The 121,896-nt window shown below is 39.0% G+C and overlaps 6 protein-coding genes across 12 annotated transcripts; 3 read left to right on the top strand and 3 right to left on the bottom strand.

Annotated features, from left to right (window-relative positions):
- Positions 1-337: 337 nt before the first annotated feature.
- Positions 338-69,280, top strand: dclk1a (doublecortin-like kinase 1a). 3 transcript variants are annotated; one of them, XM_033978998.2, is made up of 16 exons: positions 338-710; positions 1,487-1,830; positions 21,081-21,180; positions 29,256-29,360; positions 44,718-44,812; positions 55,765-55,846; positions 56,873-57,045; positions 57,128-57,247; positions 62,272-62,418; positions 64,381-64,514; positions 64,600-64,677; positions 64,922-65,018; positions 65,109-65,189; positions 65,602-65,715; positions 65,837-65,910; positions 67,175-67,295. In XM_033978998.2, the coding sequence occupies exons 1-16, from the start codon at positions 350-352 to the stop codon at positions 67,230-67,232; spliced, it is 2,163 nt and encodes a 720-aa protein (XP_033834889.1). In that variant the 5' UTR covers positions 338-349; the 3' UTR covers positions 67,233-67,295. The 3 variants fall into 3 exon arrangements, with proteins under 3 accessions (XP_033834889.1, XP_055082379.1, XP_055082378.1); XM_055226403.1 differs by lacking the exons at positions 338-710; positions 1,487-1,830; positions 21,081-21,180; positions 29,256-29,360 and adding an exon at positions 42,187-42,273 and having other exon boundaries at positions 67,175-69,280; XM_055226404.1 differs by lacking the exons at positions 55,765-55,846; positions 56,873-57,045; positions 57,128-57,247; ... (6 more) ...; positions 65,837-65,910; positions 67,175-67,295 and adding an exon at positions 45,111-45,199 and having other exon boundaries at positions 350-710.
- An 885-nt stretch (positions 69,281-70,165) lies between these two features.
- Positions 70,166-73,171, top strand: rfxap (regulatory factor X-associated protein). Its single transcript, XM_033978874.2, has 3 exons — positions 70,166-70,841; positions 71,547-71,657; positions 72,370-73,171. The coding sequence occupies exons 1-3, from the start codon at positions 70,419-70,421 to the stop codon at positions 72,472-72,474; spliced, it is 639 nt and encodes a 212-aa protein (XP_033834765.1). The 5' UTR covers positions 70,166-70,418; the 3' UTR covers positions 72,475-73,171.
- Positions 73,154-82,123, bottom strand: smad9 (SMAD family member 9). Of its 2 annotated transcripts, none has more exons than XM_033978871.2 (8): positions 82,014-82,123; positions 79,428-79,924; positions 78,304-78,519; positions 77,374-77,634; positions 76,666-76,767; positions 75,926-76,147; positions 74,465-74,721; positions 73,154-73,654 (listed from the first exon to the last, which is right to left on the bottom strand). In XM_033978871.2, the coding sequence occupies exons 2-8, from the start codon at positions 79,621-79,623 to the stop codon at positions 73,511-73,513; spliced, it is 1,398 nt and encodes a 465-aa protein (XP_033834762.1). In that variant the 5' UTR covers positions 79,624-79,924; positions 82,014-82,123; the 3' UTR covers positions 73,154-73,510. The 2 variants fall into 2 exon arrangements, with proteins under 2 accessions (XP_033834762.1, XP_055082505.1); XM_055226530.1 differs by lacking the exon at positions 82,014-82,123 and adding an exon at positions 81,539-81,577.
- A 4,526-nt stretch (positions 82,124-86,649) lies between these two features.
- Positions 86,650-90,380, bottom strand: alg5 (ALG5 dolichyl-phosphate beta-glucosyltransferase). The gene is made up of 10 exons (XM_033978872.2): positions 90,130-90,380; positions 89,552-89,720; positions 89,302-89,348; positions 88,611-88,679; positions 88,442-88,534; positions 88,257-88,370; positions 88,083-88,142; positions 87,851-88,002; positions 87,643-87,728; positions 86,650-87,184 (listed from the first exon to the last, which is right to left on the bottom strand). The coding sequence occupies exons 1-10, from the start codon at positions 90,190-90,192 to the stop codon at positions 87,069-87,071; spliced, it is 969 nt and encodes a 322-aa protein (XP_033834763.1). The 5' UTR covers positions 90,193-90,380; the 3' UTR covers positions 86,650-87,068.
- A 394-nt stretch (positions 90,381-90,774) lies between these two features.
- Positions 90,775-92,864, top strand: exosc8 (exosome component 8). Its single transcript, XM_033978873.2, has 11 exons — positions 90,775-90,823; positions 91,118-91,154; positions 91,242-91,305; positions 91,384-91,457; positions 91,554-91,599; positions 91,681-91,786; positions 91,862-91,907; positions 91,982-92,078; positions 92,171-92,291; positions 92,368-92,474; positions 92,656-92,864. Exons 1-11 carry the CDS (start codon positions 90,807-90,809, stop codon positions 92,772-92,774), a joined length of 834 nt encoding a protein of 277 aa, XP_033834764.1. The 5' UTR covers positions 90,775-90,806; the 3' UTR covers positions 92,775-92,864.
- On the bottom strand, positions 92,856-101,564 carry supt20 (SPT20 homolog, SAGA complex component). Of its 4 annotated transcripts, none has more exons than XM_055226468.1 (24): positions 101,339-101,564; positions 100,847-100,941; positions 100,625-100,660; positions 100,422-100,547; positions 100,086-100,212; positions 99,866-99,969; positions 99,669-99,785; positions 99,484-99,537; positions 99,271-99,410; positions 98,918-99,074; positions 98,769-98,825; positions 98,610-98,687; positions 98,293-98,462; positions 98,185-98,217; positions 97,992-98,106; positions 97,802-97,907; positions 97,192-97,347; positions 96,728-97,037; positions 96,487-96,593; positions 96,083-96,138; positions 95,665-95,775; positions 95,292-95,382; positions 94,494-94,582; positions 92,856-93,674 (listed from the first exon to the last, which is right to left on the bottom strand). In XM_055226468.1, exons 2-24 carry the CDS (start codon positions 100,847-100,849, stop codon positions 93,531-93,533), a joined length of 2,487 nt encoding a protein of 828 aa, XP_055082443.1. In that variant the 5' UTR covers positions 100,850-100,941; positions 101,339-101,564; the 3' UTR covers positions 92,856-93,530. The 4 variants fall into 4 exon arrangements, with proteins under 4 accessions (XP_055082443.1, XP_033834761.1, XP_055082444.1 ...); XM_033978870.2 differs by having other exon boundaries at positions 101,417-101,564; XM_055226469.1 differs by having other exon boundaries at positions 96,487-96,590; positions 101,339-101,543.
- Between the last annotated feature and the right edge of the window lie 20,332 nt (positions 101,565-121,896).

Below are 121,896 nucleotides of genomic sequence, written 5' to 3'. Positions count from 1 at the left end.
GTTGAATATTCATTAAGTGCCTCTTACAATGGCTCTCTCTTCTCTAATCGATTCGTGACCGCGGCTGCATGTGCCTGCTCTTGCGGCTGCGTGTGCGTGCCCCCGTGCGTCCCTCCACCTGCCCCATGTCAGACGGTGCAGCCGTAGCGCACAGTCCGCTGTTCGGCTTAACTGCACTTAATCTGTCATTAGAGGGTTATTTTCAGACGGGCACTGCGCAGACCTGACGTGCGCAGCGTCACGGTTCGTTGTCTTGTTTGCGCTGACTTCGGTAACTTTTTACGTTCTTAGAGGTTTTTCTCTTGCGTTTGCAGATAGTACCGGCGTCCTTGTAAGCCTCGGTTGCGCCATGGAGACGGAGCACTTTGACGACCGGGACAAGGGACAGAGGCATAGCCGATCTGGCGCCAAGATGAACGGGGTCATGAGTCCCACGCACAGCGCCCACTGCAGCCTCTACCGGACACGCACCCTGAAGACCCTCAGCGCCGAAAAGAGAGCCAAGAAAGTGCGCTTCTACCGCAATGGGGACAGGTACTTCAACGGGATTGTCTACGCCATTTCTGCAGACAGGTTTCGCACTTTTGACGCGCTCCTGGCTGACCTCACGCGCTCTCTCTCTGATAATGTGAATCTACCCCAAGGCGTGCGCACTATCTACACTCTGGACGGGTCCAGGAAGATCACCAACATTGAGCAGCTTGTGGAAGGTACTACTTGTCATATCTGTCCTACTTGACATGTCTGTCCCCATTGCAAACAGATCAATTATTCAAAATGCATAGGCTACAATAATGTGTCCATCCCTGTATACAGTAACAAGAGTGATATTTGACCAACATGGTCCTGGTCTTCATTAAAAAAAAGTGTTCTAATTAATAGGACAAAACTGTTTACATGATGCAAACAACTCCCCCTCAAAGTGCTATTTTACTCACCGCCTACAGCCAGTACTTTTGTGGCTTAATGATTAAAACACTATAAATAGATGTAGTATTGTTGCTGTCGGACTCACTTTAAAATTCCAAATCTAGCAAGACACTCAACAGACATTGCTTTACATTAATGATCTTCTCTATACTGAACATAATTAAACTTATCCGTAATCATTCCTAACATGTGTCATGTGCTGTTTAAAAGTATTTGTAATGTACAGTGATGAGGCTAGACACAAATGCCACCTGTTCTCCGCTGGTCAGGAACACTGCCCTAGTCAGTTTGGCTTTTCTTACTTACCCAACTGCTTACCCATTTTCCTTTCTCAATCAATATATCAACTACACAAACATCCATTCGTATGACCAGGTGATTTACAAATGGAAATCTACTACTAAATCAAAATGCCCAAATACCTTTAGCTTTATACTTAAACCTTTATGTTTTCTTTGTCCCAGTATTTCTATGACACATGGGAGCTGTGTTTTGGCAGTTTGACAACCCTACAGTTTTTTTTTTTGTTTTTTTGTTTTTTGCAAACACTTGACAGGTGACAGCTACGTCTGCAGCTCCATTGAAGCATACAAAAAGTTGGATTACACAAAAAATGTTAACCCCAACTGGTCTGTGAATGTCAAAGCAGCAGCAACCTCCCGCGGGCCTGCGTCTCTGGGCAGTGCCAAGACTCAACAGGAGTTCCGAGAGTGCAAGGACTTTATCCGCCCCAAACTGGTTACTGTGGTGAGGAGCGGTGTCAAGCCCCGTAAAGCCGTGCGAATCCTGCTCAACAAGAAGACAGCACACTCCTATGAACAGGTGCTGACGGACATCACAGATGCCATAAAACTGGACTCTGGAGTGGTGAAGAAGATCTACACACTGGAGGGGAAACTGGTGAGTGTCTAAACAACACTAAACTGCTTTGTCGTTGTCATGGTAAACACTTACAACACATGTGGAGGCTCAATAATGTCAATAATGGTTCAATTCAGAAAACATTCCCTGAAATATTGAGGGTACAAAAAAACAATTGCATTTTGGGACAGGAAGACTTTATGAAACTCACATTTTTGCCATTTGATCATATTATAGATTTGTTAAGTGAGATGTTACTTCGGGGTCTAAGGCAGGCAGCACTGTGGCAAAAAAAAAAAATCGAAATAAAAATAAAGGTTGAAATCAGCTGTGAAGTGCCAGTTGGACCTGGAAGTGACATCATCACTTAACAACTCTCTCTCTCTCTCTCTCTCTCTCTCTCTCTCTCTCTCTCTCTCTCTCTCTCTCTCTATATATATATATATATATATATATATATATATATATATATATATATATATAATTCTTTTGACAGTTGACAGATTTGAGTCAAATTTGTGGTCTAAGTGAAAAAGTGAATTTGAGGGGCTATTTCAGCTGTGATGCTGACTCAGCCAGGTTAGGTTGAATACAGTATGTCAACATATTTATTTGGTTGTCTTCTTCAACTGAAAAATTGATATGAAAATAACATTGTTTGCAGTGACAAAGACCCTTTACTTTTAACAGGCACTATTGCTCCACTAAGCAATGTCAAACTCTAAATATCCATTATGTCACCTCTAAAACAGCACTTACTTTCAGTTTTATTTAAAAGCAGACCTATTACAGGCTAATTTTGAGTGTTACTATGGCAGCAAACCATTGAACTTCAAGTTGAATGGTCGAGATACTGCAGATTTTTACAATGGGGTCTTATTTTAACATCATATCTGAACGTCTTGCATTGCATTGGGGTCAGTTAAAAGGCATCAGGATCAACAGTATAAAAGCAGCTTAATATTTAATGTCAGTGCTCATTCTTGTAGCATGGGGCTTTTCATGAATGGAAACCAGCCATGCAAGGAGAAAGAACAAAAGAAGCCATGGTTAAAACAGGAGAGTACAGCTGACTAAAATCTATGAATGGAGTGGGAATCCTCTCTCACACGCTGCTGTTACCTCAAATACAAATATCACAACCCCCTTGATAGTCCACCCACCTTTTTCATCTGCAACTCACCACAGTGGAGCTAGGCTATAAAAAGACATGCCATATAAGATCATTTGTCTTGCACTGCTACTATTTAGGATGTTAACATATTATTGCACATAGAGAATTTAAATCTTTGTCAAAGATGAGGCAAGATTAGGAATGAGTAGATCTGAAGAAGGGCATTGTTTTTGTTTTGGAGTCAAAGAGGACTGATTTAGGCACAGGTACAGAGGAAGGATATGGAATAGGGTCATAAAAAGATGTTGAGATAATATCTGGAAGAGCAAAGTAGATGTATGGATATAGTGAAATGTAGTAGTTTGTTGGTTAAGGTGACTCCAGTACAAAGACCCTTTACTTTGGGGTCTACAATTAAATGTAGGCAGATGATTCACTGGAGAAATTGTGTCTTTTTAAAATGATCTTGGAAGCATAAGAATTTGTCATGAAAAGCCAATTGCATTTGACGTCAGGCTATTCATTGTCACACAGCAGTAATTATGTTGTAAATGGCTAATTTGTGAGTCATTCTGCTAATTAGAGCACATAAGATATAGGAGGGTTGCCATTTTGTGCTATCTCTGTCCTTTATGAACATTGCATGGACATGGCTGTTCATTTAGTGGTGCTGAAGTCCTGTTTTTTTATTTATTTTTTTTTACTTTAAACTTTAAACTAAGCTCGCTACTTCAGTTAACCTGTTTTCCAAATGCTTAGATGCCCTGCCACAACCCAACTCACTAATTATCAAAGTTTTGATTTTAGACATTGTTAAAACAAGATCAGAACATTCTCTATCCTTCCTTTTGTGGCTCAAGTGGCACACTTTTTCACAGAAAGACCAGTATTTTCTGTGGTCGCCATTGGTTACTGCTGCTGTCCGGGAGATTACACAATAATTGCAGCTCTAGCACTTCTGTATCAGGGAGGAGGACTGTTATGGTTAGGCTATTTTTAGAAATTATATTGATTGGGTCTGTAGGCATGGTTACAGTCTCACTGCCATTGTATGGGCAGCTTGTGCATCAATGTATAAACTTATTTTCACAGATTATTACAGCATAACTGTATAGCATGCATTTTAAATGAAGAATATTGAATATTTTTAGTAACTTTTGATATCGATTGACAGGTTTCAAACATTGATGCCTTGAGAATAATCTAATCTTATCTAGTTTAATCTACTTATTTATTTTTACCTATGTTTTAATTATTGAAACCTATATTATGCTTTCCTCATCAAAACAGACCTGGAGTTGTGTTTTGTTTCATCCACACATGTTTAACACATAAACCCTGCATATTTAGGCTGAGTTCTTCTCTCAAACAGAAATTCACTTTGTGATGTCATTATATGGTAATACAGAAAGTGCTCCACTGTGTTTTTAAACTCCATACACCTTCAGTAGAATCATTTGGATGATTTCAGCCCTGGAGCTGTTAACTTAAAACCACTTCATTACATCACAAGGTGGAACAGAGCATTTTGAGCTTTGGAGATGTAGACAGACTAATACTGTAGTGTTACTCAGACATGTGTGAATGAAACAAAACACATGTTTGTTTTTGAGGAGGTAACAACATTCTAACATGGCTTAAAGCTCACAAGAGTCCATTTTGCTAAGTATAGGACCTTTAAACATATTTGTGTTGAACATTATAAACTGGCTAAATGCAATTTATAAATTTACCAACTTTAGAATAAACCAGCAACAAGAAGCAAGCACACAATGGCACATAATAACATAAGTCCATAGTGAGTTTATGGAGTGCAGTGTTGCTATAGGACTGTGATGTGGCCATTTGAAACTATAATGTCAAACCTGCATTATTGATCAACAGCGGCCATAGACGTAATTAAGTGAGTGTGCGTTGGTTTCAGGTTACTTCAGGGGTTAAGTAGAGAGTATGTTTTGCGTGGAGCCATAAGCTTGGGTCTTCTCAGCTGATTGATGTGCCTGAGAGCTGAAGTAGGTTTCTAGGCCTCTGTCAGCTCTCTGTAGACCCAAAGATCTTACACAAAGTCTTCAAGATGGCCTCCTGTTTAATTAACCCTATACTGAAGGCAGAGGCATTGGGCTACAGCACACATTTGGGCTAGTTCTCTTTATATCCCTGTAGTCACATCCAGGCAGCGTAAATAATTGACATGTGCATAATAACTAAGTTATTATTAGAAAGAGGTTTTGAAAATTTGAAGATTAGAATAACTGCAAACTCTGAAATAACAAAGTGATCTCCTCCCAGTGTGTCCCACTGAAATGTATTGAGCTCATTCAAAAAGTTCTTTAAGTGCCACTGCTGTTACCAGGTGAATAGGTCCTTTTGATCAGTGAGGTTTTATGATAAAGTTGTAGGTACCATTTTTTGTTCCTTGCTTGAAAAAGAGCCAGTATCATATATACTAGGCCAGTCACAATAATTACTATACTATATCATATCATTCAAAACATGATAGATGGAACAATGTTCTTTAGGGTCAGTATTTACCGTGGTTACTTTCTCTTTGCAGTAGTGGGATATTTTTTAATTTTAATATTTTTTTTTTGCAATATGATAAGATTTGAGATGTAGAAGGTTGAATTATGAACTTATATGACTCATTATAATCTAATTACTTAGATGTTACATTTAGAATACTGGGGATAATTGGGCTTAAGGTTTGGTTTGAGTATTAGCATTTGGCGTCTATATTTACTGCAATATATCGCAGTTCAAATAGTGTTATTGTGACAGGTCTAAGATATACATTATGTTTATATTGCTTGAAAAGTTGATTGGAAGTCAGTTCAGGACTCATTTTGAATTCTGACTTTGTTTAAGCTGATGTGTCTTTGTAAATAATATACAAAGGCTAATGAATTGTATAGAATCTGTATATTTGAGATGACCATAACAAAGCATTGGTAATTGTAATCCGATTAGAGTGAACAGGTTGTGAACAGGTAGTGAGTATTTGATATGTCCTGACACTTTCCCACTTAGAGCTCACTTCACTGTGGACATTGTGTGTCTTGTATTTCTACTGGTAACATGAGAACCAAGCTGAGGAAAGCTATATATCCGGTTATGCCCTTGCTATACAGTTTTCTCTAACTACTGTACCTAAAAATGTTTATGGGTAAATGTAGGTAAGAGCTGCCTTATTTATGAGGTGACAGTGCATCCAACACATTTTTAAGCTATGTAAACAGAATGAATTCGTGTATTTCCATTTTGGTGTGTCTTTACTTTACAACTGCAGCAAAATACAGCATTTATTAAAATCAACTTGCAATCCAAGAAGAAATATCTTATATGAAATGAGAAATAGCACCTCACGTACCACCATTTTCATGCAGTTGTTTGAGGACTTTCTTGGTGGAAGGTAACAAAGTGTAAGTAGTAAAGTACTGTACTGTGCTGTACTTAATTTTTAGGTATCTGTACTTTACTTAAGTACAAGTACTTTCTACTACTTTCCACTACATTTTTGGACTGGACTGAACAGTAAAAGAATACTTTTCATATGATTTTAGAGGTTGTTATTTTTTACCTTTTACATCCTGACAAACAAAAATAAATACACAAAATCTAAAAGAAAAAAATAAAAATTGATTTGTATTTCTGCTATTGACCAAAATATGTATCTTCTTTATATTTTATATATCATTTTTAAGTGATACTTTTACTTTTACTAAAACTGCTGTGTCTTTGTTTACCCAGTGACTAATGTCAAAGGTCCTATATTATGCTAAATTGACTCTTGTGAGCTTTAAGCCATGTTATAATGTTCCCTCCTTCAAAACATACCAGTTTTTGCATTTGTTTTATTCACACAAGTTTGAGTAATCCTGGAGTATTAAGGTGTCTACATTTCCAAACTCAAAATGGTCTAATCCACCTTGTGATTTCATGAAGTGGTAGTTTTCAATTTAACAGCTACTTTTTACCTTTCGTTCAATTGATATAGGGCAATTCCAGGGCTAAAATGATCAGAATGATTCCAATGAATGTATATGGAGCACTTCCTGTATTACCACATAACATCACAAGGTGGAACAGAGTGTTTTCTGTTTGAGAGAAGTAATCAGCCTAAATATGCAGGGTTTGTGTGTTAAACATGTATGAATGAAACAAAACACAACTCCAGGTATGTTTGTGATGAGAAAACCGCATTATAACATAGATCAGAAAGCAGTGTATTATGGGCCTTTTAAGATACACTTTATTGTCCCCATAGGGAAATTTGTGCTCTGCATTTGACCCATATCTCAACGCTGCTGGGACTCATTACATTCTGGATGAAATTAAGCTTAGTTGATATTCACATGTTCACAAGTTGTCAATTGCCATGACAACAGTGTTAATTTTTCCTCACTGTAACCCATGGATACATTATGCAGCTTTGTGTATAACATCTCATTGAAGGAACCTGTACAAAACTAAACATCACTGGAAATTGTTAATTGCAGGATGTTGTTTAGATGAAACTATCTTTTTGCCTGGCACACTTTTTGTCCACCTTTTTGAAAACAGCAGTTATCTGAATGAGAAGAGCTCCTTAGATTTTTTGTCACATTAGTATTATGTATGTTTCACTCAGTCTGTCGTTACTTGCTCTCTTCCTGTTATGTTTCCGCTGCTCTCTCTTAATCATGTCCCAGGTCTGTCTGTGTTCATCCAGATTTAATTGCCCATTAAACTCTGGTCAAATGTGTCAGGCACAGCTGGGTCACCCCTCTGCACCCATCTGCACTACTGACCCCCACCTTCTCTCTGTTTCTCTCTATTTATCTTTGTCTCTCTGTCTTTCTCTCACTCTTTCTCTCTTTCCCTCCATCACTTTTCATTCTTATCTTTTTGTTTGCCCAAGTGTTCCCCATTACTTGGCTTCTTAAAAACATATTATGCAACAATGTTTGTGCTATACCCTATTTGCATATGGTATGCTTTTGTTGGCTGTCTTTCTTAAGCCAATTTTTTGTTTTTGTGCCTGTCTCTCTGCCAACACATCACTAGTTTCATGCCTATTTAGTTTGTGTTTAATTAGTACACGCAGCACTTTGAAATCCTACAGCTTTAGCATATGCCATCTCTCCCTCCCTATAAGTCATCTCTCTTTTGTCTGTCAAAAATAAGACATAGGCCATACTTAGACATTGTGAGTGATGATGTAATCTACATTTCATATTTTGTAGGAGCACAGCAGGGAGTCCAGCTGGTTCTGCTCATCTGCTGAGTCACAGTTAGCAGTTGCAGCCCTGAACTGTCTTTTGGGGAGAGTTGTCATCCAGTGGTCTGCTTTGTGCAATGCAGTGGTGTTAAGTAACTCATGGTCGACCAATCAGGCGCAACTTTATTGTCGCTATTAGCAACAGTTCATGGGAGTTACTATTATACTATTATTGGTTGATTTTACCGAATTGTGATATGGACAATAGGTCAGAGCACCTCCAAAACTGTGCTGTAGTCAATGTATATATATATATATATATATATATATATATATATATATATATATACACACACACACACACACACACACACACACACACACACACCCACCCACACACACACACACACACGCACACACCCACCCACCTGAAAAATGATTAGGAACACCATACTAATACGGTGTTTGACCCCCTTTCGCCTTCAGAACTGCCTTAATTCTATGTGGCATTGATTCAACAAGGTGCTGAAAGCATTCTTTACAAATGTTGGGCCATATTGATAGGATAGCATCTTGCAGATTTGTGGGATGCACATCCAGGGCACGAAGCTCCCGTTCCACCACATCCCAAAGATGCTCTATCGGGTTGAGATGTTGTGATTGTGGGGGCCATTGTAGTACAGTGAAGTCACTGTCATGTTCAAGAAACCAATTTGAAATGATTCGAGCTTTATGACATGGTGCATTATCCTGCTGGAAGTAGCCATCAGAGGATGGGTACATGGTGGTCATGAAGGGATGGACATGGTCAGAAACAATGTTCAGGTAGCCTGTGGCATTTAAACGATGCCTAATTGGCACTAAGGGACCTAAATTGTGCCAAGAAAACATCTCCCACACCATTACACCACCACCACCAGCCTGCACAGTGGTAACAAGGCATGATGGATCCATGTTCTCATTCTGTTTATGCCAAATTCTGACTCTACCATTTGAATGTCTCAACAGAAATCGAGACTCATCAGACCAGGCAACATTTTTCCAGTCTTCAACTGTCCAATTTTGGTGAGCTTGTGCAAATTGTAGCCTCTTTTTCCTATTTGTAGTGGAGATGAGTGGTACCCAGTGGGGTCTTCTGCTGTTGTAGCCCATCCGCCTCAAGGTTGTGAGTGGTGTGGCTTCACAAATGCTTTGCTGCATTCCTCGGTTGTAACGAGTGGTTATTTCAGTCAACGTTGCTCTTCTAGCAGCTTGAATCACTCGGGCCATTCTCCTCTGACCTCTAGCATCAACAAGGCATTTTCGCCCACAGGACTGCCGCATACGGGATGTTTTTCCCTTTTCACACCATTCTTTGTAAAGCCTAGAAATGGTTGTGCGTGAAAATCCCAGTAACTGAGCAGATTGTGAAATACTCAGACCGGCCCGTCTGGCACCAACAACCATGCCATGCTCTAAATTGCTTAAATCACCTTTCCCATTTTGACATTCAGTTTGGAGTTCAGGAGATTGTCTTGACCAGGACCACACCCCTAAATGCATTGAAGCAACTGCCATGTGATTGGTTGATTAGATAATTGCATTAAGGATAAATTGAACAGTCAGATGCCCTGGTGGTTACAATCAGTACAGTATTCAGTGATGGACAGAAGTTGTAGAGAACACATTTAGTAGATGTGACTTTTACAAATGTATAGTATATAAAAGGTCACTTGTCTCATTGTTTATCTGGGCTTTGGATCCGGCACAGAGAAAACTAATTAAACATTACTTTTGGTGGTTGAAATAACAGTTTTATTTAAAAAATTTAAAGGTCCTACATTACACGAAATGACTCTTTAGCTTTATCATTTATTATTAGTCTGTCGATGTCCAGGGCTGAAATTATCCAAATGAATCTATTGAAGTTGCATGGAGTTTTAAAACACAGTGGTGCACGTCCTGTATTACCACATGACATCACAAAGTGGAACAGTGTTTTCTGTTTGAGAGAAGAACAAATTCAATTCAATTAAATTCATTTTATTTTTGTAACGCCCAAAATCACAGCAACAGTTGTCTCGAAGGGCGTTCATGTTTTGGTTGATGGGGGAAACCAGAGTACCCGGAGGAAACCCGTCCTGACATGGGGAGAAACATGCAAAACTCCACACAGAAAGGCCTGGGCGACCCGGGGATGAACCAAACCTTCTTGCTGTGAGGCATGAGTGTTGCCACTCAGCCACTGTGCTGCCTACACACAAAAACAAACAGGAAAATCAAACAACAGGAAAAATCAGACAAAAGAAGAAAAATCGGCCATGCGAGGAGGAGGGAGGGGGGCGGAGGAGGGCCAGGCGAGGAGGTGGAAGACCAGGCGAGGAGGAGGAGAGCCAGGCGAGGAGGAGGAGAGCCAGGCGAGGAGGAGAGGGAGGCGGGTGGAGGAGGGCCAGGCGGGGAGGAGGAGAGGGTCCAGCTGTCATCGGGGCATCTGAAAGAGTTACACTACACAGAGGGAGTGGGACAGGGGACCACATGTGAATAGCATTGCTGATGAGAAAATAGGACAAAGCAGAGGATAGTGCTCAGGTTGCCATACTTTCCCCAGCTAGTTATCTCCTACTGCAGCCTGTCTTATCCCGGGTTTTAATGTCCCTAACTCCCTCACTGTGTAACCTGGTCATAAGCTATACCGAAGAGGAAGGTTTTAAGCCCGGTCTTAAATACAGAGACTGTGGGGGCCTGTTTAACATCAGCAGGGAGTTGATTCCATAGCACAGGAGCTTGGTAACTGAATGCTCTCCCTCCCACTGTACTTTTGGACACTCTAGGAACCACTAATAGTCCTGCATTCTGAGAGCGGAGTGCTCTGTTTGGCTGGTACGGGACAATAGCATCTTGCAGATAGGATGGGGCCATACCGTTTAGGGTTTTGTATGTCAGGAGGAGGACTTTGAATTTGATTCTAAGCTCGACAGGAAGCCAGTGCAGATATTTCAGTACAGGACTGATGTGGTCTCTTCTTTTAGTTCCTGTTAGGACTCTGGCCGCTGCATTTTGGACCAACTGGAGGCTCCTTATAGTACTTTTGGGGCAGGCGGCGAGCAGAGAATTACAGTAATCAAGTCTGGAAGTAACAAATGCATGGATGAGTTTTTCAGCATCGTTTTTAGGTAAAATATGTCTAATTTTAGTTATATTTCTCAGGTGAAAGTATGCGGTTTTACAAGATAGGTTTATATGGGCTGTGAATGAGAGATTTTGATCAAATAGGACTCCAAGATTTCTTACAGTAGGGCTGGAAGCTATACTCACATTGTCGAGTGAGATTATCTGGTCCGACAGAGAATCTCTTTGACCTTTGGGACAAATGACAATGACCTTTTTCAGGATTTAAGAGCAGGTAATTCAAGGTCATCCAGGTTTTGATGTCCTTCACACAGGCACTGAGTCTATCTATTTGATGAGTCTGATTTGGTTTCATTGATAAGTACAGCTAAGTGTCATCAGCATAGCAGTGAAAATTAATGCCATGTTTTCTGATAATGTTACCCAATGGCAACATATACAAAGTCTAAATATACATGATTTGTGCGTTAAACATGTGTTAATGAAACAAAACACAACACCAGGTATGTTTTTGATGAGAAAACAACATTATACCAGATTAGAAAATAGTGTAATATGGGTCCTTTAAACACATACGTTGAAAGTTTCCTCCACCTGAAGTTAACAGATTACACTTAGTCACTGCCTGCGTTAGCTCCTACATCTCTCCTCCACTTGGCCTGTATAGATCTGTGCCTCTGTCAGAGGGACAGACTGGAGCTGAGGAGCTGCTGCCAAACCAGGATCGATGGCAGACGTTTGAGCTCAGACACTTTCAAACACTCTGACTCACATGCACTGAGTCACTCCAGTCTGTCAACTCCATCTACATCTGAAAGAGCCCCACATCTGACATATTTGTCATGGGATGGAGTGGAGGAGGTAATTAGGCACAATTAGATAATATCAGTGAGTTATTTGAAGAGAAAAGATAAGATTAATAAAAGCTCATAAAAGACGATAAATTAAACTAATCTCTGCCCAAATGATTCATTACTACCTCCCTCACAGAAACACTGCAGTCATGACACAACTGAGTTAAAAGTTTTATAATTATCCCCAAATCAAAACAAAATAGTTTTCCAGAAACCCCAGTTTTAGACCCAGAAGTTAAGTTTTGAGCTCCCCCGGTGGAGCGCCAGAGTGTTACATAAGTTTTGTTACATAAGCGCAGCAGTCTGGCAATAGGGCGTGTGTCTGTTTAGGTGAATGCGCAAACTGTGCTGCCAGCTCAGACCTCTGCTCTATGAGTTAACTAACCTCGTGTCACCTGCCTACCCCCTCCCCCCATCTCTCTACCTCTTCTTCTCCCTCTTTCTCTCATCCTCTCTATGCCTCTTCATCTCTTCTGTCTCCTTCTCTGAGCCATCTTCCCCCCTTTCTCTCCCCCTCCCTCTCTTTTGTTATCTCTCTTCTCCCTCTGTTCTATTTTCTATCCCTCCCCCTCTCTCTTTCTCTCTGTTTTCTACCCCTCACTTTTCCCTCTCTCTCTGTCTGTTTGACTCTCTCTTCCCATCTCTCTCTCTTTGTCTTTCTCTCTCTCTGTCTCTCTCTCTGCCTCTCTCTCTGTCTCTCTCCATCTCCTCTCGCTCTCTTTGTCTCTTTCACTCTTTCCCTCTCTATCTCTCTCTGCCTCTCTCTCTGTCTCTCTCCATGTCCTCTTGCTCTCTTTGTCTCTTTCACTCTCTCTTTCCATCTCTCTCTCTTTCTCTCCCCATCTTGCTCTTTTTGCCTTTTTCTCTCTCTCTGTCTGTCTCTCTCTCTTTGTCTCTTTCACTCTCTCTTCATCTCTCTCTCTCTCTTTGACTGGCACTCTCTCCATCTCTCTGTCTCTGTCGTTCTCTCTCTCTCTCTCTCTCTTTCTCTCTCTATGTCTTTGTCTTTCTCTCTCCATCTCTCTCGGTCTCTGTTTCTCTCTCTCTCTCGCTCTGTCTCTCTATGTCAGGCTCTCTCTCCATATCTTTCTCAATCTCTCTCTCTCTATCTCTGTGTTTCTCTCTCTGTCTCTCTCACTCTCTCTCTCTGCCTCTCTCTCTCTGTCTCTCTCTCCATCTCTCTCTTTCTCTCTCTCGCTCTCTGTCTCTCTCTCGCTTTCTTTCTCTGTCTCTCTTTCTGTCTCTGTCTCTTTCTCTGTCTCTCTCTCTGTGTCTTTCTCTCTCTCTCTGTCGCTGTCACTCTGCCACTCTCTCTCTGTGTCTGTCTCTCTGTCTGTGTTTGTCTCTCTGTCCATCTCTCTCTCTCTCCCCTGTTTAACTTTTATGTTTTAGAGCTTTTTTGTTTTGTTTAGAGATACATGTGCTTAGAGAAAAGCACATGTATCTGAGGCTGCACACTACACTACACACTAACACTACACAAAGTCCTTCTAAGTGCTCTGCAAACCAGAGAGGTCCATTAACAATATTTTAAATTTAAAAGAGAAGAGAGCAGATTAAATCCTTTCAGCTAATAGACTGCTAGTTGAAACCTTATTGTATTGGACATAGTTGAACTGGATTATAACCTGGCAGCCTCACTGTTAGCATCATTACTTCCTGTCCAGTTTGATGTGTATGAGGTTTTTGAAGAGTCATGCTAAAATGAATAAATATTTAAAGATCAGGCAATTGACAGGGAGCTGCGGGTTGGTTAGGGGTCAGAGGTCAGAGGTTAAGTGGTTAGGGTTAGGCAGTGGACAGGAAGCTGTCACTGACTACACAAATAAAGTGAACACTTCACTTCTGTGTTTAGAAAGAGACATATCTCAATTGTATCACTAATGCTAAGTTTGAGGCATAATAAATATTAAAACAACACCTCAAACTGAAGTATTCTACATATAAAAATAAGTTGCTAGTCTTTTTTTTTATAAATTTGAATTTCAAAAGGTTGATTATGTTATGTCTTCCAATGACTGTTAGCTTTTAGACACAATGAGCTAGCCAGTGTGCACAGAGCCTATTCAGTTTGACATTTGTGCTTCTTCACTCCCTAAAAATTTCCACTAATCCTTGTGGCCTGTTCTTCAATCTCCTATTGTCTTCCATATTATCCATGTACCAGTGTGTGCCTGTGTCCCCTCTCTCTCCTCTGTAGCACTGTATAACTGTGTCTTCAGCACCATGGACAGCTCCTCTGATCTCACTGCTCCGGCTGTGGCAAAAATGCTGCGTGTTGTGTGTATTGTGTGTAAGACATGAGGGTGACCTCATTGTGTACTTTGTGTTTTAACAGTGGGTCCATTGTGGTACATGAGATTATGATTAGCTCCAGCTTGTGTTGTTGTGTTTGGCTGCATATCGTGGAAATATATTTGGTTCATAATTTTTTTCCTGATGATTTCCTGCTGATGCAGTCATTAAATTTTTTTTTAATAAGAATTTAATTTTCAATCTATATATCTACATTTCATTATAATACCACATAGAACAATAGAATATAATATAGCATATTGTTTTCCCCTTTCCTTGTCAATTCAAATCTTTCTTACTATAGCTTCACTTTAAACTGCATTTGTGTTTTTGTGTATATTTTGAAACTCACATTTGTATATCTTACTTCATCAGCTCCACTTGTCCCTCTCTCCCCCTCTGCGACTGTCAGAACACTCCTTTATATAACTGTGAGATGCTGACAGGAGCATTCACTAAACTAGCACCTGCTAGTCTGACAGATTGCGCCATCCAAATAAACAGGAGGATGTTTCCAGCTGCTGATTCAGAACTAAAGAGCTTATGGCAAAAAGGCGACAGGGAAAAGACGATGAATGTTGGTTGTCATTGGGGTGTAGTAATCATCTATGATCATTGTAACACTTGGTTTGGTGGAGGAATGGTCAGAAGCGTTGCAAAAAGCGTTGACGTAAAGACATTTTAGATTTGAACAGGAATAGGTGACTTAGACGCCATCTATCTCCTATTTAAAACTTCATCCTCAGACCTAAATCAAACAATGAAAACAACAGTGATAGCCAGTATACTAATAGGTGTGAGAGCGCCCATTAGTGGCCTGAACAATGATGCTAAATATGACAGTTCACGCTTATAGACCTACCCAACAAACAGAAACTGTACAAAAACAGGTGTGTTATTGTCAGTGTAGTTAGCACCTCCCTTCAGACAGATATAAGGCAGTGGATCATACCTGGACAACTGAGGGATTACACAGACATATTTAATCATATGTTCAGAAAGGGTTCTTAACTTTAAATGAAGTACTACCTCTACTACTCTGTGTAAACTATGCAACTTTTTTAGAAACACATCTCTATCAAAACAGAAACACTTTAACATCTATAAAAACCTTGACTGATCTTTGTATTGGGGTTTATATTCTATTGGCCATCATCAAAATGTTATCTTCACTGGCATGAAAAACCTAACTACTAAACAGTGCCATCTTGTGGAACCACTTCTGCACCATGGCAAATATGTAGAATTCCATTGATTCTGTTAAATTATACTATACTATTCAAAACCTTTATGTAATGACTATAATGTAGACTGCCTAATGCCACTATAATGTAGGCTACATAATGTCACGACTGCCTAACATCACTATAATGTAGGCTACATAATGTCACGACTGCCTAATGTCACCATAATGTAGGCTACCTAACGTCACTATAATATAGGCTACCTGACGTCATTATAATGTAGACTACCTAACGTCACTATAATGTAGGCTACCTAAGGTCACTATAATGTAGGCTACCTAACATCACTATAATGTAGGCTACCTAACATCACTATAATGTAGGCTACCTAAGGTCACTATAATGTAGGCTACCTGACGTCATTATAATGTAGACTACCTAACGTCACTATAATGTAGGCTACATAACGTCAATATAATGTAAGCTACCTGATGTCACAGCTTGCTATTTTTCAACAATGCAATTGAAAAATGAAAACTGACTGTACTTCGATAGTAGGACACGAGGTGGCGATGTTACCACATAGATTTTCTAAAGCACTCTTCCGTTACATAACAGGCAATGATCATTTTTCCTTCACTCTAGACTTGTAAAGAAATGTCCGAGATACAAATTATTTCAAAATAATTTCACACATGCGAAGTATGTTGTTAATTGTCAATTCTTTGTTTTCTAAAGAATGATCAAATAACTAGTTTGAAGCTTGCCCTCATAAATTGTGCGCATTCATTTTTGAGGTTGCTGTGTTCAAAATTTGACAAGCCTCATGTCTGTGCACCAAACGTCTCCATCCATCTCTTTGCCATATGCCTTTAAATATGCGTTGTGTGTCAGTTTGTGTCCGTTTGTCTTGTTGCTGTAGCTGTTGTGTAACCATGTCTCAGATGGGGTGCTGAACCACATCAAAGCCTGTTGTTTTATGATCAGAAAGACTCAGGAATAGCTTTTCTCTTCAGGATCTGACCGTTTCTGACTGTGAACATTTCTGTGCGCTGGGATTTTCAATAGTTTTTTCCATAGGTTCATTTGATTTTTTATTTTTATTACTTTTTTTTCCAAATGTGAGTTGTTGTAATTTATGAATTAGTTATACATATCACAACTTGATGATATGACAAAAAATATATCGCGCTATTTTTCCTTATATTAATCGATCAAAGTTTTCAATTTGATTCTATTTGTCTTATTGAAAACACATAAATCTGTCTTTCTATAGCAATTTTATTGAACATAAACAATACAGACATGTAATCACTGCCAGAACAGACAAAATGTAAAAGTCTGAACTCTGCTCCAAACTAAATACTTTTACTGACAGAGAACTGGCTCTAGACCCCTTGGTTAAAAAGCTCATTCACGATTTGGCATGTCTAAATCTCAATAAATTTGATTTGATTATATAATTGCACGGCCTTATTTGAATTGCATCCTGAATTGAAATGAAAATTCACATGAAGCTTGTATAGTGCTCTATAGTACTGACCATGATATATATAAGAATTTAAAAAAACAAACAAAAAAACCAAACTAAACATTTAGTCTCATTTGAATTTTAGTCAGCTAAAGATTTGAAGAGATAATATTTTCTGAGTTAACATATTCACTAATTCCTTTTAAATACATAGCTATAAATTGCTTGCTAAAGATTATAAGAAGTAGCAGTAGCCTATATCTCCAACCGTGCTCCAAACCCACAGGGGCTAATCGCCATGGCAACGCTGCTTCTCACACCCCTCTCTGCCTTCACACTGCATCACTGTACACTATACCTTATACAGGCTGGTCTCTGAAGCATTGCTGTCTTCACCTACATGCTTTACACATAACATCGCACTTTTCTCTCTGTTAATATGCAGTATTAAAATGAACTATTGTGTGTGTAATACTGTGCAATACCATGTACAGTTTTGTTCCAGTTTTCATAATGTTCATAATAAAGTTCAATTCAGTATAGGGGTTTTAAGAAGAAAAAAAATGTATCTAATTACTTTCAAGTAGTTGCCGTGCAAAAATGCCAAAACATCCTGACTGACTAAAATGGCACCTTTAATACTAATTTCCTTACGAACAAATCTAGAATGATACCTGTCTACATTTTTTATACAGATTGATAACAGTCTGGTCCCCACGTCCTCCATTGTGTCTCAAGCCGGGTCAAGTCAAACATGCAATCAGATCTGTTTTTTTCAGTGACACAGGTGAAACGAAAAAGATCATTGCTCACTTATGATTTACAAATAAAATCAAATTTATCTCAGATTAACAGAGTTTGTGCTTTGCCCTTTGATTCTGCTTAAATCTGCCATGTTTTTCAGCCCCCTGTGATATTTTTTATTTTATTTTTTCTAATTGACAAATCCACTTGTTAATCACACCCTTTTGAAACAGAGAGAAAGGGAGATTTACCTGTGATCAGACCTTTGTAAAGTATTGAAGAAGTGTTCATTCTAGATCCCGGGCAACTAATTTGCTAAACTATTTTTCAGTGGCTAATATATAAAAACACACTGTAAATTATAGCACATTTGTATATATAACAGTTGAAATGATCTATTGTCTATATTATGGGATATTTAATATTTCTCAGAACAAATCCTAGATAGACTTTATTATCGTGCACCCCACTGCCCCTCACATGTCCCCTGGTGAGTGACACATCTCTTGTTAGTAAACGGAGCGGCTGCCTCCCTGTGCAGCAGTGGGATCAGATCAGGAGCAGAGCAATATGCAGCGTGTTATGAAAGCCCTGCAATAACACAGACTTAGACCACATCAGAGGAAATGAAGCAGGAGTTGATGGAGGACCAGAGCACAGATGACCACAGGGTGCAAAACCAAATTAAAACCATCCTTATTACACAGTGAGTCTGCCAATAGGCTCATTCACAGCTCAAATTTGCAGTCTGTGGAGAGGATGGAGAACAATAATATTATGTAATCCAGGTAATCTCATAAAAAAGCATTTTGTTAGAACAACACAGCATCTCTCACAAATGCAACAAAAGTCTGCAACTGACTTTTTATTTAGACTAGTGCTAGTAGTACAGATGATGATGATGATGATGATTATTATTATTATTATTATTAAACAAAACAAATTGGAGTATATATTATGTGACTTTGATATTGTCACACACACACACACACACACACACACACACACACACACACACACACACACACACACGTGCGCACATGCAGTTTAACAGTTACACAATAGTTCTTTCTCTCGGGGTCCGTAACTGTTAACTGTAACTTTCTGTCGACCAGTGATCCATGCCTAATGTAAATCTGAATGTGTTTTCGATGTTAATTGCCATAAAAGGGCCATAACAGCATATTTTTGTTTATATTTTAACCCAAGGCTGAGTGAGACATGCATGAACTCAAACTGTTATCGAACTTAATAGGTTTTTGTAGAGCATTTGTCATACAGCCTGAATCCACGGGTGTATTCCAGCAATAATAATACAACCAACAATTATAGAAAATACAGACAATTAAACAGTAATCAAAGTACTTGGAGAGTATTTAATGATGATAGCAAACTTAAAAATCATGTTCCTTCTGTCTTCAGTTTTAAGCTTAGAAATAACAATTGTTTTTTGTCAGACAGGAGACTTTGTTTAGCTACTTCCAAACTCTCCTGCCTGACAAAAACAATTGTTATTTCTATGTTTAACGGCAGTGATTTGGTCCTGATGGAGAGTTGCTGTTATGGTCCTGGTCTATTCCCGGTCCACTTCAAGTTTCTGTGTTCAGTCCCAATTTTGATGTAGTATGTGCAAAGCCATAGTGCGCTTTTGAGACTTGAATGTCATTTTAGAGCACGTTCACACTTGGTTGGGTCCTGATTTGGTCCTGGTTTAGTCCTGATGTAGACTTGGTTTGGTTCCATTCTTAATCTGGTATAGTGTAGTTCCAGGTTTAGTCCCAGGTTTGATGTGGTGTATGTGCAAGTGCAACCTTGAGTCTGTGAATTGTCATGTTGACATTTACTGAATTAAATAGAAAAATAATGACAACTTTTTAAGAATAAACTGTCTCTCATTGCAAGTTGAAAAATGTGTTTAGGATTCTGAAAGTGAACAGCATCGATCAGCTGCTGCTACAAAGAGGACATCAGGGACTCATAAACAAAGTACAGAACAGTGTTTTTACTCATTAGGAAACGTGTGACATCTTCATTAAAATGATACAGATGTCTCCTCTGGTTGACTGTACACTTTGTACTTTCACTTAATTATAACCTTTTTATTCTACCTTATTTTGCTCAGTACTTTATGTACTATTAGTCCTGTAGTCTTCTTCTAATCACCATATAAAGTCTGTCAAAAGGATCACGCCCTTTTACATCAAGTCATTAAATTGTTTTCTGTAGCCTCTAACCCCCTCTCTCTCCCTCTTTTTTCCCATCTCTAACCCCTCTCTTTCTCCCTCTCTTTCCCATCTCTAACCCCTCTCTCCCTCTCTTTTCCCCTCTCTTACCCCTCTTTTTTCCCTCTCTTTCCCCTTTCTAACCCACCTCTCTCTCCCTCCCTTTCCCATCTCCAACCCCTCTCTTTCCCTTTTTTCCCATCTTTAACCCCTCTCATTCTCCCTCTCTTTCCCATCTCTAACCCCTCTCTTTCTCCCTCTCTTTCACCTTTGTAATGCCTCTCTCCCTCTCTTTCCTCACTCTTACCCCTCTTTCTCCCTCTCTTTCCCCTTTCTGAACCCTCCTCTCCCTCTTTTTCCCCTCTCTAACCCCCTCTCTCTCTCCCGTTCTTTCCCCTCTCTAACCCCTCTTGCTCTCCCTCTCTTTACCTTCTCTCTATCTCCCTCTCATTACGCTCTCTAACCCTCCTCTCTCTTTCCCTTCTCTATCTCTCTTTCTCTCTCTATCCCCTCTCTCTCTCACCCTCTCCACTCCTCTCTTTCCCCTCTCTAACTCATCTCTCTCCCTCCCTTTCATACCCCCCTCTCTCCCTCTCCTTTCCCTCTCCTACCTCTCTCCCTCTCCTTCACTTCTCTTTCTTCCCTCTCTTTCCTCGATCTCTTCCCTCTCTCTCTCTCCTTCCCCTTTCTCTCCCTATCTAACCCCCCTCTCTCTTTCCCTCTCTTTCTTCTCTCTTTCCCCCGTCTCTTTCCCCTCTCTGTGCACGTCCGGTCCATGTGGCGCATTGAGAGTAAATGAGTATTCAGCGTCTCATTATAACAGACCACAGCAGTGCACCTCTCTCCAAACAAACAACAGCAAAAGAAGAAGTCGTGTGTCTCCCGGGACGACAGCAGCAGCCTCCTCACCTGAGCTCGTGCTACACATAAATTATTCAAATGAAAACATTAACATAGTGCAGTGATGATCCACTGTTTCTATAGAACCTTACTGTCCATCCTGTGTTGCTGTAGTGCCTCTGTGATGGTTGTCGGTTGACTAACTCTCGCTTTCTCAAGTAAATGCTAAACAGATGTATTCAAATTCTTTGTTCCCTTAGGTGTCATGCCTCCAGGATTTTTTCGGCGATGAGGACATCTTTGTGGCATGTGGATCAGAGAAATATCGTTACCAGGATGATCTGATGTTGGATGAAACAGGTGTGTGGAAAATATAAAACATTTAAAACCATTACCACAGTAATTATTAATTACCTTTTGATAATAATAGAATTTTAATAATAATACAGTGTCTAGTGCAGTGGTTCTTAACCTTGTTGGAGGTACTGAACCCCACCGGTTCCATATGCACATTCACCGAACCCTTCTTTATTGAAAAATAAAATATAATTTTTTTCAAATTCAAAACATATGTATGTTTTACTGGTGCACAAAATAAACCGTGTATTAACATCACTGTGTTCAAAGACTAAAACCAATACAATGCATAAACTCACAACAAATTACATACATACCTTTTAACAAAGACATGACCTTTTTTAATACTACCACACTGAAATTATTTTAATTTTGTATTGTATTATGTATTCCAATAATGAACTTACTGTATTTATGCTTTTTATTATTTTTAACATTTTAACACACACCCATCATCTAATTTCCATTAGGCTACAATAATGAATATTTACTGAAAATCAGTGTTACTTCTGTTGTTGCCTTTGAGAGACCAGGTCAGAAATGCACGGCTTCACCTTGGCCACTCTCATGTCATTTTCACAGCAAAGTCTGTTCCTTTTCTTCGTTTTTATGTCGTATGTTTTTATGCCGTTCGAAGTGACAGTATTCAATGACCAATACACACTGAGAGGAATCTGTATCTGCTCACCCAGCTGCTCTATTACTGCAGATTGGCATTAGCTAATGTTAATGATTACACATAATACACATTTGACCCACAATTAAGTCAATAGCAGAATAAACCACGCTTACCGATCAGGAACAGCATCCAGTCCATCAAATCATAAGGTCCTCTGCTCCTCAGTCCATCATGAGATCTTTACTCGGTTCCACGAACCGCTCCAGGTCCGAGATGCCTCTAGTTTAACTTGTACAAACATCCACAGTGTCCTCGGTCGCATACATCCTTTGTTTTGTCAGTTTCGTCATGTTTAAAACGCAAAACTGCTGCAAAACAGTGCGTAAAACGCAATTACGCGCGCGTAATTTTACGCGCGGATCTTTGGCCGAGGGCGGGCTGTCGGAACATTAAGGGGTTAAACACTTAGAATCTTCAGCGAGTTTTCAGTCCACATCGGTCACATCGGCTAAAACTCTGGTAGCAGCTCATGAGGACGCCTGTCAATGACGTTGATAAGCTGCGCAAATACGTATGTGAATCACATAATTGTCTGGAGCAGCTCGTCCCCGGTCACACTCACTGACTCACACTGAAAAATAGCGCAGAATGAATTGTTGTGTGTTTATTTTATTTTCAACTCCGGTTCGATTTTTTTGTGCGCAGCACAGATTTTCTGTGCGCGGAGACCGTGTCAGCAGTGCGCAATTGAGCACGCGCGCAGTTTAGAGGGAGCAGTGTTAGATAGGCACAGCAGAGGGTGCATTTGTCGAATTAGGACACGGCTAGCGTCTGGAGACGCTCGCAGTCCGCGAATCATATGAGTCTGGTGCGTGTCTTGACCTCCGCCGAACCCCTGGGACTGACTCACCGAACCCCTAGGGTTCGATCGAACCCAGTTTAAAAACCACTGGTCTAGTGTTTATGTCTAGGCACCTTGCACAGCAGATTAATAACAGTTCAACAACGGATTTAAATACATTCAAGTTATGCTATAGCAACTCTGGAACAGGTGGATTTCAAATTTAAACAAGGAAAGAGATTCTATGACACACACGTCTGCTCTTCGAGAGCTTTGAAAGTTGAACCCATGTTTCATCTGCAGCCATTTTGCCTCTGTGTTGTAGGCCCCACTAAATGTAAATATTTGTTGGTTTGACTATTGCCTTTATATTTCTGTGACTCACTTTAGTTGCAGTGCACCGATGCCCTTCTCACCATTGTGCTATATAGTTGTGTGGTGTTGTGTTATTGTGCTGTCTGAGCTTTGGCCCTATTTCTGTGTGTGTGTATGCGTGTGTGAGTGCGTGAATGTGTGAGATTATGCGTGTGTGTTACTGTGTGAGTGTAAGTGCAAGTGCGTGTGTGTGTGAGTGTGTGAGTGACACTCGACTGGTCCAAGAGGCCAGGCTGTGTGGGCTGTGCACTTCACTGTGGGCCCACTGTCTCTCCACAACAGACAGAGCCTGAGGAGAGAAGTCTGGGTACAGCAACAGTGTTACCATAGACTGTCTAAAGTCTATAGTGGCACCCAAAACCCAAAAGAACACGGACATGAGTAAATGTGTAAATGTATGATAAACACTGACACATCGTTACTGCTTATTGTTAGTAATGTTGTTGCTGTCGCTGCTACTGTGTGAAATATTTTCCCAGTTTATCCTTTATGGCCCTTTAGCACTGGTAGTTTGTTTCGCATCGTAGAATATTATACAAAAAAAAGTATATATGCAGAATTACTCCAACATAACATCACATACAACCCCGATTCCAATGAAGTTGGGGCACTGTGTAAAACTTAAGAAAATACAGAATACAATGATTTGCAAATTATTTTCAACCTATACTGAACTGAATAAATGACAAAGACTTGATATTTAATGTTCAAACTGATTAACTTTATTGTTTTTATGCAAATATTCACTCATGTTCAATTTGATGCCTGCAACATGTTCCAATAAAGCTGGGACAGGGGCAACAAAAAAATAGGAAAGTTGAGGAAAGCTTAAAATCCACCTGTTTGGAACATTCCACAGGTGAACAGGTTAATTGGAAACAGGTGAGTGTCATGATTGGGTATAAAAGGAGCATCACTGAAGGGCTCAGTCATTCACAAGCAAGGATGGGGCGAGATTCACCACTTTGTGAACAACTGCGTGAGCAAATAGTCCAACTAAGAACAACGTTTCTCAATGTACAATTGCAAGGAATTTAGGGATTTCATCATCTACGGTCCATAATATCATCAAAAGATTCAGAGAATCTGGAGAAATCTCTGCATGTAAACAGCAAGGCCGAAAACCAACATTGAATGCCCGTGACCTTCGATCCCTCAGGCGACACTATATTAAAAACAGACATGAATGTGTAAATTAGCATATGGGCTCAGAAACACTTCAGGAAACCATTGTCAGTTAACACAGTTCGTCGCTACATCTCCAAGTGCAAGTTAAAACTGTACCATGCAAAACGAAAGCCATACGTCAACAACACCCAGAAACGTCGCTGGCTTTTCTGGGCCTGAGCTCACCTGAGATGGGCTGACGCAAAGTGGAAAAGTGTGCTGTGGTCTGACGAGTCCACATTTCAAATTGTTTTTGGAAATCCTGGACATTGTGTCCTGCTGGCCAAAGAGGTAAAGGACCTTCTTATCAGCGCAAAGTTCAAAAGCCAGAATCTGTGATGATCTGGGGGTGTGTTAGTGCCCATGGCATGGGTAACTTGCACATCTGTGAAGGCACCGGACTGTACCAGTACTAGTCTAGTACCAGTAGAAGACAGGCCTGCCTGCAGTCCAGACCTGTCTCCCATTGAAAATGTGTGGCGCAAAGTACGAAAACAGAGACCCCGGACTGCTGAGCAACTGAAGTTGTACATTCAGCAATCTTCAACAATTAGTGTCTTGAGTTCCCAAACGCTTATTAATTGTTGTTAAAAGGAAAGGTGATGTAACACAGTGGTAAACATGCCCCTGTCCCAGCTTTATTGGAACATGTTGCAGACATCACATTGAAAATGAGTGAATATTTGCATAAAAACATCAGTTTGAACATTATCATATCTTTATAGTTTATTCAGTTCAATATAGGTTGAAAGAGATTTGCAAATGATTGTATTCTGTATTTTTTTTTAAAGTTTTACACAGCAACCCATCTTCAATGGAATTGGGGTTGTATTTTGTAGGATCAGTAGTGGAACATAACAAAGTAAAAGTAGTAAAGTACTGTACTTAAGTTCAAATTTTAGGTATCAGTACATTGCTTAAGTCAATTTTGTGTATACTTTGGACTTTTACTTCACTACATTTGAGAGCAGTATCTGTACTTTCTACTTCACATTTTTGAACTAGACTGAAAAGTAAAAGTATTTTATTATTATTCTGAAAACTGCTGAAAAAGTTGAGGGTTTATTTTTAACACGTTTGTAATTTGAGCAAATACAAATATTTAAGTAAAACAAAAAACAAAAACAACTGATTCAATTGTTTCTGTTGAACAAAATTCAGCACAAATCTTTATAAGATTAAATTCAATTCAATTCATTTTATTTTTGTTTGATCTCAAAAATATGTGTCAAATACCTTTCCTTTTTAGTCTTTAAATACATTTTAAGTACTTTGATACTGTTTCTTAAGTCAGTTTTTTCATGTGATACTTACTTTTACTTTTACTTGAGTACTTACTTTTTTTTGTTGCTCCGGTATCTGTACTTTTACTTACATCACCGTGTATGACTAAACATAATTATTACATCATTATTAGTAAAACTTTAAATCTAATGTCAGAATATTGTAATTGCTCTCCATCCCTGTGACATTGTTTTAAAGTTGACTCGTCCCTTAAACTTGTCCACACCTCCTGTCTTCAGTTTGACTTGTTGGGCGTGACTCTGAGTGCGGCTCTTGTCCTCGCCTCACCCTCGCTCTGCCCTGCTCTGACCCTGCCCCCCCCCCTTCCTGTCATTTTATGCCTCGTCTGTATTTCCATCTCGTTTCTGCTCGGGCGTGGGTCCAGTGCTTTGCTTAATTCATGTGTTTCTTTAGTCTCACCGAGGACATTAACTATTCTTCCCGTCATGTGAGTGGTAAAACGCAGCCCCTCCTGCCCTGTGCCTCTACCTGTCAATTCCACAGGCACAAACAGCTTAATAAGGCTCATTATTAGGAAGAAACATCCCAGACTCTTGGAAACTTTAATAGAGAGGAGAGACTTTCATTTTATTATGTTGGTTTAGTAAGACTTACAGATTCTTTCTTCAAATGACAGACTTTATTCAAACATATATTTCATGGTGTATTTCAGCACACATAAATCAGGCCTGGATGAACTAGTGCATAAACAGGACATAACTCTATCTCTATCTCTGAGTGAGATAGAGATAATTTCCATTTGGATGTGAATCAACGATTAACCACCGTTAGCTATTGATTTGTAACACTGGCTTCTGTTTCATTTATGGATATTGAATTTTCTAGGACAGTGTTTCTCAAACCGTGGTAGCTCCTGTACAGTTCTAATATTTGGTTCATTAAGACTCAATTGTATACACTTTTTGGTCCACCTTGGGGTATTTTATTGGTTAAAACTACTGTAGCAATTATTATCTTGCTTTTTCTTGTGTGAAAAGTTTTAGAACTTATTGCTCTAGGAGTATATAACTTGCCCACTAAATACTAACTGATGTTTGTATCAATTTCATTTTCAGTCTTCTCCTTTGTATTTTCTATGCTAACAATAGATAATAATAAATATGAACAGCTGTGGTTCATTTGATAACCATCTGTATCATAATTAAGAGTAAGCAAACATGTTACTGTACATTCAGTCACATCGTTTTTTCATTATGCCTCAAGAGGAAAAAAAAAAAATTACATTAGTTAGTTAGAAAGTTTTACACTTACTTTTTACCTATGCCCAAGCTGAGAACTGTTCTCATACTGCTGTTGTGTCCTTAGGCAAGACACTTCACCCACTTTGCCTATGTGTTGTGTAAATGTGGTGTTAATGCCTCAGTCACTCAGCCCCAGGGCAGCTGTGGCTGGGAGGTGATATATTGCCAGAGAACATATCACAGTAAAAATATTGAAACTACTTGATGACACAAAATCAATAACCCTAAAGCAGCCTAATCCCAGGAAAGCTTTTCTTAACTCAACCATGTTGTATTTCAAACATGAGCTGCATGAAATCAAGAGTTACTTATTCAACCTTCTACAACTAACATCTTATTGAGCTACAAATAAATAAGAAAGGATTTACCCTTTGTGCTCAGAAAATGCACACACAATACTTATTGAGCCCCAGATATCATTTATTGAAGGATAAGTCTATGGTCATTATTGTGATGGCCCAGGGCTGTGGGGAGTCAGTGAATGCATTATTCATCCCATTGTTATTTCAGGTACCTAGCTTAAACACTGATAGACCATTCAAAAGATGTAATATTTTTTTTCTATGGTTAATTAGTTTGGCAACTGTACAAATGTTTAAATCACCCTGAAACCCATGGATACCTCCAATGCAGCTTTAAACCTGCCCCATGAGGTATAGTGTGACAGCTTTAAACCATGAGGTACAGTGTGACACCTCTTTATACCAAGAGAGAAGAGACTGCAGCTGTCAGACGACAGCATCCCATTCTGACTGTATAATTAGTACGTCTGCCTCAGTCCTGACACGCTGTCATCATGTTAACAGAACACGCTTTGTGCGTTCATCATTGGACCACACACGTGTCAGTTTATGAGCTTTGTCTGAACATTACATCAACGTTAATTTCACTTATTTTCTGAAGCCTGTCCTCAACTAAATGCATAACTGCTCTGTGAATGTGTTAATATTACTCTTTGATTGGTATTGATCAGCGTGGCCATTGGAGCAGATTTGGCTTAAATGTGAGTAGCTTGAGACAAAAGCACTGTAGTATATACATGCAATACACTATAGTGTATACATGCAATACACTATAGTGTATACATGCAAGACACTATAGTATATACATGCAATACACTATAGTATATACATGCAATACACTATAGTATATACATGCAATACAGTGTAGTGTATACATGCAATACACTATAGTATATACATGCAATACACTATAGTATATACATGCAATACACTATAGTATATACATGCAGTACACTATAGTATATATATATATATATATATATATATATATATATATATATATATATATATATATATATATATATATATATATATATATATATATATATATATACATGCCATACATTCATATGATGAATCCTACCCTTAAAGAGGCACAGGCAGGACGCGCTCAAAATATTCTGACTGTGGGCAGTTGCTTTTCTTCATGTAACCTGGTGGCCTCACCTGCTTGTCTCCATGGAGACAGATAAGTTAATAGCCATACTGTGGAACATTCTAGGCAAAGGAATCTCCATGACGAAAGAGATGCTACATAGTGCTCCTTTATCCTGTATCAAAGCTCATCTAACATGGACTTATGGGTTCCCATAATGCCAGTCTGAACAGCTCTGTCCACGTGGATTTGTAAAGGCACACATAAATAAATACAAATGTACAAACATGTTTTTAAAGAGAGAATCTCACGTGCATGTTCACATGTCTGGGCTCTTTGCCTGTGGTAATGAGTGCCAATAGGGCTGCTTAATGAACAGAAGATTTAAGAGAAGAGGCTGAGGGCCAGTGTTCATTTTTACTATCACATGGCTCATTTACTGGAGCTTTGAAAGATACGGGACATTTGTGAGTCAGACTCCAATAGAATCTGAACAATATGAAGCCATTAGAAATGTGCTAATGTATTTACTATGTTTGTCTTCAGTAATATCATTAAATCAGAACATGCTAGTTTTAACCATACAAATAGACCATTCCATGCAAAGCAGCTATGTCCATGGAGACAAGCGGGTAACAGACCCCCTCCCAAAAAGTTACATAGTGCACCTTTAAAGGTTTTGTATGCAGCCTTAGGTTCTTGGTAACTTGGCTGAATAAGCTGTGAATATAAAAAAGTGCTAATGACGTCTCACATCATTTATGAGTTAATGCTTATTTTTAGCCCCTTTGCACAGTTTTGAACCTGTCAAGTCCTAAATGCAATTCTTTCTTAAGTTAAAAATGCAAAGTTCTGACACTGTACTACTCAAATGCCTGCAAAAAAGTTTTGCAGACTGGAGCTTGAGACTGACAGTACACTGCTTGTTATGCAGCCGATAACTCCATGTTTTCCGTGGGTTTACTCGTTCATACAAAAACTGAATGACTTGGGAGTAGTCGCGGCGTTATAAAAGTAGCTTGAGTTAGAGTTTTAAAGTTTGATTCAAAATACTTTCTGACAGTCAGATCCTGAATGGGCCTCTTACACACAGCTAAAGAATCCTGTTTGAACTTGTGTGTCTCTTTTGTAGAGTGCCGAATGATGAAATCAGTGAACTATGGGAAGATGTCTGCGTCCCTGAACAGATGCTCCCCCAGAACTGTCCAGACCCTGCGCAGCAAGTCCCCTGCCTCTGGTAAGACAATGCAAGTTTAAAGGAAGAAGTGCTACCAATAATGATGCTTAATTATACAAACTTTGGACATGATGGCTGAGTTGTTTATGATTTAGTGTTTTGGTTCTCAAGACAATTATCCAATCAGAAAGAGAGACTTTGGGTTGCCAGTTTCAATGTGGAACTCCAGTTGATTAAAACCTAAAAAGAAATAAAAGAAGATATTATGCTGCCTTCATGTGGTCTTTGGGAACCCGGTGGAAAATATTTTTTGGAGTTGAAAAATGCACATGAACACTTGCTCAAGTTGTAAAAACTCAGAACTTCTACACTTCTACAGGCTCGACTTCTACACCTGATGTCACCTGCTCTGAGCTGATGAACCAAAGTCAGCTCAATTGTCAATTTACCCAACTCATTTGAGCTCTTAGACTAAAAGTTATTACATGTAGGGGTTACCTGACAGTTATCCGTATCATAAGAGCAACATATTAGCACAAGAAAGACCCGAGACTACAACTGTTTTATGAATTACCAATGTTAACTAACTAAAGTAAACAAATAACGTTTAGTTTTGAGATATCTGTGTAATCCCTCAGTTGTCTAGGTCTGATCTATTGTAAAACTCATAGTCGCATAGTCATTCAAGCCACTAATGAGTGACTTGAATGACAATGGTAAATAAGACTCAGGCACAGTGCACACTTAGGGTAGAACAATAGACCTAGTCTACAAACAGAAACTGTAAACAAAAGGCGTTTTGAGTTTGAGTGTAGTTAGCTTCTCCCTATAGGTAAATATTGGGCAGTGTCCATCAGTAATCTGACCAGAACTGAAGAAGCAGCTTGGATGAGCAACCAAACGTCTTGTTTTGTCCAGTTGACAGATGTTATTTTTCTTTAGTTTTGAGAAGCAACAAATCATACTACGTTACTGGTTAGCTCATTTTTAATGCTGTTCATGAGTGGACTGAATAATTTTATTGATGGTGACATCACAATCCTGACTTTCCAAGATAAAAACATATGAACAGAACCAATTCGGAACCCTGACATCTCATCTCGGAATCCTGAGTTCCCGAGTACCACATGAATGCAGCATAATACACATAATATATCTTAATCTAGGGACTTTTCAATGTGATTTATTAGGTATTTTATAGACATGTATTTGTTTTTTTTACTTTTGTTATGAAGTAGTACTTACTAATAATATTTACTAATAAACAAAATTTGGCAAGAACATCCACATTACATTCACTCATTTGCAATGTAGCAATTAACCATTTTCTTGGTCTCTGTGCAAAGCCTGAATCCCGGTGCTGATAATGATGATTACAGTTGGGAGTCCTGATGCTGTTTTTTGTGATTGCTTGGTGTTTTCAGCTCATTACTGGATCAGTGTAGCAGCAAATTAAAACAGTTCAAATAGGCCCTGAACACATCAATCTGAGAGCACTGCAATGTTTGTCTGTCAGTGTTTAGCCCAATGTCTCGCTGTGCGTCTGGTGCAGGCAAAATATGAATTCAAATGAGTGTGATTTCGCAGGGGAATGGAGAAAAAAATAGAGAGAGAGAGGCAGAGAGCCACAGAGAGAGCGAGAGAGAGAGAGAGAGAGAGAAAGAGAGAGAGAGAGAGAGGGGATGGGGCTGGTGACTCAATTCTGCAGCTCTGCACAATGAATGAAACCCATACAACTGCTTTATCAAAGGCTGGAAACTGGAGCAGGAGGATACTTTGTTGTGTCAAATAGATTCTGGACAAAATGGCAAAAAAATCCTTGTGTTAATCAATACATTTTTAATTTTTTTTTTCATATTGAAAAACAAATATTGATTTACAATGAAGGTTTATAGTTTATAGTTTATATAGATAGATAGATAGATAGATAGATAGATAGATAGATAGATCTACCACACCAGACAAGACCCAAGGTGTACACTGTGAAAAGAGGCTCCTGAGACAATCCAGCACATAACTGCAGGGTGTAAGATGCTGGGAGGGAAAGCATACATGGAGCAGCATAACCAAGTGGCAGGCATAGTGTACAGAAACATCTGTGTAGACGGACTAGAAACCCCAAGGTTAAGGTGGGAAACACTTCCAAAGGTAGTGGAGAATGATTGAGCCAAGATCCTGTGGGACTTCCAGATAAGATACTGCACAGAACTCTCAAGCTCCCAGGCCTCTGGTAGAGGACCCAAGTGTGGAAAAGAGGGGATGAGACCACCCGCGGAGGGTGAAGAAGAGATTTTTAAAAAATAAAATCTGTGTCAAAAAAAAAATCCAAACTCCTTCCATTACCACAGGATTTCCTGTAAACCTGTCGATTTAAAAGCTTCTCACTGGAGATTGCGACCTGCAGGTTAATCACAATTTGATTGAAATTTGGCTTTCAAATGATGGTGATAGTATATAGTATAAATATAATCCAGCCCATGAAAAGGCATTTTGTGAATAACGGTATGGTTTTCCATTTCATTGTTTTAAATGATAGGAGCAGATTGTCAAAAATAGGATAATGCAAACTCACCCCCAAGATTTACAAACTAATGCAGTCAAGTAAAAATAAAAATCTTCAAAATAATATTACACAATTGCATTAAAAGATTTCTCAAGAAGAGTATCGGCAGCCCTGTTTGAGCTCATTCTGATTTGAATATTGATTCTCACATCTAGAACATGACTATGACAAATGGCCCTAGAGCGAGAGACAGATTCATTTGAATGGAGTCTGCTGCTTAGGACTGATTAGCTCAACAGATATGAACTTGTTCATTGTGATTGCACAGCTTGAGTGTTGCCTCGTGGTGAATGTAGTATTTTGTATGCAGCTCACACACTGCTCTTATGCTCCTGTAATAGTTGTTTGAGAATATGAGTCTAGTGATTGGGAGGCTGATGTAACTCAGAGAAACCCCATTGGAAGAATCTGCCCCACACCTCTACACAAGCACTTTAAAAGCAGTGAAATTACTATTGGGTGAGTTTCTTGAATTGAATTTGAATATCCAAGTTGCAAAAACCAGAAGATGACAGTAGAACAAGGAAGTGGACTAACCCACACAATAGTAAAATAAAAACAATAGGATCATGTAGAGCACATTAATATAAGAGTTTTAAGACCAAAATGATGAGCCTGACAGCAGCAGTTATAGAGAGAGAGATGACAATATTTCAACAGAAAGTAAATTGGAGCTGGAAAAAAACCCAAAAAACAGATCTGATTGCATGATCATGTTTGACCGAGCTTGAGGCGCAATGGAGGACATGGGACCAGACTGATTTGCCAAATATTTTCACATTTATCTCATAAAAGGTATATAACAAAATGAAAAATAGCCAAGTGACAATCCACGTGAACTAAATAATAAGCACTCACACAAACCCTGAAGAAGAAATTGTGAAGAAAGAGTCTGATGGGCTGCATTATGTTTTGGGATTAGTGCTAATTGGCGTCCACCCGGCTTCATGCATGGCTTACTACTTTAGTCAGACATTTTTCATAGTTTAAAACTTAGGTACCCCAACATAAAAATCTTTGTTTTTTTTAGTGGATCAGTTTGAGTCATAGTAAGTAGATGACCCAATAACAGTCAAGGACATGTACAATCCAATCAAACAGTGTCTGTAGTATTCAAAAAGGAACCAAGGGGGAGAATGACAAATACGATGGAGTTGTTTACTTTTGAGTGGTGCAGCAGAGGAACACCTAAGATGGAGGACGGCAGGTGTGGCTTATGGAGAGAAAGTTTGGGGAAAAGGTTATGAGGATGACTCATAGTCTGTGCAATCCGGGCTGTCTCTGTCTACACTGCACAGAGACTATTTCAGAAAGAGAGAGAGGACAAAGGGGGGAGGAGAGAGTGAAAGAGGAGTGATAAAGGGGAGGAAGAGGAGAGGGTGAAAGTGGAGCCTTTGAGGGAGAGAGGCAGGGGAGGAAGAGAAGTGAGAGAGAGTAGAGAGGAGGCAGAGAGAGCAAAGAGAGAGAGAGAGAAATAGAGAGAGCAGAGAGATAGCAGAGCGATAGAGACAGAAATGAATAAAAACAGAGTGGGGAGAGTAAAAGAAGGAGGAGAGAGATGAGGAACAAAGAGAGCATGAGAGAGGAAGAGAGATAGACAGGGAGGAAGTTTGGGGTAAAGAATGAAAAACAGACTCATCCTAGTAGCCATGGAAACCCAGAACGTGCAGCGGCCACTGATATAAAAGAGCGTAAGGCCCAAATAAGGCAGTTACTTCCTGTGAAATAGCGTCCAGCCAATTGCCACAGGCTGTAGTCTTGCATTTTATGTCTACAGATCTACTTATTTGATTTGGTTATTAAGTAAGTCGTAACAGTCATAATCACTAATCTATTAAAAAAAGCTAAAAATAAAAAAATTGTTCTTCTATGGTTCTGCTACATCTTAACACGGAGTACATATGAAGTGACTGGTAAAGCACCTTTTATTATGGATGATGATGATGATGATGATGATGATGATGATGATTACTGCAGAAGTAGCAGGACTAGCATTAATGCATTCTTCTTGAGGAATCATCAAATACAAAGCGTAACACCCAAAAAAGGCAGTTTTTTCCTGTAAAAATGCCCGGTGACTGATGCTCGAGGCTGGAGGTCTTAGTCACAATCATTTCCTGGTTCGGTGAAACTCAGCACAACACATCGTCACAGCCAATGTTCCCAATCTACCCCAGGTTTTTGTAAACATGTTATTATCTGTTATTGTGTGAGAGAGTGAGAGAGGAGGGGGTGAGGAAGAGCAGGAAGAGAGGGAAGAGAGAGGAAGCATACACAGTGGCTTTGACCCTGGGTGAATGATGCTCTACACTACAGTGCACTGTCAGAATATGTCCTCAGCAGTAACACGCTGAATGCAAGTTATGTAATGCTCCCAACAAGACTGTGTCCCAGAGGTTACTGAACACATGCACCATGAATTAAAGAAGAGTACAGGATTGCAAAAAAGTCCTTTTCTAGTCCTGGTTTACTCCTGATCAGTGGAACGTAATGAAGTAAAAGCAGTAAAATATTTTATGGTATACTTCAGTGTACCTTGTAGGTATCTGTACTTCACTGGTGAATTTTAAAGTGATACTTTTTACTTTTGCTTCATCACATTTGAGAGCAGATATCTGTTCTGTTTCCTCCACAAAATGTTTTTGCCTGGACTGAAAAGTAAAAGTATTTTTTACTACTGTAGCAAAAATCAAAATCACATTTGAAGCCTTATAAGACCTTAAAATGTCCACACAATACTTTTACTCTTTGTGCTTACGTTGTAAGCATATTACCATAATGATAGTAGCATATTTAAAGAGCCCAATGCCTCTGCTTTGAGATGCCGATGAATTTACATGAGAGCACGATTTTTTGCGGAGTTAAGGTAATGGAAAATCCGCAACCGCGAGTCTATCAGTGACGATAGTAGGGTTAAGTAACAAAATTGAGTACTTCTTCCACCACTGTTCCTGGTCTGGCCGAGGTTTTGTTCCAGTTTGGTCCCTTATATAAAACCCACTGTTGAGCTCTGCTGTAGTAGCTGTTTGTCCACTGATCCAAAGGTTGGTGGTTCAATTCCCACTCTCGACATAAACATCATTGATAGAGTGGTCTGATCCACTGACCCACAGGTTGGCAGTGCGATTCCAGATCTCACAGATGAAAGCTGTCAGTGGGCAAGACACTTAACTTCTCCTCGTCCCCAGTGTCTGTGTACACTAGTGTATGAATGTGTGTGTGAATGGGTGAGTGCTTCCTTGATGTTAACCTTGCAAATCTAATTTCACAATTTCGCAGTTCTGGAGTGTCCCAGAAATGTGTGAATATTTGACCACATTGACTCCAGCAAAGACATGGCGTGGCTGTCATCACTGGCAAAAGAAACAACCCAAAAAACATCTATTTCTATCCAAATTTTGTAACTGAAATATTTTGTCCTGAGCAAGAGTTCAGCCTTTCACACACCTCACAACGCCAGTGCAAATGTAACTTTCACATCCAGTACTTTTAATGTTTACACCATTGGTATGACAGATTCATTTAGTTCTGTGATATCCTTTCACACAGTTTCATTTACAGTAGATATCCCTGCATTACATTTTGATTTGGCATTACTTTTGTGCCAGATGCCGCCCCTGCTGAGACCCTTTCCAGTGGCTCAGGTGGTAGAGCTTGTAATTGGTCATTAGTAGTCATTTGCTATGCTTTCTTTGTGTCATTTGGCAGGACACTTCACCCATTTTGGCAGTGGGTATACAGAATAGTTCGTACTAATTAGGAGTTGGAAGTGAGTTTTGGCCTACAGTAACGCTTGTCAAACTTAAAACAAAATATAAATTCTATTACTATGGGATCAATACAAACAAACTGGACTGTGAGTAAAGCATACCATTTCTTAAACTCTATTATACATTCCCTAATATAGTAATTGATTTATAAGTCATAACCCTACCCTGACCCAACTCTCTAACCTTAACCCCCTACCCATAACCTTAACTCTCTAACCCTAACCCTACCCTAACCCTAACCTAACCTAACCTAACCCTACCCTAACCCTAACTCTATAACCCTAACCTTTTAACCCTAAACACTAACCCTGCCCTAACTCTATCCTAACCTTTAAACCCTACCATAACTCTGTAACCATAACCCCAACCCCTAACCCTTTAACCCCTATCTTTCTTTCCTGAATCTAGATCCAAACTTCCTCTTGTCCATTACTATGACGACATTGCAGCATCCGCCCATGCCTGTTTTGCCATCGGAGGTCAAACCCTGTATTTGTGACGCTGTGGACAAAGAGCTGTGCTTTGTAGTCAGTGATACTGGAAGGAAGCTGTTTCTCTCTGAGTCTCATTCAGTTCAGCATTGCACAGACGCCATAAAAGAGTCCATTAATTTAAAAGCCTTCTGCTCATCACGAGGCATGCTGATAGCAGCCTTCAAGTCCTGTATTCATTATTACTCCACCAAAAAAGACGTGGAATATGATTTTCGCCCATGCAATAGACCGAGGTGTGAGAGGAGGAAGTGCAGACAGGTTAATACTTGTGGTCATTGTGCACAGGTGCTTTTTTTTACCTATAAACTATGGTCATACACAGAGGGGCCAGAATGCTGAGTCTCGTGCCTGTTACACTCTTTTTTGTGGACTACACACACCCCCACACACACCCCCACACCCCCACACACATATATACACACACACATGTATATACACACTATTTTTGTCCTTAGATACAAAGTAAACATGCTTAAATCAATAGCAATTGTAATGCTGGATTAAAGAAGACCTATTGTGCTTGTGTCTTCTATAAAGCTATAATCAGTGATGGATCATTATGTTACAATTTGCATTTGCATTTTAAATTGCAATATTCATCTAAAATGACTCAATAAAAGAAACAAGTCCGCTGTCATCTGCGTTAGAAAACTGCGGTGCCCATTGGGAGCTGACGTTGCCATAAACGTGATCATGACAAAGCCGTGCAGCTGTCTTTCCTATGGATAGCTGCAGATCATATCAGTGAGTAACAGCAGTAGTTATAACAAAAATACTACTGGCTGCTGAATGCTATGCGTATCGAAAAACGAAGTAAGTGCATCATAGTGAGCGTATGTTGGTAGTTGATCAGCAATATGGCTTACTGAAAATATTCAAGATTGCTCAAACATGCACAAATCACTCCAGAAACAACTTCTAGAGGGTAAATAAAGGGGAAGCAACTATAGCATGGTCTGAAAAGTCAATTTTGCGTAACAGGTCTGCTTTAATACATTGCATAATGTAAAAGGTATTTTTGTTTAGATATTCTGTCTTTGCTCTAAGTGGATTATTTAACCACAAAAAGCATAATGGGCTACCCGGTCCTCACTCTGGGTTGCCAGATCCTAAGACTAAATACCCAAAAGGCTCTCTGTATGATATAACGTGTCCTCATAGCTAATGGCATTCGAGGTTCAGTTGTAATTGTATTGTTGTTTTTAAACTGAGTGCATGTTACAGCTGTTAGATAACTGGCCAGTGAAGCATTTAAAGCTTTATGAAACACTCCACTGTTAGTAGGGTTATGTAGGATTTTAGGAGGACTTTTGCCCTTTGCCTGATATCTAATTTTGGAAAGTTAAATGCTACGGCAGCTCTCTGGATTTTCATCACTTTCAAACCCATGTATACTATAGTTTTATTTGTTTAGACTCTAAACAGCGCATGCACAGAACTTGTACCAGGCCTAATTGTGCATCAGACAGTGATGAGACAGACAGATGAACACACAGACACAGGGGGGAGAGGACAGGCCGATAGGAAGATGGTGGAGACACGCTGAGATGGCTCCATGAACAGACAAACACAGATGCCACGGTATGTCAAATATGTCTATCACACAGGGATGCATTGAAAGAAGGGTCTGCCACCTGATCTCCAACGAGTTTTGAAAGTTCCACAATATGATATTAAAGGTATCTCTGCTCATCATAAGAATGTTTTTTTAAGGTTTTTATGAGCAATAAAAATAAATAAATTATATACTACGCAAAACTTTTAAGCCATACAAGTTATTCTGTTGTTGCCTCCTCAAAAACAGACTTGGAGTTGTGTTTTGTTTCATTCACACATGTTTGAGTAACACTATTATTGGGCTGTCTATATCTCCAAAGCTCAAAATGCTCTGTTACACCTACATCTAGTCCACCTTGTGAAGTGGTTGTTTTCAAGTTAAATCTTTAAATAAAGTAATCTTTCATTCAATAGAGATTGGCAATTCCAGGGCTGAAATTATCAAAATGATTCTAGTGAAGGTGTATGGAGTTTAAAAACACAGTGGACCACTCCCTGTATTACCACATGACATCACAAGGTGGAACAGAGTGTTTTCTGTTTGAGAAAAGAACTTGTTTTTGTGTTAAACATGTGTGAATGAAACAACACAAGTCCAGGTAAGTTTTAAATGAGGAAGCAATATCATAACAGATCGGCAAATAGCATAGTATGGACCTTTTAAGCAATAAAAGTTACGCAGTGCACCTTCAAATGTTTTTTGGTATTTTTTTATATTGGCAATTTAGTGATCTCATAATCTCAGATGGGATCAACCAATATATGAATATGTTTTCTTGCTATTCATCTACAGCACAGTATAATTTTGCCTGTCCCCCGTTTCAGCTTTCGTGTCTATAGCTTTGTTCATATTTTATCTATGAGCTGATCCTATAGTTTAACCAATTTTCTTGCATGTTGACATCTGTGAATCAAATAATTTCTCATCAGGAATTCTATTCAAGTCAGTCCCATCCCATTTATTTCCAAAGCAGGTTCCAAGATATATGCAAAATCAATACAGGAGCCTTGTAAAAACAAACACCTGAACAGCAGCAGCCTTCTCCTCAGAACAGGCTTCGTCGCGTCTCGTCTCACGGCCATGTTTGCTCGTTCTGGTCAAAGACATTAAACCGTGCAGTCTGAATCATAGTGTCCTTCATGATTCATTCACCTAAATTAAAGACAGTGAATCATATCTCTCTTTATTATTACTGCTGTTATTGTCACATACAAGAGATGATAAGAGGACAAGTCGTTTTACAAAGCTGGACTATGATAGAATTTTTTTTCTTTAGTATTTTGAGACAGATTTTTTCAAAAATCCTGTTACTTCCAGATTTTACTATAAGAATATTTAGGTACCATTGTGAGGTATTAAGAAATGCGTTTGATTTGTATGAGAATATATGTATTTGCACACATTTACAGATGCCGATAAATTCACATTGTGTAGTTTATTTTATCTCTTGACGTTGCAAATACATTTCCACTTTGGACAATAGTTAAGTTGAAAGCTATTTTTATAGATCTAGGGTCAGCGACTTTTCAGAGCTTTTAACCATGCTATAGTTTTTCCTCTGAACATTTACTCACCCATAGTTGTTTTCTCGACCAGAAAAAGGTGGTTTGCCCTCTTCAGGTGGGTAGGGAGTTCTTGTCTCAAGTGGAGGAGTTTAAGTATCTCGGGGTCTTGTTCACGAGTGAGGGGAGGATGGAAAATGAGATTGACAGTTGGATCGGTGCAGCGTCTGCAATTTTGAGGTCACTGTACCGGTCTGTTGTGGTAAAGAAGGAGCTGAGTTGAAAGGCAAAACTCTCAATTTACCAGTCAATCTACGTTGCTGCCCTCAACTATAGTCATGAGCTCTGGGTAATGACCGAAAGGACAAGATCGCAGATACAAGCGGCCGAAACAGGTTTCCTCCGCAGGATGACTGGGATGTCCCATTGAGATATGGTGAGGAGCTTGGTCACACTGGAGGAGCTCAGAGTAGAGCTGCTGCTCCTCCACGTCGAGAGGAGCCAGCTGAGGTGGCTCGGGCATCTGTTGAGGATGCTCACTAGACGCCTCTCTAGGGAGGTGTTCTGGGTATGTCCCACCGGGAGGAGGCCACAGGGAACACCCAGGACACGCTAGAGGGACTACGTCTCTTGGCTCGTGACTGGGCTGAGGGGAGTCTGGGAGTCCCTGCTTAGACCGCTGCCCCCGCGACCCGGCCTCGGATAAGCGGAAGAAAATGGATGGATCGAAGTTGTTTCTGGAGTGATTTGTGCAGGTTTGAGCAATCTTTAATCACTTATTTTCAAGACACCATATTGTCGACCAATCCATGTTTTTACCACTGCTGGCACACCGACTGCCCTGTACTTGCTTCATCCTCCAATTTTATTTTCTTAATTGAGATATTTGCAGGATTCGGCAGTGTTGTGCCGTCATCTTGGTACTGATCTTCATCTTGGTAATGAAAAAAAAAAAAAAATCCACTGCTCGCTTGTGTGATGTGCAGCTATCCATAGGATGGAATGTTGTTGTGACGTTCACAGTGTCAGCTCCCATTGGACACCGCAGTTTTCTAACAGAAGTCAGCAGACTGTTTTCTTTTATTAAGTAATTTTAGATGAATAGTGTGATTTAAAATGTGCACAATTATAACATAATGATCTATATGTCATATATTAGAACTATATAGCAGACACAAGCACAATTGGTCTTCTTTATGGCTTTCTGAAAATCTGACAACCCTTCTTGTTATTTTGTGCATTGCATGCACATTGTAGGCTCTATCTTTCAGAGCCTCTCTTAGAACTCTCTTAACCATATGCACTATTTCTGGCATAGCATATCGCGTGTATAGCTGACGTTGTCCTCAGTGTCTCCCGTTGATGATGTCACCACCCCAGCTGAGCCTCGCACACACATGATCCCGAAATAAAGTGAGGAAGATTTTCACTCATACTCGCACCATCTGTCTCGTGCTCTCCGTCGACTCATGTCAGATAAAATTAACTGAGCACTCACATATTTCTCCTCACCTTTCTCCTCTGTGTCACCAGCACAAAGTACAATTCTGGGTTCGGAATAGAAACAGCTAAAATATGAGAAACCAATTGGGACAAACATTAGCTCACTTGCACTGAAACGTGAGACGTTTCAAGTTGAAGACATTTTACCTTCCATCCAAGAGGCTTGAGCAAAACCTTTGAAACCTTTGTCCCTCTGGAACATTCCTACTGTGGGATTACATGTGGAAAGAGGATGCACTGTATGTCATTAACCACCAAGGGCTTCTTTTTAGTTTGTTCATTTTTATTCTTGTAAAAGTGAAAACAACTCTGATAGCTGCTCTGTGCTATTGCTTTTTCCTGTCAGTGGTCATAATAATATGCTTGATTGGTATCTAAACCACTCATCAATTTGACACATTGTGAGAAGCTGGAGTATGTATGAATACAAATGATATGTGGTCCAAACCACAGCAGAGCACATTCAAATGTGTCTCTGAGGCAGTGTATTGATATTTACACTAATGGTAAAATAATGGCTTCCCTGCAGCTTCCACTGTGCAAAATCATTTGTACTTTCAGCTGTTCTTTGATGGGGAAAGAAAATCCTTGTTCCCATTGACATTTCTTTGATTGCTTCTGTAGGCCTATTATTAGTGAAACATTTAATAGAAATGTATATTACTTAGACCAGACCTGTTGTGTTTGTGCAGTTTTTGTAGCTTATATCTTTCAGTACACTCTTTATGTGTGGTTTCTTATGCAGTTATGATGTTGCATTATTGCAGCTGCACACTACAAACACTGAATTCAGCCAGACTCAGGCTACAGTGATACCAAAACCAACCACTGGCACTCAGAGATGATTTATTAGCTACTGCATTGAATTCTGCCTTTTAGATAAGCTACATCTAGTTGACCAAATGCAAGATAGGAGAAACTCATAAACGTCCAGTTATATTAATTGCCCAGCTTGAGAACATTTTGTACCCAACTTTCTCATTCTTGTGGCCAGATTATTGCTACGTTTGAACTATTTTCTTCCCACGTTTCAAAGTGCCATGATGAGCATATGCCCGTTCTCTAGCCACTTATCCCAGATCACAAAAATGTCCACACACTTAGCATCATCAGCACCAAAAAGCACGAACTGCCAACTGCTAAAATAGCCTCTTCGCTTTTGAGTTATCTTTTGGCTCGCTCTCACACGCCTGCTTCCCCAAAGATCGCATCAAAACTCACTCACCGTCTGACCACTCGCCGAATAAAAATAAATACGTACTTTCCCCCTTGTCAGTCCGTCTTTCCTCCTGAGCCCCCCTCTCTCTCTCTCTCTCTCTCTCTCTCTCTCTCTCTCTCTCTCTCTCTCTCTCTCTCTCTCTCTCTTTCTCTCTCTCTTTCTCTCTCTCTTTCTCTCTCTTTCTCTCTCTCTCCTTTGCGCGTCACCTTGTGCGCAAGCAGCGCATCAGTGTAGTACAGCGCCGCTCGCCTCGCTCCATTCACCACTATTTACTATCAGCATAGAGACGGTCCGCGGTGTTTCTCCTCCTCCTCGCTCTCACATTGGATTATCACTGTGCTTTTCACCATGTTGGAAGTGGAAGGTATGATTTTGATTCATTTATCGTTTGGACATTTGTGTAAACGTGGGCGCGAACTTTCCCTGTGTCTCTACGCGTTCATATTTCATCACATGCCAGCGGTCATCGTGTTTATGACCTTATTAGTCCATCTTTTCCCAGATAGTGAATATTATGTGTGTTTTCCGGGTGTAGGTGAGGCTTTGTGGTGCTCGTGTTTACCGTTGTGTAACCGGTGGGCTTGTCTGTCTCTGTGCGTAACGCTACTTAATCAATGAAAAATTCACTAATCGCCTCGTTTTAAAACAGCTAGTTATTATTTTTTATCAGAAGGAGCAAGAAACAGTTGTGCAATGTGTCTATTTGTGCAATCTGCTATTTTGGTCTGTGATGGGCTTTATATCGCTGTCGTGAATTATTCACAAAGTTGTTTGATCTCTGCGGGGATAGAGACGTTAACGGGAAGGACGCGGGCCACTTTGCTGCCGCGGGTTTGACTGTGGCTCACTGCGTTTCACTGATGGGAACCAGAGCTTGAAAACGATTAATAATAGACGGTTTACACTCAGCTTTGCATTAAATATGACCCGCTGGTTTTACAACGTATAAGGATGGTGTTTTATCATTCTATATATTTAGGCAAGTGAACCTGCCTGGGGTCAAGGGTCAGTTTGGTTTAGGCTATTTTCATTTAAATCTGAGTTATATTCATGCATGTTTTCATTGTGGTTCTCTTACTTAATATTATTGAGATCATAAAGGTGTTCAGTGATGTGTAGGTCAGAGGAAGGAACATAGGGGGACATCGTGAACTCATTTTCCTTGGTCTGAAAACATATATGAAAAACATGATATTTATAAGCACAACCAAGCATCATTTAGAACCATTTCAATGGGAATTTGTCAACTCTATTTGTTAATGTAATGTTGTTTCAGTTTCAAATTATTATTTAAGTAGTACTATGTCCAATTGTTTTCACTGGGCAAAAAACAAAACAACCAATGTTTTCAACTTTTTATTTTTAACGAAAAGGACCCCCCCATGAGAGTTTGTGTTGACTGTTTCTTACATGTAACTGTGGACCTTCGTCAGTCTAACCTTGAATTGATCTGAGGTGATGATATTAAAAAAGAAGAAAAAAAAACAACAAACTTTTGCAAACACATTTGAGCTGCTCAGTTTTGCAGGTTAATTGTGGCAATAGAGCTTTCTTAGATGAAGGAAATGGCTTTTTGCTTGACCACATTCAGAGCTGTGTTAATGAGCCTAACAGTGTTGTTTTTAATGAGGTTATGTCACATCTGGAGGAGCACTAGATATGAGCAGGGGTTGGAGGAGCAAAACATTGATTATTCGCATGGAAACAAGGCCATAATGTCGTTGTTATATTTACCGATGATATAATTATGCAGAGGACATGCAGACACTGGCCACTTTATTAGGAATGACCTGATCCTTTCTTTCTGAAATGGTATTGGGCTTACTCTCTTCATATAGATCTACTTGAGTTCAAATCTGTCAAATTTAACCACAGATCTGGTTCTTGTCAGCTGCCTGTTAATCACATCTGGTACATCTAAAGGTGCCTTCGCTTCCCTGAACCATCAGCCCCCTCAGCCTTGCCAAAAAAAGTCTTCTTACCACCACAAACACTCATCTTGTGGTCAGATGTTAGTTTATATCTTCATAGTTAAAACAGAGTCCTTACTGATATTTTTCTAAACCAGACAAAAACAAGGAAATGAAGGTTAACAAGAGCTGAACTTTGTTTACAGAGGAAACTTGTTTTGCTTAATCTATTTCTTCTTTGGTTTGGTGGTGCTGGTTTGAGCCTTGATTAGTGTTAATGCGACAGCAACTAATTTGAAGTGTGTTTGAGTGTTTGTGTTTGCCTACTGATCTGAAGGTTGTCCGTTTAAATCCCTCTCTCGACATAAAGATCATCCACTGACCCAAAGGTTGGCGGTGTGGTTCCAGCGCCCACAGATGAATACTGTCAATGTGTCCTTGCGCAAGACACTTAACTCCCCTCACCCCCAGTGTCTGTGTACACTGGTGTATGAATGTGTGTGTGAATGGGTGAGTGGTCCCTTGATGTAAGGTGCTTGAGTGCCTTGAAGTTGGAAAAGGACTATATCAAAATCTGACCATTTATTTGTAAATAGCTTTTTTAGTTAAGCTCAGTTTATTTACAGTTTTGAGTGATGAGCATGCAAGTAAACGCAGCCTGATCTCTTCTGTAGTATGAAAATATCTACAAAGACTATGTGATTTCCTTTGTCCTCTCTCTGGTCGTCCTTCTCTGTTGAGTGGGTGGATGTTCAGGGCGGATGTGTAGGCTGCTCGTAGGCTTTTGTTTTAACTGATCTGATTTCAAGTTTAACACTATTTCAGTCGGCAGTGCTCCCATTATCACTCACCCTGCTTTCTTCTCCTCCCTCTCTCTCTCTCCCTCTCTCCCCTCCAGTGAACGGGACACCGGCCAGTCAGCTGTCCACCCCACTCTCCGGAAAGTCTCCCAGCCCCTCCCCCATCAGCCCCAACAACCTCAACCAACGCCGGGTAAGAACCACACAGCAAATATACAAACATCCAACCTTATTTTCTATATAAGTTTCTGTCAAGTGTGTTTTCTACAGTTAAACCAGTAAAATGTTCTGGAGAATTAAACAGCCAGATGCTTCATGCAAATTTCTACTGTTAACATCATAAAAATACCTTGGTGGAAACTTAACCTGAGTTAGTAGTTAGTTAGTTAGTTAGTTAGTTGTGAGTTATTAAACTAGTAGTAGTAAAGTAGTTGTAGTTAGTAAGACATTTGGGGTGTATTTTAGTCTATAACACATTTGTATGTTCCCAGGAAAAGGATAAAATCATGAATCATGAACTTAGACCGACAACATCTTAAAGCTTAACACCAGCCTGATCTGTTTCTCAGTGCTGCTCCACGACATCTGAAAACTCCATTTTAGGGCCGTGTAATGTTACATGTTAACCAGTGTTAATAGGTCTTCAATCCATGTCTTTCATTTGTGTTCAGTTCTTCTAATCATGTAACTACATCAGTACATTGTTTTGGTAGCCCATGAAAGCTATTATACAGACTTTGTGCAATATTTGCGATGATATAAAAACATGATACTTGACTAGCACCGCACTGAGTGGTGTTATGACAAGCAGTAACCAAGACTACATCCTCCTAATGGTAGTCCCTGTTAACTAGAGTAGAGCTGTCAGTTTGATGACAGCTTTGTACAAGTGTTTAAATTGTCATGAAGTGAGTGAAATTTGCAATACATAGGTTTTTGATTGATTTGGATAATGTATAAAATGGCAGGGGCTGGTTTCACAAAGATAATGGCTGTAGCGACTGGCAATTCTAAAAAAAGTGTATTTTTCTTTTCATTGAACGGTCATTGGTCAGAGTAATCGAGCATTACCCAGCTCTACTATGATACATGAGTGGATAAATACCTGTTTATAGATTTTTAGATACTGCATTTGAAGCAGATCTAAGCCTTAGTTAGTGGTGGAATGTAACAAAGAAAAAATGAAGTATTATACTTAAGTACAAATTTTAGATATCTGTATTTTTACGTACTTATACATTTAAAAGTGGATACTTTTTACTTTTACTTCACAACACTATCTCCACTATACTTTGAACTAGATTGAAAAATAAAAGTGTTTTTCATTATTGTTTGAAGGTTTTTTAACATGTTCATAGTTTGAGCAAAAATATACAAATAAAAACAGCTAGAAAAAATGATAGATTCAATTGTTTCTCAAAATCAATACATTTGAAGCCTTATAAGACCTCAAAATATATGCAAAATACTTTTTACTTTTTAAGTAAATTTTTTAACTGGTACTTTAATACTTTTACTTAAGAAGATTTTTTCATGTGATACTTTTACTTTAGTATTTTTTGTTTCAGTATATGTACTTTTTTAATTTTAACAAAATTGGCCTCAATATCTTTCTTTGTAAAACCAGCCCTTTCTCAATTAAGTTTTTTTTTATATCCATTCCTGTAATTTTGTACTTGTCTTTTTTGCCTGTTTATACTTTACTTAATAAGATATTTTGACACTTCAGTCAAGAATTATATTTGTAGGAGCAGGTGAGATGCTTAAGTGATCTGCAGAAAGGAGCATGCAACTCACAAGGTTTCAGACTGAGTTCAGGTAAAGGTCAGGAACTTCAAAGTATTAAGTGATTCACATGTGCAACCCATAATATGGGCTGTAATCTAACTACATTTACTCCAAGTATCTTTTTAATTTGGTTTGGTTAATCTAAAACTGTGGCTGATTTCTTTCCCCTATGCGGCAAACAAACACCTGAATCTCAGCTTTCATTTGCGAACGCAGCACTGTACCTGTTAGCCTGATGTAACGTTTATGCACTCCTTTCACTTTTTTAGCTGACAGAAGGGGGCGTTTATTATGTTGGTTTTTTTTTTAGGTTTACGCACAACCCAGCAATCGATGAATGTCTGATATGTGTGAATAGCTGTATGTGCTACTAAAATCAGCCAAGTGTTGAAAATACATTTATTGAACCCGGTGTGGCTTTAGCTTGATATGAGAAAATTAATGCTTGTTTTGGCCCCAAGGCTTTAGATTCTTAGTGTTGTATACTGCCGCTATATGAAGGTCAGATGTGGGTTGTAACTACAGTTAGTTAAGAGCTGGAATAGAAGTAGGTCGGCATACATGGGGAGTGGGGATGGAGAGAGGAGGAATGTGTATTTTCAACTCAGAGTCTTTATGTAGTTATGGCAGCTTTTCCTATTTCTGCTTCTTAAGATGATCCCTCTGCAAGTTTAAGCAGATTTAGTAAAAGCATTTCAACTTGAGTCCTGGTCAAAACTCTTAAATCTCATATAGTTTGTTCTGCTCTGATCTCCAAAATGACATTAAAATACATTACACTAAATAAAGTTTAAAGTATTTCTATTGTGTTTGCGTCTGTTACAGTTATAATCTATGACACCCCTGGATCATTATGGTATCATTTGTACATTTTAAATCACAATATTCATCTAAAACAACTTAATAAAGTAAACAAGTCCACTTACTTCTGTGTTAGAAAACTACGGTGCCCAATGGAAGCTCGTCGTAAATGTCATCACAACAAAGTGCCGTGTAGCTGTCCTCCTCCTATGAACAGCTGCAGATCACTCTACTGAGCAGCAGATTTTCTTTCATTTGAACCAAAATGACTATGTGACACTGCCGAATCCTACACATACCACTGATTAAGAAACTGAACAAAAAACTGAACAAGTAAGTACAGAGTAGTGGACATGTGCTGGTGAAAACAAGGATTGATCGGCAATATGGCGTCTTGAATATGAGCATTTAAAGATTGCTCAAACATGCATAAATCACTCCAAAAACAACTTCGAAAGGGTAAATGAGAAGGAGAAACAACTATAACATGGTGAAAAGCTCTGAAAAGTCAATTTTGCATAAAAGGACAGTTTTAAAGATAAGACCACTAAAATCTGATGTAGAGATTCTCATGAACATTCACTGATGCATTTTTTTAACTGGGCTAGGACCTGGCTTTTCATTCATCAAATCAATTTCCAAACCTCCGAGTTTACTCCAGATGCTCTTCCTGATATTACCTTGTCTTTGTGGACTTGACATTGGCACAAAATGTTCACTGCCTAGATTGCGTTATAAAAATAGTGTCAATAAAATACTCTCTAAATACTATATAGTCCTAATCCTCAATATAAAAGCCTCATTTAGAACGTAAAGGACCAATATGCAACCTTTTGGGCCCTCAACTGCTTGCCCCCCCCCCATCAAATTTATCTGTCTTCATGGAAACAAGTAGTAGATGTCCAGGCCAACTTACAGGTCAGATCTATGGAGATGAAAGTCTGTTGACAGTAAGAATGCATGATTTTGAGGATTTTCTTTAGCAACAAAAACACCCATAATTGAATAAATGTAGTTTATGTTCTACTATGGAACATTTTAGGTGAAGCAGTAACATGCATGTCTAACATAAAAAGAGCATATTTTTTCTCAGCACAGCCTGACACTGTCTAGAAATAGCTCACTGAAGAAACCTGTAATCTCAGCAGCTTCAGTTTCATGATATAACTCCTGCCTCTCTGCTTATGCTCCCATCCCTCGTCTCTGTGTGGTACATTTTAATTGAACTTTCTCCTATTTTCTCCCTCCTCCCCTTTTCCCCAATGAAAGGGCATTAACTCCCCAAAATTTGCCTTGTAAATGAATTCCAAGCTCCTTTGAGAAGTGAACTGCGGCAAGTTTTCTGAATTTATACCTCACACAGGGCAGGTAAAGTGTGGTCAAAAATAACAAAACCTAGAGTAGAACTTAAAACAGTTTACAGGAAGGACTGAAGGTGTTAAACCAGTTATAAACCAAGACTAAATTAGGATTAAAAAGACCTGGTCTAACTTTGCCTGAGATCCAGAACACACAGTTCTTCAATACTTTACAAAGATGTGAGTAGGACTAAACCAAATAAATACTTAAACAAAACTAGGGATAAAGTAGTCCAAAACAGAACTTAACCCAGCCTAAACCTGAAAAAATAAGGACAAAACCAAGCCCAAATATGTATATGCCAATTAAGAGCTAGAGATAGAAATATATTCCAGTTAGGTCTGAAACCTTGACAATTCAATGATAACTCCAAAACATTTTTGTTCTTTCTACTTGTATCCATGATCCATGTGTGAATACGTCTATAATAGCAGTTAACACACTGACCTACTACTAGCATTGCATTAAATCAATCCACCTCGTTGCACCCTGCATTTAAACACTTAGAGCCTTTTACTGCCTGGTTTAGATGACTGCACCCTCACGCAGGCTCAGCCCTCTCCTCCTCCAGCCTCTCTCATTTGTCAATGTCAGCCCCCCCAAAACTACGCGCGGGTACACCACATGTTCATTTATGCTCGCCGATGACAGCAGCCTGATGGCCTAGCTAGCACAGGCATTGCAATTCATATATTCAGTGTATGCACAAATGACCCATTTTATGAATTGGCAGCAGTGGCGTGAAAAACTGTCTGCATTCAGGAGGCTGCTTCTATTGTAAATGGAGATAAGCCTTTACTATGTGTTACTATGCACCTTCAGGAGAAGGCAGAAGGCTGTGAAAGAAATAGATCCATTTTACATTCAAAATTAATAGCATGATGAAAAGAACAATGTTAAGGGTTCTCTGGGTAGCTTTTCTGGTAGAAGGTCTATGTTTTAGCTGGAATGTTCCACATTACGGCATTACACATATCAGGTTATTTTCTGATCAATGTTCTATTGATAGTTTCCTCTTCACAAACAGACCCCGTTGTCTGAGTTGTGTTTTGTTTCATTCACACGTTTAACACACAAACCCTGCATATTTAGGCTGAGTTCTTCTCTCAAACAAAAAACACTCCACGTTGTGATGTTATGTGTTGATACAGGAGGTGCTCCACTGTGTTTTTAAACTCCATACACCTTTACTAGAATAATTTGGATAGTTCCAGCTTTGGAATTGCCAATCTCTACTGAACTAAAGGTAAACGGAGCTGTTAACTTGAAAACTACCACTTCATGACATCATAAGGTGGAACAGAGCATTTTGAGGTTTGGAGATGTAGACAGACTAATAATAAAGAGTTACTCAAACGAGTGAATGAAACAAAACACAGCTCTGGATATGATCATGATGAGGTAACAGCATTATAACATGTCTTAAAGCTCACAAGAATCAATTCTGTGTAATATAGGACCTTTAAGTAAACATTTCTTTACATAAACATCTATCTATTTATCTATCTATAATATTACCCAAGAAGCAATGACTTTTTTCTGGTTTTGGCTCATTCTGCTGGGACTAACCATAAAACACAAACTTCATAGCCCCCATAGTCCTCCAAAAAGAGATATTTTTAAAGAACCAGTCTGGCATGTATATAGCTTTATGTAAACCAAGGCCAAACTATAACATGACATCATTGGTACTTGACCACGGGTAACGGCTCAAATGAATGAACCACACTTTTCATAGTTACCTAAGCATGCAACTACCAACCCACGCAAGTCTGCACAATCCACCACCACTGCAGCCAAAAGAAATGAACCGCTCCTTTAAGTAGTAAGATAAATACATACAATGACGATAGTACGAGTTACCGAGTGCAGAACGTAGTGCTTGTTCTCCCACACCCTCCTCTCATCTCTGAGTCATTCATGTCCGCAGCCTGGAGTTGCATGCTCTGACCATATTTTTGTCGACATTCACTTGTGTTGTGTGGATAACTTCAACAATTGTGTGTGCAAATGTGTGTAAGGAGGCGTCATTCACATCATCTCATTCATGTCATGAACTATTTTATTTTTTTGGGTTCATTTTGTGTTCATGTTATAGATTCTTATTTTTTAGAGGATTTTTTTTCTTTTGTTTTGTTTGGCAATGGGAAAACTATACTGTTCTTCACATCCGCAAAGTCAAAGTTGCATCAACAACTTTTTTAATCATGAGGTTTGTTGCACATTTGTAAATACTAAACATTTCCAATTTAGGCTCATCTTGCGTGTAAGGCTGCCAGCTTTTGTCTTTATTTTTGTTTGTTATGTTTGCATTTTCCTTCCATGTATGTGTTCATTTGCATTTTTGTCCCATTAAATTCATTGTCATTGCATTTTTTTTGTGTCTTGCTTTTTGTGAACCTAATATGGACTCAAAACTGGTTAGGCCTGTCATGATAACACATTTTGATAAACAACAATATTGAAACCAAACTATAAAGCAAAATTATTCACAAGTATGCTTAATGTACAATATTGTTAAAAAAAAGAAAACATGATCTGTGTTAAATAAATAGCAGAATGCAACACTTAAGTAGTTGGTTTGTATCTATAATGAGTCAGAGATGTTCATAACACAACCTTCTACAGCTCAAATCTCATCATGGTATAAAAAATAAAAAAAGTTCCCAGAGAAAAAAGTACCATGATAATACTGATCCCAAAAAGTATTGACCCTGTCATGTATTAAATGATAAGCTCTATTAAGTATTTTTGTGACAGGCCTAAAACCATTGCAACGTAAATTTAATTTATTGTGAGGGTACATCACAAGCTTATCTCCATGGAGATGTTATTGTTGTTTTTCCAAAGTATGACATTAAATGTATCAATCTATTGATCATAATATCCTTGATATATGTTTTGTTGATAACAAAATACCTTGATAAACATGTATTCTTGTGGTGACAGGGTTTGCCTCACCACAAACCTGAACTGGCTCCATGGAGGTAGATATGTTTAATGCTATACCGTGGAACACACCTGGCAAAGAAATAACATCTCAGCAGGCAGACTGTCCACCAGAAAGTTACATTTAAATGATGAAAATAGCACTAAGTGGACTAAGCCAATTTAAAACCATATAGTCTATTTAGACTATATAACGCAGTTCAAAAGTCTAAAATGGGGCTAAAACTGCACAAAGATATGGTTTAAAACAATGTTAAACATGCCACGACTCTAGAGCTTAAACTTGGTAAAATGCAAAAATGTCTTATCTCAGTATTAAAGGTCCCATATTACACAATTCTCTAATCTTCTCTAACGAGAACAGCAGAGTTCACATGGACATCATTAAATGAATTGGCTTTTATTTGTTTTGCTGTGCTGAATGTAGGCCAATTACGATAACCTCCTTTGTGTTCACGTTGTCTTCAGCTGAGATTACAACTCACTAAATCCCCAAAGATCCATTCACCCTCTTCACCGATCAGATCCAAATTAATTTAATCATTTTTTTCATGATTAGAAAAACACTCACGTCCATTCAAATGAGCTGCGGGGAAAAGTACAGCAGCTGTCTCTTTCTGTAAAACTCAATGCTTAGTCTAGACATGACATAATTCCGTGTGGCCCATGTTTTATGAGAATCCGAGCGGGAACTTGGGATAAAGCCACACTCGTGAAAACTTATTAGGTTTGTATCAAGGGAAGTAAACAGCAATAAATCCTGGGTTAGCCGGAGATGGCAGTGGATGTGATAAGAAGCACTGCCACTGGAGAGGAGCTGGGGTCTAAAGTTGGCTTAAGGACAGAGTCAAAAGAACTTAAAGTCAGTTGTTTAGTTTAGTTTAGTTGTTTACTGCATTGCCTAAAAAGTAAAAATTGTGTCATTATATTTTATTAAACCAAAAGTGAAATACAAAATTCAAATGGCTGCAAACTGTCAGACGTTATTAGAGGCATAGTTAGTAACATAGTCACTATACTAAAATTTCAAACTAAAATAAAAGAGTAACGGTAAGATACTGTACATCTGTATGTGGGAAACAGCTGTTGTTTTTTTCCCACTGCATTCTCACTGTAAATACATGGCTTTGTGCTGGCAAATTTAGCTGCCAGCTCTTTATCGTATCTTAATGCTCATTTTTCTTATAGTGTAGTATCTGGTGACTGTTCAGGACAGGTCAAATCTTGTATCCTGAAATTATGTTTTGTGTCAGCCCATGATAGTTTCTTGGATTGGGTGAAGTAGAACAAGAGAAAGAGACATTCAACAAACAATTTTTTTCTTTTTGTATGACCATAATAACATGTTACCTCTTATACCTATATTTGTGCTACTATAAAACAACAATATTGGACAGAACAGTTACCATTAGCCACAGATAGATTAAATGTCATTATAGAGCACATTGTTCAATAGCGACTCTTCTGTTTTCCTATTCACATCACACACAGTGAGAGCCAGCAGTCTGCCTCTCTCTCCTTATCAGAGTGGTTCAAACCAGGACACAGGCACAAGCCACACTTACTTCTCAAATATGCATTGCTTGTTTTTTGCACTTTTTGATAATTGTCTTCTCTGTGTTTCTCATCAGCTTTGGGGTCAATCTTAGCCTCCCTGTTTAATTCAAATTTATGTGCTGCAGCTGTCCTTGTGAGTCTGAAGAACCCTGCACAGGTGATGTAAAAAAATCCCTGTGTTTTAGTGGTCTGACTCATCGCAGTGTAAATATATAAAAGGTAGAGAGGTAATGCTCAGAATAGTGAGTATATTGTACAACATAGAAAAAGATAGCATCGTCTGGCAGCTGCTTGTGTCCATGGAGATGTTATTGTGTTGCCTAGAATGTTCCACAGTGGCATTTGACTAATCTGTGTTTCATTTATTCAATTACATGTATTTTTATTGCTGAAAATACATTGAAAAACATGCATTTTTACTGTGAGCATTCTCACCTGTCCACAAATGTTACCTGCCTTTTCTACATGGAGATAGATCAGTGTAATGCCATATTGTGAAACATTCTAGGTAATGCGATACCATCTCCATGATGACAAGCAGGCACCAGAAAAGTTACATGGTCCACTCAATCACCCATACACCCAGAACGCCCACAGTTAAGACCCTCTTGTTGACCATGCTGCTGTGCTCCCCTTGTCTTTATCTCCTGTCTGCCACTCCATCTCTCTGTAGATTTTCACACAAACGTTTATCGAAAGGTTCAACTAAGCTTCTTCCCGGCAGACAGACAGGAAGTGGCCATATATGGGCTCCTGTCTCATGCCTGCTCTCTGCTCCAGTTTCCATAGCAACTGCATTTTGTTTCCAGGAAGGAGAGCGGCGATAGGAGGACAGATGAGCTGGTTTTCAGATAAGGGCATACGATATGGCATAGGCACATCAGAGTGTGAATGTAGACAAAACATATAGACCTAATACTTATTGTTACATTATGCATACTGTTCTATAAAGATAGGTTATTATATGTGTTTTAGACCCACATTTTAGCAGGAAGTAGTGATACATTTAAAGTAATACTGTGATGATTATGGCAACAAATTTGCTGCTATATCCTACATTTTTATTACAACCTGGAGCTGTACATGAGACACTTTGCTATATATTTGCAGGTGTTGTCCTATTATCCTACAATATTCAATACTTTACGAAGTCACCAGTGAATCTCCCCATTTTCAAATGACATGCTTGGTCTGTTTACAACAGAAACAATAAAGGAAAAAAAAAATCACCGGGCTGAAAAACATGTTGGATTTCTGCAGGTTCAATGAGCAAAGATTAGATACATTTGATTTTATATGTAAATCATAATTGACCAGTGCTCCTTCGTTTCACATCTGTCACTGAAATGAACAGATCTGATTGCACGACCATGTTTGAGCGGGCTTGAGATGCATCGGAGGATGAGGGGACCAGACTGATATCAATCTGTGTAAAAAATAAAGAGACATATCAATCTGGATATGCCAGGCAAGGAAAACAGTGTTATGTAAAGGCAAAGAAGAGGCTGACTCACATTGGAGCATCACCTGGTGGCTTGGAGGGGGAGGTTCAAACAGTTCACATTGTAGCACTGCAAATAGTTTGTATTATTTTAGTCCTGTGTCTGTAGAGCAACTAGGATATTCTCTTTGCATCCTCTTTGTACGAGGACATTGACACTCACAGACTTTTGCTCTCCTTTCTTCCTCCTATCCTCTCCTTTCCCCTCCCTCACTGAGACAGAGAGACAGAGAGTAGCTGAATTCGACAGGGTCAGATGAGGAGATGCTGAAGGAATTTGAATTAGATTAAAGATTTTCTCTGGATTACAGCAGTGTAATCACGCTGAACGCCCAACACTATGCCACCGTTTCGCTCAAAAACCTATCAGACTTCATCATGTGGTTTATAAACTACTCATCCAACAGCGGAGTGCTGTATTGACAGCTGACATTTTGACAGATCTCCCCAGTTTCAGATAGAGACTGTATTGGTTTGCACACAGCCCTCTCCATCACTGCTGCTGCCATGACGACCAGGTCAGGAGGAGCAGGAAGTAATAAGGTTTGGTCTCCTGATGCTTATCCCTGTGTCCCGTATAATGACGTCCTATTACTAACCCCATACAACCCAGCGGTCCTCCTCCTTAGTCATTATCAGCTCCCAGACCTGTGTTTTATTCAGGGCAACACTGAGCAGTACAACACGCAGGTAAAGAATAGCCTTAGTTTTATGAATGAAGAGCAGAGATTTGGGGCACTCTCCAGTCTACGAGGTAATGCATTGTAACCAGGTTTACCAGGTAAAGCCATATTTATCAACGCATGTAATAATGTTGTTTTGTCAGTTTTAAATAAATGAGACCTGCACTGACTAAGGAGCACTGAAGATGTTGTCCTTGAAAGTTACAAGCATGGAAAGGCTTAGGAAATAGCTTGTCTGAAATGGTTTGGGATTTAAGAGTAAGAGGACAGAGGACTGAGATGGAACACGTGTAGAAGAGACTAGTGAACATATTAGCAGAGCTGCCAAGAAGAGCCTAAGAAGAGCAAAGAGATTATGTGAAAGATGAAAAGAGGACTGAAGAGGCTATAGAAAATTGTAGTTTTTAATTTAAATCAGGTTGTATTCACATATATTGTTTGACCATAAAAATACCCCATTTACATACAATGAAATATAATAATAAATCTTCTGTTTTTTTCCCTCAGGGCTCCCAGGGGTCTTCGTCTTCTCTGTCTTCTGCAAAAGTGTCCAGTCCAGAAGAGGAGAGGAATGGCACTACTCCTGAAGGTGAGTGAATCGTGGTGTATGACAGTTACATTCAAATATGACCATAATCTCTCAATCATCTATGACCTTTTAAACATGAGTTTCAAGCTATGGCAACACCCCTCCATTGTCAAAGCAACTAAGCAATTCACATCGCAATATTGAGTGTTTGAATAGTCTTCATGTGCTCATGTGCACAAATCATGTGCTTCTACCTGTACACTGCATTCACTTATTAGGAGTGGTGGAAGACGTACTCGTTACTTAAGGAAAAGTACGGAAACCGGAACAAAAAGTACTCAACTAAAAGTAAAAGTATGACAAGAGATCTTCTTAAATAAAAGTATTAAAGTACCCATTTAAAAATGTACCTAAAGAGTAAAAAGTATTTCGTGCAGAATTTGAGATCTACTAAAGCTTCAAATGCAGTGATTTTGATATAGATTTGTGCTAAAGTTTGTTCAACAGAACAATTGAATCAATCTTTTTTTCTAGTTGTTTTTATTTGTATAATTTTGTTTGCTTAAACTTTGAGTGTGTTAAGGATAAACCTCTCAGCCTTTTCTGAAGGTCTCAAACTACAATAAGAAAGTACTTTTCAGTTCTGTTCAAGAAAGTAGTGGAGTAAAATGTACTTAAGTAAAGTTCAGATACTTAAAATTTGTACTTTAGTAATGCACTTTACTACTTTTACTTTATGTTCCACTATTTACCAGAATAGGTTGTCCTTAATGGCATCTTGCTGTATAATTCATTACTCATTGCTCATTATTTGGTGAACTTAAAACTTTAAATGAATGAAAACTAAAAAAAATGTATTCCAATATAGCATCAGATTGCCATGCTTTGGCCTATGGTCTTTTAATAGCAGGACTGATATAGAGGTGTCCAGTGTGTATAGTGCACTGTAGATGCAGCTTTTTGTAACATACATTTCAAATGCAAATGCATGTACACTTATGGGCACATGAGTTGCACCACCAAAATCCCAAAAAACAAAATGAACGTCGTTGTGTGCAAACTGGTTCTTCTCTCTATCCTGTGCAGTGGACATTCCTGTGGATGAGGTTCCTGCCGTGCCGGCCTACATCTCGGATCGGTACAGAGTGGGCCGCATGCTCGGGGATGGGAACTTCGCTGTGGTCCGGGAATGTGTGGAGCTGTCAACGGGCCGGGAATATGCGCTCAAAATCATCAACAAGAGCAAGTGTAGAGGCAAGGTGAGGACAGTACACAGACAGGCTGCATGGTGTCATGGGAGAATTTTAGATTTGGAGTTAAATTCTGGTTGTGCTTTTGCAGGAACATATGATCCAGAATGAGGTGGCCATCCTGCGCAGAGTCAAACATCCAAACATAGTCCTCCTCATCGAAGAGGTCGACACGTACAGCGAACTCTACCTGGTCATGGAGCTGGTCAAGGTGAGGCAGCAGTGGAACTGTCCAAGAAAATGTATATCTGGAATAGATTTTTAAAACACCTATATTACTTACAGTGTATATTTCTACGCATTCCTAGAATTACATACTAAAAGAAAAACACACACTTTGGTTGCACTTGATAAAAACTACACCTTATTTAGTGTTAATAAACCATGAAAAAAGGCTCAAATCATAATGAACAAATAGTTTATAAATAGTTTGTTAAGAAGCTTAGAAAACTACTTTATTAAAGGCTTAGGAATTAGGGTTAGTAAGCCTGGATCTTTCTTAAACTATTTGTTCATCATGAATTAAGACTTTAGCAAAAGGAAAATTACATTCTCAACTGGACAAAAGTTTTAGAGTTAAGATGTTTGGCTTCTTCAGTTCTGCTCAGATTACAACTGGAGACTGATTTATATCTGTCTGAGGGGAGGAGCTAACTACACTGAAACGGTTTGTTAGCCAGATCTTGAACTATCTTGAACTTTTGAACTTTACTAAGTATGAACTGAGTCATATTTGCATTATCATTCAGGCTCCTAATGGGCACTCTCACACCTATTAGCATACTGGCTATTAACATTCTGGTTAGCACTATTGTTTTCCTTGTTTTGATTTAGGTCTGATTATGGAGTTATAAACTGGAGATGAAATGATTCCTGTTCAAACATTGATTATCTTCACTAACAAAAAAATGCTTCTGTAAGTCCCCTCTTAAACAATTTATTTTCTTTGGCTAAGATCTGTACCTCACTATCTTCAAAGGAGTGGTTAGTGTCTTTGACATAGAGATGTACGGCAGTCCAGAGGAACTCTTAAACCGGTGTTGGTACAAGAGATTGTACCAACACCGGTGGCTGTTTAGTTTCTCCAATGTACCTCTCACTGCACTCTTCACTAAACTGAATGGAGTAATCTTTCTTCATGCTTTAGGTGGAACAGATGGAAATTAGCTATAAAGCTAGAATCTGGTACAAGCATCTCTGCCTTTGCGCTTAATGTAATTGTATCCTATTAAATAAATAAATGAAATGAAATGAAGTCTATTTACATAAAATTGTGTCAAATTAACTATACCTCCATCATAAATACAAACCCAATTCCAAAACCTACAAAAAATACAGAATATAATAATTTGTAAATCCATTTCAACCCATATTGAACCAAATAAACTACAAAGACATGGTATTTAATGTTCAAACTGATAAACTTTATAGTTTTTATGCAAATATTCACTCATTTTCAATTTGATGCCTGCAACATGTTCCAATAAAGCTGGGACAGGGGCAACAAAAGAATGGGAAAGTTGAGGAATGCTTAAAATCCACCTGTTTGGAACATTCCACAGGTGAACAGGTTAATTGGAAACAGGTGAGTGTCATGATTGGGTATAAAAGGAGCATCTCCAAAGGGCTCAGTCATTCAGTCGAGGTTCACCACTTTGTCAACAACTGCGTGAGCAAATAGTCTCATAGTCTAAGAACAATGTATCTCAATGTACAATTGCAAGGAATTTAGGGATTTCATGATTTACGGTCCATAATATCATCAAACGTTTCAGAGAATCTGGAGAAATCTCTGCACGTAAACAGCAAGGCCGAAAACCAACATTGCCCGTGATCCCTCAGGCGGTACTTTATTAAAAACAGACATGAACGTCTAAAGGGTATTAGCACATGGGCTCAGGAACACTTTAGGCAACCATTGTCAGTCAACACAGTTTGTTGCTACATCTCCAAGTGCAAGTTAAAACTGTACCATGAAAAGCGAAAACCATATATCAACAACACCCAGAAAGGCCGCTGGCTTTTCTGGGCCCGAGGTCACCTGAAATGGACTGATGCAAAGGGCTGTGGTCTGATGAGTTCACATGTGAAGTTGTTTTTGGAAATCATGGACGTCGTGTCCTGCGGGACAAAGAGGAAAAGGACCATCTGGATTGTTATCAGCGCAAAGTTCAAAAGCCAGCATCTGTGAACGGTGTAGGGGCGTGTTAGTGCCCATGGCATGGGTAACTTGCACATCTGTAATTGCACCATTAATGCTGAAAGGTACATACAGATTTTAGAGTAACATATGCTGCCATTCAAGCAACATATTTTTCAGGGACGTCCCTGGTTATTTCAGAAAGACAATGCCAAGCCACATTCTGCACGTGTCACAACAGCGTGGCTCGTAGTCAAAGAGTGCGGGGACTAGACAGGCCTGCCTGCAGTCCAGACCTGTCCCCCATTGAAAATGTGTGGCACATTATGAAGTGCAAAATACAACAATGGAGACCCCGGACTGCTGAGCAACTGAAGTTGTACATTCAGCAAGAATGGGAAAGGATTCCTCCTGCAAAGCTTCAACAATTAGTGTCCTCAGTTCCCAAACGCTTATTAATTGTTGTTAAAAGGAAAGGTGATGTAACACAGTGGTAAACATGCCCCTGTGCAAGCTTCATCGGAATGCGTTGCAGACATCAAATTGAAAATGAGTGAATATTAGCATAAAAACAAAAAAGATTTTGAACATTAAATATCATGTCTTTGTAATTTATTCAGTTCAATTCAATTCAATAAAAAGGATTTGCAAATCACTTTATTCTATTTTTTTTTTAAGTTTTACACAGTGTCCCAAATTCATTGGAATTGGGGTTGTATTACCAAAGAGGTTCCAAGGTGACTCAAAACAGAAAACCCTTACCAACATTCCTCATTCCTACCTCCAGTGTGTGGTATTGGGTAGCTGTTTATTCACAACATTGGGGCTTTTCAGTCTTCAGTAATATACTGACAATCTCTCCTGCTGCGCTTGTGATCGTTATCTCTAATTTGGGAGTGCGGCACAGGTCCATAGATCTGACATAGATACAGCATTCTCATCCGCTGAACCGAATGATGAATCCCAAACAGTCACAAGGCGTGGACGGGGAGAATTGGTTTGTGGCCTCCAGCGATTGTGTGTGCACATATTTCATTCTGGAGTGGAGAAATGTTGTGTGCATTATTCAGGAGGAGAATGTCATCCATCTGTCAGTGCTGCTACAAAGTACTACAGAATATAGATGAGTGTATGAGACCAGTGGAGATGTGTTGTGTAGTGTTCGTGTGGGCAGTGGGATGGTGGAGAGGCAAAAGAGAGCGCCAAGTGACACAGCAGCAGATGGGGAAGGCGCTGCAGCTGTGTTACTAATACAGATGATGTGACTGGACTACATAAAGATCAGAACATTAACACGTTTTAATCAGCAGGATTACATCAGTCATATTGGCTACTCTATGTAAATACGATGTGAATCAATCGAAATACAACCCTGCAGAAGCTCAATGATGGAGGGAAACATTAAAACATCACTAAAAACTCAGAAGAATCAATGTTGTGTATGTCTCCTTTCACTTTTACAGAAGTATATAACCTCATGGTGACATTTAAGAAAATATTATAATTATTTTGTACACTGAACATTACACTAGGCCTAAGTTGAAATTAATTCTGACAATAATATGGAAATGGAGGAAACTAGAATTCACTGTACACAACAATATCAATGCATATGTTTATTCAAAAGGCTTAGGTTAATGTGATATTGGACTCATGCTCCTCATCACATTCATCCTCCTCATCTCTTTTTCATCTTAGGGGTCATTGTTGTTGACTGTAGCTAAGCAGGGAGATAGCTAGTCAAACATTCTTGGTTATCTTTATGGAATTTGTCTTGGGTGGATAGATAATGGAAGAGATATTTAAATTCATTATCATTTATATTTTGCAACACCAAATTGAATTGCCATGGACAACAAACAGAAGAAGACGGTTATAATGTAACATAACTCAAAATGGAAGGAAGAAGTTACGCAAGATACACATCTTCACTTTTTACCTTCAAATGCTATCCAAATTTAAAACACAAAAATAACAAAACACCTTTTTCTGGGAGACAGTGCCACTGGCTCCACACTGCCTTATATAACCATGAGTGACAGGACATCTATCATCTTGGGAAAGCACTTTTCTCACTGCACTCATTTTACATAGAAATACTTTTGGACATGTGTGAGTCCTATGTGATTTTACAGCACAGCGATGGCCAACACAACTCCACACACTGAATGCAGTTGTGATTATTTGTAATGCATTTATTCAAATCATGTTTTAAACACATGCCCAGGATACCAGACTGAAATATGAACTGCAAAAACTTTTACAAGAAAACTACAGCATGAACATGTTGTGGACATGTAGCTGTCATAACTTCAGTGTAACCCATCCCTGTATTGTCTAGAGGTACCATAGTTTAGGCTTGGGTCTGTGAGATTTGACAGGTTTCATATTTAAATAGGAGTCGTAGTGCAGGTCAGGAGCTGCAGTGTCAAAGGAAGAGCGAGCTTCAGCCCTATTTTTACCTCCTGCTCGAGTTAGTCCAGTCACACAGTTACCTACAAGAAATAATAAGGCAGGGAGGCAATGAGTAATTTAATACATGGTATTCCATATAAAGTCATAAAGTCAGGATCTTAACAGGATCTTAATTTATATTTATTCTCTTAAATATGATAATAAAGATAATAATTCCTGCGATTTCAAACTTGGTTTTGGTACTAACAAAGTAACATTAATCATTTGTCTTATACAGTGAACACATGTCTCCTTAAGCAGCTCCACTTTATAGTTATAATTTCATCCAAATAACTATAAAATACTTTGCAACAGAGATTAATACTTGCTTCCATTTGTATAGTATAACTGACACCTACTCAACTGAGTGTAGTTTAATATTTAGTCTGTACAAAAAGGATGTAGCCTACATAATGAAGTATGTCATTTCACTGAGCTGTAGGATATATATTATACATAAAGGATTGTCTAAAAAAATCTGTTGCCAAGAGCAGCTTGTATTGTTGCTGGTTAAAAGACAAATCTGTCATCTTTGGAAAACAGTTTCAGGCAGAACAATCCGACTTGCAAATGTCTCACTTCTGTTAGACTGTGAACTGTGACACTGACAAGCCTCTTGTTCTGTCACTCTTTGTCCACAGGGAGGCGATCTGTTCGATGCCATCACCTCGGCCAACAGATATACAGAGAGAGACGCCAGTGGAATGCTCTATAACCTGGCCAATGCCATCAAGTATTTACACAGCCTCAACATCGTGCACAGAGACATCAAACCAGAGAACCTGCTGGTGAGTGGGACAGGCTGCTGGATTTTATAATACATTTAAATACATAATTTCAAACTCATGTTCCACCTGTATTCTCCAGCACTTGTGTTGGGCTGCGACTGCGACATAGGGGTGGGCTATAGGCTATAGAAAGATGCAAATATTTTGATATTTTTGGGACTATCTCAAACTAGATCTCTACACTAAATAAAAAGTTACAAACACTCAGCAGGTCTCATATAAAGGATTTAACTACTCAGAGTTATTGGGACTTGGCTTTTTATGAGCAATAATCTTTTTTTTTTTGTAAAATTGAGTAATCCTCCAGACATGTCTTGTCCCTCCTCTGTACATTTAGTTGTCATTTTGTCATAATACAAGTTACCAATACTAATGGCATCTGACTCACATCTTTCACCATCACCTCCTCTGCTCTTCGCCCTATTTGTCTTGTCCTCATATATGACCTTTCACCCTTGCTGCTGCCTGCCCCCCTTTACTGCTCCCTCGCCCTCACTGACTCACTCTCACAGTCTGCCACCTTCTGGGACCTCCATGTGCTACCTCAAAAGACTCTTCTTCTGCCCTATTGAGTTTAAAGGAGTTGCTTGTGCAACATTTGAATCAAATTTTAAACCATTCCATACTTGTGATGTTCAATGGAATTAAAATGATCTCTAGATCATGTTGGAAGTAAATTTAAACAAACTGAGTTTTGTTTTGTTTCATTCACACATGTAAAGCCTCTGCATAGTTCTTCTCTCACACAGAAAAGTTTGTTCCACCTTGTGATATCATGTGGTAATACAGGAAGTTAAACCTCCGTACACCTTCACTAGAATCATTTGGATCATTTCAGCCCTGGAATTGCTAATCTCCACTGAACAAAAGCTAAAAGAAGGTGTTGTTTGAAAACTACTGCTTTGGAGATGTAGACAGACTCATAATGCAGTGTTACTCAAACATGTGTGAATGAAACAAAACACAACCCCAGTTATGTTTTTGAGGAGGGAACAAGATTTTAACAAGACTTAAAGCTCACAAGAGTCCATTTTGCGTAATATAGGATATTTAATGTGCCGGGTCATATCCTGTAGAATAGCCTCATGGCCCAAGTAAGTTGTAAACAAGAAACAGGCCTCCACCAGAGCATTGCACCTTTGTATCAGGACAAACCAAACAGAGCAGACCTATGCTCAAAACCAACAGCTGCAAACAACAAAGCATTGCATAATATTAACGAACCCAATGATAATTGATATCTTTATAACTTTTGACTGGAGGTTGCATTTAAACATATTCGACAAATTTGTTTTAACAAATCCTAATTGGCTTTTCAATTTTCTGAAAATTTCATTTAAAAAGCGTTTTATTTCAATATTATATTTAGTTTAAGTTGATTCGATAATCAGCAACCTACACTGTGTGTTCCAAAGGTTAAGTTTAATGTTCACGTTTCAGTAACAAAATTCCCTATTGGCCAAATGGTTTTGTTTTTGTATTATTTTTTTTCTTTTTTGAAAATTACACTTGATTATACATGATGGACATAATGAGGCAGACACCACAATAACCATAATCAGAGCAAAGAGCAGAGTGCTGAGAATAGTGTTTGTCTAATAATATGTGCAAAGTACACAGACAGTAGCATGTGACAGCTGATTAGCTCGTCTGTCTTGTCCAGGGACCTTAATGTCACCAGTCTGTTTGCAACTTTTCTTCCATGAATAGGGAGGCCCTGCTTTGTCCTGTCTCCTTCCCCTCACATTATAACTATCAGAGCCTTATTTCACTGATGTCATAACAGTATGGAGAGGACACTTGAAGAAGTGAGACCCATTATTTGTAATATTGTCCCTCTATTCATGCAGTCAGGGTTATGACTTTGAAAGCATATTATGTATCTGCTCTTCCTTATTCTTTTCTACAGATCATTTTAAAACAGGTGATGTATAATATTGTTTTGTTGTTGTTGTAATTTAGGTCTATGAACATGCAGATGGCAGCAAAAGCCTGAAGCTTGGAGACTTTGGTTTAGCGACTGTAGTGGATGGACCTCTCTACACAGTCTGTGGAACGCCAACATATGTAGCACCTGAAATCATCGCAGAAACTGGGTAAGGGTAACATTTCAGACCCCTAGGCCCCTATATTTAAATTATTTGTTGTATTTTCTTATAACTAAGCATTATTGTTGTGCAGATATGGCCTTAAAGTGGACATCTGGGCAGCCGGAGTCATCACATACATTCTCCTCTGTGGGTTCCCACCATTTAGAGGGTAAGCCATGTTTTAAAATTGTAATTTGAATCTAATATTTCAGTCAGACATAAACTATCAAACATACATCTGCGTAAGATACACACAACAGCATTACTTCCTGTGATTATAGAATAAATAATAAACTACAAAATATGCTACACTATGAAATGTAAGTGTGTAATTGTAGGTGCCCTCTACACGTGCAGAGGTGGTAATGCATGTTCAGTTACAGCACCATTTAAACTAAACATTTGTTTTGCAGGAGCTGTGAAGACCAGGAAGTCCTTTTTGACCAGATACTGATGGGGCAGTTAGAGTTTCCAATGCCATACTGGGACAATGTGTCTGAAACAGCCAAGGTAAATATCCCTGTCTAAGCACGCAGCAGCTATTCTGTTATATACTCGCCTCTATTAGTAATAAATAAACTCTCTTTGCTCTGTAAACAGGAGCTGATCCGATCCATGCTGGAGGTGGAGGTTGATCAGAGATACACCGCTCTACAAGTTCTGGAGCACCCCTGGGTCACTGTAAGTAACTACATAATTGTTTGTTTTTTTGGTACATTTTGGAGGAAAAGTACCAAAATATCATCCTGTCATTTTTGTGTTATTATTATTATTGTGAGAATAAACACTTTAGGTTATGTTTTAAAGCAGATTTGAAATGAAATGAGATTTGTTTCTAAATTTTTCACAATTATTATTTTTTAGTTCTTACAATTATGTTGTCGCCTGAATAACCATGACTAGCCATTAACCATACATCCTTAGTTGTAAAATGTCTGTGGTAACAATTCAGTGATAGTTTTCTTCAATGCATTTACACTGAATAATAAGTAATGGCAGTAATATTTGCCAGTCCCAGTGCTTCTCTCACTTCTGATCTCAATGGACAGTATATCTAAAATCTATTTCTATTTTCTGTTTATTCTTGGTTCAGGACGAGGGTCTGTGTGAAAACGATCACCAGCTGTCTGTAGCAGGAAAAATCAAGAAGCACTTCAACACCACTCCAAAAGACAAGGACACAACAGCCGGGGTCTCGGTCATCTCTGTACGTACAGTCACTCTCGCTGTTTACATAGATGACTGTTATCGATCACAGTGCATTATAAACTGTGGTAACAGTGGTTGAAATGTATGCAGATTGATTTTGGTGCTCTCTCTCTGTTCAGCTCGATGACAGCTTTTCTATGCAGAGATCTGGGTCGTTAGATTTCTACCAGCACCCAGCCATGTACTGGATCAGGTATCTGCGACTGAACCAAATACCACAGCTCCTCACTTGGATGTCTGGCCCTGCCTCCTGCTGCGATGTTTTCACCTGTTCGTGTTTCTTATGCATGGGTTTCAGAATGATAAAAACTGATGACCATTATCATAGAAATTAACAATTTAAATCTAAATGTTGCATAATTTGAATAGGAAAAAAAATCTCAAAATGTAGCCTATACCACCAGGAAGCTGAAACCCATAAATTGTTTTGTGATCTACCCTTACTGTTTAAAGGTGCACTATCTACTTTGGAGGGTTAGCCACCTGCTTGTCTTTATGGAGAATGTTCCACAGTATGGCATTAAATTTATGTTGCATTTATTCAATTCTACACTCTTTTGTTTGAGTGGGATCACCTCTCACGGCAGTAACTTGGCCATTTAGATATATAAGTTAATGCTATACAACATTCTAATCAAAGCAATAACCCTCAGTCTCCATGAAGACAAGCAGATGGCAGAAGCTCCACCAGAAAAGTGACATAATGCACCTTTAAAAAGCTTCCCTCAGTGCTTTATGCGTGTGCGCTTGCGTTATCTGCCTGCTGTACAAATGTCCAGTAGGATTACTTTTTTCTGTGAGCTTTGTTCTATTGTTCGTTTGTGAAGAGCTTTGCAAAGAAATGGCACGCTCAGTCACTCCCTGAAAATGCATTTCATCATTTTGCTTGATGTGAGGCTGGAAGTTTTTGATTGGGATCCATTGATTGTATTTTTCAGGACAAATATACCAGTGAACAATGCACCTTGCTTTCCTCATATAACATAATCCTTAAAACATGCTCGTTATTATTTTCACTGTAACATTCTAGTTACTGTTTTCACTCACATAGTCCAATTGCTGCTTTCAGTGATATAGGTTTTAGAAATAATATAAGCAATTTATACAACTATAAGATCTATCAAGTTAAGTTTTGTCAAAGTGCATTGTCATAACATTGACCTATATTTACTTTAGAATTGTTTTCAGAATATTTTTAAGAATAAAATAGACTTTTTTCAAACTTTGTGTAACATTTGATTTATTTTTTGCACCTGCCTAGAGCCTACAATGTCATTTTATTTACTTCAGCTCCTGCCCCATTTGGAAATCCCATCCTGTGCTCCTCGTTTTGTTGCTTATTAAGCCTTGCACTGTCTCCTTTCTGTGCTTTGTTGTCCTACACCCATTAATATACATCTGTGTAAAGATTATTAGCACCTTCATAATTCTAACCCCAGACTTCTGTCTCTCCTCAGACCACCTCTCTTGATAAGACGGGGCAGGTTCTCAGACGAGGACGCCACCCGAATGTGATCACCTTGACGAGCGTAACCATGATGACCAGAGCTAAGCAGACGCAGCCTCCCAATGTCCTCCTTGGCCTTCCCCCGCTGACCCTTGACCTTAGCACAGATGTTTCCCCCAGCCTCTCCTCTGCCTCCACGGATGTGTCCATTTGCTCGGTCAACAGCACGGGCCGCTCTCCTAGCTCACCCTTCTTCTGACCTGGGACTGGAGGAGGAGGGGTGGGGGTAGGATGAGAAGGAGGAAGGGGTGGTTTTCAGCTGATCCTTACTGTAAAACAATTGTGTCAAACTCAAATGAACAAACTCCAAAGATCTAGAACAGGAGCAAACAAACAAACATTCTGATTGAGGAAAAGCAGGTGGTGATTAGACCTTTTTATTTATTAAGAAACCAAAAAAACAAATAGGTCTGAAGACAAACATATCATATAATGCCTTTTAAATATGTAACTGGTTAGATTTCAAGCCAGTACTCTTGTATGGGTAAAAAATGGCATCACCTTGGATTGCGTCTTTGAGATTGACACACCTGCTTTTTATAGCCGGACAGGTAGAGGAACCATCTCCCCCTCCCTCTGTCATATCCAGGACTTGGGCTGAAAGGCAAAAACTGAACTATCATTGCTCTAAATGTTCTGACTGGGACGAGGGCGGAGAGGACAGGCCACAAACTCAGAGGCGGCACACAAGAGGAAAGAGTTTTGAAAGACCTATTATTTTACTTTCTCTCATCTGAGCACATGGCACAGAGCTCACGGAGCAATGAAGTGAACTGTGGATCCTTCAGTGATGATCGGGGCTCGATGCAGGAATGGAGCAGCTCTAAAGGCAATATGAGAAAAACAAATGTTCACGTTTTATTGAACCTTAACTCTTTACTCATTATTTACCACTGCATTTTATATATGCTTTTCTTTTTACTTTGTGGTCTCTTTTGAGGAAAATAGGTGAGTAGAATTTGTAGAGCTCAGGAAAGTGTCAATAGGCTTCTGTAGTACTTGAATGTGATGTGAAGATAGCAAAAAAGTTACTCTTGGAGATGTCTTGGTACCCAACTACACAAGTCTCCTAAAACATATTTGTAATGGTACCTAGACCTAGACAGCTTAATCATGTGAAAGAAGGATTTTCATATAAAATGTGTTTTAAAAATTGTTGGAAAGAGTCTCAAGCACTAGTTGTTTAGACGGTGTTGGTGATACCTACCTATTTTGGTGGATTACGGTTTACAGGCTGATAATGGTGCATTCACTTGCTCTTTGTAATATTGGTTTCTCTGTCACACCTTGACAATGATAGCATATGGTGCTTGTGTAGCAACTTTCACACTTAAACAACACTGATATTATGCTAATCTTTTTGCATCAACCAGGCATAACACTATATAAAGGTATTTCTGATTATCACCTCTCTAATGTAAGAAAACCTCTTAAGAAAACCACAAAAGGTCATTAAATAGTATTGTGCATTTTGAATTGTTCACAATGTATCTTAATAAACTCAACACATAAACAAGTGCCAAAATGATACTATATTGTTATGCCTGATTGATGTATTTTGTCATTGTTATATGAAGCCTTCTTTACATCTCTACATTGCCATATTCCAGCTGTGCTTTTTGAAGATCAGTCATGGAAGCTGCAGGATACAGGCTGTTTTTGCACAATTCACTACAGTCTATAATATCGCCTACATACTAATATTTGGAATGACTTTCGGACAGTGGACAACCAGCAGTATCATCACACTATAAGGGGTAACTTGACTCTGTATAAGTCGAAACCTCATCCAAGGCTTATTCATTCAATTGAAAGCATGACAGACATACAGTAGCCTATTCTTATACAACTGTTCAGTGAATTAATGTTTATATGTTCATGTAAATAACTATTTTATTTATTTTGATAGTTAACAATACAGTATATTTCTTTACTAGTAAAAAAAAAAAAAAGTAAAATGGTTCATATGTGTGTATCAGCCATTACGCAACTAAAAATACCAAGAGGAGATGGAAAGACTATGAATGAGATGTGAACAAAACTAGTACAATATGAGTCAAGGTTAAAGTACAGTTTTGTATTGAAAACTATAAAACATGTTCTGGATCTCCCAGCAGTCATCGGTTTCTGTCTATTCCTGTATTTGTCATCACATTAACAGTAGTATGTCGCCAGAATGATAAAAACATTGATTTGTTTCTGCTGTTGAACTCCACATTCTCCAACACATGGACATATGTGATTTACCAAAGTGCTCAGTGCTGCACCACTCTATAACAAGTCTGTCGCAATACCAATAACTGTACCTCTGTCCGACAATGGTCTATCAATAAAGATGAGAATAATAAGACATATTTCAAATAAATGTTTTGTGTTAAGAACACAATGTTTGTAGAGTGTTCGTCCTCTGATTTGAGGGTTGGCAGTTCAAATCCCGCTTTCAACATGAACAGCACTGGTTGAGGCGTCAGATCCACTGACCCACAGATTGGCGGTGCAATTACAGCTCCCACATATGAATGCTGTCATTGTGTCCTTGGGCACGACACTTAACTTACCTGAGCCCACTGTAAATATGCTATCAGCAAAGCACAATCGTCAACATATTAATTTTATAAACATAACGATGAGGAACGAATCTTCTAAAACACATTTGAAAACAGACAAAAAATATAGTTCAGTACAGTAGCAAATGCGATTTAAATGCGTCCTCTAGAGGTGACTTAGAGCAAGTACAGAAAGAATACTGAACCACACACAATATAACTTGAAATGGCAGAGGAATGAGAATCTGCAATAATTGTTGATATTCAAAGTGTAATGTTAGTTGTCCTTCAGAGCGTCATATTTTTTGTGTTTTATAATTTGACTAATAGGGATCAATCAGTTTTGGGCCACTAGATGTCGTCTCCACCAGATGTCGCTGCAGCTTCACCTCGCCACACCTCACAGGCTCAGAAGAAGAGACTGCTTCCATGGAGGAAGCTTTGTGTTGGCTTCATGAGGGAAATATCTGTAGATCAGAGCTGCTTGGACATTTCTAACATGCTGCATTTAATAAAGAAAGAATAGTGACGCCGAAGGAACGAAATACTCAGCTGTTCGAGGCGATAATGTCAACAGAGAGCTATATGAACTGACTATTAGCTTTAGCATTAGCAACCCACAGGAGCTCCGAGGGATTGACTGGCATCATGAGCGAAGATGACAAATCCCCCACAGCTAACAAAGACAAGGAGTCCACGCTGCTGTTCACCAAGGACGGACAGAAGTATTACATGAACAAGAGCGGCGGGCTGGACAGCAGAAATGTGGTCACGCCACACGAAGCGGAGAGCGCGTCCTACGACATGGACGATCCGGACGAGGAGGGAGACATGCTGGACACGTCCGACCCCCGGGACACCACGGCCAGTCCGGAGGAGCTCAACGACGAGGAGGTGTCCGAGGGAGACAATGCCCCTAAACAGTGCACGTACGAGGGCTGCACCGAGACTACCACACAGGTGGCCAAGCAGCGCAAGCCCTGGATGTGCAAGAAACACCGCAATAAGATGTACAAGGACAAGTACAAGAAGAAGAAGAACGACCAGGCCATGTCCAGCGGAAAACTGGACGTGAGTTTGAATGTTTCTATAAATACTGCAATCATTTAGATGTTTAGAATAGATACTGAATACATGGATTTGTTGATCACCCAGCAGCAGGAAATAATGCATCAAATGTCATTGTTTACCATTCATAAAGTTGGCACGTAATTTCCACTTTTTTGCAATTACACCACGTTGGCCAGGACCATGAGACCAATATATAACTAGCCACTTGCTTTGGTATAAAACAAAATAAAACCATGAATAATACTAGTAAATATAAACATTGGCAAATAAAATAAGGACCTGCATTAAAAATCAGGTAAATAAAAGAGACTTTGTTTTGCACTGTTTTTCCCCACACTATATATGTGCCACATACTGTATATGTGAGCCAATCAGTATTGCACTGATAGTTTTGCACTGTTGTTTCTGATTTGCATGTCATTGATGAGCCATGTTGTCTTTACCATTTTTAATAAGTTTTACCATCTTTAATAAGTCATGTTTGCACTGTTGTTCTGATGCTGCTGTTGTATATATTTTCTACCTTTAAGTATTTTATTTGATTTTTTTAAGCATATCTTTTTAACTTTGTGCATGCCCTTATTTGTATTTTTATTTATTCAGTGTGTTTTATATTGCACTTTATCACCAAAGTAAGTTCCTAGTTTGTGAACTGTGTTCACAAACGATGGCAATAAAAGGATTCTGATTCTGATTCTGATTTAGGAGAGTGCAGAGGAACGCCCAGTGTCTGTGAATAAGCAGCGTTTGGGAGCAATGGGTGACCGTCCTGCCAGACCATCCCTCATAGAGCAGGTCCTCAACCAGAAGAGGCTGGTTAGTTGATGAAAGTGTTAATTACATATATCCAATTTGTTGTGCAAATACTTGGTACCTCCAGTCTGTCTGGTGGGATGTTATGTACAGATTTGGTCACCTCTTATTTTAGACACATTTCTATTTGTCACATATCCTGTGGGGCAGCTGCTGTCATCACTGGGGATTTCTGTGGCTCCATGACAATCCTAAAAGCAGCCGACGGACTTATCTGGCAGTCCTCTAATCGATTGTTTCTTTAAAACAAATGCAGTGGTTTTCAACTGAGCTTATGTGACTTCTGTCAACATGTTTTCCAACAACAATTTTGGGACATGCAATTAAAAATCTAGTTGTAAAAAAAAATAATAAGTGTAATAATAGTTTCCCCCTTAACCTCAGCCAGTTACAGATTCATAATCTGCAACTTCACCCATCTTCTTGGTGGCTTGGCTCTGTGCACCGCTTAATCTTGTGCACAACTATTATGTGTACAGAGAAGTTCTAGCAAAGTAAGCAGCATCATTCTTAAAAGGCAAAAAATTCTGGCTAACTCACTCCACACTTTCTCCTCTTTGACATTGTGTGTATAAACCCATGTAGCAAAATAATAACAAGATACCATCGGCCGATTAATTGACTAAATGACTATACCCTGCAGTGTATATTGTACAACTTTATTGCAACTCTAAGGGTGTACTCTGGCTCTAACCTGTCCCTCTTGTGTTCACAGTCCTTATTGAGGAGTCCGGAGGTGATCAGTTTCCTTCAGCAGCAGCAGCAGCTCCTGGCCGCTCAGAATCGCTCTCAGACTCAGCAGCAGTTTCCGGGCTGTTGACACTGGCCTTGGCCAGACGTCACTGTAGCAACCATCCCCTAGGAAACACTAAAGAAGAGATGGCAGAGTACACATGGACATTGGTGCATATGGGCAGAATTTGACTATGAACTATTATCTTGAAATGGCCAAGTAATCATCAAATCATCCAGCACTGTTACAAAAGCCCAAAGCCTGTATTTATGTTAATGTGTTGTGATAGTGTGTTTTTAATAGTTTTCTTGTGTTTATTTAATGAGTATGGGTGAAATGAAATTGCCCCAAATCCTGAATAATGCAGAAACTTTTGTGTTTTTGAATGTATTTTTTTATCAAGGAATTGTCAGATTGACAATCAAATCAATACATGTGTTGCATTGTTCCATGTGATATGCGATCCAAGTGAAGCTATCAGGAATATCCAAGGGCCTTCAAAGGTTTTAAATTGCTAAAAAAAAAAAAATGACACAAACATGATTTAATCAAGTTTTAAAGAGTGTAAAAAGTTTTCAGAGTAATGTTTATGCCCGTTATGTGAATGCATCCTGTTCTGAAACATGCAAATAATTGAACTTAACATTGTTTCTTCATACTTGGTTTGTTTAAATGCATATCTCATTTTGTCTTAATTTTATTGTAGTAGTTACAAGTTGAGAATGTAGTGACCTAGTGAAAACTACAAGCTTAGCTAAAACCAGGCTTTTTTTTTTTAAGAAAATCATATTTAATAGAAATAAAAACAATGCATTACATCAACACGGGTAAATAATAAAACACATTAAAACGGTCCCAGCTACAGTAATGACATATTCAGTACCTAATGTGCCCCGTTTCAGTTGTTTTGGAGTGCAGCTTTTTGTGCCAACGGTAACGAAAGTAGACTTTGAACTTATAAATAAGCATCTCTCACCTATAGAGTACTATAAATATAATCCAGCAAAACTAAATGGACTTTCATGGTTGTACAGCAAAACGGGACAAAGCAGGTCAGCATTTTGAGATGCATTGAAATGACAGTAGATGGTAAAACATCTGAAATGGACTAAGAGCTTTTGTCTTATGAGACCGAGGAGATAGGATTGTGAGGAGATCCCATCTGTGTTAGGACCTTATCCAGCCACTGCAGTGGCCCGTGCAGGTGAACCTCAATCCAGCAGGGGGTGCTAGTCACATCCTGTCTGTGATACTCTGCTCCCCAGCCCTAAAAACAAAACAAAAAACATAAGTCAAAAGTGTATGTTCACCTTGACAGCAGATTGAGCTGAGAAAACTAATCAACACTAGTATCTTGCATGAATGAGTAAGTACAAGAATGTACTATATTTATAGATGGCCAGTACACTGGTGCAAGATGGGGCTTTTTGATTGATTGTTCCAGTATCGACAAATTCCCTGATCTTTATCGTCGATATGTTTTCCAGTACTCATATATTACTCAGCGTTTGTCTGCAGTGTATCTGATGTGTTTTAACAGACTAGTGAGTTAAAATTGAAATAGGTTAGCAATGAAGGCGAAGTGGTGGTTGTATATTTACACACAAAAAGAGCAAAAACAATACAATACCCCAGTTAAATGTGCAATAAGTACGTTTTCTGGTAGTTAGTCCGCTATCTGTTTCTCTCCATAGAGATGTTATTGCTTTGTCTGGTATGTTTCACAGTTTGGCATTAAATCTTGAATCAATTTTACATTCATTAAATTGCATGTGTCTTTATCGCCTTGCTCAGCCTCTCCACACACCTGACCTATAACTTTGTCTGTTAGCGTTACCTGGTTTTCTCAGTGGAGTAAGTTAAGTTTAATACCATATTGTAGAAACTCCAGAAACATTATTGTACCTTTTAAATAAAGTCTACTGAGAGGCTGCAAGTACTTTAATGCAAACAACAAACAGACTTCTACTTCCAAATAATTATGTAGCTTTACTTTTTGGTGCAGCTAGTAAAAACATTCTGAAACATCCCTACATCCTGTACAGAAATCAGTTATTTCTGGATGAATTGCAGTTACCTTGACGAAGCTCATGCGAATAGTGCACATCTTGGTGAGTTCATAGACCACTTCAAAACCGTGGTTCACAGACTGGGCCAAGAGCTGAGCGAACAGCTGGTTATTGAAGATCTTGAGACTGCAGCCGCTGGGGATCTTACACACTGTGGTAGCGTGGAAACCATGTTGGAAGTTACAGTTTCTGCTCTGGACAAAGATACTGCTGTCGCTCAGACACTCTGCGTACACCTCACCCCCGACATAGTAAAGATGCAGGCCTGAAAATTAAAAATAAGTCAAGTTATCAATCTCATTAAATTTGGAGAAGAACTGGTTTATTTATTCAGGGTCCACCATCCACACAGTAATTTTTTTTTTTTTTAGAGCAGATGGTCCAGTTGCAACCCCTGAAGTGGGTAATTAGGATGTTGTCCAAACCGTGATTTGAATGGCTACACTCAGGTGCTCCGGGAAAGGCACTGATGTTGTACCTGAAGCATTAAAGCACTGTACCTGATTTTTACTTGATTTTTTCTTAACATGAAAAAGAGAACTTGTTCATTGTAAACAGTTTGTAGTGGTCCAAAGTTATTCCTCACCTTATGCATTGCTTATTACTCACTGTGATGAGCTTATATATCACTATTCACAACTTCCAGGGACCAGAGCAGAGTTTTACCACTCCAAAAAGCTAACAACTCACATGCTAAAAGTACACTTTCTGATTATCTGAAAATAAAATTCTTTATAATTAGATGCAGACAGTGCACAGCAGATTTTATTTGACCTCAAGCAGCTACACTATATTTGTACAGGGGCCTCAAAGTAGTTCACAGTTTGCTTTAATAGTTTGCAAGTATACTGGGCCAATAGGCATGAAAAAAAAACTGCAGTGCAATATGTGACACCAAAGTGAATATTATTTCTTGTACAGGAAAAAAACAAACACAAGGCTATGATATTCCATTAAAGATTATGTGAATAAGAACCATTGAGTTATAATAGAGACCAGACTTGGCTTTTGTCCCACTGACTCCAGCCTTGGTGTCACCGCTATCACAGTGTAATGTTTTTACTGTCTGTATCCAACAGAAGGTTCATATCTTCACTACAAAAGCATGGGACTGAACAAATATAACTCTGCCTCCCTAGAGTAACATGACTACTACTGTGTTGTGGGGTAAATGGTACAATATTTTTATCAATGTGTATATCTATCATGCTACAGTGTAAATATTAGGTCTGCCCAAGTGTTCCTTATCAAGTATTCTGTCTCAAAACATGTGTACATCAAGTAGTACAGGCGCCAGTCTCCCCCCATCTCAAGTGGTTTAGTACAAGGTGGACCATACAAAGATAGATGCACTTAAGTAAAGTAGATGAATGATTGCAAATTCAAACAATCTCATTTAAACAGTTAATTTTGCCCTCTATGCCATACTTTTTAAAGAAAGCAAGAAAACATCAAAAAGTGCGTCTTACCTTTCCCGATGTGACGCCTTGTGTGTTCGATGGTGGAATTGCGGTTGACGTTGGACAGAAGCCCGAGGCAGAAGCGGTTCTTGTTGTTGGACGGGTCGGTGAATCCATCGACCAGAACACTGCGGGATGAGGCATGGAACGTCTCCCCCACACGGTTATTCAGCTCGTAGTAGGCTATAGAACACCAGTACTCTGGCTCCTCATAACACACAGGCCGTAAATCTGCACAAGAGGGGAATACTGATTAGTCAGAAAACATCTGCAGATATATAAATGAAGATTTGTTGTTTTTCTAATAAAATACAGTATAAGTTGGTACTAGGTGTAAGAGTATTTATCTCAAGGTGACTTCAGGCAGGGTCTGTAACATTGATCCAATTTTACAAGACTGTAAACAGAAACAAGTAAATCTATGAAGAATTAATTTGCAAAGACAGTGGAGGCTTAAGAAACTAAGTTAGGACAGGTGTGATTGACACTGACACTGTTTACAGTCACATCTATTGTAGTGCAGTAAAAATTCACATTTAATTTTTAATTGAATAGGTGGAATAAACATTTTATTACACTATTTAGGATTATATTTCATCTGACCTATGTGCGTGTGTGTGTATATATATATATATATATATATATATATATATATACACACACACATATATATATATATATACACACACACACACACACACACACACATATATATATACACACACATATATATATACAAACTTCGTCACCTCTGTGTGGAGCGGAGAATGTGAGTTTGGTGGTCTCTGGGGGCTTCACGTCCTCCTGTGGATTGGTCTCCATCATACTGTAGGGAGGGGGTGGAGTCTCCGCTAAAAATACATGAAATAAGGACGTCTTTAGAGCTTTATTCAATTTCTTACACTGCAAAAAATATTCTAGCCTTGGTTACAATGATCTGAATTCAGAATTATAATCTGGAATTTTAAGCACTTCATACTAGCTGAGATTTCATTTATTAGATTTAGGTTATGTGAAATTTCCAGGTCATCCTTGAAAAAAAGATTTTGATCTCAATGCATTTTTTCACCTGGGTAGATAAATAAATAAACACGTTTCACTGGTTTCAAGAGATTTCTGATAATATTTCTGATAATTTAGTTTTTAGATATTTACATTACAAATGGAATAAGTACAATTTTCTTACCCCACGGGCAAATTATTAAATTAATAGGTTTAATAAACTACTAAATACCAAAACAAAATACACACTCAGTTGGGTGTCCAGGACAACAAATGGAAATAAGAAGTAATGCATTAGCCACATTTGAAAACAAGAAAAATTACCAAGTAAATACATTTGATCGTCAAAACAGCTGACATTCAGACTAAAACCCTGAATAAACTAATTTTAACTCTATCTAGAAATTGTAGAAAGCCGTTTTCTTGTGTGAAGTGAATAGATCCTCCTCTCTTACCTGTGATGTGATATGGACTTCCGGGTTCAGCTGAGCTGCTCGGAGAGCTGGGGAAGCTCTGCGGGTTGGGTGACTGGGCGAGCGAGGATGTGGGGGATGGGGAGGTGAACGAGGCGCAGGGCACAGGAGGGAATGAGTCAGGAAAAGTGGCGTTTTGGGGCATCAGCGGCTCATTGTGGAGAGAGGCATTTCTGAACTTGGCCAAAAGACTGTGCTGAGGGTTGAATTCGCTGTGGCGTGGAACCAACACAGGGGGAAGCACTGAGAGATGCAAATAAAAGAAAGGAAGAGGAGTATTTACTTCATTCTAAAGTACATAAACTACAAATAAGTCACAAATAAGCAGACAAGCATAACCATAAATAGCGGAGTTAAATAAAATTGTATTTTCTATTTCCATGTATTTTATACTGTGCAGCACTCGAAACTGTTCTATTTATGAAATGTGCTATATAAATAAAATGGATTGGATTGGAAAATTGACAAACCTTAATCCAGAAAGAAAAATCCAGGTCTACAGCAGGATTACATTTCCACCAGTCTGTCTCAATGTTACTTGAACAATACCAACAAAGACTACCACTAGAAAAGTTAATGATGAGTAAAATGCATTATGGCTGAAAAGTACTATTGTCTTTGTGACATATTGATTTATGTATGCCACTGCCTTTGTTATAAAATGTCAACAATTATTTTAATAGTTGGTAAATCATGACTATTCAGATTAGTCATTGGAGTCATTTTTTTTCCACTCAAATTTTTTTGTCCAGTTAACAGAACTGAATTTTCTTTTGCCATTGCAGTCCTACCTGCCCCCTCTTGTACTCCCAGTTTGAAAAACCCTATATTAAACCCATGCTTAACCCTATACATGATTAATGAAGCCCAAAGAAAGTTTTTACCTAAAGCTGAGTATATCTTTGAGTATACCTGGTGTCTCCACGCGCCTGTAGTGGTAGGGGTTCACACAGATGTCCTTCTGTTTGGATCCGAAGGGGAATTCACAGCAGTCCAGGGCCTTGAGCTCGTGGTGGGACTGCAAGTCGGGCCAGCGCCACACCCGGCAGTAGATCACATGTGGGAGGCCTTTTCTGTGAGACACCTGCAGGCGGCCGTCCAGAGAGCGCGGGATAGTCACACACTTACCTGCAAGGAATACAGAAAGACAGCATTCTTTATTGTAAAATGTCTCTTGGTAATTTACCTGTTAAGACAGAGTTAAAAAAAAAAAAAAAGAAATTTGTATTATAAAGGTGCACTTCTAAACATTTCTGCTGCAGGGTTCACCAACTGCCTGTCTACATGGAGATGCTGATGCTATGCCTGTATTGGTATTATAAGTATCACTCTTGCATTTATTTAATTATGCTACAGATGATTTTGAGCATTAGAAACATCTATAATTAATTGGAAAACACACATTCTTGCTGTGAGTGGGCTTGCCTCTCACCAGTCAGTCGTGTAACTTGGCCTGGTGTCATCACTTGTTTGTCTCCATCGTGATATTTTAGAATATTCAAGGCAGAGCCATAACATGTCCATGGAGACAACTATATTGCTGACTGTTCCACCAGCAACGTTTGTGTACCTTTAACTAGACCCAACATTTTTTCCCTAGATAAACAAAGTACACAAAATAACCACTTCCATTAAGCAGTTTCCTTCATGAAATGCCTTGTGGCTGTGTGTATTGTAACTAACTATTTTGATGGATTGTGGCAATGCTACTGTGCTAGACGGGCTCTTGAAAGCACAGGGTACAACAATATACTGTCTACAGTCCATTTAAAACATTAAGGCAAGGCAAGTTTATTTGTATAGCACAGTTCGTACACAAAGTAATTCAAAGTGTTTACAGAATAACAAAGACATTAAAATCACACAAATCAAAACATAAATAATCACAAATAATCATACAAACTTTACAATAAAACAGAGAAGTGCAAAACATTAATACCGGTACATACTTGGGTTAGTTCTATTCTTGTCCTTGTTTAATCCAGGACTAGTGTGAACACAATAAAATACCCAAACACAACACACTCAATACTCACTTGGTTGCCCAGGACAACTCAGAGCCTTCTCCAGCTCCTCCATGGCTCCTTTCTTCTTCTTGAGTTTTTTCACTAGTGAGTCCACAGCCTTCTCTGCCCACTTCTCCTCCTCGTCCCCCTGTTTCCAGCCTAGCAGGCGCTTCACTGCGGGGCTGGTGAAGGAAAACAGGGATGTGATGGAGGCCGAGGAGTTCATGATGAGATAGGTGAAAGGATTTGAAGTTGATAAGGGTTCACTTGGGGACGCTGCAGTAGAAACTAGGATATGCCTGGAGAGAGGAGGTAGTAAGGCTATGTAAACAGTGGCTGGTATCTGCTGAGTTGAGCAGTACAGTTGGAGTGCTGCCAGAGGACAGGGCTAAATCCCCTCTGTGTGCAGTCACAGAGGGGACAGGGGTGAGAGGGGTAAAAGGGGGGTAAGAGGCTCTTGATATGGGGTGTCCCGCAGCCAAGGTTAGTCCTCACACAGTCAGAAGTCTAGGTCCAATTTTGACCATCTGCCAAGAGAAAAGAGAGAGTCTGAGCAGAGACAAATATTGGTAATAGTAATGACAATGCATTACACCAAGAGATATTTATGAAGCCCCAAAAAGAACGAGCCACTGCACTGCTTCTTCAATGCCTGAATACATTAAAGAATGGTCAGTAAATTACTTTTACAAGGTTTTACTTTGAAATGCTTGTATGTCATTTGTTTTCACTATGGTCATATAATAGTTGTTCAATAGCTGTTCAGCTGTTTTTTTATGTGTTTATGTGTTTTACTAAACAAAAACTAAGCTTAATACAAAATACTGAAAACTGAGATTCAAATATGTTTCTTAGGAAACAAGCCTTATTTTAGCCCTATTATTTGTCATATTATCTATATCATAATTAACTATTATAAATTATAAAATATGACTTCTTTTTTTTTTCTTCTGCTTTCTTTACCACAAAGCCCAACTGTGGATCCTCTGCCTGCAATTGTGTACAGATTTGATTGACTAAATTCTTTTAAAAACACAAATCATCAGCATGTCAACAGTTATTTGTTATTTTAATTTGGCAACACTTTTACAACAATTAGCGCTCAGGATACTATTCATTACTCATTATTTGGGAGGCTGGGTGGCTCAAAAGTGGCATGTGACCTCTCATGGTTAGCGCTGAATGCAAACCAAAATAAATCAGGATGCTGATGATAATAAAGCCAATAAAGGTATTCTTATCAAAACACTGGCTTAGGTTTATTGCATTACATTACTATTATGCAGAATGGGCAAATGAGCCACATATCCACAGGGCTTTAAGACAGAGCAGAGGGGCCAGATCATTTCTAGATTCACCAACAATGAGGAATGTCCTCTCTGGCCTCTGTTTCTATGATCATGCCACTGACGCCCAGGAGCCAAACTGTCTGGCCAGCACACATCACAGGACAGGACGGGAGGGGAGGTGGGGGGGTGGGGGGTAGAGAGAGAAGACTAGAGAGAGGAATAGTGCAAGGGGAGAAAGGAAAGACAGGGGAAGAGAGAGGAAGGGGGGTCAAGAGAGACAGAGGTGGAAGGTAAGAGGGTAAGAGACAGGAAGAGAGAGGGACAGAGGTGAGAAAGAGGAAGAGGTGAACGTGAGAGAGAAAGAAAAAAAGGAAGATAAATGAATTAAAACAGACAAAATTATTTAACAAAGATTTCAAACTGCATCAAATTATAAAAAGGTATGTCAAATGTTGACCTGGCTCAAGGTTTCTTATTTTCAGCCCTGGTTTGTTTTAAGCACCACACACAGTTAGAAAATACTTCAGGGGAAAAATAATGGGCCTGTAATAATATTTTTGCAAGCAATAGTTTGGCCACTGACTTGTTATCATACGTCATTTTCTTTGTGACAAAAAGCCCTGAACTTCTGTGGTGAATTAGAGGCAGACAGCACTTAGTGGACTTTTGTGTTAAAGATGATTGAATTCTTATTAATAATAATACCAGTGTCAAAAGGGTAAACTCGCGACAAAAGTGAAAGTAAATACAGAACCATGAGGCACAAAGCGGCAGTCAACTTGTACGTAAACAAACAGAGACCTGCAGAGAGGGAGACAGCTGAGGTTTTCAGTGACAGCAGAAAAAACGCACGGCTCAATGCGGCACCGGTCCACTGCGCGCTCTGCTTTTATTGAGTCTGGCGTCACTCAGTCTGCAGACTCAGATAGGCTAATTACCTAATGCTTTATCGCCAGGACACCCCTTCCCAAAAAAGTAAACACGCCAGTTTCCTCTTACTATTGCCACAGCGCGCGCGCACGCCTCGAGATGTGGACGGGCGGAAAGGTCCTGATGGAACGAGGCTGGAGCAAGAACTGACACGCCAAAAGTGGATACAGGCTGTAGTAACTGCACACATTTATACTACTGTGTACATGGAAATTAATATAAAAACAATAAACCAAAAGTAGCACAGGCTGAACGTGTGCATCATGTAAACAATACGTATCCTAAACCTGGACAGGCCTATAAGGATATTTCTGACTAAAAGAGTTTAAACAAGTAGCCTAACACGTTATTCCAGGTTTATGTCAAGTTTAGAATGGCTCAGAAATATTCCTCTCACCTGTGGTGATGCTGACCAGTGCGCGCACACGGCGGGTCCAGCTGCGGGTCAGAGCAGCTCCGCGCGCACCGCCACACGCAGGAGGTGTGTGTGCACAGCCCGCGAGGGACTGTTGACGTTTCAAACTCAAGTCAAGTCAACGGTAAAATAGGCTGCAGGCGGATAAGCCCTTCACAATAAAGAGACACACTTCATGTTAGGCCTGTTTAAGCGGAGTAGAGACAAAAGAGGGCGCACAGGTCGCGTCAGTCACTGCTGTAGATCAGAATGGGATGGAGAAATCAAATGGAGGCATCATCTCGTCTTACCAGTAGAGACAGACTATGGGTTAGTTTAAGTTTAATGCTATTATGTTGAGACTCATTTGGACTCTCTTCCTCATTTGTGCGAGCACAGTGACGTTCTCTTGACGCAGAGCTGCTCTCAGCGGCGAGCCTCCACTCCTCCTTCAGCCGAGCGCCACAGCCTCCGCGGCGTCAGCCTGGCTGGAACCGCAGCGCCTGCCGTGGATCCCTCCGCCCCCCCTCCGCCCCCCCTCCGCCTCCCCCTCCAGGAGCTTTCACGGGATTTCAGGGATTTTACACTGAACGTGAATGTGCGCGCGGGCGTGTGCGCGCGCCACCTGAGCCTTGCTCAATTAAACTGAAGTAGCTTTTGGGCAGGGAAAACAATCACACCTGCTCCGTCCACAACAGAACTACAGGCCAGAACTATGGGCGAAACTATGGGCCAAAACTAGCAACTGCGCCAGATGGACACATCGTGTCTCTGTGCGGTCTCCTGATTGTCTTTCAGACTATTGGCACTCTCTCTCTATGTGGGACAATGACATTTCTGCATCTTTTTTCAACAGCAGGCATATATGTGTACAAGGCATTCTGAAAAGAAATCATCTGTAATGACTGAATTATCTGTTTAATCCATCACTAATTTACACGATTAAATATTGATACAGTTTTGCTTAATGCCTACGCTATAGATTAGGCACGTGTGAATTTGAAACAAAGAGCTCTGCTCTTGGGGTTAAAAAGAGACTCTTAAGATATAATTTATGTGGCAATCATAAAAACAATCTGCGATCAATATCTGCGCATTAAGCCTGACAGTGCGCCACAATGCCCCAGGAGCCACACAAGTGTGTCACTGCGGATGGATACGCGCCTTTATTGGGAGTGCCGTGACTGGTCCAGTTAATGACGCAACCGTCTGGCGACAGAGAGTCTACAAGTTTGACATTTTCACAGTTTACAGCAACTGCTGCGGATCGTAACAATCCTCCAGCCCAAAGTAGGTGCACCCAGGGGATATGGGCAAAACAGACGATTTTTCCGATCACCAGGTGCTGCGCCCAAACGCATCGCTGCGTGGGCTTCTGATTTGGCACAGCAGTATCCTGCCCCTGGCCCCGTTGGCTCCGGGTACTGTCCTCAAGAGCGCGCAGGCCTCTGGGCCTTAGCCCCATGGGTCATCCACACATGAGCCGAGTCAAGTCCAAGACCCACGGGTTAAATCTCATACTGTGTTAACGTCTGAGCCTATGTTTAGTACAGCACAATGTGTTGGTCTGTCAAATGCTGCGCTGCCTTTTCCATGTTACCTGTGTACTAGAGTACAACAGCATTATACTCGAGTACAACAGCATTATACTCGAGTACAACAGCATTATACTCGAGTACAGCAGCATTATACTCGAGTAGAACAGCATTATACTAGAGTACAGCAGCATTAGGCTAGAGTACAACAGCATTATACTAGAGTACAGCAGCATTATACTAGAGTACAACAGCATTATACTAGAGTACAACAGCATTATACTAGAGTACAGCAGCATTATACCGGAGTACAACAGCATTATACTCGAGTACAACAGCATTATACTCGAGTACAGCAGCATTATACTCGAGTACAACAGCATTATACTAGAGTACAGCAGCATTATACTAGAGTACAGCAGCATTATACTCGAGTACAACAGCATTTTACTAGAGTACAGCAGCATTATACTCGAGTAGAACAGCATTATACTCGAGTACAACAGCATTATACTCGAGTACAGCAGTATTATACTCGAGTACAACAGCATTATACTAGAGTACAGCTGCATTAGACTAGAGTACAACAGCATTATACTAGAGTACAGCAGCATTATACTCGAGTACAACAGCATTATACTCGAGTACAACAGCATTATACTCGAGTACAGCAGTATTATACTCGAGTACAACAGCATTATACTAGAGTACAGCTGCATTATACTCGAGTACAACAGCATTATACTCGAGTACAACAGCATTACACTCGAGTACAACAGCATTATACTAGAGTACAGCAGCATTAGACTAGAGTACAACAGCATTTTACTAGAGTACAAGAGCATTACACTCGAGTACAACAGCATTTTACTAGAGTACAGCAGCATTAGACTAGAGTACAACAGCATTATACTAGAGTACAGCAGCATTATACTAGAGTACAACAGCATTTTACTAGAGTACAAGAGCATTACACTCGAGTACAACAGCATTTTACTAGAGTACAGCAGCATTAGACTAGAGTACAACAGCATTATACTAGAGTACAGCAGCATTATACTAGAGTACAACAGCATTTTACTAGAGTACAAGAGCATTACACTCGAGTACAACAGCATTTTACTAGAGTACAAGAGCATTACACTCGAGTACAACAGCATTTTACTATAGTACAGCAGCATTAGACTAGAGTACAACAGCATTATACTAAAGTACAGCAGCATTATACTGGAGTACAGTAGTATTATACTAGAATACAGTAGAGTGCAGTAGTATTATACTAGAATACAGTAGACTTATACTAAAGTACAGCTGCATTATACTAGAATACAGTAGAAGTATACTAGAGTACAGCTGCATTATACCGGAGTACAGCTGCATTATACTAATAATAACAATAATATAATAATAATAATAATAATAATAATAATAATAATAATAATAATAATAATAATACATTTTATTTATAGGGCGCCTTTCTGGGCACTCAAGGTCACCTTACATACAATATATACATATACAGACAGTTACTAGAGTAAAGCAGCATTATACTGGAGTACAACAGCATTATACTAGAGTACAGCAGCATTATACTAGAGTACAACAGCATTTTACTAGAGTACAAGAGCATTACACTCGAGTACAACAGCATTTTACTAGAGTACAGCAGCATTAGACTAGAGTACAACAGCATTATACTAAAGTACAGCAGCATTATACTGGAGTACAGTAGTATTATACTAGAATACAGTAGAGTGCAGTAGTATTATACTAGAATACAGTAGACTTATACTAAAGTACAGCTGCATTATACTAGAATACAGTAGAAGTATACTAGAGTACAGCTGCATTATACCGGAGTACAGCTGCATTATACTAATAATAACAATAATAATAATAATAACAATAATAATAATAATAATAATAATAATAATAATAATAATACATTTTATTTATAGGGCGCCTTTCTGGGCACTCAAGGTCACCTTACATACAATATATACATATACAGACAGTTACTAGAGTAAAGCAGCATTATACTGGAGTACAACAGCATTATACTAGAGTACAGCTGCATTATACTAGAGTACAGCAGCATTATACCAGAGTACAACAACATTATACCGGAGTACAGCTGCATTATACCAGAGTACAGCTGCATTATACTAGAGTACAGCAGCATTATACCAGAGTATAGCTGCATTATACCAGAGTACAACAGCATTATACCAGAGTACAGCTGCATTATACTAGAGTACAGCAGCATTATACCAGAGTACAACAACATTATACCGGAGTACAGCTGCATTATACCAGAGTACAGCTGCATTATACTAGAGTACAGCTGCATTATACCAGAGTACAGCTGCATTATACCGGAGTACAGCTGCATTATACCAGAGTACAGCTGCATTATACTAGAGTACAGCAGCATTATACCAGAGTACAACAACATTATACCGGAGTACAGCTGCATTATACTGGAGTACAGCAGCATTATACCAGAGTACAACAACATTATACCGGAGTACAGCTGCATTATACCGGAGTACAGCTGCATACTAGAGTACAGCTTCATACTAGAGTACAGCTTCATACTAAAGTACAGTGGCACTGACCTCACGGAGACAGGGCGAAATTCAATTCTATTTACAGCAAACTCATCCCACGTTTCTGCGCAGTGATTATGTGTCCACGCGCAGACAGGCACAGCGAACACAAACAGGATGCGCCCCGCAGTGCTCTGGGGCCCGAGAGACATCCGCATCATCTGACCTCAGACTTACACAAGCGCACAGTCAACCACAAACACGCAAGACAATGTCCACATTAGATTTAAACTAAAGTGTGCTAAACACTCTTCACTGGAACAATGAGATGAGATGGCATCATTCAGTCCAAACGTCCTACAGTAATTGCAAGATTAGATTAATACTAGGACTCTGAGGAGCCAGAACCAGTTTTATCTTAAGAAATAAACAAGTAAAAATAGTTTTAAAAAACTAAGACAAGTCCTGGCAATGTGGACATTTAAAAATATGTTGTATAATATGATCATATGATATGACTTATATTTACTGTCGCTTTAGATACCAACAAAGACATTATATTTGAACTTTTAATGATGTTTCATTCATCCATTTTACCACAGCCCTCATCTACATTCCCCATACAGCAACAATAACATCTGCTCACCCTGCCAGGGTCCTGATCCAGTTTAATCATCCTTCACATTTCATTACAAAGACATTCAAAACAATTTGACTGGCAAAAAATATAAGTAACTCAGTCAGTGCTGTATGCAGCAATGTGTGCGTGTAACGGTGACCATCACAAACAAACATTTGTACACCATGGGAATCCCACAACTGTGGTAAGATTGCACACCTTATTACAATGTTATAAATAAGATATGGTCTTGCTTGTTGATTGACATCGACAAGACAGTTGTTAGTTCCCTTCTTAAGGCTTATTGGTCATTTATAAGAGCCCATTATTCACAGGTTTGTGGAATTGTTTATGCCTAATCAGTCTTTACTGCCGCCTTCAGTTTCCATGCACCTGTGAGGTAGCGAAGCCGAATGAAAACCAGGTCTCGCCCCATCTGCAGCCAACTCCAAAATGGGACCAATTTGGACCCTGGGGAGTAGATAAATACACTTAATAATGAAACATTAACAACAATATTATAAACATACAGATTATAGACAAGCAACCTAAAATGTTTTAGTCAAGCTTGACAGTCATGGACTAGCCAGTAGCCTCTATCACCAGCACCCTTACATACATCATAAATACCTCAGCAGGGTACAGAATGGATACAAACGGTATGCCATGTTTATATCTTACATATACATAGAGTCTGTGGTACTAGTGTCTTGATCAAGGGCACACGAGCAATGCACTAGTCAGAGGTAGAATCAAACTGCAAATATTCTAGTTATAAGAGCACCTGAGCTCTGTTTCCACAATAGTAGTTAAATCACATTTTAATTACTTGGAATACAATTAATGTGACACCATGACAAACCAGTTTAATAAAACCATGGGCTTTTTTTTCTTTAAGTATTCCTAAGATTTTTCAATTGCAAGCTTACCTTCTATTTCAGTCCAATTTACAGCTACTTCTGCAATGGGAATCTTAAAGCACTGGGCTATGTATAAAAGCTCAACATCAAAAGCCCTAGAAAAACAAAATGTATGTCTTTATAGTTATAATTATATAATATATTGTTATAGTATTAATATTAGTTATAAACGCTTTTTAGCAACATTTGATACATTTTCTTTTAAAAAGCAACCTACCATCGCTCAACATGAAGACAGGAGAAAGTCTTGACTGCAGCTTCTCGAGTGAAAAGCTTGAATCCACACTGTGTGTCCTTGATGCCTCTCACACAAAAGAACCACACCAGGAAGTGAAAGCCCAACATCAAAAATGTTCGAAACAGAGAGCGCTAAGGGGACAACAATACAAGCAGATGCATTAATGTTTAGGAGATTCAATACCAGACACATTAAAACCTAAAAGACTTACCTGAGCTACAGATTCTTTCTCCAGGTGAGCCCGAGAACCACAGGATATGGCCATATTCTCCTTGACAATGACAACAGAATAAAATTTACATATCATGTATATTAATATGTACATTTACAATTATATTTATGGAATTGTAGATTAGAGCAAAATAAGATTAATTTTATAACTCACTGGTTTTGAGTTAATCTCATTCAGTGCAGTTTCCACTTTTTCAATGTCACAGAACTTTGTGGCTCCATCAGCATCTGCCATCAGAATGAGTCTGCCTCTGGAGCTCAGAGTTCCCTTTAGGCAGATACACAGTTAAGTTACAGTCAGCAATAAAACATGCATAAGTCTGTAGCTGTGGGACCTACCATTCGCACTGCTCCTCCTTTGCCCCTGTTCTTCACCAGTGTCAACACTCGCACTTTGTCTGCACCATACTTCCTTGTGTACTGCATTGCAACCTGCAACAACAACGTACAACTTTCAATAAGACAATCATCAAATGAAACAAATGAATGTATTAGCTTAAAATCATACCTGTGTGGTTTTGTCTTTGCTGCCATCATCAATAACAATGACCTCATAGGTAAAAGAAGGAGTCTTTTTCTGGGACAACACAAAAAAATTAAGTGAGCTGGTGCCATCTACTGGCAATACAAAGAACAATATTTGCAGCTATTCCCCATCATTTTGCACCGTAGACCAATAACAACACTGACGATGAATAGGAATGTCACTGTATCCTATAGACCAATAGACCATATACATTCCAATTATTACCATCTGTTTGCTTAAATATTTAAAATATTTGTGAGAGTTCCAGTAGAAGATGACTAAAAATAAATAAAAACATTAAAACGAGAAAAAATGGTGGCGAATATTCATATTGGAAATGACCCATACCTATGACATTTACGATTTTGCTTCAGACAAAAACTGATGACACTTGACGCCATACTGATGAAGCATACTGACAAACAAAATAGCTTTTCATCAAAAACACTGAATGCACATGCTTCCAGTGTCATTTTACTGGCTAGATAATGATTATTTGAATAGTACATTTACTGACGATTATTACAATAATCAGTTAGTTGTGATTACTCAATGTTTCTGTCTTACAAAATTTCCAAAGAAAAGTTTTATAATATGTGTGCTGTTGCTTAACAAGAGCACAATGGAACATCATAAATAATAATCTAGCTTTTGTGCCAGAATAAGAAGCCACCTGTCTTTCCTCCAGGTAATCCATAGCTTCTTCCATCATCAGAGGCACTAAAACAGACACAGGAAAAACACATCTCATAGTCTCTCAAAACAAGAAAGAAGAACATGAAAGAAAACCTGAATGACCTGAATCACAAAGCAGAAAAACAACAGTTCACAGAGGAAAGTTTCACTACTATGCAAATACAGAATGTTGATAATGTTAGCATAGTTTAAATCAGTGCAAACACAACACTCCTATTAATACTTACATCTCAGCTCCTCATTGTAAGCTGGTACAACTACAGACAGTTCAACGGAGAAGGGATCCTGGAGACTTGGAAAGATTTGTTTCTCCCCTGTGGCACTGAGGAAATATTTCTCCTTCTCGTGGCGTGTCATGTTCACTTTCCCAGCAGTTATGTGGGCGACCAGTAACACCTAAAAATATAATGAAAGAAAAGACTAAAGAGCAGATGCAATCTATTGTTTATGAGACAAACTGCACAGTAAACTAAATAGGCACATACATGAATTGCTAGTTTTTAGTTTCTTTTATTTCTATCTCAAATGAATGCAGCATTGTTATAGTTAAAACTGTATTTAAAAAAAACAGGTCAAATGTATGTAGGTAAACAATGTAAAAAAGAAAACCAACGATACTAAATTAATTCAAAATCCAACTGCCAATCTCAGTAGCCTCTCTAGCAGGGCATAGAATAAACCCCTACTACTACTACTACTACTACTACTACTACTACTACTACTACTACTACTACTACTACTACTACTACTACTACTACTAATAATAATAATATTAATACAACATTAAGGTACATTTTGCACTTACCACAATTAAGGCAAGAACAGCCAGTGCAACAAGGCCTTGCACAATTTCACAAAGATAGTCCATTTTCCACAAAACCCCAACAGCCACTGACAGCACAGGTCAAAGTGGCACCAAACCAGGCTCCGTGGTCAATATGTTCAAGTCCAGAGATAAAAACAACATAGATCTGTCCAGAATTTAAGTCATGAAGATGAAAATCCTTGCACTTTCATTAGAGAAAGGCTCACTGAACTCCAGTCACTTGAGAACACAGCAGAGACGCGGAAGTGCAGTTTGTAGACACATCATCAGTGTGACGTAGAGGCGAAGACAGAGGCGCACACTGCCTTCTAAAGGACAGGAGGTTTATCTGTTAGTTTGATAGTTCAGGTAAACATTTTCCTATGATTATTTATGTTTGAAAGAAGTCATAATTTATTGACTGGGGACATTATTTTTGCCAAGGAGAAATAAAGTGTTAATAAAGTTAATAAAGTGCAAAACATAATTACTTACAGCACAAATAACTGGGACAATAAAAAAAGAAAGAATATGACCTTATCAAAGATAAATGATAAAGAAAATAAATAAATTCAAGAACCAGCGATTTGCATAATTTTAATTTTGCATTGAGTTTACAAATTGTGCTTTTCAGCTTCCGTAGTGAAGCGCGCGTTCACGTGTTCAACCAAAACATCATGGCGGCTGGATTCAAGTAAGATGTCACATTTTTATTTTTATAATCTTTTTGTACATTTGATCTTTGTAAACAGTGTGTGTAAACATCATTGTCATATTGTATTTGTGAACAATTGAGATGTGACATATCTGTAGTAAACACGGCACTGTAAAGCCCTCGCTCAGTGTGCAAGCTTCTGTCTTCAGATAGATCACTAATAAAAAATAAATAAATAAAAATCTATAAAAATCTTCTATCGTCTATAGGCCCTAGATGGTATCTACTGAATAAGAGCCAATGTGACAGTTTTACCTTTATTTGTGTTTGTAGAACTGCAGAACCACTGGAATATCACAGGAGCTTTTTGGTGAGAAACCATTATCCATGCATCCATCCATTACACCAAAATTATTTTTGGGTGGAAAATAATATTTAACCTTTCTTTTTATAACAGAAAGAACAGTGTCGGTCTGATGGACGTGACCTCTCCGAGTTCCGAGTTACCACATTGAACATCGGTAAGACCCTAAACTGGCATATCCACAATTAGGAAATACTATGCTCTTTTTGTTCACTTGGGTCAATTTTTTGCCCAGGGTCTATATCCACTGCGGATGGATCTGCTTTGGTGAAACTTGGGAACACCACTGTCATATGTGGCATTAAAGCGGTACAGAATAATAGTTATACATTTTGTGTGTAGTGATACATACAAACTAAATATATGGGGCTATGTTGATTTTTTTTTTTTTGGGGGGGGGGGCAGGAACTATCAAACCCCACAGCTGAAGTGCCAGGTAAAGGTTACATGGGTAAGTTGAACATTACTCTATGGGTACAATGTAATAACTTACAAATCTTCTTACAAAAATGACATCTTCTGTATTATTTAGTACCAAATGTGGACCTCCCTCCATTATGCTCCTCTCGATTTCGTCCGGGCCCTCCAGGAGAGCAAGCTCAGGCTGCCAGCCAGTTTATTGCAGATGTAATAGAAAGGTTAAGTATAAAAGCACATTAAAATCTCATTATATATGAATATTCTTGTTCTGATAAACCCCCAATGTTTCACAGTTCTGAAATTATAAATACAGAGGAATTGTGCATTGAAAGGGGAAAGGTACTGCAACATCATTGTCTCTAAGAATTAAAGATACATTATTAAAATAGTAATGAAATTCAATGTTACTGTAGCTGTGCTGGGTGCTCTATTGTGACTTGATGTGTCTCAACTATGACGGAAATGTCCTGGACGCCTGCATAATTGCACTCTTGGCAGCTTTAAAGAATAGTATGTGCTATTCCGCAGTCTCATTTTTTATTTTTTTATTCCTAAAGTCTTAACTAATACTTATACCAATACCATCTCTCTGCATGTCACAGCACAACTACCAGATGTCACCATAAGCACTGACACTTGTTTGCCTGAAGTCAGTCTAGAGAAAAAACATGACCTGCAGATTCACCGACATCCAGTGAGCTCATCTTTTGGGGTGTTTGACAAGTAAGTTTAGTTTCTGCAAGTCTTGTGTCATTATACTGATGAGTCTAATTGTGAGCTCTTCCCACACTACAAACAGATCTATAATGATTGTAGATCCAACTGCAGAAGAAGAAAGCCTGTTGACAGCACAGCTCACTGTAGTGACAGATGAACATGAGCGGCTCTGCTCAGTGCACAAACCAGGTGAAAGTAGTGTGCTGTTAATTTGTGTTGTGAATTTTGTATTAAATGTTGTACAAAATTATTGTATATCAACATTTGGCAATTTTTCTTCCCGCTTTAAAAGATGCACTCAGTGCAGGGTATATGGGAGTTTAACTTTGCACAAACTGTAATATAATTAATGTAGTTTCCTTTGGTTCAGGCGGTTCATCGTTATCTGGAGAGAAGTTGCAGGAGTGCATAACCCGTGCAGTGGTTCGACAGAGAGAAATACAGAAGCTTATTGACAAAGTCCTACAGAGTGTGAAGATGCCACAATGAAGAGTCTCAGACAAAACACATTTTATCTAAAAGCTGTATTTTCCACTGTCAATATATATTCTTTTTAATAACAATAAAACTGCTGACAAAGACTGCTTAAAAAATTATTTCTCAGTGTCCAGAAATGCCTCACACACGCTCAGCTGATGTCTCATAAGAATTACTCATGGCTCCTGATCTATGTAAAAGAAAATGCCTTTTTCAAAATGTGCTGTACAAAAGCAGTGAACACCATCTTGCATGTTGATCTCAGTCCTTTGTTGAGCCGGGTTTCCCAACAGGAAAGACTTCCAACACACTGAGAGGTAGAGGGCTGCCCCAGGCACTACTCCGAAGTTTGATTTGCATTTTCACTTGTAACAGTTCAGTGGAGGATTTGGTGTCATACACTCAGCTGGGATCCGTGCTTAAAGGGCAGTTTCTACCAGGGTCGACCGAGCAGAGGGCTGTGCATCAGATCCTCTCACTCCACACACCTCCAGAGAAGTCTTCTGAAGGATAATACATTATTGTGGAAGCTTGCTGCCTACAAGAACCCTCTTCTTTTCAAAAATATTACTAGGGTTCCTCCAGCATAGTGCTTCCCATTCTAAAAACCGGTTCTCCAAAACCATTTACAACCATTACAAATCACATTTGTCAGCTATAAAAGACAAACAAATCAACAAATCAGTGTTTTTGCCTGCTGTTTCCACAGTGGGGCAGACAAGAGCACGGTATGGATCATGTGTCCGTTAGATGCAGGATGTGGGCCTGTCATGTCTTGGGCAGGGGCTGTGGCGTGCTTCTCTTCCTCTTACTTCTTGGTTGACTGGCGGTATGTTGACGTGGCGCTCCCCCCGGAGGAGCTGCTGCCCCCAAAGCCATTTGCTGCTGCTGCATTTGGTGCAAGAATTGCAACTGTTCAAGTGCAGAAAAGAGTGAGAAATACATCAGTATTTGTGTAAATGATTAAGAGCAAACACAGACTCATCTAGCTGCAGACTGGCAGACTAGCACTGAGCTAATAGTTTTTTGTAGCAGTGTTAGTAAGCTCTGTATGACACACAACAGAAACAAAGGGTGTTAATGGTGGCAGGAGCAGGACAGGAGAGGAACAGATGGGGCACATTGGGTTGTGTTGGAGTGAGGCAGGTACGATGAGCAGCACCGTTGGCTTCTGGAGACATTAAACAGTAATGCACGTAACGCTGTGGCCTTGTCAATAACACACATGCAGCTCAGCAAACGTGCTTCTCTGCTCAGAGTAAGTCAGCAACTTCAACTGGCCAAAAACATTTCAGTTCATGCTTTCAGTGTAACATATGCTCTTACTGGTAAAGCAAAATTATTTAATGGCAAATACCCTTGTGCCACTTGGACATACTGTTAGTTAATGCCATGGGAAGTGTCGCAAGCTCCAGTGGACTGCCATATTTGTCAGAAAACATTTACAACAAACAACACAAGATGAAGTGAATGGTGTGAAGAGTATCAACAACATATAGTACAAATTGGGAGACAAGAAATACTGCAGTGCACTCAAATGAACACAATGGATAGTAGTTGTTGTGTTTCATATTTCTGAAAACCCATAAATGTAAGTAGTATCTCATTTTCTTATCCAAACTGACTGATTTGTTTGTAATAAATGTATGAAACAGTTTATATGAATGTGTACAATGAATGTAATGAGACTAACTATGTAAGTGTATAAAGTTGTTAAAGTTGCTGTATTACTTGGATCTGTGGCTGGTGCTGCTGCTGAAGCCTTGGAGAAGGCAGCGGGGGCCCAGACCCGTCCAGCCCACAGCCCAACTGGGACAGCACTAAGGAGGGAGGAGGGAGGGAGAGGAGCGCCCCGTGGAGGAAGGCAAAGGAGGCAAAGAGGACAGAGTGAAAAGAGGGAAATGTAAATAGGCCAAAAGGAGTAGGTACGGTTTGACAAAAGATGTTTTTGGTTAGGTAAAGCACATCAGCACAGAATTTTTTGTTAAGATTCAAGGAATAACATAAGCACATAATTGGAAGGCAAAAGACAGAATAAAAGTTGTATGGGTTTTGCATGGAGTTGGAAGAATTTATAGCACAAAGCAAGTTTTATGTATCGAAGTAAAGAGTCAACAGGGCAGTAGAAAGAGAGATGAAGCAAGAGCAGGTAGATCAGATAGGGACAAAAATAAAGATAAAGTAGCAGAAAAAGAGGGAAAATTAAGTGTCTCTTGATTGTGGTGAAATACTTGATTATGTGAAAAACACAAGTACAATCATAGTTAAAATCCTTAGGTCTCATCTTTCAAAGCAGGGCTTGATACAGACTGCCATGGTGATATTCAGTAAATATTTGAACAGGTACACTAAAAATTTACTTTTGATGACAGAAAGACTTAAAGCTCCACATTAAAAACATTAGTAAATAATAATGAATTAACAAATCAAACATTAATTACATGTGTCTGATAAATGATTTCTACAGAGGTGATTGGTTGAAAATAAATATGGACAGTTGGGTTTAGGGGTGTGTTCTGAGCATCCTACCTGCAGCTGAAGGAGACATGAAGCTTCCGACTCCCAGATTGATGACTGCCGTTTGCTGGTTTCCTAAACTTTGATCTCCACTTTGGTCGCCCTGAAAAGTAGATCAGCAATTTTTTGGGATAGTCTCAGACAGTTGTTTCTACATGATTCTCATCAATCCAACCCATTTAGCTCTTAGCGCTTCATTTACTTTTGATAATGTACCATGTCAGAGAACGCACTGTCTGGGATAGTCTTAAACTGTTGATTAATCATTAATCTTGTACAACAACGCTTCTGATTGTCTGAACAACGTACAGATTATGTTTTGTGGTCTCAATTTTGAGTAGCTTTTTTTTTTAGCAGACGTTGCAATGCCTGTGTAAAAGCTCACCGTCTCCCCCTGCTGTTGGGGACTGGATGTTGCAGACTGGCTCTGCTGAGGGGAAAACTGAGGCAATTGCTGCTGGGGTAGAGAGTTAAAGATGAGAGGACCAGTTGGGATCTGGAACAAACAGCAGGGAGAGAGCACAAAGGAACAAGGAGACAGGAGAGAGATGATGCACAGACGGGGGCAAAAGGGGGAAAGGGGAAATTTTCAGTCAATAAAACAACACAGGGATACCAACTCTTTTTTTCCACCTCAAAAAATTACACTTACACAAATGCACACAAGGAAATTAGCTTTTTAAGCAATTGCTACTGCTCTCACAAGGTTTATTACAGCAGAAATAGAAGCTATAACCAAGTAACTCATGCAGCACACCACTTTATTACTCTGTGCAGATTGACAGGGTTAAAAACAGTCTTACCTGCAGCAAATTCAACGGTCTCAAACCAGCACTGCTGTTCAAGCCGAAAGGACTTCCTAAAATTAGATAACAAATTTAGGTGCATAATGGCTGTCATATAGGGTGTGTTCACACTTGTACATACGCTACATCAAAAGGGGGCCTAAACTGTGACTAAACTAGGAATAACCTGGACTAGACCAGGACTAAATCACAACTAGGACAGGAGCAAACCTAGTCTACACCCAGACTAAAATGAACTCAATTCAGCGCCTAATCAGGACAGGCTTGAACATATTCTAGTTTTACTGTATTTATACTTAACATTATTGTGATGCTCCTTTTCTAAGATTGGGTACGGGAGTACTAGATTAATTTAATAAATAAAGTTTGGCAAAAAACACAATGGACACATATTTCCTTACCAGACTGTGCTGCAGACGGCATGAGCCCTGCAGGGGGCAATAGTCCACTCAGGTTAAGGCCTGGGCCCAGCATTGGATTGGAGCCGCTCATTAATGTCTGAGGGCTGCTGCAAAATGACAAAACTATTTTATTACTCATTTTCAATTCATACAAAAAAAAAATATTCTTGTCAAAACAAGTAGTATGCAATTGTGCCTGTGGTACATTAATTATTAGGGATAGTTCTTATAAGTGTCTCACCAGACAGAGCTCACTACATTGATGAAGTTGAGTCCCGCGGCGTTGGTCATGACTTGAGATGATGTTGTCCCTGTTGTGATGGATGTCCCCATAGTAGGCAGGGGAATGGTCATAACAGGCAGAGGCTGGCTCAGAGCCAGCTGTTGCTGGGCAAAGGGCAGGAGGGCGGGCTGGGACTGGTTCTGTACCAACGAGGGGTCCGAAGGGGTAGGGGTCACTGACAGAGGGGCTGTCAGAGCGTCCGCGGGGTGAGGTGTAGAACAGGGCGTGTTAGTGGGTGTGGGGGTGGATGGCTTTGGGGTTCCTGATCCTAGACAAGAGAAAGAGCAGGTGCACAAATGCAGTAAGAAATCTTTAATTTATTGTTTACAGCCAAGTTCAAACAAGTTAATCCATACATAATAAATGAATAATGATGAATTCATAATGAATTAATTATTTTTCTCTAATAGATGTATACTTACTCTGCGTTGAGCCCATGGGGGAGAGGGAGGCAGGTGACAAAAGGCCCGCCTGACCCAACTCTATGGAGTGCTTCCTGTTCAGAGACTGGCTTTTGGCTGGAGGCGGCGTAGGACACTTAAGTAGACCACTGGTATTTTGAGAATTATATGGATTACCTAATGGTGGAAATATAACTATTAATGTAAAGCAATCCCCAAAAGAACGGAATTGCCTAAACAGTCACTGTATTGAATGTCCAAATACAAGTCCCTCCCCAAACAAATCCTCCCCTTACCACACCTGGCTGGATGACCCTTACCCTATCCTAGATCAGACTCCCCCAGATTCCCAAGTCTTGAATGGACTATGGCTGTACAGACTTTAACTTAATCTGCAAATGGATACAAGTCAGTCCTGGACACCTCTGCAGCAGTGGATCCCCACTGTTTCTTTTCTTACCAAGGAGGAGAGTCTAAGGACAGGAGGTACTCTGGGAGAGTCATTAATTTGCTTGTTTCCTGTGAATGTTGGTTGATCTGCCTATCTGTTATTTACCAATGTTTCAATGACCTGTGATTTTGGGCTATATAAAAATGAATTTTGTTGAATTTACAGGCCTAGTGCATGTACCTGAGGAGCTGCTGCCTGATCCTGAAGGCATTTTAATTGGAGGAGGCTTGTGCCTCACCCCTTTTCCCAACAGAGAGGTCTGGACCAGAGCAGAAAAACTATCACCCTGAAGAACAAAAAGTTTTTCAAAAAGGATACAGTAATAATGCTAGTGACATATGCATCCAAAATAAACCAAAGCTAAATGTACCTCATTATCTTTATTGGGGGAGGGAGGCCCCTGTCCCACACTGCCAGCGTTATGGGACATTTTCACATCACATTTCACGTCTCTTTCGTAAACACCTTTGTACTGATTTAGAAAACTGTAAATACACAAAACATTTATTGAGATTCTCTCCAAGAGTTTGTATAAAAAAGATAAGACAATTAAGGCAGCCTACCGATCAGCATCTATCTTTGATCCTATGAGAAATCTGTTTGGGGCACAATTAAACACAATTAAATATATGAAATGTGTACATTGAATTCTGCTTCATGTGTGCGCTTACGGAGGGTGTATGAGCTTAAGGTCAGAGCTGTCCTCTTCTGCCTTTGGTTCTTTAGCACAGTAGATTTTGCCGTACACTAGAGGGTCTCCCATTGACTGAAATATGGACACCTTGGTCTTCTGGGCTTGACCTCCGACTTCACATTCAAATGTGTAATCATCTACAACTTCCTGAATAAACAAATAAGACAAAACCTATGTTATGAACATCGGTTTACATTGTCTGTTTAATAACATGCAAGTCCTGAAATGTTTCCCTAGTATTAATTCACTAAGATACAGATCTTTTTTAGTAAAGCTTGCTGCTCTGATATTCACCTCAGCAGGCCAGATCACAGTCGTGGGTTGAGAGTCCTCTAGCTGCAAAGATTTCTCAACCACTGCATATTTTTCAACCTAAAACACAGAAACAAACACAATTAGTTTATTATGCATCCCAGTAGTAATTATGCATATAGTTAGGCTATAAGCACTTACATCAATTTCCTTCGGCACAGTTAATTGGCAGTTATTTTGTTTCCACATATCGACACACTGACGTAAGAAACCAGAATGATGGTTAAGCCAAAAAATAAAAATACACACTAGATGCATCTTAATGCAGCCATTCTGATACTAATACTTACGTTGCCAACCTTGGAGATCTTAAGGTCTATGACAGGAGCAGGTTTCCTCTCTTTCCTCTTCTGGAGGTAGTCATAGAGCCGTAATTGTGGAGGGACAGGGAGAAGGGAGAGCTCTTGCTGCCTGTTCAGAGCAGCTCGAGAGTGCCTCTTAAAACACCTAAAACACCCACAACAAACTCAGTTCAGTGTCTCAACATATAGATGCACAGCCCATATTAGTACTGCCCAAGTGGCCAGTAAGATGCCTACATATGTTTTGTTGTTACTTTGAATAAAATATGGTTTATGAAACATTTATTTGAATATGTATGTATGTATGTATTTCACAAACAATGAGTATTGGTATTTCATACCGTTTCATTGAGCGGGTGTTCATTTTCTGTTTGTTGTACAGCAGACGGTTTGCTGTGCAAGTGACGGAGATGGAGGGGTCCAGACACAAGGGCTCAGCTGTGGCCAAAATCAACTGACTCTCCAGTTGTAGTTTGTCATCCTAAACAATCAGTTACATTATGAAGTTATCTAAAATTTAAATGAGGAGTTATACTTGTTATGAGACATTTTACCTGTGTCCACTTGTGGTGGTCACTGGTCATGGCATGAACATCACAGATCAGGGTCTACACAAAAGAAGATGGTGTACTGAAGTGGGTACCATTGTGTTGTTTTTAAGTATCAAAACTTTAGGGCAGAAAATGTGGCAAACGGTGTTAACCATTACATGTAAATGTTTTTCTTAGCTGTTTCTCACCTGCATTGTTGGTCGAAGCAGGATATGTCTGCTCTGATAACTAGGCATTTTGGTATTAGCCGACTGCCTGTAGTCTCTAACCTCTACTATAACACAGCCACAGTGGAAGATGTTCACCTGAGAGAAGAAGAAAATAAATACTGCATGTACATAATTTTAAATGTTAGCAATGACACGGTGCTTTAAAACTACACCACCTGGGATTTTTCTAACAGATCCACCAGAATTGGAGGCAACTCCTCAGCATCCAAATACTCCAGCAGTTCTCCTTCTTCATATGGCAATCGGATTGTTTCTGAGTCTAGATAGCATCAGAACCAAGAAGTTAGCGTGTAGTTGGAGCAATACTTGTCTTATACCATAGAGTAATTCAAGAAATACAAGAGAAAATAATAACAGAAATAAGACATCTCTTACCAGACCCATTCTTTCCTCTGAGCATTAATGAATAGCCTTCATTCCCAGGATAAAGGTTGACCACCAAACACGACACAGATTCCTGAGACACAAGCTTCTCCAGTAGATTCACATTTCTTCGTAAATTCTTAATTATGCAGACAGAAATGTGTTAGACAAAATCCAAGACCATGCATAGTAAGTGTATAAATGAAAAAAATTACATTTGAGCACACAGGTTATGTAACTACTGGATTTTAGTATATTCACTCATCCTTGATTAATATAAGGTCAATGACTTGCCATAAATAGCTCACAATAATATTTAAAAGTGAATTATTACATAATTGTACAAACCTTCAACTCTGGCTCTTTCTCACATTCTTCTATGTACAGCTCATAGAGCTTCTGATATAAACTCTTCCTCCCACCAGATGATATTCTTTTTTTGGCTGGCCTTTGTCGAGCACTTTCAACAATGTACTGGGTGAGAAATAATAGCATAATTTAATAAAAAAGTCTGCATGAAGGAATGATGTGTGTAACACAAAAGCTCCTACCTCGGCTCGATCCAATGCATATTCCAGAACTTGTTGCTAAAATAAAATAAACAGCATAAAATTATTTACTGATAAGAAGTCTGTAATACAAATCTAAATTTATTTTTATATATATATATATATATATATATATATATATATATATATATATATATATATATATATATATATATATATATATATATATATATATATATATATATATATATATATATATATTACCATTGTGGTCCACCGCCAACTTCAGGAGAGTGACGGTAGACGATGCTGTCCTTTCAGCCCCACACTGTCACCTTCCTAAAGCGACCATTCACGCCCTGCACAAGAACACCTGACATTAGAAACAAGCAGCACAGCAACATCATATACGCACACACTGCATATCCGGCAGTGCTTTCCCAGTAAATATGCTCAAGTTATTACAGTGTACTGATGCTCCAAATGCTCCACATGTCTGGGACATGGCCAGGTTAAACACACATACAGCTCAGAAATAGATACAAACTGTTAAATGTAATTTATTTGGCAACATTGCAGTGAAATGTATGAATCAGAAAAGTTAATAAATGGCGTCTTTGCGTTAATATTAAGCCTTAAGAGTCATGTAACTCTGATGACTTGACCCAAAGTAGACGAGTGGCTGAATAGCAACAAGCTCGTTGATGCCTGACCATAGAGGCTAGCAGGGCTAATGTTAGCATGCTAGCTCGTTACCTTGGCAAGCTGCAAGTTACAGGCAAAGGATGGCCACGGACAGAGCAACATTAATCTCAACCAGCAGGATGGACTTGCCTTCTAGATTGCATAGCGCTCGACCGTAACTCTGATGCAAGGAAACGAAATGTAATGGAAATATCAGTGTCTTCATTGAAAAAAAGTCGAAGCAGCAGCCATTTTCTTCCAGTGTGACAACAACAGCTACACTTCCGGTTTGCCCTGGAGTGGGCGGGACCTCGACGTCTGCTACTTTTACACAGGCTTCTGCTATCTAACATTTATCACTGTGACGTTAAAAGTTTTTAAGTGACACTTATTAGGCCTATGCACTATATTTTGCTGGCCAATCATAACTGTCAATTTTAAACTCTAAATGATGTGGTTTTGTAGGCTATATGTAAGGCCTATATTTATATTCAGACAGATATTTACTAGTAGTAAGCGATCTGCTGCCAGTATGGAGGCTATAGTCTATAGGTCTACCACCCTAAAACATGTGGGCTGCTCAAAGTCTACATACCCTACATTTTAGATCTGAAACACTAGTTCTAATACTCCGTTTGTACTGTAGGGGGAAGAGCAGGACAACAAAAGTAGCCTCGCTCCGTCTGGGACTGGCATATATGCTCTCTGCAGACAATTATGATGAGCGGTAAACTTATTGGAAGTTGTGATTGTGGGCTGAATGGTATATTACATTATAATAATAAGATAACCCAAAGTATGGTGTAAGATTTTATGATAAATCAGTAAATCAGTATGAAGGTATCTTCAGTATGATTTTCACCTCTCCTTTACCTTTTAACCCTTACATCAAAACCTTCAAGAACAAATGAGCAAAGCTAGAAAACACAAAGCCCATTCCTAACAAAAGAATGTGACGCTTTGGAATGACACAGTGCATTACATAAGTGTTTAAGCTCCTGTGTTTAAAACATCTTTCACCACCTAAGTACTGCCTTTATGGTGGTGCAGAAAGGACTGGGGCAGGGCTCAGGTAGGAATAGCTATCTCCTGCAAAAGTAAACTACACAGCATGACTTGACTTGCATATGGTCACTCTCATTTTTCAAAGCTATATGGAAATTGGCATTTAGAGGGTTTGGATTGAATGGTGCAGTTGGCCTTACAAGAAAGCCAGTCTAACCACAAATGGGGTCTTTGCGGTTTGTTATTAATGGCTGTTTTTCAGTATTTCTCATATCTAGCAACACTTGGACTGTGAATATTAGTACCCCATAATGATAGTGTTGTCTGTCTTTTTGTTTGTGTGAGAGAACCAAAATAAAACACTTTTTTTCTTTTGAGAGAGAGCACACCAGGTCACTCACTGAGTTAAATGTTATATCATATTTATATTGTAGTGACTGTGGTATTAAAAACTGACAAAGTATTGAAATATATAGAATGACTTTTTTAGGGTCATTACCAATTATGGTGATTTCCCCAAAGCTCTATTTGTTACAGTCTTTTCACATAATTGATGTCTAGAAATATAAAGGAAATACTTGTATATTTGGTCCTCGAGCATTACCATATATAAGAGCTTAGTCAAATATCAGATGTCAAACAGGCTGGTACAGAGATCCTCATTGAAGGTTTACCTCATTCATATGACTGAACCTCAGTCTTGGAGCTAATCTTCATCATCCATCTTGGCTTTGGCGGGAATGGTTCTAAATTTCCAATGCCTCATCTGTTCCATAATACAGATCAATGACCATCCAAAATAAAAGAACCATTTTGCACCACTCTAGTCCATGACAGTTGATCAAATAGAGCTGGTATGAAAGTGATGGGCCTGACACTTTTTAAATGGCGACTGAGTCAAGCAAAGTCATATCCACATTCCAGTCTTGCAACCAAAATGAAAAATGTCATTTTCAAAAATGTCTGTGTAATCTCTCAGTCACCCAGGTAGGTAAAAATAAGTGAGTACCTTTCCAATGCAGAACTTCAGTCATTCTAACTGATGCAAGGTGCACAACAGCTTTGTTAATGGAATATGTTTATGGACTATAGACATGTACATTTTCAGTGAAAGATACACCAACAACAATGAGCAATTATCTATACTGTAAAGCAGGACGGCTTTGAATTGCCCAATAAACAAGATAAAAGATTTGAGGTCATTTTTATAACACATTTTACTGGCTATAACATCTGTTGTATAACATTTTTGTTTTAATTATCACATATTGGTAACAAACATTTAAATGGATGGGAATGGACTGCATTATTTGTTTTTCTTTGATGTGGTGTTTCAATTTGACAGTTTTACATACCAACTGTATGACAACAGAATCATGAAAATGATTATTATTTACCATTAGAAGGCTTGAAAAGAATGGGTCCTTTTGCAGAAATAATGACTGATAATGAGATCCGTGTGCCAAGAAAGTGTTGAGCCATGACAATTCAAGTTTTTCATGTCAGAGCCATATTGTTTTGTTTATCCCAAGGGTCCAAAGAGAGACTTTATCCAGATGTGGCCATTGGTTCTGCTGCGGTTATTTATGTCTCACAATTCAGACATGTAAATTCTATGCGCACTATACTACAATAACTGAGATCTAAGTCTTAGTACAGTAGTGAAAATTGTGCAAACTTAGAAAGAATTCAAATTGGGACAGTCTTATTATGGTGGCAGCACAGTTGGTTTAGTGTTGGCCCATTGACACTAAGGTTAACAGATCAATTCCCACTCCACCCAGTGCATTATCTTCTTGTGCAAGACATCTAACCTGCCTTTCCTCCAGTGATTGCATACATGACAATGTATAAGTGAGGGGTTCTTTACTAGAATGTGCTTTGAGTGCCAAAAAGAGGTTGAAAATATTACTGATCATGTTATTTAAACCAATAATGTGGCGTTTGCCAATTCAAAACATCACAGAAGTAGCACACACAATTATGGCCCTGAAGCCAACTAAACAAAGAGCAAGTCATAGGTTTGCTGCCAACTTACTTTGACACTCCTGCTAACTTATGTTTGCATTTTTGTGCCGTAAAATCAAATAGTGTATGTCAGCAATGTACTCAGCAATACTTAAGTGGATATCCTTTGTGTTGTTGTAAACTTTTGTTTTACATGTGATGATGTGATAAGTCAATACTAAGACATCAGTGCATCATTTGGGCAGAGAAAACAAGACTTATACTCGGCCTGCACCGGTGAGAGAGATGCCACATGACAACTGTGACGGATGCAACACTGCCAAAGAAATATGTTCTGTGAGGTTTACAATACAACCTATGTAAACAAAGAGAGAACCTATTAGTGACATTTATAGGCCTCCATCTTTTCTTTGAATTCTGCCCTCACCTGATTCTCGTGGAGATGTGGGAGTGAAGACTTCTCCAGATCAGACATTTATTTTCCCTTTTATGCCAAAAACAGAGGACAGCTGCAGTGTAGGTGTTTACATCATCAACCACAGCCACGAAAGATGGTGTCAGAATGTTTCACAGCAGTGTCAAATAAACCGTTCTTTGGGAATAGTGCAAATGTAGAAATATTTTATTATCTAACAAGCTACATCAAGTTACCTGCCTTCAACTATTTCTGTCAGAACTTAAACTGCAATTAATAATGAATTAATTAATGAATCTATTTTGCAAGTAATTTTCCATACCTGTTGGCGTGCTATCCCCATTCTAGCATTTTTATTAATGTTTTGTTTAATTAATTAATTAATTAATTTAGGTTATAGGGCAAAGTATCAACAGATGTTATAATGTAACTGATTTTGTGACTGAACATTTTGTTTCTTTTCTTTCCCATAATGGTTTCAACAGTTGACCACACTTTTCACCTCGAGACAGTTTTGTTCCAGCCCAACTTTAACAAATGGCCATGAATTGGCAAACGTGTATGAAAAGAAGTGAAAATCCTTAGTTTGGATTCAATGATTCAGGGACATCTTTTAGCAGTGCGATAAAACCTTTGTCATCGTTTTCTCACTCATATTTTTGGACAGTTTAACATAATTATGGAGAAACATTGATGGGTGCAGAGGCAAGGACCCACAGAGAGCTGGATGGATGGAATGGCAAGGAAATTGTCCCTCTCATGCAGAGGCAAAGGCTGAAAATAATTATCAAAAACACCCAAATCAGGAGCACATTCAAAGAATTAGGTAAGTACATTTATTGTCAGTTTTGTTTACTTTTTTATGTGGTAGAATGTGAAATACAAACTTCAAAGAGAGACATGTTGTACCAAGATAATCAGGAACATTATAATATTGGACCTAGTTATTTAAATAGTTAAGCTTCTTGTTTTAGTCACAATCACCATTACATCTTGCTAGGGGGTGCATTAGGTAACTACAGGCTGCAAAGAATTTGGAAAACATGGATTGGAAATATGCCAACAAATACAGTTCTTCAATATTTCAACGTCAAAGTTTGGAAATATTCCAGAGAGTATGTATAAGCTTACAAATTGTGCATATACTCATTGGTTTTGAGCGGGCGTGTGGCTGTCAACAAACCCAGCTATTTTAAATAAGATCCAACACAGGCAACACATTGAACTATGATATTCTGGAAACAGAACTTGAAGTCATAGTTGTTAAATTCTCTTTTATGGTTGAATTTAGCTTCAAATTAAATCTGTTTTCTTGTATCAAATTCATGTTTGTTGATGTAATCCACCATTCATCCAGGACTCTTGTGCGGACCAACAGCTCATGGCATTTCCCCAACTTTGAGTAACAGATGACTACCTGACACGTGTGGTTCTAAATGCATGTCTTCTAAACCTGAAAGAGCACAAGAGAGAATTAATGACAACATATATTGCAGACTTGCACTTTTAATTTGGTAGCAAAGGTGAATTAAAGTAAATCGTGGGATTTATACATAAATAGACATAATGACACAGCATGATGATAAGTTTTAAATCTGTTAAATTACAAAAGTCAAGTTTGACTCAGAGGACTGTTATGAACACCTCCATGAATTAATCTAGTTTGATGTTTTGTTTTCTTCCTCTGCAGCACATTTTCACCTTGTGAGGTCTGCAGTAACTGCATCTTTCAGGAGAAAATCGAGGTAGAAAGATCAAAAGGTTAGTCATACTCACTCCCCTTTGGCCTGCTACATGTGCTGTGTGATTTGTATTGTCCAAATGAGAGTAAAAGGATTTGGTTTGTGTCAGGCTTCTGTCCAGCTGAGCTCACATCTGGATCGGTCACCTACATGTGTTTTTTGGTCCCAAGACTTAAGGAAAGCAAAGTGCCAAAGAGTCCATGCAAATCCTGCGTTTTGGTGTTTGTTAACTTAAGCAGAACTTTGGCCTGCACCATATGTCTGTGTTAGCCTTGGCAGAAACTGAATACATTCAAATGAACTGGCACAAAGCGAGATGAGTGAGTAAGAATAAGGGCAAACAATGAAGGTACTGTAAACACTGAGAGTTTAATCAGTGGTCATTAACAGCGGAGGCTCTAAGAAAAAGGAGCTTGTGAATTATTAAAGCAGGAACATGCTTTTTGTAGTTATTTTGTTGTTTGAGGTTTTTTTTGTATATTAATATAAAAAAAAAACCCACACACACACACACAAAAGACAAATCTTTCACCTGCATAATGTTTTCTGTTCTGTTTTCACTTATGCTGTAAATCTCCTGTTCATGCAATGGTTATTCTGGATAAGATTAAACCAAAACAATAGTATTTAATGGTAATCCTATATCTCGGATAATAATAATAATAATAATAATAATAATAATAATAATAAGAATAAGAATAAGAATAAGAAGAAGAAGAAGAAGAAGAAGAAGAAGAAGAAGAAGAAGCTATGTGCATCTGTAAAATCTAATTGAATACATAACTGAAACCTCAGTAATATAATTACCATACTTAGGCTCAAATAAATAAAATTAAACCTATTTTGACTTTTAATCATCATTACAGGCTATACATTTTAAACCTCCAAATCTAAATAATTTATTAAAAGGATGAACAGAAGAATAAATGACTGAGTGTAATATTTTTTAACCAGGCTTGTACAAACACACATTTCAATGTCAAGTTTATCCTTAATAGAACTTGCTCTGGATTTGTGGTCAGCAGCAGTGGCACGTTTTAAACCCACAGTTTTGGGCTGTGTGCCGAAGGAGGTGGGTGTGGTGGCAGCAGGAGGTGGAGAAACCAACAAAATAGGACTACACTAAATCACTAAATGCGCATTGGGTATAGTAGAGCATTAGTCTTGGATGTATTTCATTAAGAAGCCATGACACACTGATTCATGGCTCATAAATGACACATTCATTTATATGTTTTTATGGTTTAGTTACGCCTGCTTTTAGGGTATATTCAGACTTGCAAACACACCACATCAAAATAGGGACTAATCAAGGACTCCATAAACCAGGACTAGACCAGAATATAACAAAGGACTAATAGGCAAGGCAAGTTTAGCACGATTTGAACACTGTAATTCAAAGTGCTCTACAGAATGAGAAAGATATTAATATCACAATTCAAACAAATCAAAACATAAATAATCATAAAATGAACATTGAAGGAGAAGGGTGCAAATAAATCCCTTTCAGTCATATGCACAGCTAAACAGAACTGTTTTGAGCTTGGATTTAAACATTGTCACATATTTAAGAAGACTGTTCCAGGTTTTAGCTGAATAAAACTGAAACGCTGATTCCCAATGTTTAGTCCTGGTTTAGTCCTGGTGTAGTCCTGGTTTAGTCCTGGTTTAGTCCTGACTCTGGGCACCAGCAGGAGGCCGGTCCCTGAAGTCCTCAGAGTGTGAGATGGTTTGTGTGGCTCTAACATGTGAGAGATGTACTTTGGTGCTGGTCCATGGTGAGACTTGTTCACAAGTCTGTTCTCTGAACCACAGGAACAAGTGCAGAGACTTGAGCACAGGATGCATGGGCTTGTACTTCCTTGTCTGAATCAGGACGTTATGGATGTACTTCAGCTGTCTTAAGGCTCGTTTGGAGAGGCCAGTGAGCAGTAGTCTAACCAACTGGAGACAAATGCATGGATAAATCTCTACAAGTCTGATTTTGACAGTATAGCTTTGATTTTTGCAATGTTTTTGGATGGTAAAAAGCTGCAGATGTTATTGATTTGATGTGGCTGTTAAAGTTCAAGTTTGAATCCATTATTATCCGTAGATTTCTAGCCTGATTTAAAGGTTTTAGAGAGAGAGGGACTGAAGGTCACTTTTAACACTTCCTCTATATTTCTTTGGGTCAAAGACTATGACTTCAGTCTTGTCTGAGTTTATCTGGAGAAAGTTGTTTTGCATCCACACACTGATCTGTTGGATGCAGTGGCAGAGTGAATCCACTGGTCCATATTCACCTGCTGCCAGTGAGACATAGATCTGAGTGTCATCTGCAGAGTTATGGTAGGACACATTATTGTTGTGTATTAACTGGCCTAGCGGCAGCATGGAGAAGTGTAGAACAAAAGGGGTCCCAAGATTGACCCCTGGGGCACCCCACAGGTCGGGCCATGTTATCTAAGACACATTTTTCAATTTCAACAAAGTACTTCCGATAGGACTTGAACCAGTTTAGTGCCGTACCAGAGATGCCCACCCAGTCCTCTAGTCTCTGTAAGAGGATCCCCTCCACAGTGTCAAAGGCAGCATTCAGATCTAACAGGATCAAGACTGAGACTTTTCCTGCATGTGTGTTCAGACGGATGTCCTTTGTCAGTCTCAGTGCTATGATGGGGTCTAAAACCTTACTTGACTAATATAACCAGGACTAGACGGGACCAAATTAAGTCTAGTGTAAAGGCAAGTTAAAAATAATGAAGGCACTAAAACTTAATGGGTATTAAGAAAGTATTTGCCAAAAATCGCTTTAACGTAATTATTAGCCTCTCCATAATTTCCACCTATGATTGAGAACCTGTAGCTATTCACATGACATTTGCATAATACTACTCATTTTATTCCTCCCCGCCCACTTTTGCTGCGTGTCTTTATGGTGGCACTTCCACTTAAGTAGGCTGATTTGTGCAAAATGTTCAATGTTCATATGCACTAACAAGTCAACACTGCACTGATTATCTGGGGAGGCTTTAAAACAGCTTTGTAGTCTGTATAAAACTTATTTGCTATCAAGATCGCAGCCCCATGCAAAATAATACAACCAGGTATGACAGTGGCACCTACAGCAACTTTTGGAATAAGGTGAATACTATACTATACAAAATATATAATATATTATTAGTTAAATTATAAATGTCCAAACTGCTACCACTGTCACCATTACAGCTTTTTCTAAATTTGTTACTGAAATGAAACTATTAAACTATTAAACCAAGGTTGTAACAAAAAAAAACCAAAAAAAACAAACAAAAACAACACATAATGTAACATTGCATATTACATTTATTAAAAGCATATTGCATATTACATCTATGAAAAGAGCACAAACATAGACCATATGCTTAAAAAAATAAATAAATAAAAATACTAACCTGGTTTTAGAGACTGGCTCATTTCCTGTTGCAGCAATTATTAAATCAGCAGCCTCAGATTTCCCTGTACATGCGCTGGTCTCACTTAAGCACACAGTGCTTAAGTGATTCTGCAGCAAGCTGCCCACACTTCAGACACAAGCATGAATTGACCCCAGCCGTTATTCATCCCTCATTACCACCCATCACATTTAGTTTAGGAGTTCATTTTCTGTGCCAGAGCAGGGCATGTGGGTTTTCCCAGTACTGCTGACATTAGTAACCACACTGAAATAAGATCACTGACTATTTACAAATAGTGTTATAGGTTTGCTCATTCACATAATTGACAAAATGTAACTTTTGTTACTGAGAAGTAATAATATGCATGATGGTAACTGTTCACATTTTATATAGCACTTTTCCACCTTCAAGGCTATTGCTTTACCTCAAGGAACCACTTACCCATTTACACACACATTCATACACTAATGTACACAAGCACTGGGGGCGAGGTGGGTCAAGTGTTTTGCCCAGAGACACAACGACAGCATTCATCTGTGGGAGCTGGAGTCACACCACCAACCTGTGGGTCTGACCACTCTACCAATGATTTTTTTTTTTAAATGTCGAGCGGGATTTGAACAGCCAACCTTCGGATCAGAATTTCACTTACCTACATAGAAGAATAATCACCCAAGACCCAAGCCTCCAGCAATGGTAACCAGACATCTGACAGTACTGAGATGGTTACATACCTTATTGTAGATGCAGTGGTGACCACTACTCCTTACACATTTCAGGGTTGAATCAAATGAACAATAAAAATCCCTTATACAGGATAATGCACCACATTTAATCATATCAGTTCAGTTTTAAATGAAGATTGACAATAAAAGAAGAGGAAACATGGGAAAACATGAAACCAACAGATGTGCACCAGAGCCTAGAATTTATCATTGTCCATCAACATGTCCTCAAAGCTTATCTGAGAGCTGGATGTGTAGAGAGAGTTCACAGGTAGGTCCATTTCAAAGGTTTATGACTGAGAGATATATTTAAAATGTGTTTAAGTTCATTTTACAGAAGTGTTATACATCACACTAACCTGAAATGCCCTGAACACAACCTTAGTCAATTGTTGAGTCTTAATATTTTTTTTCCAGAGGTTTCTTTCCTCTAAAGACAAAATATTAACAAAGCACAAAAGTTAATTGTAGATAATCTATGACCTTAGCTCCTAATATTTTAAAAAGCACCTAGAGGTTGTGTTTTTTTAATGAAACAAAATTGACAAAATCTAACATGTGAGACAACCCCCCCCCCCCCCCCCCCCAAAAAAAAAAAAAAAAAAACAAAAACCCCAAAAAAAAAAAAAAAAAAAACAAAAACAAAAAAAAAACAGGTACCAAACAAAGTTAAAACCAAATACTTTAAAAACATTGATAAGTGATATACATTGAGTTGACAAACCACAAATTAACCCATGTTTTGGGTTGACACAAAGTGCAACCAAATGCAAATCAAAATGCAATAGCAACTTTAGCTTGAATAAAGTGAGAAAACTCATTATAAGACATGTCCTGACTGGAGAGAATAACTTCTGAACTTACAAGAAATATAAAGGGACCATCAACAAAGCAGACTATTGTGTTATGTGGCATTGTTGAAAGCCACTGTATAACAACAGTAATAGGTTGCAGATGCACTCCACTTGGTTCAGAGAAAGGATCTCATTTACTTTGAGTAACCTAACAATGAATTAAACCAAAACATATGAGGACAAATGTATTACATCCTCTAAATTACAATTTTTACCATTTTATCAAGTAGGTCTATGGTTTCTACTACATTATTATTTCCTATATATTTAAGACTTTATTTTAGTCTAAGGTTTGGTCATTTTTTTGACAATCTATTATTTACACATTTAACTCAATAGAAGTTTATTCTCATTGGCTGCAGTGATTTTCTTTAGTTGCTTTTTTAGTTTAGTAGTTGTTGGTAGTATTATATCATAGTTTCATCATTTAGTAATAATTTAATCATCATAAAATATAGCCTACATATTTGTATTCCAATGTGGCACATTGTGCAATCACTTTCTTCACTCTCTTACTTCTTCCAAGAGTCCAAACCAACTGTGCTGGGAGAATCCTCAGACTAAAAGAATATGAAACCACACACCATATGCATCTGTTGCCTTGGTGAAGTTGCCTAAACAGGAAGCAACTTTACAAGCATTAATAGAATAATGACATGTAGGTTAAATTATGAAACACCTTTGTATTGCATCAGATTATTAGACATTGGAAAAATACAGCAAACATCCACCAAAACTCTAATAGTCTATAACTGTATCTCATGAGCCAAACAGGTGTGCATGTCTGCTGCCCTGAGTGCCACATCTGGAAACATCTGGCTAATTTTCACACTGGTCTGAGGTGTGACCTGGCTCTTCTTTCACCTGGCTCTCTTTTTTTTTTTTTCCAAAACCACTCAAGAGCATACCATCTGTCTGTCAACATATCAATGTAGTGGAATTTATATTCTCTGGTCAAAGCCAACAATGAAGTACACACAAAAATTCCAATAGACAGAAGAGAATGTAAAAAGTCAAAGTGTTTAAAGCTAAATTATAAACATAGTGAAGTTGTGGCTGCTCCATGTTGAGGAATTGAAGCCCTCACCTGCCCTATACCCCAAGACAGGGGCACTTGAGCATGTAAAGTTATACAAAATTTGAGGAGGACATCTAATATTTTTCAATACGCCATATTATAAAGGCTAATTTAGGTACAAAATGTATGCGTATTTCAGCAGTTTTTTGTTTGTTGTTTGTTTTTTTAAGTCATAATTAATTAACCAAGAAAACATAAATTCATACAATACAAAATGTTGAAAAGAATGAAAAAACGCAAAAAAAACAACAGGTTTAGCTTATGCAATCTAATAGTCCATGCACCAAAGAAGAGAAATAATAACCATCAACAAAGTGAATGTTGCAGTTCCTTACACATAAATCTTAAAGGTTATAGGTGCACTATGTAAGGTGAGGGTCTGCCTCTTTATGTGTATCCACGTTTGCCTGGAATGTTCCAAAGTATGGCATTGACATATCTTGCATTAATTCAATTTTTTCTAAATATAAAAAAACATGCATTCTTACAAAGATTGAGCTTGCCTCTCCTCAGATCTGACCAGTCGTGTCACTTGCTCGTCGTCATGGAAATAATCATTAAGGCTAATTGTGCTGCATTTACAGAAATATTTATTAATGCACATTGTCCCTGTTAAATAACCTAATTTAAAAATAAATAAATAAGATAGCTAAGTTTAGTGCCATACAGTGGAAAACTCCAGTCAAAGCAATAATATCTCCACGGAGACATCCAGGTGGCGGCCCTCCTCCAGAAAGGATACATAGTCCACCTTTAGTTGTAGATTACTTAAACACAAGAGAATATGGCCTCTCAGTCAATTACATCTGCACTCCCTGGATTTGTGCTGAAGGTCTATCTTGTATTTGTTCATTATATTTGCATATATGTTATATATATACGTACAACACACAGCACAACAACACAGTCTATGGGCTTGGCCAAATGAAACATGAGTGGTTCAATGAGTGAACTCGCTCAAACGGATGGCCTCATAAGTTTACTCCATTAGTGCTACCACAACTATGATTGTCTGGACACATAACTGGTCATTTGGCATCATCTAAAATGCATTGGTCAAAATATAGATTAAAATGTTCAAAATGCAATGTTGAAGTTCCAAATAAAATATTCCAAATATTTCATATCATCATTTTCTTAGATCTTCTTAAATGTCGGTATCAGTTCATCCTTGTATATTTATTTGAAGGTAACTTCTTCTGAGTTCACTTTATACTGATTGGTTAAATCCATCTGTCACTCACTCTGAGCATGATGGAGGCTATAGCAGTAGAGAAGATGGTGGGCGAAAGAACTTTCTGTGTCTAAAAACACAGCTGCATTCAACAGATTTACTCAATGAAAATGAAACCTAGATCATCACAGGATTAAGTAACAGTTTGATTTGATATTATATCACCCACAAAGGTCCCATGTCACCATATCCCGAGTAAAAAAGAAACAAAGAAAAAACAACAATGAGCTGGAGTACACTAAAGTCTGAAAAATGTAGCTCTGGCAATCTTCCTACAAGTCTTTCTCAATTAAACGTCCACTGGGGAAAGTGAGGAGGCCAAAACACATTTGCAGAAAGAGACCCAGTGGCTCCAATGAGTGAAAGTAATTGACAACGGTCTGGTCGTTCTGTGGTTTTGGTTTATATTGCAATGGCTGGCAAAATGCGAAATTTAAATCCCTTTGATTTAGGAGCGCACAGCCAGACAGGTTGTAACATTCACTACAGTGTGTAGGATATCGGATAATGTGGATGTTTTGTGAAAAAGTAACATTTTCCCTGAATGTCTAGATTGGAAATCCACTACATAAGCGTCTTCCATAAATTTCACATATCCAAGACAAACCTTCTCATTCAGTATAGTCTAGAAAATGCTTTTTTCACTCTGAGCCACTTAGTTTATACCTCGAATTCATAATACTAATAATGTATTTAATTTATATAGTGCCTCTAAAGACACCTATAGAATAGTGCATTATTCATTCACTTCACACTAGGTGATGGTAAGCCCCCTCTGGCCCCTTCGACAACTACCAACACACACACGAACTATCATACTGGGCCATGTGGGTGAAATGTCTTGCCTAAGGACATAAAGACCACTGCTGCCCCACTATTGCAACTGGTTTTCCAAGCGGTATCCAATTAATAACTGGGTCCAACCTTGCTAAACAAATACTCTGAATAATAAACCTCAAAAGAATATAATTTACTTATTTTAATTCATTTACTTTACTGTCTACTTATACAGGTCCATTTGCCAAATGTTTTTCTTATTTTCAATCAACAGGATTTTCCGTTATTTATTGTCCTGTCTAAGCTTGTCAAATACCAAACTTATTGTGTTATGTAGCCTAGAGTAATGAACTGTACAAACTAAATCAGTGGTGAAGTTAATGTAACCACATGGTGTGCAAACCAACAAAGCAAGAAACTGAATGGGTACCACCCAGGCGTACTTCCTTTCACTCCTCAAAACTTGGGTTTTGGGTATTGGGTATTTCTTCAAAGTATTTTGCAGTACCAGTCGCTTAGGCGACCCTAAGCAACTGGTACTACAAAATATGGACAACACAGAGGCTCTGGCTGCTCACCTGAGCCTGAGGTAGGCTCTCGCACTGGGGTGACTCCTGGTCGACAGGAGGCAGTGGGTGATGGAGCAGGAGTGGACTCTGCTCAGAGGGTTCAGACCTGGATCACTGTACCCAGACTTTAATAACCCTTTCACCAGCATCACCCTCAATCCTGATGTTGCAGACTCCTCAGGACCTCTCCTGGCCATTCTGTCTGCATCCCTGGACTGGAGTACAGACTGATGATATGGAGGTCTCACCTGGGCCTGACCACTGCCCTCAGCCCGGCCTAGAGCTTCCTGTACAAGACCCTCCAAGAGACCCTCCTCACCAAGAGACAGGGAGACCTGTGGTGGAGGCTGCCGCATGGAGCAGTGGCTGTCAACACTTTTGTCCATCATATAAAATGTGGGGGTGGGCTGGCCTTTCTGTGGGCTCAAGGAGACGGTGTTCCACTATTTCTGGGAGTGTGTGTGTCTGACATAGCTGTTCTACCTGCTGAGGACAGTGTTCAGGAGTGTGGAACAGGTGTTTGTGTGTAGGCTGAGATACACTGTGCAGAGCAGAAGGTGGGGCCAGCTGTTGAGCTTCCTGTTAGGACAGGCCAAGATGGCAGTGTATCTGAGTAGGAGGTAGAGGCTGCAGGCTCTAGCTAGACGCTAGCTCAGTGTGAGGTCTGTGTTTGTCAGGATGGTGCAGGCCAGACTCAAACTGGAGTTTGGCCTCTACTCCATGAACAGTGATGAAGAGAGCTTTAGGAGCACTGGAGCTTTGGGGGGTGTTAGCTCTGTGCACAAGGGACAACTCATATTTGGACTGCTGTTTTTGTAAATAGTGTAAACAGTATGTAAATAGAATGCATATGTAATGTAAATAATTGAGTTTATTATTGCGTAAATGGCACCAGGTGTGGATGAAATTTAATGCAAAATGTTTTAACTGACACAATAAATGTCAGTTAAAAATAAAATGTATCTCTCTCTCCTTACCTTGTTCTCTCTTTCTCTATGTCTCACTCTGTCTCTCTGTCTCACTCTGGCTCTCTTTATCTCTGTCTGTCTCTCTCTCTCTTTATCTGTCTCCTTTTCTCACTCTGGCTCTCTGTTTCTGAGTTATGACAGTGATTGATGGTTGCTGGAGGCTTCTGGAGACAAGGTTATCTTCCATCTTCCCACCCAGAAGCTATAAAGCATTTCTCTGAAAAAGAAGAAACTAAAGATAATTTTACTGTAGCATTGTTAGCAACACTACCAAATATTTGATTAGTTAAAAGGTTAATTACAGTGTCTTGGGTTTGGGGGTGCTATGCTACTTAATTAACAACCATTTAGCTAATACTTAATTAATTTGTATCATTGTAGATCTGCACCATTTGATGAAGTTCGCATGTTTGTGCTGTTAAGCTACAGACAGCAAATTGTTCTTTAAATGTGGTTGCCGTATAAACCATGGTCTACAGTTACAGTGGCTTAGTGGTTAGAGCATCAAGTCACAAACCCATACGTATGTGTTTTCATCTATTCAAGCCATTGGCAAGACTCACAACTCTTTCATGAGCAGCTATGGCTCTGGGCACAGATTAGCAGTCACAAATAGACTACCCCAAGTGCCCTACCACCAAGTGTGCAGAGTGAATGAATAATGCAAGAAATTGTAAAGTGACTCTGAACATCTGGAAAAGCACTATTAAACCTTTTTTTTTATTTTTTTTTTATTACAAATGAAGAAGTAAGATTGCTGTTTTTTGTTTTTTGTTTGCTAAAGTCCCTATAACTACAGAGGCACGCAAGGCTCATACTGATATGGTTGTATAATCTGGGCTCCAGGACTCTTTGGAGGAGCAAAAGCTGGGCATACATGCGCTGCTTTATTGTGTGGGCCAAGGCAGTGCAGCACTGACTATGATTTAGGACTATGTGGAGGAGAGCCTATTAAGATGTACGAAGATTCAAACTGTACTGTGTTGTATGGCGGCATGCATACTGTTATTATGGAATCTGCTGACCATACCATAAGTTTATTTACATTACACTTTTTACAATTACACTCACCAGCTGCTCCAGAGGATATTCAATACTACATTTGACTCTCTACCAATACAGAGAAAAAATGTGTGCAGTTCTGTATGATCTTTTGTTGATTCATACAAGCTCTGATTGTAATGGCAGTAATCAGTGCTAATGCTAAAGCAAAGTCATACAAATGTTATGGTGGGCAAAAGTTAAGCCAGACAGTACAGTGGTCTATGCATTCTGTTCTCCGTCATATTAGATATAATATGTATACAGTATACACCTGACATTTGAAGGCTAAATGTTAGCTGTGTTTTTCATTAAAGAAAAGAAACATCTAGTGCATCCATGAGTGGGTGGTGTTTGGGAAGGCCAGTGACGCAGACTGGCAGCCTTGTTCTATCAGTCTGTAGTGGCCAGCTGTGGCTGCATTGTAGTTTTCTGGGGAACTTACAGAAAGGGGTCCAGGTCTCCATTCGAATAATGGGATACAGTAATAGTTGGACAAAAAGCTCTGGCATTGAAGACTTCAGCTCTCCCTCTGTGTTTTGGCTTGGCCAAAAACTTTCAAAATATCCAAAAGATATTATCAGGACAATTTGGCAAGATACATTTTTATGATACAGTCAAACCACAAAAGACAGAAATCACATTATGCACTTATTTTATATTTTCTTTTAAAATATTTTCTTATAATTTTCTTTGTTTTTTAATTGTTGCTGGGTCAGTGAGATGCCAAACTGTATCACTGTGTTTTTCTATGACTGTAAATCTATTGAGGGCATTTGAGATTCATGTTGAATAATGGTTCACTGCAATAACTCACTTTAAATTGGCAATCAAATTTATAGCCTGGAGTATAAACTACAACAGTCAATTGTTTAATATTTTCCAGATAAGTGTAGCTCTGACTAACATTACATTGTGCCGAAATCAGATATTTTCAAGCCCAAAATGTCAGAAAGATAAACAACCAAAAGCTGTTGCTATGGCTGAGTAAATCGAAAAATTGTGCCAGCTTTGCAGTTTCCATTGACAGTTAAGTTGCCACGCCCCAAAGCACACTCTCAAAACATTCAAAGCCTTTCACTCTCCCGGATGAACTCACTGACACACAATTAGCATTCCAAGATCATCTATTTTAAACCAGTGGCAGAAAGATGGATCGACTCAGGTTTTGTTTGTGAAGAATGGACTGGTTTAGACTTGATGTGTATCCTCCAGGTGTGTACGTTTGTCTCATAGATGATTACAAGCACTGACAAAAAGGGAGAAAAGTGAACTTGGCAACCTAGTAATAATATGTAATCAAAATCTCTAAGCAGAAACACATATATATTTTGAGTTGATTTTAATGTTGTCTTGACAATTCCAAACGACCTTCCCTTCAGGGTAGGAAGTCAGAGAGTTCAAGAATTAGGAAAAATATATATTGAATTATTCTGAAAGTTTACCGTAGTATACATGTCTTAAACCAAGAGCTACAATCGACGAAAAGATTGAAGAGCCTATATTAAACAAAAATGACCCATGTTAGAATATTGTTATCTCCTCAAAAACATACCTGGAGTAATGTTTTGTTTCATTCACACAAGTTTGAGTAATCCTGTATTATTGAGGTATCTAAATCTCCAACACTCAAAATGCTCTTTTCCACTTGTGATGTCATGAAGTGATAGTTTTCAAGTCAACATCTCCTTTTACCTTTAGTTCAGTAAAGGTGGATGATTCTAGGGCTGAAATCATCTAATGACTCTAGTGAAGTTGTATGGAATATAAAAACCCAGTGGAGCACTTCCTGTATTACCAGATGACATCACAAGGTGGAACAGTGTGTTTGCCGTTTGAGAGAAGAACCCAGCCTAAACATACAGGATGTCTGTGTTAATCATGTGTCAGTGAAACAAAACGCAATCTCCAGGTCTGTTTGTGATGAGGAAACAGTATTATAACAGTATTATTATAGATCAGAAAATAGTATAATATGGGCCTGTTAAAATCTTGACTAAATTTAAATCAAGTTGAATCTGACAGAACTGAAACAAAGATAATCGAAAATGTCAGTTTTATTTGAAGTATTTTCAATTGGCATCCAAAGCTAAATGCTTTCTGTCTATCCTTCAGTCTTTCATTTTTTCACACGGTGGGTGATCCAGTGAAAGTTTAAAAAGTTGCAGATCTGGTAGTAATTTACAACATTTAATCCATTTTATTTGCTTTTTATGTTAATTGCTAAGACTCTTTATTTAACCAGATCCCATGCTGCTCAGGTGTTGGTCCCAATATCTTCTTGCTGTGAGGCGAGAGCACTAACCACTGCACCACCGAGCTGCCCTCATTAAGTTGAGGGGTTGAGCATTTACATTAGTCTGTAGAATGGGCAAGGGAACAGACCCAATGCACACTGACAGGTTAGATCTAAAGTCCTCATTACAGCAGAAGGACGCCAACCCACGCAACTTAGAAAAAAAATAAAATTTACTAATGTGTGGGAAAGTAGACTATATGAAGGGCATACAGCATGTTTGTTTACTGTGTGTGCGGTGTAGGGTCCTACATTAAACAACTGAAGCTTGTTGTAGTAATACTGAGCCTGTGTTTGCTGAATAAATAAACCTCATACACTTGAGTGCACTGCTATGACCTCAGCAATCAGACATGCCACACATGACCAGCAAAAAAAAGATGGAGACCTGGGCAATTTGGAAAACGTGGGGTTCGAACATAATGCACATTTGACTGTGTAGGTTGAAGGGAGTTTGGATAATTGATTTAACGTATTCCAAGCAATAGTTCCAGTTAGATAAATAAATACTGAAATACATATATGTAAGTGTAAGTAAAAGTCATTCAGACACTGCATGAGATTTACTTGCTTTTTTATGTTAACTGCTAAGAATCTTTATTTAACCTGGTCCCATGTCGCTCAGGTGATGGTCCCAATACTTTCTTGCTGTGAAGCGAGAGCACTAACCACTGCACTACCAAGCTGCCTTCATTAAGTTGAGGGGTCGGGCACTTCTCTGGGTCATAATCACAAGTCAGGTTTAGGTCTGAATGACATTTGCGTAATTTAAAGCATTTTGTTGGATTTACGTTTGAAAAATACTACTAAAAATACCACTAAATAATACTACTAACCTTGTATCATTGATATCATCATTGATATCAATGATATCATTGATATCATTGTATCATCATTTCACAGGTCAGTCTCTCAATAGACCTGTCCTGCCTATGGATAAAAACCATCTGTACAACTTAATGCTTAAACATGTTGAGTGAAAGTGGAGAAGGTCACAGCAGCTCTGGATGTTGTCCAGATGTTTCCTTCTCATCCTTTACAGTGACGCAATAATGATGCTAAAGCCTGCCCCATGGGCGCTGGTACTGGTCCTACAACCTGACTGTGTCCAGAAGGCAACAGCCAAGTGATTTTAATGCAGAATAACAAGATGTGTTTCCAAATGTTGTGCAATAAAATAAGATTATTTCAGTTTATTCAGTTGGCTCTTTTGGATCAGTGAATGAATCATTATTTAATTTGATGTATACTAAAGGACACCAACAGCACCCCCTAGACTGGTGGATGCACCCCCATTTCATGGAACATCGAGAGTCACCTAAAATGTTCAAATGATAACTTCAATGTTATGTAAGCACCCCCATGAAAGCACTCTCTTAGCTCCCCATCTAGAGCCACGCCTTATGCGTTGGACCAAGGATTATAACATGAGCTGCCTTTGATAAGGCAAGAATACAAAGAGAAATAAACTATAGTATAAAATGGCTGAGTGTAAGGAAATGTCTAACTGACTCCTACAGCTACAGCCAGACTGGGCTCCTGGACTGTGTCAGTGTGGGCTGGATTCAAGCAATGGAACAGTTCACACTTTGACTGACAAAAACTTTGTAGGAAAGTATGAAAATGGTGATATAAAATAATCAAATTCAATTTTCCATCTATTATGTGTGAAGTTGACCAACGCTTTAACTTTAAGTTTTGAAGGAAAATGTTACTCAGTGAGAGTGCCTCTGTAAACAGCGTCCTGGAAATAAATGTGTCTGTCATCACATGACTGTGGTGTGAGTGTCTGATTGGCTGGTGGCCAGCTGGCACATGTGCACACTCTGACATCTCCAAAAGGTGTAGTGAAGAAAAGTATGATCATCACACATGGCACAACATGCACTGCACAGCCCAGTGTTCAAGGAGCTGAGGAGTCATTGTTTACAAGTGTTTTAGTCCAGATTATTTTTTTCTCTGAATTAGTCAACTCTTCCTTCATCCCACATTTGACTTCTTACATCTATGAGTAGCAGACCTATGCACATCTGACCAAACATGTGAGTGGGTGTGAATGCAAGTCTGTGTTGTGTATGTGGGTTACTTTTAATGTAAATAATGTAAATGTATAGCATATTTCCTTCTAGAGAGACAGCAGGCAGCCCTCAACAAACCTGATGAGTGAAGATAACTGAGAGTAAAACATAAACATATCTTTCATAATTTAAAAGCCCAGTTGCAGTTAGAGAACTTGTTTGTATTGAGTCACTTCCATGCGCTGCCAAATCCCTCCCCTGAGCGCACTCCCCATGCCACGCTCAGGTGGATAAATGTCAAACTTTTGAAAACAAGCTGCTGGAAAAAGCTGCACAAGTGTCCATCATGTGTCTAAGAACAACACAGGGGATTAATGATGGATTCCAGTGATAAAAAGCTCTCTGTCCAAATTTGTCAAGTCAACAGGACGATGGAAAAGCTGAGGGCAGGTCACACACGACAGAGCAAGTAACAAGGTCATGTGACTGTGGGATGATGACATCACCGAGTCTGCAGCGAG

Source organism: Periophthalmus magnuspinnatus, chromosome 14, assembly GCF_009829125.3.
Source record: "Periophthalmus magnuspinnatus isolate fPerMag1 chromosome 14, fPerMag1.2.pri, whole genome shotgun sequence".
Taxonomy (NCBI): domain Eukaryota; kingdom Metazoa; phylum Chordata; class Actinopteri; order Gobiiformes; family Gobiidae; genus Periophthalmus; species Periophthalmus magnuspinnatus.
Note: the sequence above shows the minus strand (reverse complement) of the source record. Positions and strands in the feature narration are given on the sequence as shown.

What these genes read in the sequence shown, in the direction of transcription:
- dclk1a (XM_033978998.2), top strand. Translation starts at nt 350, where the DNA reads ATGGAGACGGAGCACTTTGACGACCGGGACAAGGGACAGAGGCATAGC. An exon ending in TCAAACCAGAGAACCTGCTG is followed by an intron (nt 62,419 to 64,380) that starts GTGAGTGGGACA and finishes GTTGTAATTTAG; the next exon opens with GTCTATGAACATGCAGATGG. An exon ending in GAAATCATCGCAGAAACTGG is followed by an intron (nt 64,515 to 64,599) that starts GTAAGGGTAACA and finishes ATTGTTGTGCAG; the next exon opens with ATATGGCCTTAAAGTGGACA.
- rfxap (XM_033978874.2), top strand. Translation starts at nt 70,419, where the DNA reads ATGAGCGAAGATGACAAATCCCCCACAGCTAACAAAGACAAGGAGTCC. An exon ending in TGTCCAGCGGAAAACTGGAC is followed by an intron (nt 70,842 to 71,546) that starts GTGAGTTTGAAT and finishes ATTCTGATTTAG; the next exon opens with GAGAGTGCAGAGGAACGCCC. An exon ending in TCCTCAACCAGAAGAGGCTG is followed by an intron (nt 71,658 to 72,369) that starts GTTAGTTGATGA and finishes TTGTGTTCACAG; the next exon opens with TCCTTATTGAGGAGTCCGGA.
- smad9 (XM_033978871.2), bottom strand. Translation starts at nt 79,623, where the DNA reads ATGAACTCCTCGGCCTCCATCACATCCCTGTTTTCCTTCACCAGCCCC. An exon ending in GAGTTGTCCTGGGCAACCAA is followed by an intron (nt 78,520 to 79,427) that starts GTGAGTATTGAG and finishes TATTCCTTGCAG; the next exon opens with GTAAGTGTGTGACTATCCCG. An exon ending in TTCGCATGAGCTTCGTCAAG is followed by an intron (nt 73,655 to 74,464) that starts GTAACTGCAATT and finishes TTTTGTTTTTAG; the next exon opens with GGCTGGGGAGCAGAGTATCA.
- alg5 (XM_033978872.2), bottom strand. Translation starts at nt 90,192, where the DNA reads ATGGACTATCTTTGTGAAATTGTGCAAGGCCTTGTTGCACTGGCTGTT. An exon ending in ATGAGATTAACTCAAAACCA is followed by an intron (nt 88,143 to 88,256) that starts GTGAGTTATAAA and finishes GTCATTGTCAAG; the next exon opens with GAGAATATGGCCATATCCTG. An exon ending in AGAAAGAATCTGTAGCTCAG is followed by an intron (nt 88,003 to 88,082) that starts GTAAGTCTTTTA and finishes TTGTCCCCTTAG; the next exon opens with CGCTCTCTGTTTCGAACATT.
- exosc8 (XM_033978873.2), top strand. An exon ending in TGTGCATTGAAAGGGGAAAG is followed by an intron (nt 91,908 to 91,981) that starts GTACTGCAACAT and finishes ATGTTACTGTAG; the next exon opens with CTGTGCTGGGTGCTCTATTG. An exon ending in CTGCTCAGTGCACAAACCAG is followed by an intron (nt 92,475 to 92,655) that starts GTGAAAGTAGTG and finishes CCTTTGGTTCAG; the next exon opens with GCGGTTCATCGTTATCTGGA.
- supt20 (XM_055226468.1), bottom strand. An exon ending in ATCTGTTAGAAAAATCCCAG is followed by an intron (nt 99,786 to 99,865) that starts GTGGTGTAGTTT and finishes TTCTTCTCTCAG; the next exon opens with GTGAACATCTTCCACTGTGG. An exon ending in AATGTAGTGAGCTCTGTCTG is followed by an intron (nt 96,594 to 96,727) that starts GTGAGACACTTA and finishes GTCATTTTGCAG; the next exon opens with CAGCCCTCAGACATTAATGA.